At 54.8% G+C, this 121,896-nt stretch overlaps 4 protein-coding genes and 1 long non-coding RNA gene across 22 annotated transcripts in view; 1 reads left to right on the top strand and 4 right to left on the bottom strand.

Annotated features, from left to right (window-relative positions):
• Positions 474-12,458, bottom strand: LOC102160805. The gene is made up of 4 exons (XR_001309011.2): positions 10,998-12,458; positions 5,374-5,399; positions 4,309-4,434; positions 474-1,977 (listed from the first exon to the last, which is right to left on the bottom strand). It is a non-coding gene; the product is annotated as an uncharacterized LOC102160805 (long non-coding RNA).
• Positions 9,091-45,208, top strand: KIFC3 (kinesin family member C3). 10 transcript variants are annotated; one of them, XM_021093926.1, is made up of 22 exons: positions 9,121-9,203; positions 13,133-13,340; positions 15,783-15,928; positions 19,649-19,787; positions 22,895-23,097; positions 31,840-31,905; positions 32,366-32,509; positions 32,639-32,878; positions 33,372-33,545; positions 34,270-34,417; positions 34,500-34,630; positions 36,358-36,469; positions 37,732-37,913; positions 38,938-39,042; positions 41,101-41,231; positions 42,047-42,170; positions 42,296-42,425; positions 42,512-42,741; positions 43,065-43,199; positions 43,666-43,774; positions 44,323-44,351; positions 44,553-45,208. In XM_021093926.1, exons 2-21 carry the CDS (start codon positions 13,175-13,177, stop codon positions 44,325-44,327), a joined length of 2,820 nt encoding a protein of 939 aa, XP_020949585.1. In that variant the 5' UTR covers positions 9,121-9,203; positions 13,133-13,174; the 3' UTR covers positions 44,328-44,351; positions 44,553-45,208. The 10 variants fall into 10 exon arrangements, with proteins under 10 accessions (XP_020949586.1, XP_020949590.1, XP_020949587.1 ...); XM_021093927.1 differs by lacking the exon at positions 44,323-44,351 and having other exon boundaries at positions 9,091-9,203; XM_021093925.1 differs by lacking the exons at positions 9,121-9,203; positions 44,323-44,351 and adding an exon at positions 12,530-12,548.
• On the bottom strand, positions 46,156-74,840 carry KATNB1 (katanin regulatory subunit B1). 7 transcript variants are annotated; one of them, XM_021093935.1, is made up of 20 exons: positions 74,728-74,840; positions 73,336-73,628; positions 68,609-68,739; positions 65,509-65,626; positions 53,859-53,959; positions 53,482-53,523; positions 51,115-51,198; positions 50,793-50,908; positions 50,347-50,418; positions 50,035-50,185; positions 49,711-49,901; positions 49,477-49,607; positions 49,082-49,132; positions 48,173-48,240; positions 47,910-48,032; positions 47,670-47,819; positions 47,400-47,476; positions 47,238-47,312; positions 46,924-47,040; positions 46,161-46,588 (listed from the first exon to the last, which is right to left on the bottom strand). In XM_021093935.1, exons 2-20 carry the CDS (start codon positions 73,373-73,375, stop codon positions 46,456-46,458), a joined length of 1,971 nt encoding a protein of 656 aa, XP_020949594.1. In that variant the 5' UTR covers positions 73,376-73,628; positions 74,728-74,840; the 3' UTR covers positions 46,161-46,455. The 7 variants fall into 7 exon arrangements, with proteins under 7 accessions (XP_020949592.1, XP_020949594.1, XP_020949593.1 ...); XM_021093934.1 differs by having other exon boundaries at positions 74,664-74,747; XM_021093936.1 differs by having other exon boundaries at positions 74,673-74,731.
• Positions 76,020-101,782, bottom strand: DRC7 (dynein regulatory complex subunit 7). The gene is made up of 18 exons (XM_021093921.1): positions 101,724-101,782; positions 97,547-97,778; positions 96,956-97,130; positions 95,228-95,353; positions 93,864-94,058; positions 91,466-91,624; positions 90,288-90,506; positions 86,973-87,110; positions 84,840-84,912; positions 83,836-83,964; positions 83,514-83,642; positions 82,098-82,318; positions 80,867-81,082; positions 79,908-80,018; positions 79,718-79,828; positions 77,768-77,962; positions 76,422-76,561; positions 76,020-76,334 (listed from the first exon to the last, which is right to left on the bottom strand). The coding sequence occupies exons 2-18, from the start codon at positions 97,741-97,743 to the stop codon at positions 76,241-76,243; spliced, it is 2,628 nt and encodes an 875-aa protein (XP_020949580.1). The 5' UTR covers positions 97,744-97,778; positions 101,724-101,782; the 3' UTR covers positions 76,020-76,240.
• Positions 106,113-121,896, bottom strand: part of ADGRG3 (adhesion G protein-coupled receptor G3) — a 26,003-nt gene continuing 10,219 nt past the window's right edge. For all 3 annotated transcript variants that reach the window (XM_021093918.1, XM_021093919.1, XM_021093920.1), the window contains 10 exons: positions 116,964-117,102; positions 115,584-115,730; positions 114,666-114,800; positions 114,135-114,174; positions 113,885-113,985; positions 113,609-113,721; positions 111,136-111,416; positions 110,881-110,974; positions 108,932-109,206; positions 106,113-107,167 (listed from right to left, as the gene is read on the bottom strand). In XM_021093918.1, the coding sequence (XP_020949577.1) occupies positions 107,055-107,167; positions 108,932-109,206; positions 110,881-110,974; positions 111,136-111,416; positions 113,609-113,721; positions 113,885-113,985; positions 114,135-114,174; positions 114,666-114,800; positions 115,584-115,730; positions 116,964-117,102 (1,438 nt within the window). In that variant the 3' untranslated portion in view covers positions 106,113-107,054. The remainder of the gene's footprint in view (positions 107,168-108,931; positions 109,207-110,880; positions 110,975-111,135; positions 111,417-113,608; positions 113,722-113,884; positions 113,986-114,134; positions 114,175-114,665; positions 114,801-115,583; positions 115,731-116,963; positions 117,103-121,896) is intronic.

Here is a 121,896-nt window from a genome sequence, read left to right as displayed (position 1 = left end):
CCCCTCGCCTTGACTCTCAGGGTCTCCTCCTTGACCGCCCCCGCTTTGACCTCCATCCTTCTTTCTTGCCATCCCCCCGCCCCCCAGTACCTCCAAGCCTGCACCTGCTCTTTGTTTCATGGCTCCTTCGGCCTCTGAGGAGGTCAGAAGCTCCTGTCACTTTTCATTGGAACCCGAGCCATCACCTGCCTTTTGGGTGTCCTGACACATACCTTTCCCAGGCTCTGGGTGCTTGGAGGAAGGGTGACAGGGGAGTGGCTGGGTGTCAGGGCCCCACTCCCAGGAGGCAAATCTCAAAGGCACCTCTGGCCCAGCCTCTGTGCCGTCCCCCTCCCTCCCCGTTTCTTTCCTTCCTTCCTACCCTCTTTTCTCCCTTCCCTCCTTCCTGTCTCTCTTAAACAGCTGTACTGTAATATAATTACCATACCATAAAATTTGCCCATTTAAAGTGTACAATTCCATGGTTATTGGTATTTTTTTTTTTTTTTTTGCAGAATCATGCCACCATCCCATCATGTAATTTTAGAATGTTTCGGCGCCCTCAAAAGAAACTCCATAAACTCCATTAGCAGTCACTTCCCACCCCTGCCCTGCCCCCAGCCCCATCCCAGCCCCTGGCAACCACTCCTCTCCTTTCTTCTGCTGGCATTCATTCGTTCATTCGTGAAGCGGCTGTACATAATGAAACCACAGCCCCAGATCCGGAGCTGTAATCACCCCTCCCTTGGACCAGAAGCTCAGGGTGCAGAACCTCAGAATCACACCCCCATCCCTTCCAACTGGCCCACACCCTCCCTCGTGGCGTTAGTGCTGCAAAGGTCACCAGCCCACCCTCCTCGCTTACCCAGGGAAGGAACAGGAGGCCCAGAGAGGGGAAGACAAATGCCCAGGTCACGCCGTGGTTAGGAACACAGCTCCTGGCCTGAGGTCCCCACCTTCCTGCAGCTGCCCCCTACGCATTCCCTGCCTGGCCACGCAAAACAGCACCCTAGCTTCCCCATCTGTAAAATGAGAATTGTCACGCCCGCCACCCTTGTTGTAAGGATTAGGTAAAACCCAAGGCAATCCTGCAGGGAAAGAGTTTAGCCCGGTGCTTGGCACAGAGCAATCCCTCCGCAGAAGCGGGCTAACTCGAATTTAGATCAAATTCCACCCTGCATTCCAGGCCCCGTGTGTTCTGCTTGATTGGGCTGGGTGGCAGTCCTCCCCGTCCCCTGTGATGATGACAGCGGAAGTAACTGAAATGACTAAGCTCCTAGTCCCTTCTTCCCCATCACCTGGGAGCTGGTGATGTCGCAGGGCGTGTGGAAGGTTGAGACTTGTCATGATGACTAACAACCCAGAACTGTGGGAGTCTGGTTAATTAGCAGCGTCAAAACTTCCCATGGCTGTTTGCAAACAAGGGCCACCCCCAGAGGAGGAGGCCTGGAGTCCAGGGGAGCGATCACAGGGCTGCCGCACAACCTGGGTGAGCCATGCTGGCAGTGCCAGGAGGCGGGCAGGGTGATCGGGTCCCGTGGCTGTGCCTCTGGGAACACACAGCTTCCCTTACTTGGGTGCTGCCTCTGTGCACCCCTTCCTGCCCCCCAGGAACGGAAAGCTGATTGCAGATGCCAGGGTCTCTTGACAGGATTTTTCTGTCCAGGCGTGGCTGACTTATTGCAAGAAGCCAGAATGAAGTTGCAGGCTGGTGTCAGAGCAGGGACTCGGCTTCATATTGCTGATGGCCACCTGAACAGAATCTTCTAGGGTTTGGGGATCTTCCAGAACCCCCCAGGAAAGGTGTCTGGGGGCTTGAGGAGCAGGCAGGGAGGGGGCATGCTGACTCAGTGCTCCTAGCCCGGCCCAGCCCAGCAGACAGAAACACAGCAAAGGAGCCAGACACTCCCCTCCCTTGACAGCCATCGCTCAGACGTCTTTTTATAAGCCTCGTGTCTTGCCTCACGGGGGAATCAGCCCGGGGCGAGAATTCCAGATCTAAGGGAAAAACTGTAAATTAGTGCAAAAAAGTAGTTCTCGTCAAAAATACTGCCAACGACAGTGTAAAGTGTAAATTTGGTGCAGCCCTTCTGATGGCAATCTGGTAACTTGTTTAGAAAGTGTTAAAAAAAAATGCTCAGACTCTTTATTCAGATTTTTATGAAATTAACAACCTCCCTCTCCCCCGTCTCCCACCCTTTCCCCAGGGAATGAACAGGCTGCGTGTGGGGAGATAAGGAAGCAATGCTATTCATAAACGTGAAAAGAATGGCAGGTACTCTCCTATCTGATCCCATGGAATGGTCAGCTCAGTCCGGGCAGAGCCATTTAGAGGAATATTAGGTAGTCATTTAAAATGTTTCCTTCTTTCAGTCTTTGTGTGTGTGTGTGCACGCGCGCGCGTGCATGTGCACGCACGCTTTTCAGGGATGCACCTGCAGCATATGGGGGTTCCCAGGCTAGGGGTCAAATCGGAGCTGCAGCTGCCGGTCTACACTATAGCCACAACAACTTGGGATATGAGCTGTGTCTGTGACCTACAGCATAGCTCAAGGCAATGACATCCTTAACCCAGTGATCTAGGCCAGGGTTTGAACCTGCATCCTCATGGATACTAGCCAGGTTCCTTACCACTGAGCCACGATGGGAACTCCCAGTTGTTCTAAAAAATTTTTTTGCTTTTTAGGGCCACACCTGCAGCATATGGATGTTCCCAGGCTAATGGCTGAATCAGAGCTACAGCTGCCTGCCTACACCACAGCCACAGCAACCCTTGATCTGAGCTATCTGGGACCTATGCCACAGCTTGTGGCAGTGCTGGATCCTTAACCCACTGAGCAAGGCCAGGGATCAAAGCCACATCCTCATGGATACTAGTTGGGTTCTTAACCTGCTGAGCCATGGTGGGAACTCCCTTTTCAGTCAATTTTACAGAGTGCTCAATGTGGCTCAGACACTGTGACCCCAGTACTGAATGGCACTTGGGTCTCATCCTAAGTCTGGGGACTGCAGTTCAAAAAAAGAGCAGGCCTGCAGTTCCCGTCGTGGCTCAGTGGTTAACGAATCTGACTAGGAACCATGAGCTTGTGGGTTCCATCCCTGCCCTTGCTCAGTGGGTTAAGGATCTGGCGTTGCCGTGAGCTGTGGTGTAGGTTGCAGACGTGGCTCGGATCCCGCGTTGCTGTGGCTCTGGTGTAGGCCAGCAGCTGCAGCTCCGATTGGACCCCTAGGCTGGGAACCTCCATATGCTGCAGGAGCGGCCCAAGAAATGGCAAAAAGACAAAAACAAACAAACCAAAACACAAAAAAGAGCAGGCCTGAAGTAGGAAAAAGTGTCTTGGAAAATGCTTACTATGTGATTTAAAGTGAGAAAAAGGCAGAGTAGAAACCATATCCACGGCCTGCCTTCCACGATAACCACAGCTGTTGTGCCAGATGCTGGGTTTGGGGTGTAACATGTTGGTTCTTATTTACTTCTTACCACAACCCAATGAGTTAGGTTGTAGAGCTGTTTCCATTGCCATAGGAGGAAACCGAGGCACAGAGGAAGGGACTGGGCCCAGATTCAAACCCATGACCACCTGACCCCCAAACCCAGTTTTAACCATTGCTCTATCCAATCACCCCTTAATACAGAAATAATGTCTATTTGAAGTCAAGTACTAGAAAGAAAATCTGGGCCACTGACCATAAGCTAAGGGTGGTGGGATCTGTGTGTGTGAGTGTGTGGGGGGGGGAGGTGGGGATCGGGGGACATTTCCTCTCTTGATTTCTACTACATTTGTGCAGTAGGAAAAAATTGAAGTCAAACCCCACCCCCGCCCCCACCGCCAGCTACCTAGAATTTGCAGCATATGGGGGAGAATGAATGGGGAAGTTGAAAAAAAAGTGGGAATGATGTTAATAATGCATGTGTTGGCTTAGAACAACGAGAAAGAATGATTTAGGAGCAAGATGAGAAGCCAGGGAGGGAGCTTCTGGGAGAGGGAGCCCAGGCATCTAGATCGCATGAGGGAAGAGCTGACTCAGAGGGAGGGGGGGGCAGGGCTCTCCCACAGCCACCTTCCTCAGTCCCTTTATTACCTGATGCCTAAGTACCTATCTCCCCAGTGCTGGCATTCCTCTCATTTTTTAGACTACTGGGAATGATAACACCGCCCCCCCCCGCCGCCACACACACACACACACACACACACACACACACACACACACACACACACACACACACACACACACACGCTCTGTTTGGTTTCCACCCTGGAATGCTCAGAGGGGGTATTTCTACCACATTCTTCCTCAGGTTGTTCAGAAGTTTCAGGTTCCCCTCACCTGAGAGCCAGGAAGCTCTGCTGAGTCCAGCCTCCCTGGCACGTGCAGAAAGGCAGTCACCCTCTATAGATGGTGGGCCCAGGCGGTTTGATGGAGGGGAGGGTTGCCTCGGTTCCTTGCATCAACCTTTGGAAATGGGAAAACGGTGTCTCCTGTTAATGCAGCTTTTCGGAGGAAGGTACCCCTGGACGGTGACAGGGAGGGCACAGAGGGAGCAGGAAGGAGAGAGGAGATAGAAAGCTACCACCATTTGCTCAAATATCTAGCACGCACTGGAGGAGCTGGGTCTCTAGCACAGGAAGAGAGGGGTTTACAGTCCAGCAGTCCAAGACCCTACCCCTTCCTGCCACTGAGCAGGAGCGTGGCTTCCTCAGAGCTGGCAGGTGTGAGCCGAGCGCCGCCGTGCCCCCAATTTGCTCAGAGGACAAGGGGCCACGTCCTGTTGCTGGTGAGGAGTCAAATGCAGGCTTTCAGAGCTGGGTGCAGGGCCCTGCCCATCCCCTCCCAGGATCCGCCCAGCTCCTTCTGCACCGTCCCTGGCGGCTGTTCCAGGGCTGGAAACATGTGAATTCAAAACAGCAGCTAATTGAGTCAGGATTCCTTCCTCTATGACTCAATCCAGGAGATAGTCTCTGACTTCAGAAAGCTATTTGTTACCTGGGATGGTGCGCGGTTGCACACTTTTCACAGCTGTAGGGTGTTCCTTGCTGACCACATTGAAATAACTCCTTGAGGATTCTTGTCTTCCTTTTGATAAGATTTATCATTAGCGGAGTTCCTGTTGTGTCTCAGCAGGTAAAGAACTTGACTGGGATCCATGAGGATTCAGGTTCGATCCCTGACCTCACTCAGTGGGTTAAGGATCCAGTGTTGCCACAAACTGTGGTGTGGGTCATGGATGCGGCTCTGATCTGGTGTTGCCATAGCTGTGGTGTAGGCTGGCAGATACAGCTCTGATCCAACCCCGAGCCTGGGAACCTCCATATGCCACAGGTGCAACCTAAAAAGACCAAAAAAAAAAAAAAAAAAGGAGATGCAAACTCAGTCACTGTTTGCTTTACTAACCTCCATCAGTGTCTCAATTTTCTCTCCTGTTTAAAAAAAAAAAAGAATTATTAGTTTACATGGGAAGAAAGTTTGTTTGGATATGCCTGATGCATCCTGTTCTTCCCTTCCGAATGGTGCATGAGCTAGTTATTTATTCAGGGACAGCTGACATGAGGCCAGGAATCTAGTGCCCGTAGGATCTGAGTCTTTGTCAGAGCTTCCTTGTGATCGAGTCAGGAAAGGGTGGTGATGGTGTAGACGGAGAGGTGATGCCCTCAAGGAGGTGATGATGGTATAGACAGGAGAGGCCTTTACAATCCGGTGGTGGGGAGGTGAGCAGTCAGGGGACCGTGTCCCTGGGAGGGTCAAAGAAGGTGGTCTTTGGAGTTCCCATTGTGGCTCAGTGGGTTAAGAACCTGACTAGTATCCCTGAAGTGACCTCTACGTTTGAAAGACTTGAAAGACGGGCAGGAGGCGGCCAGGTAAAGGTGGGTGGAGGGAGTGGGGTGAGGAGAGAGGCCTTCTGAGCAGGGCGAGGAGCACTGCAAGGGCCTGGAGTCTCAACTGGGGTCATTAAAACTCAAAAATCATGTAAGTCGTATGCATGCCTTCCCCTGGGTTGCTACAAGAATGAGATTAAACACGATCTGGCTTGTCATCGCCCCCTCTTTGCTGCCCTCTGGGCAGAACTCTCTGGCCCTTAGCTTTCTCTCCGATGGATGCCCGAGAGTTAAGGGGTTTCAAGCTCTTTAAACAAAAATGACGCTCTTCCCCACTGTCTAGGAGATGGAACAGATGTGGACAGAGATCCGCAGTGTTCCGCCCGTTGCATTTTTGTGGGTCTCCCTGAGACACCTATGCCTCTGCCAGAAGGTAGGCAGGAGGTCAAGGTCAAAGGCTGAACCCAAGAGTCCTCATAGGTTCAGCACCTCAGCGTTGGGTGGCCAGGTTTCTGGCAAAGGCTTCACCTTCTGTGTGGCCAGGGAGAGTTGGCAGCCTCCCTATCAAACCATCAGTGAAGTTTCTGGGTTAGAGATGACCTTGAAGTCATCGGTATGTAATTCCTGGCATGGTGCAATCTCTAAATTCCAACAATCATGAAGCAATTTGCCTTTGCATTTCAAGTCAGAGTTTTGCTAGAATTCAGAAAATTCTTCCTTAAATGTCTCAATTTTCTCTTTCCTTCACTGGTGCTTTGAACTTTATAAGCTACTGCATGTATGTATGTGTGTGTGTGTATAATACTATACGGTGTGTGTGTGTCTATATGTGTGTGTGTATACATACAAGTATATGTGTATATATATATATATATACACACACACATAGACACACACACACAAACTATTGGGTTCATATCTCGGCTCTAACACCCACGAGGTTTGTGAATGAACTTTAGGAGGCTCAGTTTTCCCTCCTGAAAATGGGGGCTGTGACAGTACTCTCCTCATAGGGTGTTTGGGGTTAAACAGGATCTTATTTTTAAAGCGCTCAGCGCAGCGCCTGGCACAGTGTTAGCTGTGGATAAATGGTAGCTATTATGTGCATGGAGAGAAAAAAAAAAAAAGACTGTACTAAAATGTTGGCAGCATTTATCTTTAGTGGGTGGGATTATGGTTACAATGAACATCTATTACTTCAGTAATCAGAGAAAAAGAACAATAAATGTTATTATTAATTTAGAAATCTGGCTTCGGCTTTGTCAGAAGGAACCTGCAGTTCATGTCAATGTACCAGCTACAATTAAGACAAGGCTTCCGGTTCTATATCAGGACTTTAAAGACAGACACCCCCACCGCACCCCTCCCCAGTCGGATAACAAAGAAAGATACTTGGTCAGGAATCTAGAAAAAATCTGCGGTCCTCCGGCCCTCCTATCCTCCTGATCCCTGCTGTCTGGAGGCTGGCAAGGGAATTCAGAGAAGAGAGCTCTCCAGTGATGGCTTGCTCACCCATTGGGAGGCTTCTCCAGGGTTCTTGGCTAGAAATCTAACTCTCCAGGGAGCCATTCCTGGAGAGTGACCTGCCCCCTCTATTGCGCCTTTGCTGAGGCATCTCAGTGAGAAAATAGAACGCTGGAGCCCAGTTTTTGTTCTTTTTAGGGCCGCACCTGCGGCATTTGGAGGTCCTGCTAGAGGTCCAATCGGAGCTGCAGCTGCTGACCTACACCACAGCCACCGCAAGGCTGGATCCTTAACCCACTGAGGGAGGCCGGGGATGGAGCCCGCATCCTCATGGATGCAAGTCAGGTTCGTTACCACTGAGCCACAACCGGAATTCCCTGGAGCTCACTTTTATTAGAGGGATTGTGAGTGTCCTGGTCTGGCCTGGTCTGGCATCCAGAACAATCTGAGGCCCAGAACCTTGGCTCTGTCTCTGGTTGAGATTCTTGACCACTAGCCCAGCGCCTGCCCAGCGGTAGGAGACAGAACCCATCTGGAGCTGCATGGGCCCCTCCAGTCCTCTCCTGGCCCCTCCCCAGTTAAGCAGGAAGGGGCAGCACGCGCATCCCCCTCGGATTATCTTCGGAACCATCAGCCTGCACTAGGCTGGCTTCTGAGTTTCTTTCCTCTCTCCTCCTTCCGCACCCTGGAGGGGGAATATTGCTGCTGACTCTGGAGTAAATGCTGCCTCTGTTTGGGAGACAAAGAACAGAGTGGCTCCTCCGGGTCAGCTGTCTCTCCTTGGCTGGTCGGCTCCCTAGCCTCCCCCAGGCTTCTTCTGGGGCATTCTATGGGGGGGGAGGGGGCTTCCGGGGCTGCAGTGGGAGCTGCTGCTTGCTCCAGAGCAGCTACATTCTGTACATGTTTTCACGGGAGCTTAAAGGAATATTTTACCTTAAAGAATCTCAAACATCTCTGCTCTGGAAAGGGGGCTGTGGAAGGGGTAAGGAGGGTGGGGGACAGCAGGTGGTGCCCTGGCTGGGAGGCAACCTGGCCTGTGTACTCCTTTTAGAGCTAGCAAGATGATGTACGTGAAAAATGCCTGTGCTAACGTGTGACACTATGCATGTGCTAACTAGAGCATATGTGAAAGTGTGTCCCGGGGTTTAAAAGCACGCGTAGGCTGGAGTGTGAGAAAGAGTTGGCCATCATGTGAGAACATGCATGTGTGCAAGTGGGTGTGTATCCTAAGGAGTGTGTACAGCATTTGTGAGAAAGCATGGGGTAACGTGAGTGTGTGAGAATGTGCAAGTGTGCATAGGTACTAGCTAGAGTATGTAAGTGTGTGTGCTATGAAGTCAAGTAAACGTGTACTGGAGTTTGTGAGAGCATGCGAAGGGCAGCAAGGGAGCACTTGTGAGAAGTGTGTGTGTGAGCAGTAACTAGTGCAGTGCGTGTGAAAGTGAGGAGGTGCGTCTGAGTGTAAGTGCAAAAGCATGCGTGTTGAAATGAGCGTGGGAATGTGTGTGAGAATGTGAGTGCCTTCATGTAGACTCCCTAGAGCATGTGTGCAAATATATGTGAGTGCCGTGCATATGTGAGCACGTAGGACGGTGCGTGTGCGCCCGGATGAGCACGCATGTGTGCACAGGCATGTGCGGGGGGGGGGCGGGGGGCTTGGGGAGACCCAGCGGGAGGGTCTGTCGAAGTGGGCGGTCCCGCGTGTGAGTGTGTGAGTGTGTGCAGGAGCGAGCGCGCCGCCCCCCCACCCCCAGGGTCGGAGCCGGTTGCCATGGGAACGCGCCGCGGCCTCGAGTTAATCATTTCCTGTGGAAAGTGTGCGGGAGGGGCTGGAGCGGGGCGGGCCGAGGAGGCAGCGGCGTGGAGCAGCCTCCCGCCAGCGGGCCGGGCCGGGCCGAGCCCCGGGCACTGCGGCGACACCGGGATCCTGCCTCCGCTAGGCCGGTGAGTCCGGGGCTCCGGCGGGCAGGGGGCGAGCTGGGCTCTTGGGGTCCGCCTGACCAGTCGTTTCGGGTGCCGCGTCTGGGATCCCCCTGCCCCGCCCCGCTGGGGGGCGCGGGGAGGCCGGGCCCCGGCGATCCACCCCTTTTCTACCCTCTCCCCTCGCCGCCCCCTGCACCGTCCAGCCTGAGCCGAGCAGGGGAAGCGGGCGGCATGTCCCCTGGGATCAGAACAGCCTCGGGGCCACCTATCTGATTTCAATGGCCAGGGAAGCCGGACACTACTGGGGAACTACGTGCCGGTCAGCGCCGCCCCCTCCCCTGGCAGAGGTCCCTGGCATCCGCAGGGCTCCCCTGAAGGCTGCCGTTTCCGGCCCTCCCATCTCGTAAGCCCCTGGGCAGTTTGCTTCCCCCACCCCCGGGGCCCGGGCCGGGTGGGGTGGGCCCGAGGTTAGGAAGGAGCGCCTGGGCCAATGGTCTCCTGGGCAGAGGGGGAAATTGAGCCTTTGACAGCAGCTGCCTGGCGAGGAGGGGTCCCAGCAGGGAGGGCCAGGCAGAAGCCACCTCCTTCTACCCCCTGTTGTGAGTTAGAGCAGAACTCTGGCGCAGCAAAGGGCCTGGTCCTGGCAGATTTTAAAGAGGAAGCTGCATTTAAATTCTCAAGTACCGCCCCCCCCCCATATGTCTCAAGGTTAGGGGTCGTGATTACCCCTGGTCTGTCACCTTCCCTGGCTTTCTGTCTGCCTGAGACTGAGTGAGCACCTCTGCAGGCCCAGGCTATCCCCCTTGCCCTTGGTAAAAGTAGCCTTCTCCTTGGCCAGAGAGTCATTGGCAAGGAATGCAGTCTCAGAACGGAGTCCTGTATTTGCCGTGACTGGACTTTAGGGTGTGGGGCAATGAGTTCTGCTGTCCTCTTGGGTACCAGGGAGCAGAGGTTTCGAAATCTGGGTTGATCTGTAAAACCTAGGACGCGTGACTGTGCGCAGAGGAGGTCTAGCCCCTGTCCAACCTCCCTGACCTTCTGCCCGCTCTCCCAGGGAGACTAGGCCTTCCCGGCAGCAGTCTTTGGGCAGGTGTCACAAGTCTGTCCCCCAGTCATTGCACTATCCCTGGTCGGGGGGCAGGTGGGGGGCGGGGAGGACGCTGCAGCTCTACAACCCTGGCCTAAACCCATAGAGGCAGATGCCCCTCGCCCGCAGCCAGCCCCTCTGGCATTCACCCACCACTGGATAGAGGCCACTGAAAAATAAAATTGGGAGGTTCCCTGTAGACGCCGATATGCTTCTGAACATTGTACATAGGAATTGTCTAAACTTTACACCGATCCTATAAAGTAGCATTCTCCCCATTTCGCAGATGGAGATAATGAGGCACAGAGACAAAATAATTTTCCCAGGGTGGCACATCTAGTAAGTCGCACAGCCTGGTTCAAAACCAGCTTTTGGTCATAACCACACTCCTTGTTGGCCCCCATCCCCCTGCCCAGGACCTAGGCTTTTGAGTCTCCAGCCTTGGGCTGTTGTAAAGTCTTTGATACTTTTGACCTTCACCCCCCGCCCCCCCCCCCCCCCCCCCCCGCCACCCAGGCTGCTAAATTCAGCTGCTTTTTCCTCTTCAGGAACTTGCACACACCCTTCCTCGTTCTTGGTGATATCTTCCTGACTGCCTCCCAATTTCCCTTCCTGAAAGCCACGAAATACTGTCTCCTTGGGTCCCTGCCCCTCCGACTTCGCTGATCTCTTTGAAAGTCTTCTCCCTCAACCGTGGAATTGACCTTCAGGGCCCTTCACTAGCTCACCTTCCCCAAGGCTCCGCATGCAGGTGCAGCCTGTCTTGCTCCCCCCTCGCCCGTGGGGCAGCTGGTCCTCAGGGCTGCTCGTGGGTCCAGCTCTATGCCCAGCAGCCTGGAGAAGGGGACAGCTGGCTGCTCCTCCCAGTTCCTTCCCCTCCACGCTGGTCCTTCTCCATTTCCTCAGTGGAGCTGCCTCTGCCCTGACCTTTGGCCAGCAGTCCCGCCCACCTCCCAGGGAGACGGTGCCCAGGAGCTTCTTCCAAGGTGTCTTCCACGGTCAGGGAAGGCAGAGACTACAACGCCCTAACCAGGAGCCTGGCATTCTTCCCGGGGCTCAGCTCTGTGAACTTCACTCACCAGATCTTCGGGCCACCTATCCCTGCTCTCTGACTTCGTTGGCCTCTTGCTGCTGCTTTAGTCATTCCTGCCCCTCTATCCACCCAGCATGTGGAAATCTCTTATTCTAAATACCACATCCTCGCCTTCCCATCCAGCCAGCTTCCCTAAGAGGAGGAAGTGGCAGCTTCCGCTAGCTGCCGCCCATCCCTTGGGTCTGCTCCACTGACCTTCTCCCTTACAGAGCCCCCAGGGGCTTTCTTCCAGTTTGACCTCTCCTTTCCATTCACTCTTTGGTCACCTCTGAGGGCTCTGCACCTGCCTGATGCCTCTACCACCTCCTCCTCCATCTTTTCTTCCCGCCCAGAGTGAGCTCCACCCTCCCTGGTTGCCTCTCGTCTGGTACCACCTTTGATGATTGCATCCTTCCCTGTGGCACCGTGACCCCTGTCAGCCTCTGAGCTCTGTGTCTCCATCACCAGCCCTCTTCCAAGCTTCGGTTGGAACTTCTGGGTGCCTTCATATCAGAGCATTCATTCCCTTGGAGGTGGATGGAGCTGCTGCTCCAGGCTGGGTGCTGTGAGCCCCACCCTGGGGAGCCATAGAGGGTCCAGGGAGGTGGACAGCATTTAAATGGGGATCTTGACTGCCTGGTAGAGAGCAGTCTGTGCAGTGAGAGATGGGGAAAGTGGTCTACACCCTGGAGCCATTAGGAGGTCCTTGGGTGCCTCCAGCTCCATTTAAAAACAAAAGTAGCTGTTCCCAATGTCGCAGCTGCAACTTGGATCTGAGCGCTGTCCTGGGAACTCCATATCCTCTGGGGCGGCCAAAAAAAAAGGCTAGCTCCACATTGCCTTTTGGAGCTGACTTGGCTTCTTCTGGGTATGGCATCACTTATTGTCTGAATCTGGGACTATAGCTTGATGTCGCCTTAAATGCCCTCCAAGGTCCTTGGCACACAATAAGTGCTCAATAAAGACTTGTGCAGTAAATGACGTGTGTTCTGTTCACTTGCTCAGTTCATAAGGGCTCTATGGGGCTTTCTACCCAGACCAGTGTTCCCTACCCCACCCCGTTCTCCCATACCACCTGGTGCCTCCCTGCATCCTGTTCTGATTCTGAAGGTTCCTTGAAGTACTTACCTCCCTCCTGACAGGGAGCTTTGAGGCCATGTCTCTCCTGATCAAAGAGGACCCCTGGCAGGTGCCTGGCACACAGCAGGTACTGGATAAATAATTATTAAATGAAGAATGAATGAATCTTTTGATCGCAACTCCTGGCTTGGTTTCCATCAGTTGTAGGTACAGAGTGAGGGCCAGTTGAACACACAAATGAGCTGATTTTAAACGAAATTCTCACACACACACACACACACACACACACACATATAAATTCTCAGTGACACTGAATTTGCATCACTGGCCACAGGCAGATCCCCTTTTGAATGGATTTTTGGAGATGCTGTTGACGGGAGCTTCCTCTTTGTGGGGCTGTGACCTGTTTCATGCTGCCAGGCTCAGTGAAAGGGCTAAGATGCGGGGTCTCCGTGTTGTGATGCAGACACACCCGATGGGCTTCTTGCCCACTTCTGAGCCTCCCTTCCCTGTAAGGAGCACCCTGAGATGGTGATAGGTCCTGTTTCATCCCTGGAGCTCAGAGGATCCTTGGGGGATGTTGGAGTTGGGGTTCTGAGTAACAGGTGGCCCAGTTCCACAGAGCCTTTCGGATGGTGGGCTCCGATCTGCTAGGGGTGGGGGTGGTGCCAGCCAGTGGGATTCAGTCTCCCTTTCTTGCTCTCTCCACAGGCTGCCCGGCGCCCGGAGGAGGCTGCTGAGCCCCGCCGGGCCATGGTCCCGACTCGCAGGACGTGGAACCTGGGAGCCACGCCCTCGCTGCGCGGCCTGTGGCGAGTGGGCCGGGCCGGGGAGCCCGAGCCGGGGATGGCTCGCCCCGCCCCAGCCAGCCCGGCCGCCCGCCCTTTCCCACACACCGGCCCGGGGAGGTTGAGAACTGGTGAGTCCGCATTTTTAAAATGCCTCTTTACTTCCCTTCCTTCCTCCAGATACCAGCGATGAGACTGGGGTTTCTTGCAAGTTCCTAGGCTCAGTCAGAGCTGTCAGGTAATTACAGGGTACCCGCAGCCCGCGCGCCGGGAGTGGAGTCAGGGCGTCAATTTCGCGGGGCGCTCCTGCCCGGCACCCTGTCTGTAAAGACAGGCGGGGGACGCGGAGTTAAACGTTAACGCAGACTTCGGAGCAGTGGGGAGAACACCGCCCGAGAGCCACGAGCTGCCTGGCCTGGCCAGGTTGCCCGTCCCCCGGCAGAGCACTCGTGGTCTTGCTCTGGTTTCTGCCCGCGGCTGGTAAACAAGGTAGGTAAAGTGCCGCCCGGGCCCGTCGCGGCGCTGACACTTGATTCCACTAGGGCTCGCCTGCGGATGGCAGAGCCGTGGACCCAGGCTGCTCCAGAACAGTGGCCTGGCAGGGGGTGGGTGCCATGCATTCCTTTTAGGTGCCACCCAAGGCGGCCAGACAGCAGGTGGGCCGTGAGGGAGTCCCGAGTCTGGGCCCTGGCTGGCCCCTGGGGGAGCTGTCAACCCAGCTCTTCTTTCTGGGTCATGTCCCTTGGTGCCATCCAGAAGTGGGCAGCTCCTCTGATTCCGAGTAGAGGCTGGATCATCAAGTCTGGAGAGCTGCCCCTTGTCTGCCAACCTCCGCTTGGGCAGGTCTTTCTGGAAGTTTGGGTGCAGAGGGGTCTTCAGGCAAGATACCCTTAGGGGTTAGTGTCTGTCTGTTCCTGGGCTATGGGGAGAAGGGTTAGATTGGCCAGCTGTCTGAGCTAGCAGAGTCCCTCCAGGGCCATCAGGTCCCCTTGATGCAGACAGGGGAGAACAGAGGCCCCAAGAGGACACACAGCAAAACTCCGGTCCCTCTTTGCCACCACACTTGTGCCATTGGCGGCAGCCAGAATGTTGCCCTCCAGAGTCTCTCTGCAGGGGACAGTGAGGCTGGGATGACCCCGGAGGCCTCCAGGAAAAGCTTGGGCTTTGGGGTCAGGTAGCCCCAGTGGTCTGGAAGGGGCCGTGGATGGTCCCTACCCAACAAGGTTGTCCAAAGGATTAAAAATGTACTCTGAATGAGTAGTAGTGCTTTTCTGGTTTAAGCAAAGAAAAGGAAGAAAGAAGAAAAAGAAAGGAGGTGAAAAAAACAAAAGCAAGTGTTCTCGGAGAACTAAAAACAAAAAGCCAAAACACAGAAAAGTATAAAAAAGAAAACAAAAGTCGCCTATAAGCTTGTCCCTGAACATTTTCTATAGCTGCTTCCGGCCTTATGTGTGTGCAGAGTAGTCTGTTAACTGAGTATTATGAGGATTATAGGACCATACAGACTTCTAGCCACTTTTAGAATTGAAGACAAAGGTCCGCCCGGCAGAGTCTCAGCCTGTGTGGTCCCCCGGGCCCCTCTACCCCCACCCATCTCTTATTGCTGCCTTGAGAAGGGCAGGCACACAGAGGGCACTGGAACACTGGCTCCCTGTGCCCCTGCGCGTTGACCCTTCTGGGCCTCTGGTTCCTGCCTCTCAGAGTTGTTGGGAGGAGCTGTCAACCTGCATGGGTGGCCGCTTTCTGGGTGAGCACTTTACGTGTGTCACCCTCGCCCCAGGACTGTGAGGTTGGTTCCTTATGCCCATTGTCTTGACAGGGAAACTGAGGCTCAAGGAGGGCAATAAGGCCCGGAAAGCACTCGGCCCCGTGCTGGCATTCAGGATGTGATTACACCCCAGGGTGGTGGCTCTGCAGCTTGCCCCGTGAGGCCAGTCCCCTCTCCCACCCCATCTGGCCCCACAGGCTGTGGTGGAGGGTTGGGGGAGGTGGAGGGTGTGTCGCTGTCACCCCCATCCAGCTCTCCCCTCCATCCAGGTGGCTTAGAGGCTCTACGGGATGCACTTTAGCTGATCCTGAATGAGCTTCTGGAGGCCGCGGGGCCGAGGCCACGCAGCTTGGGGGTGGGTCTTTCTGAAGGCTGGGGAGAACTTGCCACCTAGAGGCAGCCTTGGGAATGAAGCCGGGGCCCCGGGGTGCACCTCCTGTGAAGATTAGCGCAGCCCGGGTGTGTCAGCTTCCTTCTGCTGCCATCTGCAGAGGGTGCTCATGGGCCGGTGCCAGCCCCAGAGGCCACTGTGGAGGGAGGGGTCTTGGGTGACCTCTCGCAGAGGATCCTGGGGTGATTTGGGCTTAAGAAGGAGCGCAGCCCCTGCCTGGTGCCAGGCCTCCCCTCTGAGTAGGGCAGGCACAGGAGGGCGTGTGAGTCCCTCCCGGCCTCGCCCGGGCTGGCCCCGTGTTGTGTCAAAGTGGAGCTCAGCTGTGGCCCCGGCCAGTGGTCGGTCTCCAGCCAGGCGGCTCCAGCCAGTGTCAAGCGTCTCTCTCACCTGTCTTCCTCCTCTGTCCTGGGACAGGACGTGGCAAAGACACCCCGGCCGGCAGCAGCGAAGAAGACTCCGGCATCCGAAGTGCAGCTCGCCCGGCCCTAGCTCAGTGCCGAGCCGTCAGCGTGGACTGGGCTGGCCCTGGGAGCCCCCACAGGCTCTACCTGACCCTGCAGGTAAGCCCTGGCAGAAGCCGGCAGAAACACCAGGGCTCACGCTTGGCCCTCTGAGCTCGGGCAGAGGGAAGCACCGAGGGAGAGCTGGGGACCTGCCTTGTGCTTCTCGGCCCAGCTGCTCACAGCGCATCTGCCCTGAGCCTGCGTCGATGGGGCAGGTTGCTTTATTAGCTTATCCGATGGGGCAGGTTGCTTTATTAGCTTATCTTGGAGGAAATCTCACAGGAGATGACAGCAGCTTTCCAGCCGCACCCTGGCTGAAGCATTAAAGTGGGAAATGTGGGGCCTTCATGGAGAAAGTGTTAGGAAGACAGGCAGGTTTTTAGGGGGGCTCTTTGTTGTCCCTGGGGCATAGGAGTCCATGGGGCAATACTTAGATTTGCTGGTTTCAAGTGAAAATAAAGCTAGATGGAGGACTCTGGCAAAACTTGGATTCTTTTCTCTTGCCATTTTCGCAGCAAGTCAATTATGTGACGTTCAAAAGACAAACTTTACATCTATACTTGTGGTATTTGGTGGTAGAGCTAGTCCATCATGACAGCAATAATAGTAGCTACTCTTTATTGAATACCGACTCCGTCACAGGCACTGTGCCGTGTATGTCTCACATCAGTCCAAGACGCAGTTCATGTTTTATGGGAGTTTTATGGATGAAGTAAAGGGGGCTCAGAGAGGTTAAGTAACTTGCTACTGGTAACACAGCAAGCTGGGCTCCAAACCCCTAAATGTGACTGGCTTTATAGGGTGTAAAGAGTCACACAGGGCTGGGATGTAATATTTAGAAACTGAATGCCTCCTGTAGTCCTGTATCTTTCAGAAATCCACTACTAAGAGTTTGGTTTTGGAGTTCCCATTGTGGCACAGCGGAAATGAACCCAACTAGTATCTTCGAGGACCAGGGTTCGATCCCCGGCCTCACTCAGTGGGTCCAGGACCCTGTGTTGCCATGAGTTGTGGTGTATGTAGGTCGCAGGTGCAGCTCGGCTCCCCTGTTTCTGTGGCTGTGGCATAGGCCGGCAGCTGTAGCTCTGACTCGACCCCTAGCCTGGGAACCTCCCTATGCTGTGACTGCGGCCCCCACCCGCGAAAAGAGCTTGGTGTTTGTTTATCTTTCCTACACAACAACTTGATTATAAGCCTTTTATTCTTTTTTTTCTTTTTTTTTAAACCTTCTATTCTGAGACTAGCTCTCTTCCTCAACAGTAAGTTTTGGTGATTTCTTTATGCCTGTCAATATATAGAGAACTACTTTTATCCTTTTCAACTGCTGTATAATATTCCGCTATAGGTTTTCTCTAACTGATCTTCTGTATTATTTCTGATTGTAACGAGCTCCTTAAACAAATAGCTATGCATTCATGCGGCTAGAGCTGTGAGCCATTTCAGGACAGCACAGGCACCTTTTTAAATGAATGTATTTGTTACGTTATGTATGAAGTGCCTACTCTGTGCTAGGTGCTGGTACACAGCAAAGAAGCGGGATAGACGTGGCAGTCTCGCAGAGGCCAGGAGTTATCAAGTGATCACAAATATATGTGCAAACCGGGCAAGGGCCGTTGATGTAGTGGCAGAGGGTGAAGGACCAGGGTTATCGGAGGGCGATGCGCCCCCCCCCAAAAAAAGACTGTGCATGAGAGGGTCCCCCTCTGTGTGCAAAAGGAGGGCAGGCTGGGGCATGGGAAATATGTGCCCTTCGAGCACATCCTCCCTCCTGTGGCCCCAAGCCCTGATCTGAAGATGGACCCTGTGTGTGGCTTCAGGGACAATCTTGGGCTTCGGGGTGTTTCTCAGCCCTTCTCGTGTGGTTTTATCTGGAAACTGACCCGAATGGTCCTTCTTTTATCTGTAAGTTCCGCGAGAAAAGCAGGTCTGGTGCTGGAGCAGTTAAAGAAACTGGAGAGCCCATTTTTTATCTGCCCTAAGCCATTGGTAGTTAAATCGGGAGGTGGTTAGAAACCGGCAGCCTTGAGTTGGGCGGTGGCTCTGTTCTTGAATTTTGATTATGGGTGTTAGGTTGTGGTTGCCGCTGAGTCTTAGGGTCAGCAGATCTGCTGAGGATCTAAGAAGCTCCCGCCAGCAACCAGCTTCCACATTCATGTCCTTCGGGGCCCGACGAAGCTCATTATGTGGCCAGGGGCTTCGAGGCCTGGGATGTGAGGCCGAAGTAGGGACCCAGGCGCAATGTGGCGACCCGGTGGGCTTGGTGACCTCCCCCGCCAGCCTCTCAAGCAGTTAAAACCTGAGATGTTTTCTTAGGAGGCTGCCGAAATTCCCAACCCCCTGGGGGCCTGTCTGCTCTTCCTGTGGCTTGGCCAACAGGCCAGAAATAGTGTAACCTTTGCTCTGGACAGCAAATGGAAACTTCCAGCTGCCGCCGTCGCCGCCACCAATGACAAGGCTGCTCGTGCTGCTGTGGCAGTTGGTCCAAGGGTGGGGATAAAATTAAGTCGGCGGGAATTTTCCTCAATTCAAGAGACGTGCTCACCACCCTCCCTTCTCAAATGGAAAGTGGGGTTTCTGTCTTAAGAATGGGGACATGAAGCTTCAGAGACGGGAAGTATCTTACCCAGGGTCACACAGCTCACCTGAGCCAGGCTTCACACCCAGGCCTTTCTGGACTGTGGGCTTTGATCCTTTTTTAAACATAGTATTTGTTCTTTTTGTTTTGAATACGCTGGGCACAAAGACACACACACACACACAGTGTCTGTAATCTCTCTTCCCCCAGAGCTTCTGTTATCAAAGCTAACAAAACAGAACACCCTGGATGCTTACAGAGTTAAAAATGCAGATGCCACAAAGGTTCCACCTGAAACATAAAGCCTTTCCCTTCTTCCCACTTTCTCTCAGTTAAGTTTCTTTTTATTCCCCCCCAAAGTTTACATGATGTGTGTTTCTCCTCGTAGCCCCTGTACCTCACCCGACCTCTCAGGAAACCCATGTATATTTCCACCAGATTTTGGGGGGCAAAGACTTCTTTTATTTCCATCATCCTTCAGTAGGATCACACTTTACATAGGGTTCTGCTGCTTGCCTGGGGCGTCTTCCCGTGTGAGTTGCAAGTGATTTTTCTCTGCATGAACGACTCTTTCTGCCCCTCCACCCCCCACCCCACCAGTTTACTAGTCTGTTCAATCTCAGTCGTCTTTGCCTTGGTTCTTCCTTGACCAGGAGACAAGGTCCGTGGTCTCAGCCATGCCAGGGGGTGGGCCACAGCCTTCCCTGCTCGTGTGGACCTGTGTGCCCTCTGCGTGGCAGTCCCAGGCTAGTGGCGTCTGAAGGTGGGGGCAGCTGACATCACTGGGGGTGTTGCCGTGTGCCTGGCACTGGGGGTGTTGCCCTGTGCCTGGTGGGGCTGCGGGGGCCTGTGGGTGGCGGGACTGTGCACCGAAAGTGAGCCGGCCACGGCCCTGGAGACTCGGGCCTCATAGGTTGGCCATGTGGGCTTCACCTGAAGATTTCTAGGTGCCCCAGAACCTTCTTTGCTGGTGGGGAGGGCTGGCTGCCGACCGCGGCCAGGAGAACACGCTGCCCGCCTCTCTCTGTGAGATCTGGGCATGTTTTCTTTCAGATGCCGGGCCTTGTCCCCATCCACCCACGGTGAGGGATGGAGTCTGGGGTCCTCACCAGCTCCAGGAGCACCCCATCCTTAGGCTCGAGGGGGGGTCCCCTCGCCACTGCAGTCCCCTTCACGTGAGGATTCTGATTATGTCTTGGCAGCAGGCCCTGCAGGACAAGGGGTGCGAGAGCAAGAGTCAGGGGACGAAAGAAGAGAAACTCCCGAAGAGGCAGGTGCCGGCCCCCAAGCGGGACCGGGAGGCCCAGGAAGCTGGTGGCGCCATGAATGTAGAGAAAACAGGTAAAGGAAGTCTGCCCGCGACCTGGATCAGCCCCGGCTCCTAGAGCTGGTGCCGGAGGGGAGGCTCTCGTCTGCACACAGTGTCCTCCTCGCCTGGGACTCAGAGACCCCAGCCTGCCCGTCCCTACTCCAGGGACACTCTCCTTCCCAGCGCCACTGGACGCCACCCGGTGATAAGCAGCTTTGGCCAGCATGGGCTGGAGTTGAATTTCCCTGCTTTTTGTCTTTGCCCCAGCGCCCGGCAAAAGCAGGGCGAGGGTGGTAGCCTCAGAGACGCCACCACCTGCTGAGCGAGGCCCGATTCCCCCCTCTTGTATCCGTGGGTCCATCCGGGACCCAGAAGCCCTAGGACAGAGCTTCACTCTGCTGCCTCGAGGCCAGGAAAGAGGAGCTGGTGGCTGTACTCTTCTCCCATAAGGTTCTAGAAGATTCTGTGGGCCCCCTTTGTGGGATCCCCAGCCAGAAGCCTGAGTCCAGCAGTTATGGGAAGGGTTATCCTCAGTGGGGGGCCCCAGGGAAGGGCTGAGAGTGGGGCAGTGGGGGTGGGGGGAGCTGGCCTTGCTCCTGTTTCCCTCCTTCTCTCTCCAGAAGTTGATTTGTGTGTCTGAACTTGCGCAGATGGAGTCACTCCCTTCTCTGCGGTTGTTCCAGAGCTGCTTTCACCTGTCAGGGCCTGGCCCTCATTCGGGGCGGGTGTTGGGGTCTGGCCGGGGTGTGGACAGACAGGCCTTGGAAGCGGGGGCATCATCCAGCCATTGCAGAGATCTGGTTCTTGTCAGTGGGGCCAGGACTGGACCCCCCTGTGTCTGCGTGTCCTTGGCAGTGCCCAGGCAGGGTCTCTGAAACACACTCTCTTCTGAAAACTCACCCTGGCAGCCAATCTCCTGTGACAGTGCTAAGGTCCCCCAGGTCCCTGCCCTTATGAACCCCTTTGATCTCACCTCTCCCTCGTCTGCTGACCTCCCTCAGCTTCTTCCAGTCCTTTCTCCGCCAGCCAGTGCTCTTTTGGCTTCCTGGCCCAGGGGCACTGTGCCGAGGTGGGGGTGGGCTCCCCTGGCTGTGGGCTCTGAGGGTGAGATGAGCAGTGTCCCAGGCAAGAAGGGCTCTTCCGTGTCCTGATGGGTGACACTCACACCTGCCCATCCCTCTTGGGTTCCAGGCTCTTGCCCAAGGTTGCCTCTTTGGACAAAGACCGCTGTCCCCATTTCACAAAGGAAAACTCTGGAGGGGCCCTCCCACGGGTCTCGGAAGTGGCAGAACCAGCTCTTGGACCTGGAGTCCAGAGTGTTTCCTGCCACACCACGGCTGTCTGCAAAGGGCAGAGGGCTGTGCTGGTCACATGCTGCCCATGGCAGCCCCGTGTGCGGGCCTGGAAGCATCCGTCTGCCCTCGCTCTCTCTAGAACAGACAGCAGAAGCTTGGCCACCTCTGTGTGACATGCATGCTGGGTCACATGCAGGCCGCACGGCCAGGGCCCCTAGCCAACCAGGGATGGCCCCTGTTCCTCTAGAGAGGGCCTTGAGGCAGCCGTCCCTCGGGGCTGGGAGGAAGAGAGAAGGCAGCGTGTGTGTGCTGGGCCTGCTCTCTTCAGAGTGGAGGCAGCTTCTCCCGGGCCGGTGCTGAGATGTCCTGACCAGCCTGGAGTCAGCTCCGTGTGCACTCCCACAACAGCCAAGTCTGAAAGCCAAGCTGCTGTTTTGGCTTCTCTGCTGTCTCCGGGAGCACACTTGCTGTCTCCCTGTGGGTGGAAGCTGGCATGTGTGACTTTATGTTTTTTTTAACTTATTTTTTATTTTTTTGTCTTTTTAGGGCCGCACCCGTGGCATACGGAGGTTCCCAGGCTAGAGGTCAAATCAGAGCTACAGCTGCCGGCCTACACCACAGCTCACGACAATGCCAGATCCTTAACCCACCGAGCGGGGCCAGGGATCGAACCTGTGTCCTCATGAATACTAGTCAGATTAGTTTCCACTGAGCCATGATGGGAAGCCCTGGGTTGTGTGACTTTAGGTGCGTGTGCCTTCATTCCCAGAGTCTGGGATTCCCCACCCCCACCTCAGTCCCAGCCACTCAGGGCTGTGGCTCTGGGACCTAGTTGTAGGGAACCCAGATGCCAGGGTGTTCTGAGGTCAGGTGGTGGCTCACAGCCAACAGATGCCACTTTTCATGCTTCACTCTTGGACACCAGGTCCTGTTTTGGGCATTGGCCAGGGCCCGGATTGGGCTTCCTGAGCAGAGGGGCAGCTCCCTGCCCTTCCAGCCTTTCCGCTGCCCTGCTACCCCGCCTCCTTGCGACCTGCCACCTGCAAGGCTGTGGCCATCCTCGGTGCCATCAAAGCAAGCTGTGACAAGCCTCCCAGGCCCCGTTAGCAGGTCACAGGCCTTGCTTCTGTATCTTTGTCCTTCTGTCCATCCGTCTGTGTCACTCCCGTTCCTGGTGACAGGACCGTGGAAGGCCGTGGGAGGAGGAGGACTCAGGCTGAGGCCCCGCCCAGCCTGCTATTTCTTTCTTCCTTGTGCCTGTGCCATCCCTGTGCTCTGTCCCAGCGAGCACAGGGGTCCACCCGGGAGCACCCCTGACTGTTCCTGCCCATGTGCATCTGTCCCCATGTCCTGATCTGTCTGCCCCTTGCACATGCTCACCTCCGTGTGCTCCCTGTCTGTGCGCAAGTGAGCACTCCCTGCAGAAAGCAGGGGCCAGGCCGGGGAGCTCCAGTCTGTCTTCTGTACTCTGCAGAGTGTTTGGGGTTTAAAGAACTCATATTCCCTGAAGGATAGTGTTTTCTGGGGAGAAAACAGCCGTTGCCAGAGACATGTCTTTCTCAGCTGCCAGCGCTTGTAGGCTGGCTAAGGAGAGGGTATCACCCATCAGACCCAGAGCACAGGCTTTGGGGGTGGAAGTTGCTTTCCTAAGTTCTGGTCCAGGCAATTCTAGCCCCCAGCAAACTCATGCTGCTGCCACCCCAAGCCCCTGCCCAACTCCCTTGGCCTCTCTGCTTGCATTCCCCTCCCCGTCCCCATGGGCCGCCCTGCCGTGACGTGCCCCGTCTCCTTGGCCAGGCCGGGACCCCTGCTGCCCTGCTGATCGGCCGCTACTTTGCTCATAGGTGGGCGGCTCTTTGGCAGCGGGAGGTGCTCAAGCCTGTCAGGGCCGCCGGGTGCGGCCCCCATGGTGCATAGGATGGTGGAGGCCATGTCCCAGCTGCAGGAGGAGAAAGCCCAGCTGCAGGAGGAGCTGGTGGCCCTACGGGAGAGGCTGGCTGTCCGAGACAGTGATCAGCAAGCCACATCCACCCAGCTGCAGAACCAGGTACCTGGGGAGGATGGGACGGGCAGAGGCCACTGCCCACCAAGGAGCAGATCAGAGGGCATTGCCCAGGGCACCACCAGGCCACTGGCATAATGGACAGATGGAGCCCCCTCTCCTGGCGTGGGAATGCACAAGAGGGCGAGGTGGTGACAATCAGAGGCCTGCGCCTCCCTTCCTGGCCATCCCTCTGCCTCATTCCTCGTGGTTCCCAGGGGCCAGGACTCAAGTGACAGGCAGCATTGTGTAGACGTGAGTGGAATAGGAAGGCACAGGGCTGTCCCTGCTCTGAGTCCCCCTCATCTTCTGAGGTGCCCGGGCTGGGCCAGCCAGGTGGACAAAGCTCATTGCAGGGGTCACCCCACAGGACACTGGCAAGAAGTGAGAGGCTGGCGGGTGTACAAGTGAGAGAAGGGAAAGTCCGAGGTTTATGCCGGCCAGGAGGACCCTGGGGACCCCACAGTCCCTGTGGGCTGAGCCATGGCCTTCCACTGCATGCCGGGCAAACTCATTCTCTCCTTCCTCCGCCACCTGGGCCCCAAGGCCCCCTGCCTCGGGCTCAGCTCCCCACTGTCATTGTCGGCGTCTGTCTCGTGCCTGTGTCTGGCCCTCCCCACTTCCCCGTGTGCCTGGAGCTCATCCCCAGGCTCTTGGCCCGGGGCTCCCCGTGGAAAGCTCTGCCATCTCTGTCTTCAGGCGAGGCCCTGCTCTTTCTCTGTGATTACCCAGCACATGGACCTGCTTCCCAAGGGAGCAACCCTGAATACCGTGACTTGTCCTCAGTTCCAAGGGCAGCAGATTATTTTCATAGGCAGCATTTTTCCAGATTATATGAGTGTGCTCAAGAACTCTGTCCTGGAGTTCCCGTCGTGGCTCAGTGGAAACAAATCCGACTACTATCCATGAGGACGCAGGTTCGATCCCTGGCCTCGCTCAGTGGGTTAAGGATCCAGCATTGCCGTGAGCTGTGGTGTAGGTCTCAGACGTGGCTCAGATCTGGAATTGCTGTGACCGTGACATAGGCCAGGGACTACAGCTCGGATTTCACCCCTAGCCTGGGAACCTCCATATGCTATGGACGTGGCCCTAAAAAGCAAAAAAAAAAAAAAAAAGGGCAAACTATTAGTTCTGACCGCTGTCCTTTGCTGAGTTGGGTGGGCCACCGCCTCGGGGCATCTGACACTGGCTTCGTTTCACTGCTGCCTCCTGCGCTGTCTGCCTGCCTTCTTGCTTCAGGTGTCTGCTGAGTGCCTGGTACGAACGGGCGCCAGCTGAGCAGGGGGTGCTCAGGTGGACAGGCGTGCCCTGGCCTGTGGAGACTGCAGTCTGGGGAAGGACAGACATTTGTTACCTGCACCTAGTTAAAGCTTGGAGTGCAATGAGGGCTGTGCCAGGGGCCTTTCTCAGGGAGATCAGGACCTCTCAGGCGACATCAGGGTTAGGCTCCCTGAGAAAGCAGCGCTGGAGTTGAGGTCTGGCACAGGGCAGAGGAAATGCGTGCTTCCTGAGCTGAGGGAACAGTCCGTGCAAAGGAACTGTGGCAGGAGGAGCAAGATGGGCATCGGGGGAACTAAGGCTGGTGCAGCCAGAACGTGGCATGAAGCGTTGCCCTGTGCGGCTGTGTCTGGACCTCCGTGGTCTGTCCTCCACAGGTCTGGCCTGTGGTGATCTCTTCCTTGCCTGACCCTCTGTGGTTTGGATTGTCCAGGCACTTCACTTTTGAATCACGTTTGTTTTTTTTAAGGAACTTGACTGAGGAGTTGCCGTCGTGGCTTAGTGGTTAACGAATCCAACTAGGAACCATGGGGTCGCGGGTTCGATCCCTGGCCTTGTTCAGTGGGTTAAGGATCTGGCGTTGCCGTGAGCTGTGGTGTAGGTCACAGAAGCAGCTTGGATCCTGCGTTGCTATGGCTGTGGTGTAGGCTGGCAGCTGTAGCTCCAATTCAACCCATAGCCTGGGAACCTCCACATGCTACAGGTATGGCCCTAGAAAAGGCAAAAAGACAAAAAAAAAAAAAAAGAACTTGACGGAGAGATAATGCACCTGCCATAAAATTCACGCCTTTAAGGTGTACAACTTAACAATCTTAAGTACATTAAGATGGTACGTGGCCATCACCACTGTGTAGTCATACTTTTATCAACCTACGAAGTCCTATCAGGTCTCTCCCCAGTTTCCCCTCCACCCCCAGCCCCTGGCAACCACTACTCTGCTTTCTGTTCATATGAATTTACCTTTTCTGAACATTTTATATAAATGAAATAACCATATGTGGCCTTCTGTGACTTCAAACAAATTTTTAAGAAATCTTTTTGTTGTTTCTTTAACTGCAAAATTGACTTGCTTTCTAGAGGGGAAGTTGGAGGTCAAGCATCTCAGCCCTTTCGGCGTCTCTGAGCCCCAGCTCTCCAGGCGTCCCTGGCCCCTCTCCTCCCCCCGCCCCAGCTCCTCCTCCTTGGGATGATTTGGAGAATTTAGAATGGTTCCTGGTCGTTGCTCATGTTTTATTCCTGAAATTTCTGACTGCCAGCCCTTTTCTGAGAAGGTCTTCGCAGGAGATACATGTGAAGCTCGAGGTCTCCGAGCCACTCTTTGGAGAGTCTAACCCTGGGGAATCTATGGCCAACCACCTGGGCCTGGAGTTGGGTTCGAATCCTGACTTTGGCACGACTCAGGTAGCTGTGTGACCTGGGGCTGGTTAACTACCACTCTGCGCCTCAGTTTCCTCATCTGTAAAATGGACCTAATAACCGTGCCTGGTGAGATGACCCAGTGTTGGTCGTGCCACCACCGCTACCACCACCATCCTTACTGGGAAGAGCTTTGGCTGTGGAATCATGTGAGCTGTGCAGCTGCTGTGAGTCGCTTCTTCTCTGAGCCTTCATTTACCATCTCTGTCGCTTCCTGGCTATTGGGCAGATCAATTCCGAGACTGGACAGAAAAACAGATGGGAAACTGTAAAGTGCTGTGCCTCGTGAGGTGTCGCTTCTGTGTGTTCTGGTCTCCTGTCAGCCTCACTGTAGTTCGAGACAGATTCACCTTCCTGGTCTTCCGTATGTTGCTGCTCGAAGAAAAGCCTGCTCTGGGGTACTCGCCACCTCCTTTTCCTGGTGCCTCCTTGTCCCCAGCCTTGTCCACACTCACCTTCTGAACGCAACTAGCTTTCCCATGTGGCTCTTCCTGGAAGGCTGTGTAACCTAGGGGTTAAGACTCAGGGCTCTAGTTCCTGCCGTGGCTCAGTGGTTAATGAACCCTACTAGGATCCATGAGGATGTGGGTTTGATCCCTGGCCTTGCTCCTTAAAGATCCAGCATTGCTGAGAGCTGTGGTGTAGGTCGCACACGCAGCTTGGATCTGGTGTTGCTCTGGCTGTGGTGTAGGCTGGCTGCTCTAGCTCCGATTAGACCCCTGGCTTGGGAACCTCTATATGCCACGACTGCGGCCCTAAAAAGCCAAAAAAAAAAAAAAAAAAAAAAAAGGATTGAGGGCTCTGCAAGTGTTCCAGTCCACCACTTAGTGGTCAGGTGACCTTGAACACTTTGCTTAACCAAGGCTTAATATCTTGGAACCTCAGTTTTTCTTCCTGTAAAATGGGGACACTAATAGAAGGTACCCCACAGGACTGTGGCCTTCAAAGCGATGATCTTATGAAGCCCCCCCGCCCCCCAGTCCACTGGTAAAGCTGAATTCGTAGACAGAGCTGCCGTTATCCTTGTTGGGACCTGGGCTTGCAAGGGCTTCGGGAGTCTTTTCAGGCATCCCCGCCATCTGTCACATGTAGGTGTTTCTATTTCCTGGGAGCCCACCGTGCTCCCGGTGGGAGCACTCAGGTCAGAGTCCTCAGTGCTGGGGCTCCCAGCTGACCCAGAGCATCAAGGCCACTGGTCTTGGTCTAGTGACCTAGGAAGGCTGTGACTAGTCTGGATGACCCTCCTTGACATTGGGAACAGCAGCCCCAGGCCACGTCCTGGTGGCCTCAGGCTCCCCTCTCCTCTTGCCCCTGGAGCAGTGACCTCCATGCCTTGGGCGTAAGTGAGCCTCCTTCAGAGCCCTCAGCGTCCACCACCTCTGCTGCCCACGCCCTACCTGACGACTCACCCACCCATAGTCGCTGTTTCTCCCCGCCCCTCATGCATTGAGCACTCTTTTTTTTTTTTTGACATTTCTACGGCTGCTTCCGTGGCATATGGAGGTTCCCAGGCTAGGGGTCTAATCGGAGCTGTAGCCACCAGCCTACGCCAGAGCCACAGCAATGCGGGATCCGAGCTGCGTCTGCAACCTGCACCACAGCTCACGGCAACGCCGGATCCTTAACCCACTGAGCCAGGTCCAGGGATCGAACCCGCAACCTCATGGTTCCTAGTCGGATTCATTAACCACTGAGCCACGATGGGAACTCCCCACATTGAGCACTCTTTCCACGTGTGTTTACTGAACACCTACTATGTGCCAGGTGCTGTTCTAGGCACCGGGAGTACAGCATCATCCAGCAGACAATTATCCCTGCCTTCTCCGACATTCATTCTAATCATAGAATTTGCTCGTGCTGGGCCCCGTCCTAAGCCCTTTACAGGGAGATTATTTCATTTAATCTCACTTCATCTGCAAGATGTCTTGGAGGAAGCTAGGGCCATGGAGAACCATGGTGGGGTCGAGACTTGTCCAAGGCTGTCCGGCAGACGGGGTGATGTGTGTGTGAGAAACCTGGACTTTCTGGCCTGAGAATCCACGTCCCCAGTGTCCCTTCAGATGTGGCGACTTAGCGGTGGAGGCAGGGCCGGATGGCCGTGGCCAGGAATCAGGTCTCCCAAGAGCGGGCGTGTGTTGGGGACAGGATGGGGTGCTTCCTGGGCTGCCCCTGGGATCTCTGGGCTGTTTGCTTGGGGCCTTCTGGATCCCAGCCCAGCAGCGCCTTGGTCTTGCAGCTGGGAGAGCCCTCACTCCCAGAGGACAGCTGATGATGGAGGCCCGGCCTGGCGGGACGTAGGGAGATAATCAGCAGGTTGTCTGCGTCGAGAGGAGGCAGCTGGGCAGACACAGGCTACGCCGGCGGCCCCCAGCCTGTGCTGCTGAGCTCCTTCTGTCGAGAGATGCAGCTCTGGGTTTGTGTTAGGTCAGCACAGAGGCCAAGCTCCCTCTCCCCTGGAGGGTCCCAGCACCACGCCCGAGGCTCAGTTTCCCTGGCTGACCAGGAGCCTGGGGAGGGCTGGTGCTGGGACCTCCGTTGACCTCGTGCTGTCCTGGGGGCCGTCACTGCAGCCTGTCAGGAGCCTGCTTCCCCCTGGGCCTGGCTCTTTGCACTTGGGAGTGTGTGTGGTCCCCTCGCTATTACTTCAAGTGCCCATCGAGGGTCTAGGTGTGCTGTCCCCTCCCGCGGAGCTGGTGAGAAGCAAGCACCTTGACTGCCTCGGGGCTGTGCTGGGGAAGGGGTGCCCACAGGGGCTCCCTCGCACGGAAAGCCCTGCTTTCTGGTCGGGTTGCCCCTCAGCTCCCCCTCTCTGCTCTGAGCCTGCCTCCCGTCTGTGGTCTGTCTCCTTTGCCCCCCTTTTTCCCTGCAAGCCTCCCAGTGCCGACCCCTCTGGGTGGGGAGCAAGGGTCCCATCCTGGGTGGCACATATCCTTGTTTCCTAGCCCTGGATGGAGCCGCTGGCCAGGGCACGGCCACCCCCTACCACAGTGTCAATGGGCTGTGTCCCCCACTGCCTGAGACAAGCCGGGAGATGACTGAGTATCCAGCATCTCTGACAAAAGGGGTCTTTTACGGCCTATTCCTCATTCCCCCAGCCCCGAGCCTGCCCCGTTTGCCACCTTTTGGGGTGCTGCTCTGAGATTCCAGAGACCAGGAGCACCCAGAGTTCCGATTGTGATGTAAGAAGAGAAGAGGCACTGGGCCACAGGCAGGCGGCAGGCAGGCATCCTGACCCCCAAGGAGACACTGGAAAACCCTACTCCAGCCGCATCGAGTCTGAGTGCGGTGGTGGTGGGGACAGAGCACCCCCAGCCCCGGGCTGAGGAAGCAGCCCATCCGGCGCACCCGCTCGGTGCAGGTGGATCTTCCCGGAGTGACTTCTGAGGCAGGGAAGGGAGGCAGGGGACCCCTATCTTTCAAAAGGAGCTAGACCCCACCTATTCGGGGGCGGGGGGGGTGCGGTGCAGGAGGAATACATATTCTTTAAGGCCCCAAAATTTCTGAAAGTGGAGAGAACTTGTCCCACAATTGTACAGTCCAGAGGCCTCTACTTTTTTGTATTGCGTAGGCAGTTTTTGGATTGTTTTGACTTAGTGTGTTGAGGAGCCTTTTCCCGTATCATTTAAAACTCCTGATAAACCTACGTGTGGTGACTACATAATAGTCTATGAGCGCACGTACCGTAATGCACTTAGCTGTTCCCCTCATGTTGGGCATTCAAGTTATTCCCAATTTCGTGACACAGGAATGAGTGGCTGCCCTCTTCAAACTGTCCCTCACTCCCCTCTGGGGTGAAGGACCTGAGCACCCCATGTACCAGGCTCTTAACAGAAGAGGGTGTTGGAGTGGGCAGAGACCTGGCATGAGGTTTGCTGCCTGGCTTGGTTCACGTCCAGCACATTGCTAGCAGGGAATGTGCTGGTGGAGGTGACAGAGGTGACATTCTCAGGTGCAGTCCTTGGGGTCACCTGCTTGTCTACAAGGAGGCCTTGGACCGCCAGGTGGGATCTTGGTTGCCCCTCTGGGTCTTGTGTCTTGAAACCCACCTCCCCAGCTCTGAGTGAGCTGGCATCACTGGCCTTTCCCTTGGAGGTAGGGTGGAGCCACTTCCACCCCCAGCTTTGCTCAGAGAAGCAGAGGCTGACTGTTGTTCATCTGCCTTCGCCAGCCCTGGGAGGCGGTAGGCTGCAAGCTCGTGATGCCCACAGACTCATGATGACATCACTGCCACAGACAGTGCACACATGCTGGGAACCCCAATGTCTGGCTTTTCTCTCTCCTTTAGTTTTTTTAGGCCCACAAACCATATGGCGGCATATGGAGGTTCCCAGGCTAGGGGTCAAATTGGAACCGGCCTACACCACAGCCACAGCAACGCCAGATCCTTAACCCACTGAGCAAGGCCAGGGATTGAACCTGCATTCTCATGGATGTTAGTCAGGTTTGTTAACCGCTGAGCCACAACGGGAACTCCCTCTCTTTCTCTCTCTTTTTTTTTTTTTTTAAACTTTTTATGGCTGCACCCATGGCATATGGAAGTTCCCAGGCTAGGGCTCGAATCAGAGCTGTAGCTGCTGGCCTATGCCACAGCCACAGCAACGCAGGATCCGAGCCACGTCTGCAACCTACATCACAGTTCACGGCAATGCCAATCCTTAACCCACTGAGCAAGGCCAGGGATCGAACCTGCGTCCTTGTGGACACTAGTCAGAAAACCCCGCCCCCCTCTTTTTAATCTTTTCTTTTTTTGGGCCGTACTTGTGGTATGTGGACGTTCCCAGGCGAGGGGTCGAATCAGAGCTGTAGCTGCCAGCCTACACCACAGCCACAGCAATGCCAGATCTTTAACCCACTTGAGCAGGGCCAGGGATCGAACCCACATCCTCACAGATACTAGTTGGGTTTGTTACCACTGAACCACAACGGGAACTCCTGACTTCTCTTGAAAGATCAGAAATTTGGCGGCGCCGAGCCTTTGTTTCCTGCCCACCCCACCCTCCTCGCCAGCTGCAGTCTGCTGCCTCCTTCGGGTGGATCTTGATGTCCAGTCCTGCACTGCTTGTCACCTGCCTTACCTGGCTGGTGGCCCCTGTAGGCTGTGGGTTTCTCTCCTGATGGTTAGTAATAAGAACCCAATGTTTTGAGGCTGCTTATGTAAGTCGTACCTCCTTACCCTCCATGGAGTGAGTCTGACTCTCACTGTCTCTTTCCCAACGTACATGTGATCATCACAGAATGTTCTACAACTAAAAAAAAACCTAAACATGCTCCCGTGAACACTGGTGCTAAAGTCTCGGTCCACATTTGGGGTTATTTCCGGGGAGAGGTCCCTGGAGGTGGGCCGATGTGGAACCAGGGTCTAGGGCCGCGGGGAGGGCAGCCAGCTGTCACGGGATCCTGCTCTCTCAGGCTGGTTTCCCTGCCCTGCGCTCCAGCCGAGCCAGGGCACCTTTGCCTCCTGGAGGGGTGCACACCCCTTCTCTGGCTGACAGACTCCATGAGCCACAGCTCTCCAGGAAGGCAGATGTGCCCTGGTCACTGGCAGGCCCATCTCCATAGACAGACTGGATGTGCCCTGGTCACTGGCAGGCCCATCTCCATAGACAGACTCACCAGGAACCACTCAACGTGGAAAATTCAAGGACTGGTCCAGGTTTTTTTGATGCCTAAAGTTTATATCATTTGGAGGTCCTTTTAAGAAAAAAAGAATATAAAGTTACAAATACAGAAGTAGGTACGGGTCTGGGCAAGGTGGGCGCCCTGAGGGTCAGCCTCCTGAGACTGCCAGTGAGTCACCCTGGTATGGGCCCAAGGGTCACCTCTGCTGCAGTTGCTCCCCAGACTCTCCGGAGAGCGCAGGCTGGCTGGTCCTGGGATGGGCGCGGGTGCTGAGAGCTGTCAGAACCCGGCCAGGTGCCTTGTACCTGTAGTTTGTGTGTGGCCTGATGCTTGAACACATCAGGGAGGGCTGGGGCCGTGGGGTTGGGCGCCAGGCCTGGGCGTGGGCTGGAGGAGAGGAGCCAGGCTCACCGTGCCCCCGCTTTGTGCTGGCAGGTGGAACACCTGAAGGAGAAGCTCATAAGCCAGGCCCAGGAAGTGAGCCGCCTTCGATCAGAGCTGGTGAGCTGGACGGCGCCATCCTAACGGGGGCCCGGCGGGATTGGGGGGGCTCCGCGTACGCTGAGCACCACTCGCTGAGCCCACGAGGTCGTGTGACCCACAAGGGGAGGGAGGTTAATTCTCATTTGCTGACGTAAAGCAGGAGTGTGAAGTCTGTGTATAAATGTGACTTTCCTTGTTACTTTCACACGCAGGAAAATAGAATGGCAGGGGTGGGGCGCCGCTGGGAGCAGTTCCTGCTTCACCACCGGCTCCATCTCTTTCTTTCTCCTGTCTTTATCTTTGTCTCCCATGGGGCCCCTTCTCCCTTCTCCCATCACTGGCCTTTCTTTCTCTTTTCTCCTCTCTCTGTCCCCACCTCTCCCCTTTCGCCTGCCCGCTCAGCCTCCCCACTCCACCCTCCCCCTGCCACCACATCTGCCCTTGACACATGCCCCCCCTCGGCTCGGTCTCTCTGCAGGGAGGCACCGATTTGGAGAAGCACCGGGACCTGCTGATGGTGGAGAATGAGCGACTGAGGCAGGAGATGCGGCGCTGCGAGGCAGAGCTGCAGGAGCTGCGGGCCAAGCCGGCAGCCCCCTGCGAGGGCTGCGAGCACAGCCAGGTGGGCCCAGGACCAGGGTGGCCCTAGGGGGCTCGATTCCCAGCAGTCACCCCAGTTCCTCACGCTGACTCCTGCCCGCTGGTCTCATACCCGTCCTGGCCCCCGTGCCTCCCGGCCGTCTGCCTGCAGGAGAGTGCCCAGCTCCGTGACAAGCTGTCCCAGCTCCAGCTGGAGGTGGCAGAGAACAAAGGCATGCTTTCGGAGTTGAACCTGGAGGTGCAGCAGAAGACCGACCGGCTGGCTGAGGTGGAGCTGCGGCTGAAGGACTGCCTGGCCGAGAAGGCGCAGGAGGAAGAGCGGCTCAGCCGGCGCCTACGCGACAGCCATGAGACCATCGCCAGTCTGCGGGCCCAGTCGCCACCCGTCAAGGTGAGCTGGGGGCCTGAATCCACCTCGGCTATGGTCCCTGGAGTCTTGGATGGGCCAGATGTTGGAGGGACTTGTCTTGGAGAAAAAGCAGGTGCGAGTGGTTGAAGGAATCCTTCCAGGTCTGCGGTCAGCCTTGTGCCTTCTCCTGCTTTGGTCCAGGGCCAGGCCCATGTAGGCATCCAGCAACTGATGCTTGAGATGCCTGCTGTGTGACAGCCACGGACACCATGCATCATTAGATTTGCCCTTGTCTTTGCCCTTCTTGACTGTTCTGTGCCCAGTCTTGGGCCATAGCCAGGCTTGTGGTGGGCTCATGAAGGTGAGCAGATTCCAGGAGGCCCTTGCAGCACTCTGGAGAGTTAAGACCTCGTGGCTGCTCTAGTTTATTTCTGCGGGCTGTTGATCAGATGTTCCTGAGCTTCCCCTCAGGGGCCCAGGGTGAGGTCAAGGCACCCACTCACCTCCATGCACCTGTCCCTCCCTCCCCTCACAGTATGTCATCAAGACAGTGGAGGTGGAGTCGTCCAAGACCAAGCAGGCCCTCAATGAGTCCCAGGCCCGGAACCAGCACCTGCAGGAGCAGGTGGCCATGCAGAGGCAGGTGCTGAAGGAGATGGAACAGCAGCTGCAGAGCTCGCATCAGCTGACTGCACAGCTCCGGGCACAGGTGTGTGGCACTTGCAAGGGGGCACCGGTCTATCTGGGCAGCATGTGTGTGCCCCACCCAGTGCCACAGGCTGGCCTTTGGCACAGTGCAGCAGCCCAGCACTTGGGGTCCGACACACCCAAGATTCAGTCCCTCCTTTCCCTGCTGGCTGTGTGACCAAGGGCAGGTTTTTGTTTCCATACCTATAAAATGATCTGATCACGGAACCCACCTCCCGGTGGGGCTTGACCTAATCACAAGATTCGCTTAGGGCCTGGCACACACTCTTAGAAGGGTGCTCTAGTCAGTTTTATAACAAATGGAGTTCCCGCTGTGGCTCAACAGGCTCGGTGGTGTATTGGGAGTGTTGGGACACAGGTTCAATCCCCAGCCGGCACAGTGGGTTAAGTAGCGGCATTGTGGCAGCTGCAGCTTAGGTCACAACTGTGGCTCAGATCTGATCCCTGGCCTTCCCATATGCTGCTGGGTGGCCAAAAATAATAATAATAATAATTAAAAAAATATATATAACAAATGCTCTGCCTTACTGTCCGGGGGCCTGATCTGTTACGGGCTGGGACCCAGGCTGATGCTGGCCTAGGTCGGGAAGTAGCTGCATGGAGCGCCCAGCCCCTTCTGGGTGAGACGCCACCCTGCCCCACCTGTGTGTGCGTGTCTGTGTGTGAGGGGCGGGGCTTCCTCCCTTCCCGGGCTGGCAGCGCTGAGCTTCCCGCCCTGGCCTCAGATTGCCATGTACGAGTCAGAGCTGGAGCGGGCGCACGGGCAGATGCTGGAGGAGATGCAGTCCCTGGAGGAGGACAAGAACCGGGCCATCGAGGAGGCCTTTGCCAGAGCCCAGGTGGAGATGAAGGCCGTGCACGAGAATCTGGCAGGTGAGCCGGTCGGTGGCACCTTAGCCATTCCCACGCCACGGCCCTTCGCCCTGTCTGCCGCACACCCCTTGTATCCCCATAGGTGTCCGGACCAACCTGCTGACATTGCAGCCAGCACTGCGGACCCTGACCAACGACTACAATGGACTGAAGCGCCAGGTGCGCGGCTTCCCACTGCTGCTGCAGGAGGCGCTCAAGAGCGTCAAGGCCGAGGTGAGTGGGGGCTGTGGTGGTGGAGCTGAGAGAGGCTCTGGAGCCCCTGGTGGGACGCAGCATCCACCCAGTGCTCCCTTCCAAAACTTAGAGAAGCCCCAGGCAGTAGCTCCCCTCTGCACATCCTCAGACCATTTGAAACAGTCTAGGCGTTCCTGCTGTGGCTCAGTGGGTTAAGGATCCAGCTGCAGGAGTTCCTGTGGTGGCTCAGGAGAAATGAATCCAACTAGGATCTATGAGGATGCTGGTTAGATTCCTGGCCTCACTCAGTGGGTTAAGGATCTGGCATTGCTGTGAGTTGTGGTGTAGGTTGCATACGTGGCTCAGACCAGCAACTGTAGCTCAGATTCGACCCCTAGCCTGGAAACCTCTATATGGCACCGGTGTGGCCCTAAAAAGCAGAAAAAAAAAAAAAAAAAAAAAAAAAGCAAGGATCAAACCATCCAATCCAATCCATCAGCTCTGGTCACTGTGGAGGTTCAGGTTCCATTCCCTGCCTGGCATACAGTGGGTTAAAGGTTGAAGGATCCTGTGGTGCCCAGAACAGTGGCAGTAGGTCACAGGTGCAGCTGGGATTCAATCCCAGGCCTAGGAACTTCCATATGTTGCAGACGTGGCCATTGAAAAAACAAAACACAAAAAAAACAGCAACCTGGTTGGGGCATAGGTCTTTGGGTATTTGTCTTGTCATGACTCTTTGAACCAAACCTGTCACATGTATCTCTATATCCCATACGTGCTATGCATATCTTTATATCTCAAGTATGCTACATATAGTCTTACATCTGTTAGACTTAATTTTCTCAAGCTGTTCTTGTGCAGTATGAGAATAGCCAATGTCTCTTAAGTGCCTCCTACGTGCTGAGCCTTTTATAGCCATCAGCTCCTTGAATGTGTATGACAGCTCTGTGGGGTAGAGAGACTGATATATTTTGGGAATTGAAAATAGTTCTCCTTTAAAAAATTATGTCAGTAATACATGGACTTGTTGAAAGTTCAGCCCCCGCAGAAGGGTATCAGACGGAAAGGGGAAAGGCCTTTCTCTGCCACCCAGCCTGCTCCCCAAAGGACACCTGTCTCCCAGCATTTTCCCTGAAAGGTGTTCTGAGCCTGATGAAAACTACTGACATAGGTATATGTATATATGCACTTTCTTTTCACTCAGCAAAGGGGAACAGGTGGACGTGTGTGTATGTGTATACATGTGTGTACAGGTGGACGTGTGGTCGGCATCTTGTTTCTTTTCCCTGTGAAGTGTAACTTGGAGATAGATCTTTACCTTCCAGCGCCTATAGACCCATGAGTTAGATGTTATCCCCATTTGACAGATGAGAAAATTGAGGCTCGAAGACATTGAGCCAGTTGCTTCCTGTCCTCCAGCTCCTGAGGGGACAGCTGGGATTTGGGTCCTGCCGAATCATGTAGTCGAGTGCTGGTGCTGTGGAGTGAGGTTGAGGGCTGAGTCCCAGCTCTTTGCCCATCATCAGCAGGGCAACCTTGAGATTGGCTTAGCCTTTCTGGGGCTCAGTTTCTTCCTCTGTAAAATGGGCTTGGAAGCACTACCTACCCGAGGGGTTATTGGGAAATTGGGGAAATGTGCTGTGTGACAGCACATGTCAAGTACTCAGCCCAGGGTGGGAGGCAGTGAGCAGCCTATCAGGCAGGTGAAGCTGGTGGAGCTAAACCCCTGAGCTGGCCCCCTGACGGTGCTGCGCATCCCCCACCAGATCGGCCAGGCCATCGAGGAGGTCAACAGCAACAACCAGGAGCTGCTGCGCAAGTACCGCCGGGAGCTGCAGCTGCGCAAGAAGTGCCACAATGAGCTGGTGCGGCTGAAAGGTGACTGCTGGGTGGGCAAGGGGGGACCTAGTGCAGGGGTCCCTGACCTGCCTCCAAGCTGATCAGTGGAGGTGACCCTTCCCCATGGCCCCTAGCACCACTCCTTGGAGCATCCCTTAGGAGCTTTTGTGATTCCCTCTTTGTATACAAGGAAATCAGCACAGGGACGTCACAGGGAATTTGCTCAAAACGGCATGGCCAGCGAATGGTCCACCTCGGACCTGTCCACCTCTGAAGCCTTTGCCCCAGGGCCCCTGGCAGGCTACCGGGTGGCTAAGGGCTGGAGTATTTATGTACTGGGTGTGGGGGGGTGCTGGAATACCCCTTGTTCTGACCTAGGGCCTGGTCAAGCTTGAGATGCCACCCATTCACTGCACAGAGGTCAAGGGTGCACCTGCTCTGGGCCAGGTGTTATTTCAGACCCTGAGGATGTGCTCTGGGCCCGCAGAACCCATCCCTGACCTCATGGTGCTCACTTCAGTTGCGGGAGCACACAGTGATCATTAATACCCAGGGAACCCCCTCACTGCCCCTTTACCCAGGCTGGGGAGGGCGGCTGAGAGCCCCTGAATATCTGACAGTTGGGAGTGTTGGGGGGAGGGGTGCTTCCAGGAGGAGGCCAAGCTAAGGCTGAGACCTGGACTGGGAGCTGGAGTGGAGAGGTGAAGGGAAGGTGGGCCATGCTGGCTGTTGTGTGGAATTTTCATTCCAGTAGCTCTGGGATCTCACCCTAGCAAGGGGGTGACACGGTCAGATCTGTGCCTCAAACACCCCGGTGCCTGCCCTGTTGCGTGTGCCCATTCAGTGTGGTGCCAGTTGTCCACCTTCCACCTTGTCTGCCCATCTGATGTACAGGCCCTGTCCTGGCATTCTCAGTGCCTTTCTAGAGTGATAGACCAAGCTCCTTGTTGTGTATACAAGGAAACTGAGGTCCAGGTGTGTAAAGAGTGTCCGTTTTGTATCCCACCCACACTGGGTGCAATGTCTGAGCCCCACAACCAACCTTCCTTCCATGGCCCCAAAATGAGGCTCCTACCCTCAACTGGTTTGCTCAGCCAGAAAATGTATTGATAAATGAATTCATACTGTAGTGTGAGTGACTGATAACAGCTTTGTGGGCCACTTTGCCCTAGTGGGGCCTTGCTTAGAAGGTGGGGAGCTCCTGAACCACTAGCCTGCTCTGGACAGCGGTGGACACCAGTGTAGAGGCAGTCTGGTCTCGACCTGACCTGTACCCCTCTCTCTTCCCCCACCCAATCCAGGGAACATCCGGGTGATTGCCCGTGTCCGGCCAGTCACCAAAGAGGATGGGGAAGGACCCGAGGCGACCAATGCCGTGACCTTTGATCCCGACGATGACTCCATCATTCATTTGCTGCACAAAGGAAAACCTGTCTCCTTCGAGCTGGACAAGGTCTTCTCCCCGCGGGCCTCACAGCAGGACGTGAGTGTGGCCGTGCGGCGGGGAGAGACAGAGCATTGGAGGGAGGGGGAGATAGTCACCCCACCTGCAGAGGGAGAGGTGGTGGGGGCTGGGCAAAAAGAAGCGTAAGAGAGGGGAGACAGAAAGGAGAAGCCGGGGACCCCACAGTGCCCTTCTCCTCTCCTCTGGAGGAGAGAAGAGAGTGGGAAGATAAAAGTGAAGGCTTCAGAAGCCTCTGCTTAAGGAGAGAGCCATACATAACCTATGACACTCATATGGCCCCGCCCACCTGCATAGCCACACCCACTCCTGGGCCCATTCCACCCAGTGAACCCTCTGCTTTCATAGCCACACCCACTCTTATGGCCCCTCCCACCCACGTGGTCCCCACCCATATTCAGCCACACCCACTTTGGGGGCCCCTCCCATGGTCCGTCCCACTCAACCTGGCTCCGCCCATCCACGAGACTCGGACTTGCCGAGAGGCAGGCCCGCTCCAGTCAGGAGCACCTCCTGTGTCAGTGCCAAGGGTCTCCCTAGGGAGTCCCACGCTGCCCCTCAGGCCTCAGTGAGGAGCGCTCAGCCTGTGTGAGCCATGTGTTCTCATCTCTGCCAGGGCCAGCCTGGGGAGGCCAGTCCTGCCCATGCCTTGCCATCCCCTTCCAGGGTTTATCTTTGCCCCTGTCTTTTGTTGTGGGCTGGCAGGCAGGCCCGTGGCGGTGCCGGGCATATGCTGGCTCTGCCATCATTTTCTGACCCATCTTGGGAGGAGAGAAGCTGGGGAGGGCTCCTGAGTTCCCGGGCGGGGCGGCCCCTGCGTCCGAATCTGGTGGGCAGTCCCTTCAGTCACTCAGCAGTGAGACCGCCCACTGATGCCGGCGTCAGTGACCGAGTAGTCATGGATTCCTCCAGAGTGAGCTGGTTGCCCACAATAGCATGTGCTGTGGGGTTGCTGAAGCACAGGGGGCGGGGTCATGAGGAAGTTGCTGGTAGGGGCCCTTGGTCCTGGCAGCCCCACGCCCTCCATCGCATGTCCCCCCCCCAGGTGTTCCAGGAGGTGCAGGCCCTGATCACCTCCTGCATCGACGGCTTCAACGTCTGCATCTTCGCCTATGGCCAGACAGGGGCTGGCAAGACGTACACGATGGAGGTGGGTGCCCACTGCATGGGGCAGGGGTTCAGAGTGAAGACCCCCCCCCCACTGCCACCGTGTTGTGCCTCGCTTGGTCTTCACGGCCACCTTGGAGCAGGGCCCCACGTTACCCTGTTAGCCGTGGGGCACAAGCCCAACATGGTCCCAGTGGGTATCGGGGCGGGGGAGGTGTGCTGGCAATAGCCTCTGGCCTCAGAGGGGTCTTGGCCTGGGCTCAGAGTCCAGGGCAGATCGCTGCGGGCGTCTCTCAGGACTGGCTTGATTTCACTCAAACACATTTATTGGGCTGCTGCTGTATGGCGCTCCATGTGGGGGCTCTGGCGTGTCAGCATGAGGGAGGGTGCATCTCTGTCCCCCAGGAGATCCTGGCAGTTGGGGGAGACCAGCCAGTGAAGCTGTCCTGGGCACCCAGGTCTTACCTGCTGCTCCCAGGGCCTCAGCTCCGCACCTGCGCCACGCCCCCCTCCGTGGGGTGTGGCTGGGAATGGGGGTGTTGAGAGGAGGAAGGCTCTGACTATAGATAGAAGTGGAAAGCAGGCCCCAGCGGTATCTTTGGTTTGTTAGCATTTCCCTGGCTCTTGGGGGGTAGTGCTGCTGTGGGATTCTCCCGGTAGGGGAGGTGGGCCGGTGTCCCAACAAAGACAGTAAGAGGGCCCTGCTGGCCCAGGCTTTAACATCCTCTGGGGGGGACTGACATGGTGGTCCCTTCTCCTCCAATCCAGACCTTCTTTTCCCTCAATTCTGGGATTGATGAGACTGGTTAGCGAGGGGCAGGCCAAGCCAGATTGGGGGTGGGGTGCAGCTCCTAGGTTCCCGCTCTGTCTTGGGTGCTTAGAGTTTTTGGGTTTTTGGGGGTTTTTTGTTTTTTGTTGTTTTTTTTCTTTTTATGGCCACACCTGTGGCATATGGAGGTTCCCAGGCTAGGGGTCGAATTGGAGCTGTTGCTGCTGGCCACAGCCACAGCCATGCCAGATCTGAGCCATGTCTGTGACCTACACCACAGCTCCCAGCAATGCTGGATCCTTGACCCACTGAGCAAGGCCAGGGATCAAACCTGCATCCTCGGGAATACCAGCTGGATTTGTTTGAGCTGAGCCGCAGTGGGAACTCCTTGGGTGCTTAGAGCTGAGGTAACCACCAGGAGCATCCATCCTCCCAGCCCTCCCTGCTGAGGCAGATGTGCATCAGGCACCGTGCCTGGAGCCGGGGCACAGTGGTGACCACAGAGTGCCTGCCCCCCACAGAGCCATCCTGCCAGTGGGAGCCAGCAGTGCACATAGCAAAGCAAGGGGTGTGCTGTCAGGTGCCAGGGAGAAAAATTGATCCAGGTATGAGGAACCAACAGTGAGGGAGGGATCAGACCTTCAGGGGGAGGAGAAGCCTCCTAAGCCAGTCCCAGGAGTGCGGAGAAGAGCACTCCAGGCCTAGGGAACAGCAGGCTGGAGGGTACTTGGAGATACTGAGGCCTGGCAAGGAGGCCCCAGTGGCAGAAGTGGAAGTGGGGGCTGGGGAGGGTGGGAGGTTCAGGGAAGGACTCCAGATTTCTTTTCTGAAAGGCCAGCCAGGCCATCCGGCCTCAGGTCACTTGCCCACTCTGCCTGTGCCTCCGCTGCACCACCCACAGAGTCTAGCTCATGGCCTCCCTGACCTTGAGCCCCTCCCCCACCCCCAAGGCAGTGGCAGGAACATCATACATTGCCAATGCCTCCTCCCGGGTGACACCAGGGCCAGGTACACATCAGCAGCCCCTGTGTGCAGGCCCAGGCCAGGAGCTTCCCCCAGGGCTCTGCTTTAAGTCTCAGGTCCAATCCTGGCAGGTGGGGCCATTTCAAAGGTGTGGAAACTGAGACCCAAGGAGATAAAGTTGCTTGTAGCTGGTGGAGGCCGTTTTGGGGGGCAGATCTGCATGCAGATGGGAGCCTCGGTCAGGGAGGCTGGCCTGTGAGGGGTAGCCAGAGCAGGTGGGGGCCCCGCCCACCACGTGAGCATCTGTATGGGGCAGCCCTCGTGGTGGGGAAGAGGCCTGGCTCACTGGGGCCTTGATTCCACCCCCAGGGGACCCCTGAGAACCCAGGCATCAACCAGCGGGCCCTGCAGCTGCTCTTCGCCGAGGTGCAGGAGAAGGCGTCCGACTGGGAGTACACCATCACCGTCAGCGCGGCCGAGATCTACAACGAGGTCCTCAGGTGAGGGGCCCTCGGGCGGGGCCCTTAGCAGGAGCGCAGGCCCTCCCGGGCAGCTTTTGGTCCTCAGGGCTGCGAGGAGGTATGTGGGCTGCGAGGTGGGGGCTCCCTGAAGAAGAGAGTCTGGAGCTGCCTGTCGTGACTCTGCCCCAGGGACCAGGTTCTGAGCACCTCGCAGGCAGGAGGGAGGAGGGCTCTGAGGCCCCCTGGCACTCTCAGACCCAGGCACTCCTTTTCCCCTCCGATTGTCCGCACCCTACCTGTGGGCTGTACCAGGTGGTGGGTGTCAAGTGCGAGTGGGGGAATTCCTCTCGTGGTGCAGCAGAAACAAATCTGACTAGGAACCATGAGGTTTCAGGTTCAGTCCCTGGCCTGGCTCAGTGGGTCAAGGATCCAGAGTTGCCATGAGCTGTGGTGTAGGTTGCAGACACGGCTGGGATCCTGCCTGGCTGTGGCTGTGGCGTAGCCCAGCAGATGCAGCTCCAATTCGATCAGACCCCTCGCCTGGGAACCTCCATATGCCCTAAAAAAAAAAAAAAAAGTGTGAGTGGAACCTTGGGGAGACCTGCCCCCCCCCAGGGGCTCAGTGCATTGTGGGGGCAGGAGTAGCACCACCAAAAGACTTTGGGGGAACATCCTGTCATCTCTCTGCCTTTCAGTGGACTGAGTGCCCGGGGGAGGGGGGGGCCTTAGCCCAAGGAACGTCTAGGAAAGCTTTGCATAGTGTGATGGTTGGAGAACATTCCAGGCTGGGGGTGGGGGCAGTGCCGGCAGAAGGCAGACTGGAAAGAGGGAGTGACCATCCTTCGTGCCCTCAGGGACCTGCTGGGGCAGGAGCCCCAGGAGAAATTGGAGATCCGGCTGTGCCCCAACGGCAGCGGGCAGCTGTACGTGCCAGGGCTGACGGAGTTCCAGGTGCAGAGCGTGGAGGACATCAACAAGGTGAGTTTCCGCGCCGCTGTCCCCAGGACAGGCTGGGGGCGGGATGCAGGCTGAGGGTGACGCCCCCTCGCCTGGGTACCTGACGACCACCCCTGGGCCTCTTGCCCGCTTCGCCCTCGGCCCAGGTGTTTGAGTTCGGCCACACTAACCGCACCACGGAGTTCACCAACCTGAACGAGCACAGCTCGCGCTCGCACGCCCTGCTCATCGTGACGGTGCGTGGCGTGGACTGCAGCACCGGCCTCCGGACCACCGGTGAGTGAGGGCCGCGGCCGCCCGGCCCGAGCACCCCCGCCTCTCGTCCTGGGGCGGCTGTAACCTGCCCGGTGCCCTCCCCGCAGGGAAGCTGAACCTGGTGGACCTGGCCGGCTCAGAGCGCGTGGGCAAGTCGGGGGCGGAGGGCAGCCGCCTGCGGGAGGCGCAGCACATCAACAAGTCGCTGTCGGCCCTGGGGGACGTCATTGCTGCTCTGCGCTCCCGCCAGGGCCACGTGCCCTTTCGCAACTCCAAGCTCACCTACCTGCTGCAGGACTCGCTCAGCGGGGACAGCAAGACCCTCATGGTGGTGCAGGTGAGGGCCTCAGGTGGCCACCTGCGTGTTAGGGGTTCCACTGGCTCCAAGAGCAGGGCCCCACCCCCTTCCCCTGTGGCCTGTAACTGCCACGGGCGGAGGGAAGGGCCCCTTGTCAGCAGCAGCTCCCTAGTCTGTGACATGTGCCCCTCCCCCCGTGCTTGTACACACCACCCTCGGTTGCCCTTCCGGCTCCCCTCCCTCTCAGTTTTCTCTGGGGAACCTTCTAGAGCCCCTTGCTTGTGAGCTCCCTTTGGTACCCCTTCCAGTTCTGTGAGGGCAGCCGGCTGGCAGGGTGGGGAGTGAGCTCTTGTGTCCCCTAGGTGTCCCCTGTGGAGAAGAACACCAGTGAGACGCTCTACTCCCTCAAGTTTGCTGAGAGGGTGCGCTCCGTGGAGCTGGGCCCCGGGTCCCGCAGGGCAGAGCTCGGGTCTTGGTCCAGCCAGGAGCATCTAGAGGTACGGGGACCATCGCAGGCCTGCTTCTGGCCGCCAGCGGGTCAGACTTCCTGCTCGCTCGTGGGCAGGAGGGAGGGCAGGGAGGGGAGGTCAGCCTGGAGTTAAGAGGAGGCCAGCCTGGAGTTAAGAGGAGGCGAAGATGCCCAAGGGAGTGGCCTGAACTTGAGCCCAAAGTCAGCAGCCTCTTTAGGCCAGGTGTTTCTTCCTGGCCTCAGAGGTACCTGTAGGGGCATCAGCTGGTTGGAGGTGGGCGGGGTGCAGGCGGGCATCCAGGTGCTCAATAGTAACTAGTCTACTTTATGTCTATTATCTCATAATTCTTACCCTCCTGTCCTCATGGTTACTGTATCATCATCAAGCCCATCCTGCAGATGAGGAAGCAGCTTCAGGTGGCTGGGGAGGGGAAACGTGGGGGAGGGGGTGACCCAGGGCAGCAGGCCCCACCCACCTGCCCTTCTCTCCCCAGTGGGAGCCGGCTTGCCAGACGCCACAGCCCTCAGCACGAGCCCATTCGGCCCCCGGCTCTGGGACCACTAGCCGCCCAGGCTCCATCAGGAGAAAGCTGCAGCCCTCGGGTGAGTCTGTAGGGGTAGGCGGGCTGCTCACGGCCATTGGGCTGCCCCGATCTGAATGGGCCTTTTCTCCCGCTCTTTTTTTGAGTTTATAAACTTTCTCCAGAACCTGTTTCACAACCTTCCCTGGCCCTGGGAAGTACTCAGGGCCGACAGTGCTCGGTCCACTTTACAGATGGGAAACTGAGGGCCCCTTGGAGAAGGAGTAGTGTGAAAGGAGCCCAGCCCCGGGCTGCTGACCTGAGGCCCAGGACCGTTCTCCACTTTTCTGCGGCTGGGCTCATGCAGGACATACCCTCCAAGGCAGGCCTCGACTCCAGGGGCAGGGGGGGGGGGGGTGGGGAAGGCCAGGGCTCTCCTGTCTCAGATGAGCGGGCCTGGCCCCAGCACCAGAATCCAGGGCCCTGCCCCCCCCCACCCCCGCCACCTAGCCCACTCACAGAAGGGCCTGGCCAGTGTTTGGGGCCAAAGAGAGGAGGGCAGCAGGGTCCTGGGGGGGGTCTTGGCCCTCAGCAAGCCTACCAGTGAGACGCCTGTTGCTTTGATTTCAGCCTGACGGCTGGGGCTGCAGAGTCTCCAGGTGAGTGTGGGGCCGCAGCCCAGGGCTGCCTGCCCACCCGCCTGCCTGGCCGCCTCGGGTGCAGGGCTGGGCCGGGAAGCTGGCTGCTCCGGGCGGGGTCTGTCGTCAGCTGCCTGCTGTCTGCGTGCTTCTGCCCGGCTTCCTCCCGCTCTGGGACAGAGGCTGCCGATCCGGGACTAACGCGCCCCTCTCCTCCTGCAGGGAAGTGCAGGCCGCTGCCTGTGTGATGGACACGTCCACCCTGCCGGACCAGGGACTGGGCTGACGCCCGGCTGGCCTGCTCCTGCTGCAGTGCTGAGAGCCCGGGAGGCAGAGGCCAGAGTGGAGGTTCCTCTTTTGCCCCAACTCCCTTCAGCAATGAGAAACATGTTTAGAAGGAAACGGTGTCTTTCCCCTGTGGCTCTGGGCGCAAAGGGCATGGGCTGGAAGGGGAAGCCCAGGCCCGCTGAGTGGGCCCTCGTGGGGCGGCTGGGCAGGTGTGGGAGGGTGGGCTGGCCCAGCCCCCTCCCCAGCCTGCAGGGCCCTCCCTGGTGGGTGGGCTGGGGAGCCCCCAGAAGGCAGGGAATGGTGGGAACTGGGCGGCTGGTGGGCGGCCCCGTCCCACTCGTCTCCGCTCCCAGGGAGTTGAGGTCTCCCTGGGCGTGTGCAGAGTGTTGGGGTGCACAGAGTGGCCCGGCCCTTGCCATGGGCCGGGCTGTATTTACGGTTGGCAGGAGGCCCGTGGGCAGGGATGTTGCTGCTTCCCCTCATCAGCCTGGCACCAGGCCGTCTCCTTGCTTACTGGCCTCCTGCCACTCTATTTAAAAACTTTTGGAAGCTTAGCCATTTTTACTTATTAAAATAACGTTTTTACACAAGTGTTGTTTGAGAGAGTTGGTTTCGTGAGCCCCTGGTGGGATCGCAGAGCAGGGCATTGGCCCGTGCAGGCTGCGCACCCACAGCCCTCCTGAGCTGCCCAGAAGCCCGGCTCCCGTGTCCTCCACCTGCACGAGTGGGAGAAGCCAGCGGCCTCCCTAGCCTGGTTGCCCTTATCGTGACCCAGGTCAGCAGTGCTGTCACCTCCCTTTTATGGAGCAGATGGGAAACTCAAGCGTTTGAAGAGCCTCCACAGCCCCAGCCAGGACGGACCCCATTCCACGGCCTGCCCTCTGCCCCAGTCTTGCCGCCTTAGGTGAACTGGCCACAGGTGAATGCCACCCCCCCCACTGCCTATGGCACCCCACCCATCAGTGCAGCACCACCCCCCTTCCCACCACGGGGGCTGTGCTGGCCTGCACCTGGTTCCAGCCTTGCGGGAACGCACCAGGGCTCAGTGGGTCCTCCCGCCGACTGGGCTGAACTTGCAGTCGCAGGAGCAGGGATGACCCCCTGGGCCAGGGGAGCTGTTCTGGGTAGCCAGCACCGGGGTTCCTGTGGGGAGTGAAGGCTGTTCACAGCCCTCCTACAAGGAGGCAGGAGAGTGGAGGGTTCCAGGCCCACCTAGTGGTGGCCACGCCTGCAAGGCCAGGGGCCCGGCGCCCTGCAGTGGACAGCTGCTGGCTGGCCTTGGAGGCTGCACAGGACAGCAGGGAGGGGTGGCTGAGACAGAGGAGCTGGGCTGGTGAGCCCATTCCTCACCTGTTTCTCTAAGCCTTGAAGAGGGAGTTGCTGTTCCCTGCTGCTTCACCCCAGAGGAAATCTCTGTCCCTTCCCACCGGCCCATCACGCTGCTGCCCCCTGCTGGCCACACTGCCTGGCACACGGCCTGAAGGGTTGGTCTCAGGACAGCCTGGCAACTGTAACCAGAGGATTCCCAATGAGGAAAGCAGGGCAAGTTACAAATTTAATAAGATTCACCTTCATAAATTACAGCAGCAGCCTCAGGGCTCAGTTTGCTGCCCCATGAAGCAGAAGTTGGGCAAAGCTGGACACCTGCTCCTGGAGAGAAGCTGTCTCAGAGGTCAGGGCTGTGGAGGTGGCCAGTGGGCCAGCGCCGCCTCCAGGATGGCCGCAGGGCAGCAGCGGGGGCCGAGCAGAGGCTCATGGGCCGGTGGGCACACAGGGAACAGGAGCAGGGGCCGAGGCCAGGCCTGAGGGCTGCCCGTGCCCCTACCCTCTGGGCTCCTCAGTCCAAGCTGGCCATGAGCAGGTGCAGCTCCCGGAAGGCACTGCCATGGCGGCCGCTCAAGCTCGACTTGCTTTTAACAAAGCCGCTGATGCTCTTGAGCTGCTTGTAGCAGAGCCGGCACTTGTGCAGCCTGTGGGCAGAAGGGCAGCACTTGACGTGCAGCACCGGCACTGGATCCCACCCAAGGCCAGGGCCTTTCCTGTACTAATCCCTCCCTCTCCTCCTCCCATAGCAAGGCCAAGGCTCAGCACGCAGGACCCACTGAGGCTGGGCCAGGGCTTAAAGCAGAGCCAGGCCTCAGAGGAAGCCAGGCTCTGGCTACCCTGCCCGAGCCACCGTCCCAGGCCCAATAACCTTCTCTATAAGCGGTTTCAGCAGGGCCGTCACCAAGCAGGCTGAGCCCCCAGGCCTAGGGGGCCTCGCGGCAGGGCACTGCAGCCTCACCCCCACTGCCTGGCCCCTCACCTCTCCTCCCGGCTGATGTCCACACCCACGGAGGGCGGGGCCGCCAGCATGTCAGTGATCAGGGGCAGAAACCGCTTCAGGATCAGCTTCAGGGAGGTGCAGCCCGTCTGGACGTAGCTTCAGAGAGATGGATGGAGTCACAAAAAGATAACAGCGGGCAAGGTACACACAGGAGCAGGGGCTTGATGTCATTCTGGCCTCTCCAACCAGGAGGGGAAAGCAAAGCTGCCCAGCCACATTGCTGGCCCTGGGGGTCTCTGCCGTGGTCCCCCCTCTTCCCTGCTGTGAGGCAGGTGCTGCTTCCCCACGTGTACCTCTCATACTTGCTCTTCAGAAGCTTCTCGATCTGCGGCAGGATGGTGGTGCACAGGTCCAGCTTCCACAGGGAGCTGGGGAGAGGGCCGGGGACATGGGCCCTCAGCGCCGGTCCTGCCCACGCCACCCACACCCCTCCGCACCCCACCACGGCCACTTACGCCTTCTGGTTGACAATGTTGAGGAGGTCGACTACCACCGACAGGTCGTTGATGGCCACGGCAGAGTCCACCGATGTCTGTGCAAACAGAGCACCCATCAGAGGGGACTGGGGACAGTGGCCTGGGGGTGGCATGGTGATGGGGTGTATGGGGGGGTGTTAGCAAGACTGCACAGCGTGGTGAGAGGGGCCATCTGGCCCTCACTGCCCCCCCACCCCACAGGCAGCCCTCTTCTCAGCGCAGCCAAAACCCAGCAGAGGTGGCACTTGCCTTGATGTCGCCTGTGGTCCACGCGGCCCACACAGTATCCAGGTTCTTGTGGCGGCTGGTGAGCACAACACACATGGTGTCGTGGCCTTTGCGGATCTGGGACATGGCATCCTCGTCAAGCAGCTCCACCTGCTGGGGGATCTTCACGGCCTGAGGGATGGGTGCACGGATGCTGGCAGCCAAGTTCTGCCCTCGCCCCTCAGGCCTCCAGCTGCCCTCAGTGTCTGGGCCCCCACTCACGGGCAGGAAGTCGGAGGCCTTCAGCCCGATGGGCTCATTCCGGGTGGCAGGGATGATGGCAGGCTCGGCCTTGGGTGCGGGGGTGGAAGTGACGACAGTGGGGGGCCCGGGCAGGACCTCGAGCTGGAGAGGTCGGGAGCTCAGCAGGCGGCCAGCCTGAGGCCTCCCCCTCTGCCCCCGCCCCGGCACGGCCGCCTCAACCCTGGCTCAGGACTCCAGCCCCCCTCTGAAACCCACACCACGCCAGTGCCGCTGGGACATACATTTGGCACCGGGAACTGCACATCTGTGGCTGGGCTGGGCTTTGCTGCCTCCTTGGCTGTGGCCATGTCTAGAGGCAGAAGGAAAAGATCACTGGGTCAGGTCGGGCCAGGAGAAGACACCGGCGGGAAGAGGCCAGCGCTCGGGGTGGGACTCTGGGTGGCACCTGTGACTGCGGGAGGCCCGGGGGAGGGGCTGGGCCTGTCCTCTCCCTTCCACCCACTCAACCTCCAGTTTGGCAAAAAACAGGCACCAGGCCCTGTGTGTGGACGGGGCCCAGGGAGCTCCAGGGGGCGGCGATCCATCACCTCCTCCGGAGAGGAGTGTGTGGAGAGCGGGGAGGGAGCGGCCCCTCGGGCCCCCAGCCTGCGGGAACGAGGATGGCCCCTTGAGGAGAAAGCCGGGGAGGGGCCGAGGGGCTGAGGATCAGGGCGCCCACCCCACCTTCTCCAAGTTCAAAGCAGATCAGGTTTGCTCCCTGCTCAAATGCTCCAGCAGCCAAACCCAGACCCCCACCCAGGGCCTGGCCGCCTGCTGCCGGCCCCCAGGCCCAGGCCCTCCTTGGGGCTCCCTCCCACTGGAGGCCCTTCCCTTCTGTCCCCTCATCTGGCCCTCAGGCCTGCCTGGTGTGCTGCCTCCCTGGAGCCTCACAGGCCTTGCAGCTCCTCCCCACACCCACTCTTCCCCCCACGTGGCCGTCTACCGCCTGCTCCTCACTGGGCTCCTAACGGAGCACCTGCCTGCCTGCTCAAGCACCGGAGCCTAGTGCAAGCCCGGCACACAGTGGGTGCTTCTGGGCGAAGGGAGGAGAAAGATCCAGGGGGAGAGAGGCTGGAAAGGCTGCGCTGAGACGGAGGCCTGAGGGCTCTCAGCTGGGGACCCTGGGAGGCCAGGCTCTGCCCTCCACTCACCGTCCTCTGGGGGTGCTGGGAAGGGCTCACTTCTTCGGGGTGGTGTCCGACCTGCAGAGGCAAAGGTGGCTGGGGACTCACAGTGGCCAGCCCGGGGCTGCTGTCTGAGACCCTATGGGATAGCCCGGGACCCGAACCCTCAAGTTCGCCCCTCCCCACCTACTTGGCCCAGTGGGCCTGCCTTTGCTCAGGGAGAGCAGGGTACTGAGTGGCTGCTGGGCTGCTGCTGGGGCCTAGAGGACCTGGGAACAGAGCCCAGACCCAGGTGTGGGTTAGGAATTAACGCTAAGGGAGCAGAGGACAGGGACGCCACCCCTGGAAAGGGCCGTCTGCTTCCAGGGACAGATGGGGATGCTGGGGCTCGGAGGGCAGGGGCGGAAGGGCCCGGGCCTCACTGATGCTGTTCTTGGGCTGGAAGATCTCGTTGTAATCCTCGGTGTTCTGGATCTCGGCCCGAGACTCGCGCTCATCCCGGTCGTCCTCGCTGCTGGGGCTGCGGCGCTCGCTCTCCGAGTTCTGCTTCACCCTGGGGAGCAGGGAAGCCCAGAGGAGGTGGCGGCCTGGGTGAGGCCAGGGCTGGGGGCCCACTCCTGTGCCCCCAGCGCCCTCCAAGGCCCCGAGCACCCCACCTCTGAGGCTTGCTGCAGGCTGTGCTGGGCCGCTCATAGATGCGCCGAAGCGGGGCACTGGGGTGGGGCGGCTGCTGCGCCAGGGGCCGGCTGTCCTGCACGGGGTCCTGGGCCACCGTGCCTGTCCTGGTGACCCGCGTCAGGTCCACCACGTAAGAGGAGACGTTGCTCTGGGAGAAGGCCACACCTATCTGCAGGAAGCGGCAGAGCTGGGGCGGGACCCTTGGCGGCAGCGGCTGGGGGACGGTGGCGGGATCCCCACAGGGCTGAGTGGGAGTTGGGGGCCAGAGGTGGAGGCAGGCAGGTGGGTGGCAGTTCTCTCACCAGCTGGTCGTTGCAGATGGCCAGGTCGGCCACCTTGCCCCAGTTGACGAGGACCACGTCAAAGCAGCGCTCGGGCTCCCAGCCGTAGACACGCAGGGAGTCCTGGCAGCCGCTGTACAGGCAGCAGCCATCGGGGTTGAAGAGGACACTCCTAGCCCAGGTGAGAGGGGGCCGTGGGTCAAAAGAAACCTGGGGGAGCAGCAGGGAGCCCAGGCCCCGAGGGAGCAGAAGCAGAGATGGGAAGGGCCCACCCACCGCCACATCCCACTGCCCAGGAGTGGGGCCTGGGCCCACCCCCAGCTGCCCGCGTACCTGACAGGCCCCGGCTCCCCTTCGATGCAGCTCACCACCTGGAATTTCTCCAGATCCCAGAAGCGGATGGTCCTGCAAAGGAGGCCAGGCTGTGCAGGGAAGCCCGCTTCTCTCAGGACTGACCGCCCAGGTCAGGGCCACTAGGAACAATGCCAGGGGCCAGGGGCTGGCCCTGTGCAGGCCGTGGGAGGGATTTGGCACATGGGAAGTGAACACCGGCCTTGGATCCAAACGGGCCGTGAAGGCCCAGGACACTGGGTCCGGGAAATCAGAGTGGGGGAGGGAGGCGACCCAAGTCCTATTCTGACTGGCGGTCAATTCAGTCTACATAGGATCATCAGGCACATGACACCCTGGGCCGGAGACATCCTGAGGACAGGTATACGTGCAGGACAGAGAGGTGAAGGACGACAGTCTCGGGCGACGGGCCCCGCTCCTCCCCTCACCTGTCTGAGCTGCCAGAAGCCAGGAGGTACTCATTGGGGTGGAACTCCACCACGTTGACAGGCCCCGTGTGGCCAGGGAACTCAGACATCATCTTGCCAGCAGTCAGGTCCCAGAGCTGGGGCAGGGCGGCATGGACGTAAGGACCAGCCCCGGCCCTCGGCTGCCCGCTCCCAAGCACTCAATCCCCAAACTAACCCCAGGTCTGGACAGGCTTGGGATGTGTGAGCTGATGGGCGGGGGAAGAGGACCGAACCCTGGGGTGATTGGCAGGCCCCCAGCCCCCAGCCCCCAGCCCTGGGCCCAGGTCAGGCCGGGAGCTACCTTCACTGTGTGGTCATCTGCGGCTGATGCCAACCACTTCCCATCGGGGCTGAACCGGAGACACCGCACAGCCTGGCTGTGCCCCTGTGGAGAGGACAGAGCAGGTGCACCCTAGGGGCTTCCCTCCCCATCCCCACCCCCTCGCCCCCCAAAACAGTGCTTCCGGGGAGCAGGCAAGGAGGGGACGGACAGCCACCGCGGCGGATGTCACAGGACACTACTCCGCATGTGGTCACAGACTCCCAGTCCTGCAGACACTCCAGGATATCAAGACAGCGGGGTGCTGGTACAACCACAGACATCCAGACCAACGGAACAGAACAGAGGGCCCAGAAATAAACCCAGACAACCACAGCCAATTAACGTCGACAAAAGAAGCAAGAATATGAAATGGAGTTGTCACTGTGTCTCAGTGGTAACAAACCTGACTATCATCTATGAGGAGGTGGGTTCGATCCCTGGCCCTGCTCAGAGGGTTAAGGATCCAGCCAGTGGTGCTGGGAAAAGGGGACAGCTGCATGTACAGCAGTGAAACCAGAACACACCCTCATACCATGCACAAAAATACACTCAAAACAGCTTAGACTTAAACATAAGACAAGATACCAGAAAACTCCTAGGACAGAAACACAGGCACAACATTCTCTGACGTCAGCCATGCAAATGTTTTCTTAGGTCAGTCTCCCCAGGCAACAGAAATAAAATAAAAAATAAACCAATGGGACCTAATCAAACTTACAAGCTTTTGCACAGCAAAAGAAACCTAAAAAAACCAACCAAACAAACAAAAAAAAACCAGACAACCTACGGAATGGGAAAAAATAGTTTCAACAATGCAATGGACAAGGGCTTCATCTCCAAAATACACAACTCAACAGCAAAAAAAGAAACAACCCAATTGAAAAATGGGCAGAAGAGCCGAATAAACATTTCTCCAAAAAAAGACATACAGATGGCCCTCAGGCACATGAAAACATGTTCAACATCACTAGTTACTAGAGGAATGTCAATCAAAACGATGAGGTACCACTTCACACTGGTCAGAATGGCCATCATTAGTAAATCCATACAGAACAAATGCTGGAGAGGGTGTGGAGAAGAGGGAGCCCTCCTATACTGTTGGGGGAATGTAAGTTGGTACAACCACTGTGCAAAATAGCATGGAGGTTCCTCAGGAAACTCAATATAGAACTACCACATGATCCAGCAATCCCACTCCTGGGCATCTATCCAGACAAAACTTTCATTCAAAAAGATACATGCTGGAGTTCTCGTTGTGCCTCAGTGGCAACGAATCCGACTAGCATCCACGAGGATGTGGGTTTGCTCCCTGGCCTCACTCAGTGGATTAAGGATCCAGCATTGGTGTAGGTCACAGATGCAGCTTGGATCCTGCGTTGCTGTGGCTGTGCTGTAGCCTGGATGCTGCGGCTCTGATTCAACCCCTAGCCTGGGAACTTCCCTATGCCGCATATGGGGCCCTAAAAAGCAAAAACAAACAAAAAAGATACATGCACCCTATGTTCACTGCAGCACTACTCACAACAGCCCAAGACATGGAAACAACCTAAATGTCCACTGACAAATAAATTAAGAAGATGCGGTATGTATATATAATGGACTATTACTCAGCCATAAAACAGAACAAAATAAATGCTATTGCAGCAACACGGATGGGATTAGAGACTCTCATACTGAGTGAAATAAGTCAGAAAGAGAAAGACAAATACCCTATGATATCACTTCTATCTGGAATCGAATACATGGTACAAATGAACCTCTCCACAGAAAAGAAACTCGTGGACATGGACAACAGACTTGTGGTTGCCAAGGGGAGGGAGTGGGATGGACTGGCAGTTTAGGGTTAGTAGATGCCAACTATAGCTTGGGAGTGGATAAGCAATGAGATTCTGCTGTACAGCACAGGGAAATATATCTCATCACTTGTGATGGAACACCATGGAGGATAATGTGAGAAAAAGAGCGTATAACTGGGTCACTTGGCTGTACAGCAGATACTGACAGAACACTGTAAACCAGCTATAAAAAAAAGACTGTGTGGTCTTAAGAGTTTGGGAAGCAATGGGTCTTTTTGGGAGAGTTGAATGCCTCCTCTAAATGTGAAAGAGTCTAAAAACCTCCAAAAATCATTAAACTCAATGCCTCCAAACTCACAAACCGGAACCCCCTTCACTTAAGGACACCTGCTCCCAGCCTGCAAACGGTGGAGCAGAGATGGGGAAACTCAGCTCTGCCCTCCTGCTCTGCTCCAGATGCACGTCCTCACCCACGCTGGACCGCAGGCCCCTCCAGCCCAGGCTCCACGCCTGCAAGGTGCTTGGGGAGTGCCTGACAGAGGGTGCTTACCCGGTAGCGGAAGACACAGCCTTTCCTTCTGATGTCCCAGAGCTGCGGGGGGAGGGGCAGAGGGGGCGGGGTCAGAACGGGTCCCGCCAAGGCTGAGCTGGCGATGCCTAGCCAAGCTCCGTGCTGGGGCCTGGGTCCGAAGGCAGCTCAGGGCACCTCCAGGTCATTATTCCCCCAAGTGACAGGGCTCTGAAAACCGCTCACTGAAGCAGGGCATCCCGAGCAGAGACGTCTGGCACACGCTTCCACATCCCTCACCCCAGGAGGGCACGGATGCCGCCGCTGCAGAGCCAAAGCCCACCCCCTCGGGCAGGACACACGGTCCCCATCCCGCTGCCGGCCCGGCAGGGCAGCCAGGGCATGGAGTCGTGTCTTACCTTGATGTTCGTGTCCTGGGAACCCGAGGCCACGAACTCGCCGTAGGGGTGGAAATCCAGGCTGCAGATGTTGGCTTTGTGTCCCATGAGGGTGCGCAGGACTAGCAGGGAGGAGAGCGGAGACAATGGCGTGAGAGGCGAACAGGACGCTGGCGGAGGAGGGCGGCTGTGCCTGCTCTCGTGCTCGTTGCACCGAAAAACACAAGTGACCCGGATTTTATCAATAGGGAGCGAAATCAACCAGAGTCCTTCCACCCTAACAACTCATTTCCCTATTTTTCTCCTGAGAGATGACAGCCATTTCTGCTGCTACTTAAGCTCCCAGAAAACTCCCCACAAACTCCTCGCGGTTTGGGCCTTTGGACTTGACCCTTTGGACTTGACCCAGGATGCTCTCATGAGCGCGGAGCTCCAAAGTCAGCAGGGCCGTGTAACCACTACACTCGGTTTGGGCCCTTTGAACATGGACATGCAGCTTGTGGTCTGCCAGGCATCCCACACCCGAGGTGGTGCAAAGGAGAGGGAGGCAGGAGAGGTCCAAGCCAGGGGAGATGCGGCTTGAAAAGAGAAATCCAGGAGGCCTTTTAGGAAGAGGTGGTATTTGAGTAAGATGTCAGTGAGTGGAGGATGAGGGAGGCTGCAGGCAAACTTCACAGTTTCTGTCTTAGAGTATTCTCTGGTGCCACTCAAATTTGCTTCTCTTCTCTGGCCTCATGTGTCTTGCTTTTAAAAAAGATTTATAATTTCACTCTTCAGAAGAAACTGATCATTCCAGGAGTGCTGGGGCCAAGGGGTGAGGCGGTCTAGCCATCCTTAGGTTTGAGCCAGGGTAAAACAGGCTGCCTTGTGAAGTAGTGAGCTCTCTGTTGGAAAAGGTATTCAAGCAGACTCCAGACATAATGCTTTAAGGACAAGATTCAACTGCACCAGAATCTAGGCGGCTGCCCTCACTACTCTCTGGAGTTGTCACATGCCATCAGGGGCTCAGCACTGCCTTGCTGGCAAAGGGGGCTCTGGCTGCATGCTGCCTAGCCCAGGCCCTGGAAGGTACTCCGGCTCCAGTTCACACTGCCCCTGCCAGCCCACCTGCTTTGCATCCCACAGCCAGATTTCCAAAGTCTCACCCCACCCTGAGAGGATGTGGCTGGTCCCACCCCTGCGTGGGCCAGCTTTGGAAAGCACAGGCCACCCTCCTGTGGGATCCTGGGCTGACCCACCCTCGCCCTCTGGCTGCGCGGTGGAAAGCAGGCAGGACCACATTCTTCTGGCGTGATTTCTGCCCTGGCTCTTCTGTCCAGGAGGGTTCTCGGCAGGCCTCCCAAGGCCAAACCTGGTCACAGGACCTGGGAGCTACAGAGTGGAGGGACCTCCGGGGGCTCGCTATCCTACACAGGAACCCCTAAGCCCTCCTAGCACTGCAGCTGAACCTTCCAACCTTCCAGCAATGGGCAGCTGGTGTGACTATGAGGCGGCCCTTCTGCGCGTGGGGTGCCAACTTGCTTCCGTGTCATTTCCACTCATGCTGTGGGAGGAGGGGGTGGAGGCGGACCCGAGATCTTAGCTCTTCCTGCCAAGGATGCAGAGGGCAAGCTTCTCATCCATTGTTGAACCTCCCAAAAGACAGAGTGGATGGCACTGGGATGGGAGTCTTTTTTTTTTTTTTTTTGCTTTTTAGAGCCACACCCATGGCATATGGAGGTTTCCAGACTAGGGGTCGAATCGGAGCTACAGCTTCTGGCCTATGCCATAGGCACAGAAACACAGGATCCAAGCCACGTCTGCGACCTGCACCACAGCTCACGGCAACACTGGACTCTTAACCCACTGAGCGAGGCCAGGGATTGAACCCGCATCCTCATGGATCATAGTCAGGTTCATTACCACTGAGCCACAATGGGAACTCCTGGATGGGAGGCTTGACACCAGGACTGAGTCCCAGGTTCTGCCACCCCCAGCCACGGAGTCTTTACCAGGCTCAGAGCTCTCCTTGGGTCTCAGTTTGCCCGCCTGTCAGATAAGGAGACACGCCAACCTGGCTTTTCATCAGAACTGCCTGGAAGCTTATGAAAGCCAGATTCTGCGCCCAGTCCACAACTGAGTCAGGTGCTCTGGGGGTGGGGTCTGGGCTGTGTGACACGCTCCTTGGAGAGCAGCTAGCCCAGGGAGTCCACGGCTCAGGAATTCCAAGGGGCTTCCATTTCCATTCTTTGCCCGCCTCAAGGAATTCGTCATGTTTCCCTCAAGCATGAAAGTCATGGCTGCGAAATCACAGCCTTTGGCTTCTTCCTTGCTCCTCAGTGAATGGCGAGTGGCCAGTGCCCTCCCCGGGGATCGGGTCCAGGGAGAGGCTTCCCAGAAGCGAACCACCTTCTCCCGGAGCCCTTCTGCTTCCTCAGCTGGAGCCCAGCCAGCCTGGGCTTGCTCCTCCCTGGCCCCTCGGGTCCATCCTGCGATCCCCCTGCAGAGCACGCCGCAGATCCCATGTCTGGCCAGGCAGTGGGACCGAGGGCTGAGACGCTAAGCATGCAACCTCTGTTTATAGTCTCAGAGGTTCTGGGGCTCTGTGTTTCTTGAACAGAATGTCACTGGGTGGACAAGCATCACCCAAGAGGCTCAGGTGAGGTCTTTTCTTGAGGCCCACCTGCACAAGAGCAGGATAAACCTGGCCTCTGGGCATGTGTGGCCAATGGCCGCCATTCTGCAGCAGAGGGAATGCAAGCATCGGAGGAGAGGCCCAGAAGGACCTTTAAGTCCTGGCCAAGGGAAGAGGAGCATTTCTTCTGGAAAAGGTAGCCTCGCCAAAACCCTTGCCACCGTTCCTCTCCTGTCTTTCAGGTAGCGGACAGCCTCCTGCCTGGCATGCTGGATGGTCCAGACTAGAGGCTGGCAAGGAGCAGTGAGCAAACAGGTTTCACTTGGTCCTCTGAGTGTCAGCCTACACAGTGTTCTGAAAAATATGTTGAATTAGCTGTCCACTTTCCGAAATGGGTGGATTCTATATAAATGTCCAGATTTCCAGCTTCTCTTGAAAAATCTGTAGAGTTGGTAAGACTGCATCCACAGTGCCATGTGGCAAAAGCCAGTGAGGCTGAGAGAGAGCCCCACTCTGGGGAAGGAGGGACACCCCACACAGCCCAGACCTGACGGCTTGATTGACCTCACAGACAAAGATCCCAGCGAGGATCCAGCATAGGGAAGAAAAGAGACCCTCCAAGGCCCATTGCTGTGAAACCTGAGGACTCGGGGCCAAGATCCCACAAACCTGCACAGAGCGAGAGGGGGAAGAAGGAGGAAAGAAGCAGGTCCCACGAGAGGGATCCAGGATGAGACAGCCCTCACCCTCACCTTCCAGCGGCAACCCTAGAACCTAAAACACAATGGAGCTGTACCTTCAAGATTCAGAGGTAAAAGCAGTCCCAACCTAGAACTCTACACTCAAACGCTCAATGAAAAAAGGGAAGGGGCGGGGGGCGGCGGTAAGAATAAAGTCATCCTCAGCCACGGAAGGTCTCTAAAACTGTGCCTGCTGCACGCCCTTTCACAGTAAGCAATGAAAGAGTGTGTCCCATCAAAAGGCGGAAACCAAAAGATGGAAACTCCAACCAAGATTACTCTACATAGCAAGGAGAAGAAGAGAAGGGGCAGATTGAAGGAGAACTCAAAAGCTTTACAGACAAGCAAAAATGGAGAAAATTCACCACCACTAAACCAGCTTAATGACAAATACTAAAGGAACATCTCTAGGTGGAAAAAAAAAAAAAAAAAAAAAAGGCCACAACTAGAAACAAAAATATTACAAATAACAAGGCTCACCAGATCATGCACACACAAATATGCTCCCCAAACCAGAAATCGTGAGGAAAGCACAAAGGCAGGATACTGGAGATGCACTTGCCATTAAGAGACCAACAACTTAAAGCACTTGTACACTTACACACACACACACACACACACACACACACACACACACACTTCTAAATCAAAACTTCATGGTAACTGCAAACCAAAAATCTACAACAGTTACACACGCAAATAAGAAAAAGCAATTCAAACACAACACTAAAGAGGGTCCTCAAACCGTAAGAGAAGAGAACAAGAAAAGAAGGCAAGAAAAAAGACCAACAAAAACAAATCAAAAACAATGAGCAAAACGGCAATAAAAACACCCATATCAATAATCACCTTAAATATAAATGGACTCAATGCCCCAACCAAAAGACACAGACTGGCTGAATGGATACAAAACCCAGAACCCATATACATGCCGTCTTCAAGAGAACCACTTTTGTTTGTTGGGACACATACAAACTGAGAATGAGAGGAGGGAAGAAAATATTCCATACAAACAGAAATCAAAAGAAAGCTGGAGTACCAATACTCTTATCAGACAAAACAGACCTTAAAGAATGTGTTAAGAGACAAAGAAGGACATTACATGATGATCAAAGGTTCAATCCAACAAGATGTAACAATTGTAAATATATATGCACCCAACATAGGATCACCTCAATATGAAAGGCAACTGCTAATAGCCTTAAAAGGAGACATCGACAGTGGCCGGGGACTTTTAACACCCCACTTACAGCAACGGACAGATCATCCAGACAGAAAATCAACAAGGAAGCATGGCCTTAAATGATACATTAGACCAGATGGACTTAATAGATATTTATAGAATATTCCATCCAAAAGCAGCTGAATACACATTCTTCTCAAGGGTTCACAGAACATTCTCTAGGATGGATCACATTCTGGGCCACAAATCAAGCCTCGGTAAATTTAAGAAAACTGAAATCATATCAAGTATCTTTTCTGACCACAATGCTATAAGACTAGAAATTGATAAGAAAAAAAACACAAACACTTGGAGATTAAACAACACGCCATTAAACAACCAATGGATCACTGAAAAAATCAAAGAGGAAATTAAAATATACCTAGAAGCATACTGACAACAAAGATACAACAATCCAAAACCCATGGGATGCAGCAAAAGCAGTTCTAAGAGGGAAGTTTATAGCAATACAAGCCTACTAAGGAAACAAGAAAAATCTCAACCTAATTTTATACCTAAAGCAACTAGGGAAAAAATAGACAAAACCCAAAGTTAGCAGAAGGACTGAAATCTCAAAGATCAGAGCAGAAATAAATAAAATAGAAATGAAGAAAAGCATAAAAAGATCAATGAACTAAATGCTGGTTCTTTGAAAAGATCAACAAAATTGATAAACTCTTAGGCAGACTCATCAAGAAAATGAGAGAGAACTCAAATCAATAAAATTAGAAATGAGAAAGTTACAACAGACATCACAGAAATACAAAGGATCATAAGAGATTACTACAAGCAACTATATGCCAATAAAATGGACAACCTAGAAGAAATAGACAAATTCTTAGAAAAATACAATCTTCCAAGACAAATCCAAGAAGAAATAGAAAAGATTAATGGACCAATCACAAGTACTGAAATTGAAACTATGACTAAACAACTTCCAACAAACAAAAGCCTGGACCAGATGGCTTCACAGGCGAAGTCTATCAAATATTTATAGAACAGTTAACACCTATCCTTCTGAAACTATTCCAAAAAATTGCAGATGAAGGAACTCCCAAACTCATTCTGTGAGGCCACCATCAGCCTGATACCAAAACCAAAGAAAGATACCACACAAAAAAAGAAAATTACAGGCCAGTATCACTGATGAACATGGATGCAAAAATCCTAGCAAACTGAATCCAGCAATACATTAAAAGGATCTTACACCCTGATCAAATGGGTTTATCCCAGGAATGCAAGGATTTTTCAATATCTGCAAATTGATCAGTGTGATACACCTCATTAACAACCTGGAAAATAAAAACCATATGATCCTCCCAATAGATGCAGAAAAAGCTTTTGACAAAATCCAACACCCATTTCTTTTTCCTTTTCTTTCTTTCTTGTCTTTTTAGGGCTGCACCCGAGGCATCTGGAGGTTCCAAGGCTAGAGGTCAAATAGGAACTATAGCTGCCTATGACACAGCCACAGCAATGCAGGATCCGAGCTGTGTCTGTGACCTATACCACAGCTTGGGGCAACGCCAGATCCTTAACCCACTGAGGGAGGCCAGGGATCAAACCTGCATCCTCATGGATGCTGGTCAGATTTGATCCTGCTGAGTCACAACACCCAACACCCATTTCTGATAAAAACACTTCAGAAAGTGGGCATTAAGGGAAACTATCTCAACATAATAAAGGCCATATATGACAAACCCACAGCTAACATCATTCTCAGCTAAAAAAAAAAGCTGAAAGAATTCCCACTAAGATCAGGAACACTCTTCCCACTACTATTTAACATAGCTTTGGAAGTTCTAGCCCCAGCAAAAAGAGAAGAAAAGGAATGCAAATTGGAAAGGAAGAAGTAAAACTATCACTGTTTGTAGATGACATGATACTATATACCTAGAAAATTCTAAAGACGCTACTAGAAAACTGTTAGAGCTCATTGATGAATTTGTTAAAGCTGCAGGATACAAAATTAATACACAGAAATCAACTGCATTTGCATATACTAACAATGAAAGATCAGAAAGTAATTAGGGAAACAATCCCATTTACCATCACATCCAAAAATAAATAAATAAACGAACTAGGAATAAACCTACCTAAAGGACAAAATACCTGTACTCTGAAAACTATGATGCTGATGAAAGAAATCAAAGATGACATAAACAGATGGAAATATACACCATCCTCTTGGACTGGAAGAATCAACATCATCAAAATGACTATACTACCCAAGGCAATCTATGGATTCAATGAAATCCCTATGAAATTACTAAAGGCATTTTTCACAGAACTAGAACAAAATATTTTAAAGTTTAGAAGCACAAAAAACCCAGAATAGTCAAAGCCATCCTGAGAAAGAAAAATGGAGCTGGAGTAATCAGGTTCCCTGACTTCAGACTATTCTGCAAAGTTTCAGTCATCAGAACAGTATGGTACTGACACAAAACAGAAATACAGATCAGGGGAACACAATGGAAAGCCTAGAATTAAACCCACATACCTATGGTCAACTAATCTACGTCAAAGGAGTAAGGAATACACAATGGAGAAAAGACAGTTCCTTCACTAAGTGGGGCTGGGAAAACTAGACAGCTACATGTAAAAGAATGAAATTACAACACTTCCTAACACCATACACAAAAATAAACTCAAAATGGACCTAAATATAAGACTGAGTACTATCAAAACTCTTAGAGGAAAACAGGCTGACACTCTATGATATAAACCACAGTAATATCTTCTCGGACCCACCTCCTATAGTAATGACAATAAAAACAAACCAAAATAAAATAAACAAATGGGACCTAATTAAACTTAAAAAGTTTTTGCACAGCAAAGCAAAGCCTAAACAAAACGAAAAGACAACCCACAGAGCAGGAGAAGATATTTACAAATGAAATGACTGACAAGGGATTAATCTCCAAAGTATACAAACCCCTCAATACCAAAAAAACAAACAACCCCATCAAAAAAACGGGCAGAAGATCTCAACAGAATTCTCCAAAGAAGATACAGAGATGGTCAAAAAGCAAATGAAAAGATGTTCAATATCACTAATTATTAGAGAAATGCAAATCAAAACTACTATGAGGTACTGCCTTACACCATCCAGAATGGCCGCTGTCAACAAGTCTACGAACAATAAATGCTAAAGAGGGTGTGGAGAAAAGGGAAGCCTCTTACACTATTGGGGTAAATGTAAATTGGTGCAACCACCATGGAAAAGAGTATGGAGATTCCTCAAAAAACTAAACACAAAATTACCATTTGATTCAGCAATCCCACTCCTTGACATCTACCCGGGGAAAACCAGGGCTCAAAAAGATACAGGTACCCCAATGTTCACTGCAACACTATATACCATAGCCAAGACAGGGAAGCAGCAAATGTACATCAACAGAGGAATGCATAAAGACAATGTGTTACATATAGACAAGAGAATATTACTCAGCCATAAAAAGGAATGAAATAATGGCATTTGCAGCAACATGGATGGACCTAGAAAATATGCTAAGTGAAGTTAGTCAGACAGTGAGACACAATCGTCATATGCTATCACTTACATATGGAATCTAAAAAAAGTTTACAATGAACTTATTTGCAGAACAGAAACTGACTCAAACTTTGAAAAACGTATGGTTTCCAAAGGGGACATGCTGCAGTGGGAGAGGGATGGGCTGGGGGTTGGGATGGAAATATTGTAAAGTTAGGTTGCGATGATGGTTGTACAACTATAATAAAATCCAGCGAATTTTTAAAAAGGGGGGGACAAGGAAAGTGACACATGGGGGTCTGACGTAGCAGAGTTCCCTGGGGAGGAGACAAGGGGCCCAGGATGACAGCTAGGCTGCAGGCCTGGGAGCTCCGAGGTCACTAGGACCTGGGTGACAGAGGCTCTGAGAAGAGACGCCTCAATGATGGCATGGGTTTGGGGGAACCAAAGGAGGAGGCTTACTCTTCTGGCAGAGAATTTGGGGATGGATTAGGAAAAGAGACACAGAAAACATGCAGATGTGAAAAAGACAGAACTACTATTAACTCCAGGAAAACAAAGTTATAAAAAGAAAAGAAATACATACAATCCACTCTGAAAAATATCAGTGTGGTCCTGATAATAAAAATCCTGAATATTTAAAAGGTGATTTGGACAAAAATAAACCAATGGGACCTAATCAAACTTACAAGCTTTTGCACAGCAAAGGAAACCATTAAAAAAAAACCGGAAAAGATGGAGTTCCCATCGTGGCTCAGCAGAAATGAATCTAACTAGCATCCATGAGGATGCAGGTTCGATCCCTGGCCTTGCTCAGTGGGTTAAGGATCCAGCATTGCCATGAGCTGTGGTGTAGGTTGCAGACGCAGCTCGGATCTGGTGTGGCTGTGGCTGTGGCGTAGGCTGGCAGCAACAGCTCTGATTGGACCCCTAGCCTGGGAACCTCCATATGCCAAGCGTGCAGCCCTAAAAAGACCCCCCAAAAAAAAAAAAAAAAAAAAACCTGCAGAATGGGAGAAAATAGTTGCAAGAGATCCAACAGACAACGGCTTGGGAGTTCCTGTTGTGGCACAGTGGTAATGAATCTGACCAGTATCCGTTAGGATGAGGGTTCAATCCCCGGCCTTGCTCAGTGGTTGCTGTGGCTGTGGCATAGGCTGGAAGCCGTAGCTCTGATTCAACCCCTAACTGGGAACTTCCATATGCCTCAGGTGCGGCCCTAAAAAGCAAATACAAACAAACAAAAAAAGACAAGGGCTTAATCTCCAAAATATACAAGCAAAGAAAAACAAACAACTCAATCAAAAAATGGAGTTCCCGTGGTGGCGCAGTGGTTAACGAATCCGACTAGGAACCATGAGGTTGCGGGTTCGATCCCTGCCCTATGCTCAGTGGGTTAACGATCCGGCGTTGCCGTGAGCTGTGGTGTAGGTTGCAGACGAGGCTCGGATCCCGCGTTGCTGTGGCTCTGGCGTAGGCCGGTGGCTACAGCTCCGATTGGACCCCTAGCCTGGGAACCTCCATATGCCGCGGGAGCGGCCCAAGAAATAGCAACAATAACAACAACAACAACAACAACAACAAAAAAAAGACAAAAGACAAAAAAAAAAAAAAAAATGGACAGAAGACCTGAACAGGCATTTCTCCAAAGACGAAATTCAGATGGTCAAGAGGCACACTGAAAAAATGCTCACTACTACTAATTATTAGGGAAATGCAAATCAAAACCACAATGAGGTACTACCTCACACCAGTCAGAATGGCTATCATTAGTATGTCTACAAATAAATGCTGGAGACAGTGTGGAGAAAAGGGAACCCTCCTACACTGGTGGTAGGAGTGTACATTGGTACAACCATTATGGAAAATAGTATAGAAGCTCCTCAGAAAACTAAATATAAAACTACCACATTGGAGTTCCTGTCGTGGTGCAGTGGTTAATGAATCTGACTAGGAACCATGAGGTTGCGGGTTCGATCCCTGACCTTGCTCAGTGGGTTAAGGATCCGGCATTGCCGTGAGCTGTGGTGTAGGTCGCAGACACGGCTCGGATCTGGCATTGCTGTGGCTCTGGTGTAGGCCAGGGGCTATGGCTCTGATCAATCCCTAGCCTGGGAACCACCAAGAAATGGCAAAAAGACCGAAAAAAAAAAAAAAAAAAACAACTACCACATGATCCAGCAATCCCACTTCTGGACATATATCTGGACATAACTGTTATTCGAAAAGACACATGCAGCCTTACGTTCACGACAGCACTATTCACAATCACCAAGACATGGAAACAACCTAAATGTCCACTGACAGATAAATGGATTAAGATGTGGTACATGTACGCCATGGAATACTACTCAGCCATAAAAAAGAATGAATTAACGCCACTTGCAGCAACATGAATGCAGCTAGAGATTCACATTCTAAGCAACGTACGTCAGAAAGAGAAAGACAAATACCATATGATATCACTGATATGCAGAATCTAAAATATGGCACAGATGAACCTATCTATAGAACAGAAACAGACTCACAGACATGGAAAGCAGACTTGTGGTTCCCCAAGGGGAGAGGCAGGAAGTGGGATGGATAGGGAGTTGGGATTAGCAGATGCAAACTATTCCACTGAGAATGGAGAGGGAACTACATCCAATCACTTGTGACAGAACATAATGGAAGATAATATGGGGAAAAGAATGTGTATATATATATGACTGGGTCACTTTGCTATACAGCAGAAATTGACAGGACATTGTAAATCGACTATAAAGAAAAAAATTTAAAATAAATCCAGGGAGGATGGAGAGGAAATGTCGTGAGCGACAGAGTTAGGGGAAGCTCAGAGACAGCTCAATTCTTCTGCAGGAGGAAGGCACAGCTATTGCATAAAGCGTTTTTATTTCTTATTTATTTTTTCTTTTTTTTAAATGGCCACACCCATGGAACATGGAAGTTCCTGGACCAGGGGTCCTTTAAACCACCGTGCCTTCATGGAGACCTGAGCCACTGCAGTCAGATTCCTAACTCACTGCACCACAGCAGGAACCCCTATAAAGTGTTTTTAAAAAGAAAAGAAAGTGGAGTTCCCTGGTGGTCTCGCAGTTAAGGATCCAGTGTTGTCACTGCTGTGCAGCATAACTGATCCCTGGCTTGAGAACTTCCCCATGTTGCAGGTACCAAAAAAAAAAAAAAAAAAAAAAAAGAAAAAAGAAAAGGAAGAAACTGCAGCATAACCATGTTGTTCTGAGAGGGGACCCCCGGGGTCAGGGCACACGGCCCCAGCTCACTGCACAGCCACCTCAAACGTTTCTATGTCCTGCACGGTCCTCAGCGGCACTCGCTGTCCTTCCCAGTTCTGAATCCAGAGAGGCTCACCACCCAGAGTGTCCATCACTCAGACACCTACTGGACGCCCCCTCGGTGCCAGCATCCAGACAGCAATGCACGTCACTGCTGCGAGGTTAATGGGGACGGGGTGGGGCGGGGTCAGTGCCCCAGGAGAGAAGCACCCGATCTGGTCAGGACAGGAAGGAAGCGGATGGACAGGAGAGCTGGGGACAAGCGCTGCCACAGGCCTGCGTGTGGGGAAGGCGAGCGCGGACACCTACTTTTGGCAGCTTCCAGGTCCCAGACACGGATGGAGCCCGACTGAGAACCGGCCACAATGAGCTCCTCGGGGGTGTTGAGACGGACGCTCTCCACTGGGGACGTGTGACCCGTCAGGCTCTGTGGAGAGAGGGTGGCAGCTTCAGCACTCTGCATGGACAGGCCCCCAACTGCTGCCCTGAACCCTGGGTCCCTGGGAGCCTGTCAAGCAGGGGGGGGGGCTGTGCTCCCCGGAGCCTCCCCCAGCTGATGGGCTGAGCAGCTGTCTCCCTCAGCCTCTTGGCCGCTGGGACTAAAAGTGGGCCAGACCCCAGTCATGCTCCACCCACTGCCCACCCACTGTGCTCCAGCCAGGACCGGCACCTGCAGAAGTGGCCCTGGGCCCTTGGAGAGGAGCAGCTGATCCTTTGGTCCCAAGTCCAACCATCGCCCACTGGGCTGGGCTGGGCTCCCACCTCCACTCCCTGCTCAGCCCCGCCCTCCGGAGGGGAGACCCCGGCCCACCCGAGGCCTGGGCAGCAGCACACATTCCGCCCCTCTGGAACGCCTGGATCCCTGGGGCGGCCCCCACTGGAGGACACAGCCACGTTCTCAGGCAGGGACTCGGGAAGCCAGAGGCCCTGGGAGTGACCCTGCTGGAAAACATGCACACTCCCACCCAATTCACACCAGACAGAGCAGGGCAGGACTGAGCCCAGGGAGGAGGGCTGGGAGGTGCTGGCATTTCCAGCTTTCTGGAAAGGAGGCTAGAATCTGAAATCTAGTGTCTGTCAGTCCCCCTCCAGCACTGGCCACCCAATGCACAGGGGTGAGCCCATCAGCACCTGCTAAGGCCATGTGCCCATGGGACTGCGGACCCTAGAGGAAAACTGCTCCTCAGCAGAACTGCCCAGCAGGCAGACAGTTACGAGCCTCTTGTCTGACTTCCCAGCATGACCAGCAGGAGGATAAGTGGGTACAGACCCCACACAAGGCAACTGGACAAAAATCTATCCTCATTTTGGAAAGGCACATTTCCGCACACCAGCCCCTGGAGGTTTACGCTGTGCACACTCAACACACACGAAACAACACGGACCCAAGGTCATTCCCCGTGGTGAACCTTTCTGACAAGAGACTGGACACAATATAAATGCCCACGACAGGCAACTGGTGAGCTAAGCCTGCGGCCATCCACGGCCACCCGGGCAACGGATACCATTCGGCCACTGAAATGAATGAGGTGCCCTCCGGATGTGACAAAGACAAATCTCCGTGACACTCTAAGGTGAGGAAAGACACAGGACAGTAATATACTGTATGACGGCATTTGCATAAAGTAAGGAGGAGGGGACAGGGCATACGCATGCGCCTGCAAATGCATAAAACAATTCTGGAAGGACCCAGAGACGTTGAGAGTCATGGCTGTCCCCAGGTAGGGACAGGGGGTCACGGAGTTTATCCTGGATCATTTGGATGCTGAGCCAAATGAGTTCACTCATACGTGAAAAACACACAAAAATACACGTGCATATGCACATACAGGTGCATAAACCTGAGGCGAGAAAGAACTTGGTGAGGCTGAGGCACCAAAAGGCCTGCTCTGAGGTGAGTGAGGGGACAGGCAGGGGACGAGGCCCACTGGGGGCCTGCAGGTGCCACCTGGTGTAAGTGGCTGAGTCTAGAGGCCAGACCCCATGCTGCTCACTGGGCTCCTTTGGGGACGAGAGCATGGGGGGGTGACTTCAGGGGCATTTTGTGTCAACCTCTGTTAGTTCTTTTTCAACCAGTGTACGTTACTTTGACATCTGGGAGGGAGGGGGGAAATGCCACATTTGAGCCCTAAAAACCAAGTGAAACAAACAATTTCAATTCTATTCTTAACCTGATTGCTGTTCTGCCCTTCACTTTGGCCATGGTTCGGGTCGGATCTCAGCTGCCCGCTGGATCTCCCAAGGACACAGAGCTGATTAAGTTTCTACTAATAAATATCACCTCCCGCCCCTCTTATCTTTATCTGTACTTGGCCAAGAGTGGAAAGAATGATAATACCCTGTGCTGCAAGGTTGTGGGGCAAGAGGGCAGGCTTCTAGGCCTCGGGTGGGAATGTCGATTGATTTCTGGAGGGCAATTCGGCAATATGTTTTGAAAGCTTTTTAAAAAGCGCACACTTGCAGATTGAGTGTGACAATCTCACACCCGATCAAAGATTTAGGGAGATGAGGCTGTTCCCTTCTGAGCAGGGCAGAAAATCGGGCAGTGGCCTCCCTGCTGGGAGCCAGCATCCCCACAATGGGACACCGCGAAGCCATTAAAAATCATGTAGTAAGAGGCTATTTGTTGATACAGGAAAATGCCCATGAGGATGTTATTTTAAAAAAACAGGTTACAGAAGAGTAAGACAGGATTCTGGAAATACAGAAACATACAAATATGTTTGTGTGTACACATAGGAGTGTTTGCACATGTACACACAGGGCACGAGTCCACACACACATTAACACGCACCTATCCGTATCAGCACCTAGAAGGGCACAGACAAAGTACCACCTGTAAGAGTCTTTGGATAATCAACCCATATGTAATTCATTTTTGTATTTCATTTTTGTATTTCTTCCTCCTTATGCTCTCCTATTTTGGAAAACAGTTCTGGGCGTTGAGTGCAGTTGTGTAACAGCGGAGAGTGCTATGAAAGAACCAGCTCTCTCACCAGCTCCAACCAGGGGCCTTCAAATCCTTTTCCGTGGGAGGAGGTGGGGAATGAATCCAAATGGCCCAACTGAATCTGACAGCAGGGGGATGGGCCAGTGGGCAGGGGAGGCTCAAACTCGGGCCTGTGGGCTTCTTTTCGCTTTCTCACACAGGCTCCCTAGAGTTCTGTCCCGCGGCCAGGCGACCCCCTGATTTCTGAGGACCAGCCACTGTCCCAGCCAGCCGCGCTGTCCTGGGCTTTCCTAAGCAGACGGCTGGGGGAGGGACTGAGGTGCTGGGTGCCCGAAAAGCAGCCCACTCCCAGCCCTAACCCTGCCCACAGCTGCCCCCAAGCCCCGCCCCGCCCCGCCCCGCCCACAGCTCCCCGCCCCGCCCACAGCTCCCCGCCCCGCCCCGCCGGCCCAGCCTCACCATGATGCAGTTGGGCTTGTTGACAGACCACAGGTTGACCCGGCAGTCATCCCCGCCGGTGGCCAGCAGCCGGCCTGAGGCTTTGCCCAGCACCAGCGAGGACACATTGCTGGCGTGGGCCACGATCTCCTCTACACAGGAAAGAGCAGAGGGAAAACGCAGTCAGAGGCCTGACGGACCACACGGAGGAGGGCTGCCCTCCCGCTGGGCACCACCAGCCCTGGCATCTGAAGTCCCTGCAGCTCTCCTTTTGGTGCCAGACACCCCTCTTGAGCTGTGGGACAAGATGGGGCTGGGGTCTGAGATAGAAATGACTATTTCTCAGTTTCCATCATTTTCATCCCACCCTTAGACCTCAGGGTTTTTTTTCCTTGTTGCCACATATCAACAGGTACTACTGCTGACTAGTCACCACATTCAATTTTTTAAAATGACTTGCTCTTTCTACTTAGCTCTGCCTTTTAGGCAATAATAGCCACATAATTACAAGTTCAATATGTTCGTTACATTTTTTTCTGAGACGAAAAGAAAGATGAAAACAATTATTAAAATAAAAAACACTGACCTATGTGCCCCCAAAGTGCCTCTCAGCTGTTGCTCGCTGTTTCCGCTTGGGGGGACACACTTTCAGAACCATGCAACTGCAGACAAACTGTCCAAGGTGAGCTCAGCCAGAACAGCTTCAGAGTTATGGACCGGGTTCTAGTCTGAGCTCTGCTATTGCAGGCTGTGTGGCCTTAAACAAGTCACTCACCCTCTCTAGGCACTGAGCTCCTCGATGGGTAAATGGGGATAATAATAGTGCCTGGATCAACAGGCTGCTGAGGGTGTAGTGAGGACGGGCCTGGGAGCTGCTGTGAGGGGGCTGAGTGCCCGTGGCTGCTAGGCAGGCTGAGGCCATAGAGCGGGCACTGGGCTCAGGGGGGTGGGCTGTGAGAGGGGAGCAGGAGGGAGCCGACTGGGGGGCCTGGATGTGAGGGCCAACGAGACAGAATGGGAGGCAAGGTCACCACGGGCAGCCACGAGGGCCCGTGGCCTGGACTAGGGGGCTGCAGACCTAAGTCTCAGAGGGCATCACCAGGGCCCCAAGGGAACAAACCGCGGGCAAGGAACCAAGAGGCAGCCCAGGCCTCCAGCCACAGCCTGAGCAGCTCCTCCTGAGAACATGGAGGGAAGAAACAGGTCTCCTCACAGAGACGAGGGAAAACCCCAACACGCTGATGCCCCGAGGCAGGCAGCCGAGAGGCCCGACTGGGTGACTCCGAGGGATGACTCCAAGAGAGAGGGTGGCCCTGCAGAGGCCCCTCCTGCCTCCACCCAGCCTGGGGTCTCTGTGGCGCCGGCCTCAGACTGCAGGGAGGTTAGCAGACAGGGACCAGGAAGGCTGCTTGTCAGGCGGGATGGCTCACAGGGGCTGTCAGTACTGCCCAGGGGACCAGGCCTCAGGCTCAACCCCACCGACAACAGCCCAGGCACCCAGCCCCCGCAGGATGAGAGCTGGCAGCAGGCCCAAATGTAACCTGGGGCCTCAGGGACCCTGCCCCTGGAGGCGAGAAAGCTGGGTCTCTCTCCGGTCCGCTCCTCAGCCACAGAGCCCCCTGTCCTCTGGACACAGTGGCACAGATGCCTAGGTGCTCTGGGGCTCGGGCTGCAGACACTTGTCTGTTCAAGGGCTTCTGCTGGGCTAAACTGGCTGCCCAGCCCAGAGAAAGCATAAACCACCCCCCCCCCGAGCACTGTGTGCCCGGCCCGGGGGCCCCCTCCTCTTCTCTGGATGCTCCCTGCACACGCCGCCCTCTGTGTATGACCCACCTGGAGGCGTGACTGCCTGCCCACCCCAGCTCACACCCTTCCCAAGGAAAATTCTGGCTAGGCCGCACCACCCTGGGCCTCCTGAGAGCACTGCCACCCCGCTCTGTACCTCAGGACTTCTAACCCCTGGGGACAGCCATTCGTCCATATGTACATTTTCCCAGGTGCCGCTCTAGGCCTGGCGCCGAGGGACGGTGGGGAGGGAGAGTGATTAGGTTCCTGTCTTCACTCTACGGCCTGATCAGATGGTTCCCAGGACAGCACCCAGCTGGAAGAACCACAAACTTGAGGGCGAGCAGAATTTGGAGGCTGGGCCCTTTCCTAGAAGGGCTCAGACCACTTCCCTGCAAGCAGCCTGACCAGGGGACTGAAAGGAGCTCCTTGAAGGACTAGGGAGGGCGGAGGTGGGCACACCTCAGGCACCAGGCAGAGGAGGCCTTGGCACAGGGCACTGGCCCAAGAGCACCCCTTCTGGCCTGAAGGACCATACTCACCAATGGCCAGGACCGGGTACCGAATTTAAATGCCAACAAATAAAAAATCCTCACCACATCTACTGGCAAGCCAGGCTGATGGCTGCTGCTCTACCTTGTGTCACAGGCCCACGCCAGCTGCCCGGGCTCAGGTGGCACAAGCTGGGCCCTACATCCCAGCCACTGCTGGGGGAACACAGCATTCTGGCCAGAGACACTGAGCACTGGCAGAAGCTCAAACGGAAAGTGCGAAAGACTAGGCTTCACCCGGGCCTCATGCTGGCCAGACACCTTCTGATCCTCCCCAGATTCTAGAGCCACAAGGAGCCAGGGGTCATTCCGCCTTGGATTCTTCAGACAATTTATACCTGCGGAAACTGCCGTGCACATGAAACTGTCAGCAGATGCTCAATATGCCTGATCACATCACCTCCCACTTGAATGCTTTGATGGCTTGCTCTTGCCTTTCAGATAAAGCCAAAGCCTCAGAAGGGCCAGGGTCCTGTGGACATGTGTCCCTGAAGACCTTGCCAGCCTATGGGGCACCACATTCTCCACACTGCTACGTCACTGCCCATGGCCTCCTTTGAGACCTTCCATCGCACCAAGCTTCCTGCCTCAGGGCCTTTGCACAGGAGGCTCAGGCACAGCACTTCCCCATGCCCCACCCCCACATCTAGTTCACTGATTCAAAGCATTTGTTTCTGCTTAGAATCAGAAAAGGAGAAATGGCTGGGTGTGATTATCTCATTCCTGCCTATTGCTTTCCCCAGGCTCTGAGCCCCACAGCAGAGAGACCTTAGCTATTTTGCCCTCCCTCTGCCAGGTTCTCTCCTGGTTTCTCAGAAAAAACCAGCTGTTGAAGGTATAGACACATAACCCCAATAAATACAAAGCTGCTATGTCCAAAGTGCACCCTCCTTGGCAGCCCGTAAGAGGATTCTCCCAGAACCCTAGGGGCTGAGGAACAGTTTGCAAATGGCCCAATCCTCTTGTCATTTAAAATGAGGATGCCAAGGCCCAGGTTCTCAGAGTTAATAAGTGGAGAAGTCTTGTCCTGGCTTCTGAAAACAGCCCAAGGGCAGCTTACAGTAAAGGGTGACCTGTCTGAACACCAGATCTATGCCATCCAGTTATTACAGGTGGGGTACGGCCCGCAGAGGCAACCACATGCAGAGCTACAGTTCTCAAAATACGATCTGGGGAATTCTGGGATCCTCAAGAGCCTTTCAGGGGATCTGAGAGAACAAAACAACTTTGATCATAAAACTAAGGTGGAATTTGATTTTTACATTCTCATTTGCTCACAAGAATACAGCAGAGTTTCCCTGAAGATACATGACATGATGGCATCATCACTAGGGGCATGTTTGTGCGTCCTTGTGCTTTAAAATGTCTCCGTATTGAATTTCTCACTGTGGTGCAGCAGGTTAAGGATCTGGCATTGCTGCCGCTGTGGCATAGGCTGCAGCTGCGGCTCAGATTTGATCCATGGCCCAGGAACTTCCATCAGCTGCAGGTGTGGCCAAAAAAAGTCTCAGTTTTATTTCCACCATGGTAAACATTGATAGATGTAACTCCTATACACAAAAACTCTTTGGGGTCCTCAATAATTTTTAAGAGTATAAAGAGGTGCAGGGAGTTCCCGTGGTGGCGCAGTGGTTACCGAATCCGACTAGGAACCATGAGGTTGCGGGTTCGATCCCTGCCTTTGCTCAGTGGGTTAACGATCCGGCGTTGCCATGAGCTGTGGTGGAGGCTGCAGACGCGGCTCGGATCCCACGTTGCTGTGGCTCTGGTGTAGGCCGGTGGCTACAGCTCCGATTGGACCCCTAGCCTGGGAATCTCCATATGCCACGGGAGCGGCCCAAGAAATAGCAAAAAGACAAAAAAAAAAGAGTATAAAGAGGTCCTAAGATGAAAGACTTCAGAGCTGTCAGTATAGAGGAGTGGGGGTGGGTGGTTCCCGGGCTCAGGTACATTCGAGAGCCTATCATCAGCATCCCTCTGCCTACCTTCTCATCTCCACCCCCATCCCAAGAGGATCAGGGAGCCTGACTTGTGGGATGTCAGAAGATACTGAGAACACCTTTCAGGATTTCTTGCCCCATCCTGCCTGCCAGCCTAGCTGGAAATTCTGCTAAGTGCTTCCTTATGTTCATTTTCTCACTTGAATCTCACTCTAGAGTGGAGGTATGATTATCTCATTGTACAGACAGGAAACTGAGCCTCAGAGAGGTGAGGTCACCCGGCCAACAGCACCCAGCTGAGAAGTGCCAAAATCATGATTTGCATCTTGGTCTATTTTACTTCAAAGCCTGGGAGTCTCCCCTGCGTCAAGAACAGGAGACAAGGCTGGGGGTTCAGGCCACCCAGAAACAAATGGCTAATAGGGTAATACTAGGGTGATGGGGGGAGAAAGAAAACAAGAACATCACTCACGCAGCTTCCAGGCCGTCTTGGTGACCACAGGGGTGGCCATCCTTCAGCTTGCAGGCACCCAAAGCTGCACCCACAAAACAGACTGCTTTCCTTGTGGGTGGGGGTGGATCCCCCCCAGATCCGCCAATCAAGTTGACAGGGAGTTTCCACACATCCAGGCAGAGGGAATGTCTGGTCTTCCAGGCCTGTACCACCTTGTGGTTTTAAAGCATCCACAGCAGCAGCCCGTGCGTGCCTGTTGGTATCCTGGGTCATGGAACATCAGGCTTGAGCCATTTCAGCTCAACACTAGGCTGGAACACAAACAGAGGTGATGGCTTGTTAGCAAACACTCAATGGGAATTCAGGGGGTCCCTAGGTTTGGAAAACTGGAGCTGCAGCTCCCTGGATCACCAAGGGCACTTGATAAAGACAGACACCCACCAAAGCCAAGGCCCGACTGCAAATTGTGTTTGAGGATCTGGATGGAGGGCACCTCAGGCAAGGTGACTTGGAACACAAGGAAAAAGGTCTATCCCAGAGGCCAGATGATGGTGGAGGCTCTGTTCCAGGAGGCCGGCTGCCTAATGTGCAGGAGCCGCAGTGGGGCGGGGAAGACCACATGTCTGCAGTTCCCATAGATTTCTGGGAGTCACTGTTTCATCTGACGTATGGGAAGGGGGTGGAGTCACAGGCTAAGTTTAGGGGCTCACGAGGCACCCTAGAGATAGGTACTGAAGTCTTCTGTAGGGAGACCCTCAAAGAGGGCCTGTGGGATCTAATCTGTGTCAAGGTAACTACTGCAGGTGCCTGCACTTCTCAAGGGCAGTGCTGCGAACGAGGCTTCCAGGTGGGCATGAGTCGGAGTGACTCCTCAACTCTAAAAGGCGACCTCATGGAGCCTCCTACCTCCTTCCTCCAAACCTCTTCATGAACCATCTCCTCCCTGTCCCTTTTCTCCTGGGGTCCCCAGCGTTCACTCCTCCTCACTGCCGCCTGTGTCTCCCTCGCTAGCACATCCTGTTTTGGCCTCTGCCCCGCCAGACCCTTTCCCCTCGCTATCAGTATCCCCATTCATTGACTCTCCCCTTCATAACCCCTCCTCCTGCAGACCTCCGGCTCTGCTTCCGGCCTCCCCGGTTGTCGTCTCTGGCCTCCACGCTGGTCCCGCCCCTCCCGAAACTGGGGCTGGTCCCTCCGCCTCGCCTAATCCTCCCACTCCTCTCGCTTGCGGGGAGCAGGCTCCAGCCTCCCTCCGCCCGGAGCCCTCTCCGCCGCAGCCTGGTCTGGCCCTGCCTGACTCGGCCTAGTCCAGGGCTCATCTTCCCCTCGCTTTCTCGTCCGCTCACCCACTCCACCTGCAGCTGCGGGTCCGGAGGCCGAGGTTCTGCTCCAAGCGCGACCCCTACTTACCTCCATCCCCTAGCCTGATTGGCTGCTGCTTGACAACCGACCCTCACAACAAAACCTCCGGCTCAGAGCCCCTCCTTCCTCACCTCCCGCACCAATCAGCAGCCGCGAGCGATCCGCCTCTCTCCAGACTTGACCAATAGAAAAAGGCGCTTCTGCCGCTTTCCCTAAGTACCCGCCCTCTTTTCCTGACTTGGACTAATCATGAGGAAGGAGCGTTCAGGAGCCGCCCCTCTGCCTCAGTGAACCAATGCGAGCTGCAGTTTCCTTGGTTCCGCCTCTGCCTCAGGCTTACCCCTTCCTCCACTGTCCATCTCTTCCTCGAATTTCGAGACGCCTTCCAATGGCGGCTGCACCAATCGCTTTAGCAACCGCCCCAGATTGACCAATCAACTTCCGCATTATTGGAAAACCAATTCCCGGATAGCCAATGGGAAGGAGACATCGAGAGCGGCGTGAAGCCGGGATCCTTTCATTTCGGGTTGGGGCGAAGCGGGGAGCTGGTCTCAGTCATCACTTTGCTGTAGTTCCTACTGCTCCACTTTGCTCGGGAGGCGGTGTTGCTGTTGTCTGAGGGTTTTCCCTCTCTTCTCTGGCTCTGATGCCGGCTTGGACCCCCCACCGGAAGCCTAGAGGGAAACGGAGTCTGATTCCGGCTCCGAGTCAGTCGTGGAGCCGGGAAGGGCTGTGCCTACGGCCGCGGCTTCGACGAATGGAAGAGTGGACTGCACCCCTAGCGGGACCACCAACCAGGAATCGGAGAAAAGTCGACCTCCTTTGGGGCTTGTAGGTGGGGTGGGCCTAGGGAAGGGCCGCTATCCGCAGAAGCCAGAGGAACGGAGGCGGGGGTCACAAAATGTCTTGGGAGGGGAGCCACTGTGGTCGTGTTTGAAAGATATCCTGTCCCATGAGGTTTGAGCAGAGGTCAAGACTGAGACAGCCAAGCAGCTCTGGACAGATTACATTTTCAGAATTTCCAATATGCTGTCTGCAAAATTAGGGTCCCTGTACACACACACACATTACCTCCCCGCCCCCACCCCATGCCCCATGGCGAGGGTGGCCCAACTCACACAGTGGAAATGGCAAGCCCACGACTTGAGGTCTTAACACTAGACTGCAAGGGACTGAAGCCTAGCTCCTCTTCTTATCAGCCACTAATAAGCCCTGTGTGAAATGGGGATGGCATTGTTGTATTAAATAAGGCAGGACGTGCAAAGGCCATCCCAGGTCATAGATAAAGAAGGGAAGGAGAATAGGGCTGGTGCTGAAGCCTGTGAAATGATGTACAAATGGCAAATTACAAGTGTGTTTATTTACAGGAAAATCATGAGAAGCAGGAACAGACAGGGCTGCAGAGGGGGTGTGGCAGTGAGGCCAGGTACCTGAGTGGATGGTCCTCAGTTGGGTATAGGGAGCACAGGGCCAGGCTTGAGGGTAGGATTTTTCCTCTGGCAGCTTTACCAAGGCCTGGGGACAGGCATCAGAGGACTGGAGGGGTGTGTAGGGGGGAGCATCAAACAAAGACTTTCAGTATCTCCACCAGGCGTGGGTCCTTGTAGAGCTTTTCCTCCAGAGCCAAATACTTCAGTGGGGCCAGTTCCTTGTGGCTGAAATTAGAGGATGGAATGAGAGGGGGTTTAAAGCTGTTGCTCCAGCCGGCAAGTGGGTGCTCTCAGCTCTCCCCACCTCCTCACCGATTGAGCCGCTGCTCCAGGATGCGGATTCGGAACATGGCCTGAGAGCAGTAACTCAGGTACAAGTCTTCATCCTCTGGCGTCAGGGTCACCTGGTTCTCCTGATACCACTGCTGCTTCTTCTGCAGCTCCTGGGTCTCCTGTGGGCACAGGGAAGAGAGAACAGGAGGGCCGACTGTTACCCAGACTGCAGGCTGAAATGCCAGTGGTCATCAGGCAGCCCTGCAAGGGTGGGCCCCGCTACCCCGACCAGAAGAAGCCAGAGGAGCAGAAGCAAGGGTCCTAACATGTCTTGGGAGAGAAGTACTGGGGTCATGTTTAGAGGGATATACTGTCCAAGAGGTCTGAGCAGGGGTCAGACAGCCATATGAAAAAAGAAGAAAAAGAAAAAAGGGAGTTCCCGTTGTGGCTCTGCAGAAACGAATCCAACTAGCATCCATGGGGATTCGGGTTCGATCCCTGGCCTCGCTCAGTGGGTTAAGGGTCTGGTGTTGCCGTGAGCTGTGGTGTAGGTCACAGACATGGCTCAGATCTGGTGTGGCTGTGGCTATGGCGCAGGTCAGTGGCTACAGCTCCAATTTAACCCGTAGCCTGGGAACTTCGATATGCCAAGAATGCAGCCCTAAAAAGCAATAATAATAATAATAATAATAAAGGGCAGCCATGTGTCTCTGGACAAGGAACATTTTCAGAGCTTTCAATTTCTTGTTGACAAAATGTCATTTTCTTTTTTTCTTTTCTTTTTTTTTTTTTTTGTCTTTTTGCCATTTCCAGGGCCGCTCCCGCGGCGTATGGAGGTTTCCAGGCTAGGGGTCTAATCAGAGCTGTAGCCGCCGGGCTACACCAGAGCCACAGCAACGCAGGATCCGAGCCACATCTGTGACCTACACCACAGCTCACGGCAACACCAGATCCTTAACCCACTGAGCAAGGGCAGGGATCGAACCTGCAACCTCACGGTTCCTAGTCGGATTCGTTAACTATTGAGCCATGACGGGAACTCCCAAAATGTCATTTTCATGTCCCCTCCCGCCCCCACCGTGGAGCTCTTTGTGAAGATTAAATGAGACCATGCATGGGAATTACACGGTGTGTACCTGATCAATAGAAATGGGTTTATTGCTCCGTCCACCTATCCACCCATCCCTCCCGTCCCTCGCCCATCCCTCCACTCACCCTTCCACCCCGTGAACAAGCACAAGGAAGGACAACTCGGTCTTTGGCCACCTCAGGCCCTGACCGCGGCCCCTCCGTTAGTCCCTCACGATTCTGTGAGGTGGTGAGCAAGCAGCCCCAGACCCCTTTTCTGGTTAAGGTCCCCTCCCCTGCCCAGGCCCTGGCTGCACCTTCTCGAACCGGGCTTGGATGAGGTTGGCCTTGTCAATGAGCCGCTGCTTAAAGTCACTGAGGCACTCGTCCTTGAGGCGCACAGCCTGCCAGCGTGTCAGCTTCTCTCCCGGCGGGAGCTGTGCCAGGAACGGGGCCAGGTAGTCCAGCTGGGCCTCCATCTGCCGCAAGTGCTCCTCGTGCATCACTCGCTCCTGCCGGGGTGGGGGGCGGGGCGGTCAGCTGGACCAGCAGGGGCTGCAGACACCTCTTGACCAGCTCTTCAACATGTGCCCACATGGACCCCGGCCTCAGCTCCAGAAGTGCTTGATGCTTCTGGGACTGAGGCTTCAGAGGGACCTGTGCTGTCTCTTGTAGCTGCGATTATTTTTGTCTGTTTTTTGTTTTGCAATGATCATAACAATCCACTTTCCCAGGATTTCCATCCCATAGAGCTTCGATTATGGGTAACAGCCACTCTCGTATCTCGTGTGAATTCACATGCCTCTACTTGAGCCCCAGCGTGTACCCAACACTCAGTAGCTGCTTGCTCAATAAAGGTAGTCAATGGTGGTTTTAATGATGTTAAATCAAGAAATGCTGGTGATGGGAGTTCCCATCGTGGCTCCATGGAAATGAACCTCAGTGGAAATTAGCATCCATGAGGACCCAGTTTTGATCCCTGGCCTTGATCAGTGGGTTAAGGGTCCGGCATGCGGTGAGCTGTGCTATAGGTCACAGACATGGTTTGGATCTGGCATTGCTGTGGCTGTGGTGTAGGTCAGTGGCTACAGCTCCGATTCGACCCCTAGCCTGGGACCCTCCATGTGCCATGGGTGCAGTCCTTAAAAAAAAAGAAAAAAAAAAAAAACTGCTGGTAATAGGGTTCCCATTGTGGCTCAGTGGTAACAAGCCTGACTTGTATCCATGCGGATAAGGGTTCGAACCCTGGCCTCGCTCAGTGGGTTAAGGATCCAGTGTTTCTGTGAGCTGTCGTGTAAGTGGCAGCAACAGCTCAGATCTGGCGTGGCTGTGGCTGTGGCGTAGGCTATCACCTGTAGCTTCGATTCACCCTCTAGCCTGGGAACCTCCATATGCTGCAGGTGAGGCCCTTAAAAGCAAAAAAAGATGAAGAAGTGCTAGTGAGTCCTTTTTCCTGGTCCACTCTGGAGCCTTTTTTTTTTTTTTTTTTTTTTTTTTTGTCTTTTTGCTATTTCTTTGGGCCGCTCCCACGGCATATGGAGGTTCCCAGGCTAGGGGTCCAATCGGAGCTGTAGCCACTGGCCTACGCCAGAGCTACAGCAACGGGGGATCCGAGCCGTGTCTGCAACCTACACCACAGCTCACGGCAATGCCGGATCGTTAACCCACTGAGCAGGGGCAGGGACCGAACCCGCAACCTCATGGTTCCTAGTCGGATTCGTTAACCACTGCGCCACGACGGGAACTCCCTGGAGCCTTATTTTTGTCCTGCATTGGCAGCCAGGGGCCAGTGAAATTAGAGATGTGGGGGCCAACACCCACCCCTGGGAATCTGAAAAGCTTTTGACATATCATGCTCTGCTCTGTCTTGCCCACCTCAAACTATCTTTAGAAATCTCCACTAGGTGGGTGAAGAGGATTTAGAAGCTGGCCTCCAAAACCAAGCTGGGTCCTGCAACCTGAGGGGGACACGTGAATGCCCTGTGCGCAGCTGGACCTCCAGGGGAGCCCCAGGTGGAGGTGGGCACACAAATTTCATTCTCTCCTCGTGCAGTAGAGGTCATGGCTCAGCTGCAACCTGGAGGTGGGGGCCAGCTGGCCTGGATCCTGAGTTCTCTTTGGGGAGATCCATGGAAATGGGCAGCTCAGCCGTCACCATGGTGTCCCTAACCTCATCCCCTATAAAGGGCTTCCCAGCAGAATCTGTGAATTCTCAGCACCCTGGCGGCCAGGGAAAGCCAGGGCCTGGGCCAGGGAGCGAGGCTCACCATGGCCTCCCGATACTCCTTGCTCTTCTCGTTGCGCTTGGTGTCGTAGATGGAGATGGTCAGCGCATGTGCCGCCTCCTCCTCCTCCCGGAGCTTCAGGATCTCCAGCACCTGCAGTGGGAAGTGGGGGAGGACCTGGTTGAGACACCGTCCATCCCAGCCGCCTCCCTTCCGTCCACTGGGCCCCGACCTCCAGCTCCGACTCCCAGGCCTGATGTCTGGACAACTTCTCCTCGTCCTTGAGCTTCATCATGGCCTCATACTGGTAGAGAAGCTTCTTGGTGTGCTCCGTGGGCTCCACCTGCAACAGCCACCACGTGACATGGCGAAGCAGCCAGGGCTGCGGTTGTGGACAAATTCTGCGGTTGGGTTCAAGTCTTCCCTGCCATTTTTCAGCTGGGTTACTTCAAGCCAGTGGCTTAGGCTCTCTGGGCCTGTTTCCTTTTTTTTTTTTTTTTTTGTCTTTTTGGCATTTCCAGGGCCGCTCCTGTGGCATGTGCAGTTTCCCAGGCTAGGGGTCTAATGGGAGCTGTAGCTGTCGGCGTACACCACAGCCACAGCATCGTGGGATCCAAGCCGCATCTGTGACCTACACCACAGCTCACAGCAACTCCAGATCCTTAATCCACTGAGCAAGGCCGGGGATCGAACCTACAACCTCACGGTTCCTAGTCAGATTCTTTAACCACTGAGCCATGACAGGAACTCCTGGGCCTGCTTCTTTAGCTATAAAACACAGCTAATAAGAGATGAGGACCTGGAGAGTCAGAGGGGCTAAGGAATGTGCCTGAGTTGGGAGGATTTGAACCAGGAAAGCCAGCCCGGTGGTGGTGGTGGTGGTGAGACCTACTCTAGCCTCGGTCCTGGAATCTGCTCCGCCCAGGGCTGGGGGTGGGGACAATGAGCAGTCTTGGCCTGCTGGGCTGTCTGTCTTAGGGGAAAGGGGGACAATTTTCCAAGGAGCGCAAAGAGAAGTAACCGCAGACGGGAGCTCTTGATTTTCCCAAGGGGCACAGGTGAATTGCCAGGCTGGGAACCAGGACTTGCCATCCCAGTTCTCCCGAGCCGCTGGGACAGGACAGAGGTCCCTAGGGCGCTCTCCTCGCTCCACCCGCGGCTGCCCCTGCCCGCTGTGGCCTCCGGGCCCACCTCGAAGCTGATGCACATGTCGGGCGTCATGATGATCTTGTTGCCCTTGCTGTCCACCTCCGTGCGCCGCAGGAACTCGCGCTTGGAGGCCGTGATGTGGTCCTCGCGGCAGTGGTAGCGCAGCTGGATGCGCTCGTCCAAGATCATGAACACGCGCTCTGCCACATCCTCGTCCGCAGGTTTCTCGGGGTTGCGGAGGAAGCGCTCTGTGATTTTCTGGGAGGCCAGACGTGCATAGGATGGGAGGTGGGAAGGGGGATCTCTGTGCATGCCGGGCGGGGGCAGGACCAAAGGCCACTCAGGTCCTTTTGGGGGTTCATATGGAACACCCCCAAGCTAGACAATGACTCTCAAAGGCCCCAGGCTCTCAGTGCCTGGCTACTCCAGCCCTATATGGGGCTGGATTTCTTCTCTTGTTCCCTCCACAAGACTCCACTTGCCTACCTCCAGAGATGGTGCGCTCACCACCTCTCCAAGCTGCCTGCACTATCATGAGACATGCTTTACTTCTAGAAAGAGTTTCTTCGGTATTCAGACATTAAATACATGTGCCAAATAATTCGTAATGATACGGAGAAAAAACAGTTGCACAATTTAATGTTAAGAAGGTGATGCAGGAGTTCTACCTACCTACTTACCTACATACACACACATTTTGATTAAGTTACAAAAGAACTCTCAAAACCAAATCTTTTCTTTTTCTTTTCTTTTCTTTCTTTCTTTTTTTTTTTTTTTTTGTCTTTTGTCTCTTTAGGGCTGCACCATTGTCATATGGAAGTTCCCAGGCCAGGGATCGAATCAGAGCTGCAGCTGCTGGCCTACACCACGCACCTCACAGTAACGCCAGATCCTTAACCCGCTGAGTGAGGCCAGGGATCAAACCTGCGTCCTCATGGATACTAGTCGGCTTCTTAACCCGCTGAGCCACAATGGAACCCCAAAACCAAACCTATTATTAATATGTGGTACTATCTGAGAGATACCATTCTGAGATATTTCTACCTTTTTTCTACATGTTTAGTAATAAGTGTGTATTTTTTATAACAGTAAGGAAATGAGACCTCCCTGGCCCTGTGGCTGAGGGCACATCTGGCATGGGAACAGCCCCGGGATGGTATTTGGTAAAACAGGAAATGTTGCTTGGTAAGGAAGTCGCCCCAGAGTGAAGGCTCTGCCCCTCCAGGGGTAACGCTGGGCCGCCAGAGGCCCCCTGTCCCCAGTGCTTACTCACCACCACAGGCCGGGGGTTTGACTCCGCGCTGTTCAGAGCCGTCTTCTTGACTCTGGGCCCGAAATCGACGTGGCGGTAGGAGAGGAAGTCAGGCCGGCCTTGGTAATACTCTGTCATCGTCTTCGCCGTCTCCTCCCGCTTGATCAGGCCGTCCACGCGGGCCGTTTCATAAAACTCCATGACTCGGTCCCTCTCCGGCTGCATGGACGTGTACGAGTGCACTGCCGGGGACGGCTGGGTGAGCCAGAGGATGCTCTGGGCGGGATGACCCCAGCCCAGCCCCGAGGATGAAGCATTAGGTGTGTAATCGGTGCCCTGGCGCTGGGTATTGAGGCTGCGTCTCACTTTTTTATTATAAACGGCACCAGGATGAACATCCCGCATTATGCATTTTGTTGGTTCTTGCCTATTACTTGCTCGGGACACATTCTCAGCAGTAGGACTGCTGGCCAAAAAAAAAGCCTTCATACGTTAAAGCTATTATTATTTTGCCCATCAGAACCTCCAGAAAAGCTGTGCTGATTTGCTGTTACACCAGCAATGACAGGGAGTCACTAGCTCACAGCCGATAGGACAGTTTTTTCATCTTTGCCAACATAAGGGTTGTAAGATGGTCCCTCACTGATGTTCTTTCCTTCCTTCCTTTTTATTTTTATTATTATTATTATTATTATTATTTTGTCTTTTGTCTTTTTAGGGCTGCACTCACAGCATATGGAGGTTCCCAGGCTAGGGGTCGAATCGGAGCTGCAGATGCCGGCCTATGTTACAGCCACAGCAATGCCAGATCCGAGCCGTGTCTGCGAACTACGCCACAGCTCATGGCAATGCCAGGTCCTTAACCCACTGGGCGAGGCCGGGGATCGAATCCACAACCTCATGGCTCCTAGTCGGATTTGTTTCCGCTGCGCCACGACAGGAACTCCTCCCTCCCTTCCTTTTTAAATCTCAGCTGCCAAGTGAGGTCGGTCACGTGTTTAGATGCATATGGACCCTATGCTGTTCTTCTGCAAATTCCTGGATAGGGTTGTTAATCCGCATGTCCCCACCTGCCTTCCCAGCCTCCTGGACTTGGGGGTGGGGGAGGCAGGCGTGTCCGCACCTCCATGCTTCTGCCCTCCTCTGCCTCACCCCTGCGGGGTGCGTGCCCCACCACAGCACAGGCTGCAGGCCTGCTTTGCCTTCCCTGGAGGAGCGTTTCTCCCATTTCCCTGCGGGTCCTGTGCTTCGCCTGACCTCCCACACATCCATCTGCTTTGCTAAGGGAGGCAGGGGCCACTTCTGCTGCTCGCCACCCTTTCAACACACAGATACTGGTCCCGCCCAGCCCATGCCAGCTGCCGCGGAGACTGCTCTAAGGAGCATGCGAGGCCCCACCCCGGGATCCTAGCTGGCCTGGCAGTGGGGTCCACGTACCCCGCAGAGCCTGGGAGTGACCTGGCTTGAAGGAGTCGATAATCAGGCCCGTGATCTTGTTGACGTGCCTCAGCTCCAGCATGTCCTCCCGGTTCTGGAACCACTCCTTTACCTCCAAAATCTTGGTACCTGGGGGCAGGGGGAGGCGATCAGTGCTGGACGCAGCCGGGCCAGCCCCCCGCTCCATCCCACCACTCTCAGCACACGGAGGCCAGCGGGCCCTTGGTCACAGCGAGAGAGGGGCGGTGACATGGCCAAGGTCACAGAGCAGGTGGGGAGGGGGCGGTGCTCCTGCTCCCCGCAGCCAGGGCTGCCCCCTTACACTCTAAATCCTCGTAGGAGGTCAGGCGGCTCACGAGGCCATTGGTGTTGACGTACGGGGCCCACTTCTCCAGCTTTGCCCTCTTGTACTGTATCACCTTCTTCCCGTTGGGGCAGCGGGTCTCGAATGCTGCGGACACAGAGTGACTGGGGGCCTTGCTCCCCAGATCGGGGCGGGGGGCAGGGAGAGAGAGGTAGCCCCACCAGCCATGCGTCAGCCCCTGACCACTGCGCTGTCTGCTCAGCTCTGCCAGCCCCCAAGCCCACTCCAGGGAGGCAGAGAAGAGTCACCAGGGGTGGCCCTGCCCTGGAAGGGATCTCAGTTTGAGCCTGACCAGAGGATCCGTGCCTTACCACACAGCACACTCATTGCCAGGCCTTGGCCGGAAACACCCCCACCCCACCCCACCTTTACTAGGCTGACTTCTTCTGATCCCAAAGACTTAGCTCAGAAGCTCTTTCTGCCCACCCCCCACCCTCCAGCCTCCAACCCCTTGGTGTTCCACGACACCCTCTCTAGCCCTTCCCACCCTGTTGGGATGGCCTAGGCCTTCCCCGTGGGCCCAGGCACCCTCAGATGGGAGCCTCAGCATCAGCAGAGGTGGGCAAGGGACACAAGCATGGCTGTCCTCCTGCTCTCCTTGCCTGCCCCCTTTTTGGTCCCGATTACCCTGTGCCCTCTGGGTTCTGGGCATGGCCTCCTCCTGGCAGGGTAGGGTGAGGGAGGGGGACAGCCGTGGCCTGGACCTAGGTCCTCCATCACCTGCCACAGGGCCTCCTCCTGGCTCTGTTAACTGAGCCCCCTGCTGACTGGGGACTGGGGCCAGGCCCTCGGTGGCGGCAGGCCGAGTGTGCGTATTGGGAAGGAAGAAAGGAAGAGGGTGCCGCAGAAGGCAGTGGGTGGAAAGGAGGGACCCAGGCAGCCTCTGCTGGTGTCCCCCTGCCAGGCTGTAGCGGCAGATGTCCCCGGAGGCCCGGGAACCAGTGAACACGAAGGTGCAGTACCTTCGGGGGAGATTTCAATCCGCTCCACCCACGCGGGCGGCATGTCGAAGCTCTCATCCTCATCCTCTTTGCCCTGTCGGGAGAGGTGGGGGGCGGGGAGGGGGAGGCTCCCATCAGGGCTGGGTCTTGGAGCAGAAGTTACAGTCAGAGCCTCTGTCTCACCCCCAGGGCCAAGCCAGGGTGGAGCCAGCGTTCTGAGGGCTGTGACCCAAGACGGAGGAAGGGGAGGAGCTCCTGGTACTCACCTGGTGCCCGGCGAGGACAGCCACGCCCCTGCCCTGCACGCCCCACCTTCCCGCCATCGGCAGAGGCAGGACGCAAAGCCACAGGCCCTTTGCCGGAGTCAGGTGGACCCAAGCCCCACCCTCCATCCAATGCCAAGCTTAGGGCTCCCGGGCAAGGCCCTCAACTGGAGCCTCAGTTTTCTAACTGTAAACCGAATCTCTTGGGAAGATGAATTGATGCCCATCTGTCAGGGTTTGAGACTGTCTTGCTGCCCTTATGGGGATTTTTTTTCTGTTTGAGCCTAGTTTCCCCATATGGAAAATAAGGCCTGGGCTAGAAAAATGGTCTTGAAGTTCGGTAACCACAGAAACACGGACAAGATTTTTCCCAGTTGAAAAGTTCCCCCCCACCCCCACCCCTCAGACGCCTCTCAAATCTGACACCCAAGCTCTAACCCGCTCACATTCTGAGGCCAGCAGAGGGCGCTAGTGCCCAGAATTTAGGCACAAGGGAGGAGGCTTTCTGGTCTCCGGAGGCGGAGGCGCTGAGAACACTCAATAGCATTTTCAGGTGGGTCTGCCGTGCTGGGCCAAGCACGTCTCCCCAGTGAGCTCATTTTGCCCTTAAGCAGTCCCAGGACGTAGAACAGAGTGGCCTTTGAGAACCCCGACTTGGGAGCCAGGCTCTCAAATCCCAGCTTCCCATACCAGCTCCGTCACTTACTGGCTGTGTAACTTGGTGAGTTCCTTCACCCCCTGTGTGTTAGTCTTCCTATCACTAAAATGGGACAGTACTAATCATGGCCCATAATACTAGTACCCATCTCAGCAGGCAGTTGTGAAGATTTATCTAAGTTAAATAAGTTAGGCACCTAGTGGCACTTAGAAAGCGCCCTGTGAGTGTTACCTATCTATGGACTGAATTCTGTTCTCCCAAAGCTGACGTGTCCTAATACCTAGTACCCCGAAATGGGACTGTATGTGGAGACATGATCTTCAAAGAGGTAGTTGAGTTAAAATGAGGTCATTAGAGGAGTTCCCGTCGTGGAGCAGTGGAAATGAATATGACGAGTATCCATGAGGATGCAGGTTCAATCCCTGGCCTCTCTCAATGGGTTAAGGATCCGGCGTTGCTGTGAGCTGTGGCATAGGCTGGCAGCTACAGCTCCGACTGGACCCCTAGCCTGGGAAACTCCATGTGCTGCGGGTGCGGCCCTAAAAAGCAAAAAAAAAAAGAAAAAAAGAGGTCATTAGGGTGGGTGCTAATCCAGTATGACTGGTGTCCTTACAAGAAGAGGAGATCAGGACACACACGCACAGAGGGAAGAGCGAGAGGACACAGGGAGAGGGCGCCACCTACGAGCCAATGTAGCTGACCCCCCTCCCCCATTTTACACACACACACACACACACACACACACACACACACACACACGATGAAACTGAAGCTTCCGACAATGAGGAAGTTGGCCCAAGATGTCACAGTCCATAGCGAAGGCCTCTGGGCCCCTGACCTCCGTGCGCCGGGCCTTACGCAGACCTGCCTGGACGGCCCCTGATTAGGAAGGCAGAGAAGGGCTGTGGATGACATGGGGAGGCCCCGGCCCGTGAGCTTTGGAAGGTCTGACAGGACAGACAGGAGAGGCCTGTGAGTGTGTGTGGAGGGTCATGCGGAAGGGCCTAGAAGGGAGGGAGGGCTGGCCCTGGGACCGCCCGGGCTTGTGGACAGGGTCCCAGCCCTCCCCTCCCCTCCCGCTCCGGGCCCTTCCTGCTTTGAAGAATCTAGAAGTGGTCTATCTGGGCCACACACACACACGTGCTGGGGGCACGTGTCAGGCTGGCCCGAAGCGAGACCGGGGGTCGGGTCCCCTCCCCCTCCCTCCCCAGCCCCCCCACGGCGGAGACTCACCAGATTTTCCACGTCGTCCTCATCGTTCATCTCGCTCATCTCGCTGTCGTCCCCCTCGGTCAGGGACAGGAGAGGCTTGCTGGTGTCTAACAGCATGTACTCCCACTTCACGGGGTCTCCCAGGTCAAAGACTAGGTCCTGAGGAGGAGGGGGTGGCTGAGCGCGCCCCCAGGCCACCACCAGCCCCCCGCAGCCATGCCCAGGGCGAGACGGGCCTGGTGGGGGCGGGTGTGCAGCATGTGGCCCCAGCCACCCCTCCTCCTCATCCCCAGGGATGGAGCTGGAACTCCCTCCCCTGTCCGTCCCTGCGAGGCTGGGACACTCTCTGGCCTGGGCTCTGCCGGGCGGTGGAGGGAGGCAGCGGTGTCCTGGGCAGTGCTTAGAGCGAACATAAGCTAGAGAGATTTTGCAGGAGGGGAAGTAGCAGGTTTGAGAAGGAAAAAAAGGCCTCCTCACAGGTTTTTGGTGTTTTGTTTCGGCCGCGGCAGGCAGTGGCTTGATGTGGGATCTCAGTTCCTAGACACGGGGTTGAACCCCGGCCGCAGCAGTGAAAGTGCTGAGCCTGACCACGAGGCCCCCCGGGAACGCCCCTTCTCACAGCATTCACCCCCTTGCCAGTGAGAAGGGAAGTGGGCAGGCTCGCAAGAGAGGGACGTGGGACTCTCCTCCGTGATCTGGATCCTCAGTTCTTTCCATCCCGGCCCGCCTGGGCCTCGGCTCACCTTCCAGATAACTCCCAGCAGGTGGAGCATCAGTCCCCATCTGCCTCCTGGGTGGTGTGGCCCCCCTCCAGCCTCCCAGAGTCAGAGACCCAGAGGGAAATCAAAGGCTTAAGAACAGCTGCCCCCAGGGCATGTCAGCGTGACCCCCCGGCCCTGGTTTTGGCCTCCCGGTCCTGAATCCTGGAGGTGAGGGGAGAGAGGAGGAGACAGGATAGAGGAGAGGGAGGGAGGGAAAGAATTGCTTGTAGATTTAATAGCTGATGGTCTAGGCTTCAACAAAATGCACAGATGTCTAAATTTCTTTAAATCAGGTCCTCCGTTCTGCCACTTCTCTAGGTCGTAAGCAGCCATTTAGATATTTGGCTGTTTTGTTGGTTTGTTAGTTTATGGCCGCACCCGAGGCATATGGAGGTTCCCAGGCTAGGGGTCGCATCGGAGCTTAGCCACCAGGCTACACCACAGCCACAGCAACACCAGATCTGAGCCATGTCTGCAACCTGCATCACAGCTCACAGCAACACTGGATCCTTAACCCACTGAACGAGGCCAGAGATGGAACCCGTATCCTCATGGATACTAGTTGAGTTTGTTACCCCTGAGCCACAGTGCTGTTTTAACTTAACATTCTATTTCTATAGAAAAAGCATAAATGAATGGACAGCGACCCTGTCCCAGGAGCCTGGGGTGTCTTGCTCTCTCTCTGTGCAACGCTCCACATCCCCAAGGCCATTTCAAGGTTCTTTGAAGGACAAAGCAGCCGCTCCCACAACATTGGGCAGTAAAAGTGACAGCCAGTGTCCTGATCTCTTTCTCATGCCCTCACTTGGTGACCCAGTACCCCTCTGGCCTCACTTTCTCACCAGGCCCTGCTTCCATCTTTATAAATTCTATTATCCCTGATATGAATTTCCTCCACCTGGTGCTGGGGGAGACTGAAGGACCTTCCGCCCTTCCGCCTAGAGGAGGGCAAAGGAGGGCTGCAGCAGCCTCTGAAGGGCTGTTATCCTTCAGAGAGCTCTGACAGCCACGACAGCTACCAGCTGGGCTCCAGGGAAGGGCAGTCTGCCCATCTTGTGTGGCAGAGGGAGGCTGAGGGTGGGCATGTCTTCGTCACTGAAGATGGAGGCACCTGAGGTGGTGCATCCATTCTGCTTGCTTCCCACATGTGGGCAACAGCAGTTCCTTGGATGGGGTCATTTTGGCGCTGGGAGCCAAGGGCCCCACACCTGTCTTTGGAAAACTGGCCTCTTGGAAACAGAGGAACTTGGAAATAAGCGCACAGACCTTGGAGCCTGGAGCCTGTCTCCCTTTCGATTTGTGTACAGCTCAATGAATTTCCATGAATTGGTGCACTCTGATTCCCTGAATTCAAGAATTCCCTGATTCAAGAAACAGAATCTTGTCCCCACCCCCAGAAAGTCCCCTGGGATCCAGTTATGACCTCCCCCCAAATGTGTGCATGTATTTTGAATTATAAGTGGCAATGCATTTTTTTTTTTTGTGGCACTGTGGGATTTTTTCTTTTTGGTCTGTCTTTTAGGAGCCACACCCATGGCATATGGAAGTTCCCAGGTAAAGGGTTGAATTGGAGCTGTAGTTTCCGGCCTACAACACAGCCACAGCCACATGGGTCTGAGCCAAGTCTGCAACCTACACTGTAGCTCACGGCAACAATGGATCCTAAAACCCACTGGACAAGGCCAAGGATTAAACCCAAAACCTTATGGGTACTAGTGGGATTCTTTACTCTCTGAGCCACAAATGGGAACTCCTGTGTTTCTTTTAAACAGCCACACCCACAGCATATGGAGGCTCCCTAGCTAGGGGTCAGATCAGAGCTGCAGCTGCAGGGCTATGCCACAGCCACAGCAATGCCAGATCAGAGCTGCTTCTATGGCATATGCCACAGCTTTCAGCAACACCAGATCCTTAACCCACTGAATGAGGCCAGGAATAGACCCCATGTCCTCAGAGAGACTATGTCAGGTCCTTAACCCACTGAGCCATAATGGGAACTCTGGCACTGAGTTTTTAAATGGAAATTCATGGAGCCAGACATGTAGGATGAGTGCATTTTTCTGCATATATGTAGCACTTAAACACAACATTTTAAAAAGCGTAAATGCGCTAAAAATCTACATTCTCTAAGTACATATAATTCAGACTTTTGGTTTTTTGCTTTTGGGGCCACACCTGCGGCATATGGAGGTTCCCAGGCTAGGGGTCGAATTGGAGCTACATCTGGCAGTCTACACCACAGCCACAGCAACACCGGGTCCGAGCTGCGTCTGCAAACTACACTCAACCTACAGCTCATGGCAACACCAGATCCTTCACCCACTGAGTGAGGCTAGGGATCAAACCTGCAACCTCATGGTTCCTAGTTGGATTCATTTCCACCACGCCACGACGGGAACTCCTAAGTACATACAATTCAAAGGAGCGACGATAACCCCATTGGAGTGGTTACACATGGGGGAAGGAGTGGGCCCTGGGCACTCAGCTACAGGGAAAGTCTGAAGCCCTCCTGGCCTAGTAGCCAGCTCTCCCCACAGACTGTGCCCGCCACACCCGCCCAGGCCCCCTCCAGCACCTTGCAGCAGTTCCAACAGTCCTGCATGTTGACCCAGTAGTTCTTGTGGTTCCAGAGGCTCTCGATCCCCAGGAAGTGGTCATCATCCTTGCCGTAGCTGCGTGCAGTGAACGGGTCAATGAAGAAGCTCTCAGGCACCTCGCGTTTCCCCGCCAGCACCAGCACCCAGGAGTGCACCCGCAGGCCGTGCAGGGGGTCGGTCTTTGCACTCTCCTCCTCCTGTGAAAGGTGGGTGACCATGAGCCAGATAGATGGGTTCCCAGGCTAGGGATCTAATCAGAGCTGTAGCCCCCGGCCTACGCCAGAGCCACAGCAACGCAGGATCCGAGCCGCGTCTGCAACCTGCACCACAGCTCACAGCAACACCGGATCCTTAACCCCCTGAGCAAGGGCAGGGATCGAACCCCAACCTCATGGTTCCTAGTCGGATTCATTAACCACTGCGCCACGACAGGAACTCCTGAGCCTGTTTTCTTGCCGACAGAATGCAAGGATCTGGCTCCAGCTGCGGTTTACAAACTTGCCTTTTGGAACTCGAGGGTATCTGGGATGTACTGGCTTTCTGTGCTGTGATTCTGGGTGAGATTTCACCCAAAGAAAGAGAGGAGGTACCCTGTGGTTTCTTTATCCCCATCCCTCTGGGAAAGGGTCACTCTGCCATGTTCTCTGTTGCATTCCGCAACATGGACCCTGGTAGACCCTCGATAAATAGTATATGGAAGGAAAGAGGGAGGAAGGAAAAGAAGGTAAGAGGGAGGATGCATGTGCGGGTGGACAGAAGGAAAGATGGGAACATGGATGGATGGAAAGAGAGATGGGAGGACTGACGGATGGAAGCGAGATGGGAGGATGGCTGGGAGGATGGATGCAGAGCGTACCTAAGTTTCTTCACTGAGCGGCTGGAATGAGGAGGACCCCAGAACTGCGCAGCATAGAACGAACTGCCCAGACAGCTGAGCTCTCTGCCTTTAAAAATCTGTCACGAGCAGCTTGCTGACCACGGCTGGGGATTCCCACATGGCCCAGCAGAGGTGGGGGGTGGTTGAGGATGGAGGAGGGGATTTGAACCTGGGGGCCCACCAGCACGTCCCTCGGTGACCTGTGTCTGTTTCCCATTCCTAGCAGCCCCTCCTCCAGAGCTGAGCTCCAGGGCTGAGGGCTGAGGACGGGGGACCCACCATGAGGCGCTCCTCCTCCTGCCTCAGCCGCTGCTCCTCCTCAGCCTGGATCGCCTTCTGCCTCTTCATCTCCTGCTCCTGCTCAAACCTGCTGCTCAGGTCCCTGGGCGGTCTGATGGCGTACTTCTTAGGTGGTGCCTTTTCCTCCTCCTGGACCGCCTATCACCAGACAGAGAAAAAGCATCAGCAGCCCTGAATCGCCAGCGGCCCCTGGAGCCTGCTTCCCGCCCTGAGTGCAGGGAGAGCCTCGGCCCCAGACCTGAAACCTGGGCAAGCCCTTCCACTTCCCTAACCTCGGGCTCTTCTGTAAAATGTGAGGAGAATAAGATCCTTGCCCCATTTGAGCTGAGACGTGAAGACAGGAAAATGCCTGCGTGAGCCACCCATCCAGGCAGGTGCTCAGGAGACGTGCCTTTCCCGTCTCCGTTCCCCAGGGCCCAGACTAGCTGTCATCCAGATCTGACCTAGAGAGTGGGGCAAATTCTCACGAGTTGGATTTTCCAGATTTTGTCACCGCAGGGTTTCACATGTGACTTGAAGTGAGAGTTTGCTGAGCAAGGAAGGAGAGCAGCGTCTGCGTGTGTGCGTGTGTGTGTGTGCACGTGTGTGTGTGTGCATGCATGCATGCGAGCGCGTACAAATGTGTGCTGGAAAAATGTCCAGGAGAGAACCCTGCAGAGGCTGCAGAAGGGAGCCTGTGAGTTAGGAGGGAGAAATAGCACGTCTCCCCGGAGAGTCAGAGAGATGGTCTCAGTCCCTGGTCCCTAGTTTTTGGACGTTGGCCACAAAATCTATTTCATCCTAACATAGTTGTCTGTAAAAGAGAACTGATTACCCCGCCACACAGCACTATTGAGAGGAGGAACCAGGAAAGTGGAGGACATGAAAGTGGTTTATAAACCAGAAGGTTCTCAGCATCCGTTAGCTATCGATGCCATTTTCATAATTAAAATTTTGGCTGCAGTAAGAGGCCCCAGTGTGAGCTCACAGGCCTTTGGAGCCCAAAGCAGTGAGGAAGCTTTTATTTCATCTTTCTGGCGAGGCGGGCCTGAGAAAACAGGGCTCTCCCCTGGTGCCTCCCCTCCTTCTCCACCAGAGTGCTCCCCCGCCTCCCCGGGGCCCCAGGTGCTCAGGCAGGTGTAACACAGGTATGTGCCTTGTGCTGGATGCCCCAGGTCCCCACGGGGTCTTCTGCCCTGAGCTGCAGACACCCACGGGGGCTGGAGCCTGATCACAGAGTCCTAGAATTAATTCAGTTCGGGAAAAACATTTTCTGCCTATAATATGGTTATTTTCCAAATGCAAGAAATGCTTTTATGATTCCTACAATTAAATTCAGTTAAGAGTGTTTGTGGGAGTTCCCGTCGTGGCTCAGTGGTTAACGAATCCAACTAAGAACCATGAGGTTGCGGGTTCGATTCCTGCCCTTGCTCAGTGGGTTAAGGATCCGGCGTTGCCGTGAGCTTTGGTGCAGGTTGCAGACCCACGTTGCTGTGGCTCTGGCATAGGCCAGCAGCTACAGCTCCGATTCGACCCCTTGCCTGGGAACCTCCATATGCTGCAGGAGTGGCCCAAGAAATTGCAAAAAGACCAAAAAAAAAAAAAGGAGTGTTTGTGTCCACAGTAGCCTCGGATCTTTATGGCACTCTCAGCCAACTACATAAAACACAACCACCACCCGCTAGAGGGTTGGCGACCTGTTGTGCTGTTTAAAGGGACCTTTTTTATCTGGGAGAGAAAAAAAAAGCAGAACTAAATGTTGGCCCATTTGCCTGCTTTTTCCTTATATGAAAATGACTGGATGGATTTTTATCAAACGCATCGGGTATATTTGGTAGCGTTTGACTTAAGATACCAGCCATGTGGCATTCACAAAATGTACCTGGTGGGGAACACAGAAGTGTTTGGGGAAGTGATTGACGACAAGGGGAGAGGGGCAGCCGATTTGGAGGACTGGGTCTGTGTATGTTAAGATGCCAAGGACAGGAGCTCCTATTATGGCTCAGCAAGTTAAGGACCTGACATTTCCTCTGTGAGGATGCAGATTTGATCCCTGGCCTCCCCCAGGGGGTTAAGGATCCGGCATTTTTACAAGCTGCTGCAGAGGTCACAGATGTGGCTCAGACCCTGCGTTCCTGTGGTGTAGGCGTAGGTGGCAGCTATAGCTCTGATTCAGCCCCTGCCTAGCCTGGGAACCTCCATATGCTGCAGGTGTGGCCTTAAAAGGAAAAAAAAAAAAATGCCAAGGGCAGAGGAATCACCAGTGGTTTGAAATATGAACTCTACAGAGGCTGAAGGGCTGCCTGGTGATGGACCCGGGGCCGAAGCCGCAGGGACAGGCTGCTTTAAGGATGGTGTTTCTTGCGAGATGTTGAGGGCAGCACGAGCCCAGCCTTACCTCCTTGGGCTTCATGGTGAGCGGGCACACCTCCCGAGTCAGGTCCATGAGGCACAGTTCCTGGGAGCCATAGCCGTTGACGCAGTAGGCATCGTAGCCCGCGCCGATGAGCATGGAACAGAGCAGTGTGCTGAAGTCGAAGCAGTTTCCCTTCTGGAGCTTGAGCACCGTGGCCGAGGAGTAGAGGTACGGGGGCTGGCCAGAGCGGGCTGGTCAGCACGGCCACCCCGCCACCCCCACTGTCCTCCCCCTCCGCAGGGGCTGGGTGCTAGGGCCAGTGCGGGGCTGGGCCCCAGCAGGGCTCCCCACCTTTGTCAGGTTAGGGAGCCTGCTAAGAATGGCGTGAAAACCACAGACCTGTATCCAGAAAGTGCCATCCACGTTTGCCTAATTCCAAGGGGCCAAGTCTGATGATGGCGATTGGTAACGTCGGGGTTTTAGTCCAAAATGTCCCCTCACCTTCTACCTCCATCCTTCTCTTCTTCCTCAGTTCTCCACTGTCCCCATCTCCCTTCCTCCCTCCCACCCTCCATTCTTTTGTTGTCATTGTTCTTCTTTGGCACATGGAGTTCCTAGGCCAGGGGTCAGATCTGGGCCACACTTGTGACCTAAGCCAGATCCTTAACCCACTGTGCCAGGCCGGAGATCGAACCTGCGTCCCAGCACTCCCGAGATGCAGTCACTGAGCCCACTGTGCCACAGTGGGAAGTCCCCAGTCTCCATTGCTTTTTGTTTGTTTGTTTTGTTTTGCTTTTGCCATTTCTTGGGCCACTCCCACGGCATATGGAGGTTCCCAGGCTAGGGGTCGAATCGGAGCTGTAGCTGCTGGCCTACACCAGAGCCATAGCAACGTGGGATCCGAGCCGCGTCTGCAACCTGCACCACAGCTCATGGCAACACCGGATCCTTAACCCACTGAGCAAGGGCAGGGGTCGAACCCGCAACCTCATGGTTCCTAGTCAGATTCGTTAACCACTGAGCCACGACAGGAACTCCCCCAGCCTCCATTCGTAATGAGACTGAGCTGGTCAGAAGCCCAAAGACGTGACCGGGGACCATGAGCAGCAGGGCCCGCTCTTCTCTCTCCTCCCCCACCTCCTGAAGTGCGAGGAATACTCTGACAGCACAAAGAGGCAAAGGAAGCAAAGGGGCCCAGAGACCAGGCTTGCTGTGTGACCTCAGGCATGTGGCTGTCTCTCTCTGGAACCGTTCCCACCCTCCCTCCCCAGCCAGGGGTCTGCGAGGGACTCTGCCCAGACAGACTCGTGGGCTGTGACCTGAGACTGGCCCATCCTCTTCCCAACCTGCCTGGCTTCCCATCTCAGGTGTCATGGCCTAAGGGCACAGCCCCAGGGGGCACTTGCCGGCTTGAGGGGGTCGGGCAGGGGCACCATGGACAGGAAGTCTGAGACGAACTGGGCGCAGGTGTCCCAGTTGTAGAGCTCTGGGTAGGGCATCAGCGTGGGCCGGATGGTTGTGCTCACGAACTTCTGCAAAGGAAGAGACCGCAGGCCCTGAGGGCAGAATTCCAACTGGGAGGAGACCCTCAGGGAGCCGGGGGCGGGGGGGGGGGGTTTAGCGGGGGTGGAGGTGGGGTGGGGGATGAGGGTGGTGGGCTCTCTGGGCCTGTCTGGGCCTCAGCCAAGGCCCTTCTAGCCCAGACCTAGAGTAAGCCCGTCCGTGCTGGGCTGAGTGTCGGTGATGTGATCGGGGCCCGCTGAGCACCCCCCGATCAGGGCATCACCTCCCTGGTGCCCCAGCAACCCTGGGAGGCAGGTCCCACTGACAGATGAGGACACTGAGGCTCTGCCAGGTAAGCTGACCTGCTCAGGTTCCCACTCAGTGGCAGAGCTGGGTCTGACCGGCTCTAGACCACCACCCAGTGTGGGGGGCCTAGGGCTTCTAGGGCCCTTGCTTTGCCACCCTGGGGCTAGTAGGCAAGGCCTCTGGGGTCTTCCTATGGACTCGAGGATGGCCCCACCTAAGGGGCAGCCCCGGGGCAGCCCCAGCTGATTGCTGCAGGGGAAACGCAGGCCTGAGGTTACCAGATCCGGAGGAGAGGGGATTAGGGATCTGCAGGGGAGAGGCTGAGTTTCAAACACTGGTGGCTAATAAAAGGGTTACAGATCATCAGGCGGGGAGTTCCCACTGTGGCACAGTGGGTTAAGTATCCGGCATTGCTGCAGCTGTGGCTTAAAATTGGTCCCTGGCCCAGGAACTTCCATATGCCTCAGGTGCAGGAAAAAAAAATATCACTCAATGGTCCAAATAAAAAACAGCCTGTGAGTCCCTATCAGCCTCCGGCTACTGTTTAGCAACCTCTGGACTCATCCCCTGCCATTCCAGCTACAGGTGGGGAAACTGAGGCCCAGAGAGACTCAGGGCCCTGGGGCAGGAAGGAAGGAGGCCCGTGCTCAGGTCCGGGTCCATTTTGCCTTGTTTATCTGCCTTTCCCTGGACAGAGTTGGTCTCAGGGGCTGGAGACTGCACTGGGCATCTGGGTGGGCACAGAGGCTCCGAGCCACCTCAGGCCCCATGGGTGACTCACACTGAGCCTGCTGTGGCGTCTGGACATTTGAGGGTTTTGTTGGGGGATTTTTTTTTTTTTTTTTTTTTTTTTGCTTTTTAAGGCCACGTCCTTGGCATATGGAGATTCCCAGGCTAGGGGTCTAATTGGAGCTGCAGCCAGAAGACTGCACCACAGCCACAGCAACTCGGGATCTGAGCCACGTCTGCAAACTACACCACAGCTCACAGCAACGCTGGATCCTTAACCCACTGAGCAAGGCCGTGGATCGAACATTCATCCTCATGGATCCTAGCCGAGATCATTAACCACTGAGCCATGAAAGGATCTTCCACAGCTCACAGCAACGCCGGATCCTTAACCCACTAATTGAGGTCAGGGATTGAACCCGCATCCTCATGGATACTAGTCAGGTTCATTACCGCTGAGCCATGGTGGGAACTCCTGGGCATTTGAGTTTATAGGCTGCCCTGGAACGATGAGCTCCAACCCAGAAGTAGTCTGTGCTTGGCCCACCTCTCTCCACCCTCTGCTGTCTGCCCCCAGCCTCCCCATCCCATCTTACAGGCACTTTGCACTCGTTCAGGGGGTGCAGGAAGAGGGGCACGCGGTCCGGGCACAGGTGGCTGTACTGGCGGGAGAAGTTGTCTGCCACCTGCAGCAGGTGCTCCTCCTTGAGTGTGTTGCTTTGGTAGGAAAGGGGCAGCTTGGAGACGTCGATAGGGTCGTTGGTAAAGGTCCTGTGTCAGCAAGAGGGGCAGCATCAGCCCGAGAGAGCTAGGCCTGGCTCACAGGGAGCCCCCCACCCACCTTAGCTGCCCTTGGCTCTATCCCTTCCTCACTGAATCCTCACAGCTACCGAGGAAGGCAGGGTCATTCTTTGCAGCTGCTCATTTAAACAGATGAGGGAAATGAGGCCCAGAGAGGTCGAGTGACTTGCCCAGGGTCACACAGCTAGGGTGGGGCAGAGCAGGGCCTGGGACCAGACAGTCTGAAAACACAGCCCTCACTCTGAACCACCTCCCTCAACGTCCCGGTCCTGCCTCCCAACCCAGGCACCACCATTCTGCCTGGTTCTCTCTCTGCCCAGCCCTGGTCTGATCCTCACCAGGGCTGCTGGGCCAAAGCCCCCCGCCCCCACCCCCCCAGCACTCACGAGGGCTTCTCTGGGATGGAGACCTCGATCTCTGAGAGCTTCCTCTCCAGGTCTCTGAGCATCTCCTGCGTCACGGTGCTCTCCTCCTTCTGCACCTCCATCGGCCACATCGCCTTCTCCCTCCTCTCGGCCCGCTCGGCCGCCTCCTCCCGCTCGGCTGCCTCCTCCTCCTCCACTTTCTCCTTCAGGACCTCCATTCTGGGGTGTCTCTGACTGGCCGGAGGCGGGGTCTCTGCAGGAGGAATAAATGCACTCAGAATGGCCAACTTCAGACTAGGAGGGAGCCGCCAGTGCCACCGTGTCCCTGGGCTGTAGCTTTAGGTGGCCCAGATCATGAAGGGAAGAAACAAGTCCTCTGAACTTCCTTTCCATCAAGGAGAACGTCTCCACTTGGTGCCGGCGCATCTGTCAGAGCTTTCCTTTTTTTTTTTTTTTGCCTTTTCTAGGGTTGCTCCCTCGGCATATGGAGGTTCCCAGGCTAGGGGTCCAATGGGAGCTGTAGTTGCCGGCCTTCGCCACAGCCACAGCAATGTGGGATCCGAGCCACGTCTGCAACCTGCACCACAGCTCACAGCAATGCAGGATCCGAGCTGCATCTGTGACCTACACCACAGCTCACGGCAACGCTGGATCCTTAACCCACTGAGCAAGGCCAGGGATTGAACCCGCAACCTCATGGTTCCTAGTCGGATTCGTTAACCACTGAGCCATGATGGGAACTCCTGTAAGAGCTTTCTGACATTTACAACTTTCCCTTGAAGACAAAGACAACGTAGGTCACAGACAGAACAGTTGTCAGGGTGGGAGCAGGTCACCCAAACTGACTAACATCGCTCTGCTTTCGTATGTTTATTGAAAGTTACCTTCTCTTTCCGGCAGGTGATGCTAACGCTGTAGGGGTTTCTGTAAGTCCAGTAAGTGCATTGACTTAAAGAAAATCATTGTAATAGAAAAGAAGAAAAATAAGAGGTAATTTCACCAAACTTGGAGCACAGAGAGGGGAAGAACAGGGCTGCCCCTAAGGCACCTGCAGAAGGGGAAGGTGGGGGAGGGAGTGACACAGCCTGGCCAAGTCTTGTGTCGGCTCTCAGGAGGGAGGTCCTTTGTTGCGGGGGGTGGGGGTGGGAGCACCCTGAGATGCCATGTGTGCCTATGTGAGGTTTTGTCTGCAGTCACAGAGCTCAGCCTCACTCAGGTGGATCAAAGGTCCAGTCGCCCCCATGCCATGCAGCAGAACCCCGATTTTACTGGGAGCAGCAATGTGTCTGGTTTGAAATGGTCAATGTCCCAACCTCCCTTGCAGCCAGAGGTGGCCCTGGGACGTGAACCCATTTCTGGCCGTAGATGCATGCTAAAGGGCAGGGCCCCGCTGCCCGGGGGACTGGGACATAGAGCAGGAGGTAGGGCTTTATGCGACCCTGGGATGAGCACACATGAGACCCAAGGCTGCCTGCCAAGGGCAGCAGAGTGGAGAAGATAGGGGAGCCGAGTCCCACGAGGCTCAGTGGAGGCCTTGAGTGCCACCTGCAGATGCCCCGCCCCCCTGCCCCCATCCTGTGAGATAACTCGGCCTCTGCGTATCTAAGTGGCCAATGTCAGGTTCCTTTTACTCCAGCCCGGCTGACCTATCGGCCTTCTGCCTCCCAGCTCAGGTTGTCCCGTGACCCTGCCTCAAATATCTCGTTCCTCCTCAGCACACAGGGCGGGGAGGAGGAAAACCCAGCCAACCTAGAGGATGAAGTGCAGAGGGAATAAGAACTGGGGGGCGGGGAGCAGGGTCTCCCCAGATTTGTCATCACCACCTGGGGTGGAATCAAGACTGAGAGGGCACAGAGGACCAGGAGGAAAAGGCTGGGCCCTACCACCCGGCTCCAACCCCGACGTGGGCCACCTGGGCCTCTTGGGGAAGCCAGTCACTGACTGATGCCGTGGCTAATGGGGAACCTGGTTCTTCCAGCAGCTCCTGCTGGGCCCCTGGGCCACTCCTTGCCCCTTTCGGGTTTTTTTGTGTTTTTAGGGCCACGCCTGCAGCATGTGGAAGTTCCAAGGCTAGGGGACAAATCAGAGCTGCAGCTGCCAGCCTATGGCCCAGTCACAGCAACGCAGGATCCAGGCCACATCTGCCAACTTCAGTGCAGCTTGCGGCAATGCTGCATCCTTAACCCACTGAGTGAGACCAGGTATCAAACCTTCACCCGCATGGATACCAGTAGGGTTCTTAACCTGCTGAGCCACACGGGAATGCCTCACTTTCCCCTTCTGCAGTGGAGGTACAGATGTTTCCTGTCCAATCCTGACTACGACTCAGGAGGGGCTAAACTCCCCTGTTGCTGGAGGTCAGCTCACCCAAGTTCCAAGCGGGCAACATCACAGCTGAGGCCTTGTATCTAACAGGCCTGTTCAGGACCCTGATTCTCTCCGGGCAAACCCCTTCCCACGCCCCCCATCCCCGTGGCACAGCCCAATGATCACATCAATTTGTCAGCCTCTTGGGCCCAGAGGAGATGCCTTCACCAGAAGGGCGGTGTTAACCATTACAAGACTTACAGTTTACTGAACACCTACTGTGTGCCAGGCACCAGGCTAAGGGTTTTACAGAGAAAATCTCGTTTATCCTCCAATGACCCTGTGAGACAATAGCTATATATTGGTTTCTGCCCCTAGTTCCTGGCACAGAGGAAATCCTTGCAGTTTCCGAAGTGGTAAGAACACCAGGCATATATTGTTTTCTATGGAGGCAACGCAGGGCACCCCCCTGGACGGCTCCTGGTTGGGGACTGAGCACCAGAAAGACCACGCCACGATGAGCAGCTTGGACTTTTCAGCCCTTCCCCCATCTTCCAGAGAGGAGAGAGGAGTGGAAATGGAGTTAAGAATTGATCAAACCTGTCTCGGTTCTTGGGTTTGAACCTGTATATTTCTGGCTCTGAAACCCATGCACTTAAGGGCCTAACCCAATAGTACGGGGTTCAGAGGGCATCCAGCTTGGTGAACACACCCATGTACCGGGAGGGTGATGCACCCCAACTCTACGGGGACAGAAGCTCCTGAGCTCAGGACCCTCCGAGACCCCGCCCCGTCTATCTCTTCATCTGGCTGTCCGTCTGTGTCCTCTACCGTGTTCTTTAATAAACTGGTAAACGTAACACCGGCTTTCTCTGAGTTCTGTGTGCCTGTCTAGTAAATTAATAGAAGCTGAGGAGGGGGTCATGGGAGCCTCCTATTTGTGGCCAAGAGGGACAGAAGGTGTGGGGAACCCGGGGGCTGGCTGCTTGCAACTGGCCTCTGAGCTGGGGTGGGACGTGCCTTTGTGGGACTGAGCCCTTAACCTGTGGGAGCTGCCGCTTTCTCCATAAGTAGGGGCAGAACTGAGTTGGGTCGTAAGGCACCCAGCTGGTGTGGTGGAGGATGACTTGGTGGGGGAAACTCCACACACTTGGTGAGCAGAAGCGTCCGCAGGGAAGGGTTCTGGGTGAGTTGTGAAGGAGATGCAACAGCGGGTGGGAGACCGACCTGAGTTTTTCCATGACAGACGTAGTCACAAGGGCAGACACTAAGATACCCACTTTGCAGATGAGAAAAGCGAGGCCTAGAGAGGGCACGCGCTCTACCCAAGGTCACAGAGCTAGGAAGGAGCAGACCTGGATTTGAACCTGTATATTTCTGGCTCTGAAACCCAAGCACTTAAGGGCCTAATGAGATGAGGGAAATCCTAGAAGGGCTGGTTTGCTAGAGGTGGGCTAAGGAAAGAAGTAGGATGGGGAGACGTTCAAGGTGTCAGTGGGCAGCAGGGGGTTGCAACCGGGGTGCCTACTAAGATGGGCCCTGCGCCCAAGTTCACAGTAATCAGAGGTGGACCTGGGCCAGAACCCACAATACTCACTCCTCCCACCCGGCTGCCTCATCAGTCAGCTACGGTGCAGTTTGGGGAGGGTCGTCCTGCCTTGAAGTTCCCAGAGGTCCTCCTCACCCCACAGGCCCTTCCCTGCATCCCCCTCCTCAGCAGCAATCTCCCCCTCCTTACCGCGCGCACACACACGCGCACGTGCTGAAAACTTTCCCAGAAATTTTGGGGCTGAAAGCCCCCAGGTGGAAGAAGCCCCCTTACCACCAGCACCCTTGCCCTCCCCCTGTCAGGCAGGGTCCAGCCACCCCCGTCCCTGGCCCCCAGTCTCACCCCTCAGAGGAAAGCCTGTACAGTCTGTTAGCCGTGTCCGTGGTAACAGATTTCAAGGCTCAAGGCAGGTCCTGGGAGAGGAGGCTTCTGGGAAATGTAGTCTTTTATCACCACCCAGGTCTGGGCAGAGGAGACCCAGTGTGGCACATCCCTGATCAGTGGTGGGCTGGAGCCAGCTTGTGCTAGCTTGAGAGAGCTGATTGTTGAAACTTCAGGATTGTTTGTGAGCCCATTGACAAACACAACCATTATTAACATTAAAATTATGAAAATGTATAATAGATTATATTAAAAACAAAGGCAATAAATACTCAAAACTCATCACTTCCTAATTATTTTTACCGCATTTTACTACTATCTAAACTCTTGTGGTTATTTATGCCTATCATATCTGTAACAACAAAAATGTTATATAATAGTGAGCTACTCTGCATCTTGTTCCATCTTTGAAAACCTCAGTCCATTTTTCTTTATTGAGGAAGTGTCTTGCTTCAATTTGCAGGACTTCCAGAGGTTAATCCTGGTTTCAGAGGCTGCAAATACAGCCCCCAGTTCTGTCACAGGTCGGCTAATGTTGCCCGTGGTGACCGTCCTTAAACAGAAAACCTTAATTTTGATATAATTAAAGTAGTCAAGTTTTGGTCTGATAGTTTGTGCTTCCTTGCACCTAAGCCATGAAAATATTTTCCTATGTTAACTTCATAATTTTACCGTTCCATTTAGACCTCTACTCTGCCTGGAGCCCACCTTTGTATGAGGGGTTAAGTAGGGATTTGTTTTATTTTTCCCCATACAAGGAGCTAATTTTCCAAAACTGTCATCAGACCATTTGTTCCTGGCCATGTCACTCTTATTGTGCCCCAAGACCCGCAGGTGTACAGGAGTCTGCCACTGAGCCCTCTGTTCTATTCCACTGGTCTCCGTGCCTATCCCTGCACAGACTCTATGTTGAATTGACCATGATGGCCTCGTAATATGTTTATATCTGCAGGTCAGTTCTTCCTTCTATGCCCTCTTTCATGAAGGATGACTTAGCTATTTGAGGCCTATACGCCTTCATATAAATTGTAGAGTAAGTTTTAGAAAGTCTTTAAAAAATCATGTAGCATCTTTATTAGAATCACATTGTATTCATAGATCACTTGGCGAAGGATTTTTATCTTTTGCTATGAAGTTACTTCTGTGCAAGCACACAAGTTGGTCTTCCTATTTCCTATTTGTTGCAATGAAAAAATTACTGGGACTGAAGCCATGGAGGCAGGACAGAGAGAACCAGGCAGGGAACCATATCGGGTGGGGTGGGGGCACCCTTCCTGCAGCACGCAGCTGACCATTGCGGCCCAGGAGCTGAGAAGATGTCAGGCAAGGCCAAGCTCTGACTTCATCGCATTCACGCTGGCCTGGGTGGGCCAGCCACTGGGCAGCCCTCTTAGCCAGTATCTCATTGAATCATCAGCCCGATCAGACCGCTACCACCTTTCCCTGCTTTACAGGTTCAGTAGGTGAGAAATTGGTCCAAAGCAAAGCATGTGGCCCAGGCAGGCTGACCTCAGGGGTCTTGGCAATGGTGTTGTCCACCTCCCAGGTTGCTGCTGTGATGCTTCAGTGACAGGGGAACCCCATCTATCCATACTGGACCTTGGGGTGTATTTTTGTCGTGGTTTCCACCCGGCCTCAGTATGTGCTCAACTTGGCAATTGGAGCCACTTAGGAAGTGACTCCAGGCAGTGAGAGACCCCATCCCTTTGCCCCTGCGTGGCCCTGGGGTGGAGAACCAGGTGGAAAAGACATCCTGGCCATCAGTGACAACCCCCGTGTGTTCTCCCCTTCTGCACCTGGAAACCCAGCCCATCTGGGTCTTGTGGTTCTTTTAATATTGTTATTAAAATATAATTTATTTACAATGTTCCTTCAATTTCTGTTATACGGCAAAGTGATCCAGTTATACATATATGTATATTCTTTTTTTAATTTTCTTTTCTTTCCTCTTTTTTTGTCTTTTTTTGTCTTTTTGTTGTTGTTGTTGTTGTTGCTATTTCTTGGGCCGCTCCCACGGCATATGGAGGTTCCCAGGCTAGGGGTTGAATCGGAGCTGTAGCCACCGGCCTAGGCCAGAGCCACAGCAACGCGGGATCCGAGCTGCATCTGCAACCTACACCACAGCTCACGGCAACGCCGGATCGTTAACCCACTGAGCAAGGGCAGGGACCGAACCCCCCGCAACCTCATGGTTCCTAGTCGGATTTGTTAACCACTGCGCCACGACGGGAACTCCTCCCCTTTTCTTAATTTTCTTATTAGGGCCGCACCCTTGGCATATGGAAGTTCCCAGGCGAGGCATCAAATAAGAGCTGCCGCTGCCGACCTACGCCACAGCCACAGCAATGTGGGATCCGAGCCGCATCTATGGCCCGTGCTGCAGGTTGCAAAAATGCCGTGTCCTTAACCTATATGATTGAGGCCAGTGGTCAAACCCACACCCTCGTGGATACTAGTCGGATTCTTTATTTTCTTATTTTAATTTTATTTTTTGCTTTTTAGGGCTGCATCCACGGCATGTGGAAGTTCCCAGGCTAGGGGTCGAATCAGAGCTATAGCTGCTGGCCTACACCACAGCCCCAGCAACGCCAGATCTGAGCCACGTCTGCAACCTACACCACAGCTTACGGCAACACCAGATCCTTAACCCACTGAGCGAGGTCAGGGATCAAACCCACAAGCTCACGGTTCCTAGTCAGATTCGTTTCTAATGCACCACGACAGGAACTCCATTAGTCGGATTCTTAACCCGCTGTGCCACAAAGGGAACTTTGTACATTCTTCTTTTTTTTTTTTTCCCCATACTATCATGTTCTAATTTAAGAGACTGGACAGAGTTCCCTGTGCTATAAGGAGCTTGCGGTTTGGTGGGTCTCATATCCCACTGAGCATGTGTTAGTGAGAAAGCAGGGGGAAAACAAGAAAAAGCCACCACCCAACGTTTCCCGTGAGACTTGGGGGTGGGGGGTGAGGTGATGATTCTTGACCCCAGGGAGGCCCCAGCTCTGCTGTTGGCCCAGCTTACAGGGTGATCTCGGGTGTGTTTCTGGCCCCTCTGGGCCTCCATTTCCTCCTCCCTTGCAAGGGCTGGTCCACTTAGCTGAGCTGTGCAAAACGTCTGAAAGGGAGATTTCGATTTCACACGCTCCTAATTTACAAACAGGCTGAAGAGGCTCACAATTTGCCTGACACCCGGGTTTCCTTTCAGGGAAGGCACTTGCTCAGGAAGCAAATAACGCCTCACGTGGCGCTCTCAGGATGAGGCAAGGACTCAATCAGCCCCATTTGAGACAGAGACAGAGGCTCAGAGAGGTGCAGGGAGAGGCCCGGGGTCACACAGCCCCTAAACAGCAGAGTGAGGGTTTGAACCCAGGCCCTTCAGACACTTGAGCCCCCGTTCTCTCTGAAGACAGGTTCCTAACCCTGAGTCTTTCAGTGTGAGAAACAGACGTCTATGAAGATAAGCCCCCAAACCTCCAAGGTTGTCCACAAAAAGGGATCACACGGCTCAACTGCTGTATCACGCACACTTGAAGATTTCTCTTCCAGTAACACCGCGACTTGCAAGCGACTTACAGGTCATGCAAGGGCCCAAGCTTCCTTCCTTTCATGGGTGGGAGGAGGGAGAAGGGGAAATTCAGTGCGAGGCAACCTGGGGGAGGAGGCTGGCTGGTGCCAGGGGCTGTGGGAGGGTCTAACGACAGGAACTCTGCACCTGCAGAAGGTGCTTGACTGGCTGCAAAGCACCCGGGCAAGGGGCCGGGGGTGGAGGCTGGTAGGAAGTTCGGGCTGGAGCGCAGGGCGGGTGTCCCAGGAGGGGACGAGGGCATGGATACCAGTGTCTGCCCTCCTTGTTGGGCCAGGCCAGGGGGCCGGTGACTCCCTGCATCTGTTCCTCTCTGTCCTTTTGTTTTCTTTGTGTCGATTTACCTGTTAATTCTCTCCCCCACCCCCACCCCCACATCTCTACCTCTCTCTCTACTATCTCTTTTATTTTTATTTTTAAGGGCCACACCCACGGCATATGGAAGTTCCCAGGCCAGGGGTCAAATCGGAGCTGCAGCTGTTGGCCTACGCCACAGCCACAGCAACGTGGGATCCGAGCTGAGTCTGCAACCGACACCCCAGCTCAAGGCAATGCTGGATCCTTAACCCACTGAGCGAAGCCAGGGATCGAACCCACAACCTCATGGATACTAGTCCAGTTCGTTACATCTGAGCCACAGCGGGAACTCCTTCTGTCTCTTTACCAGGCCAGCCACCAGAAGTGACAAACCCAGCTGGGTCTGGCCTGAGGCATCCCCCTGGCTCAGGGCCTCATCAGGCTGGTGCCAAACTCACACATCCATCTGGTCATCAACACATATTTATTCAGGGCCTGAAACATGCCAGGCTTGGGCTGGGCTGAACCGGTGAGCGAGTGAAGCTGTCAAAGGGCCCACCTGCTCTATAGTAGCTGATGCCAGAAGAAAGGCCCATGCTCTGTCTACCCTGCCCAGCCCCCCTGTGCTGGCTCAAGCCCTCAGCTAGGCAGAGTCCTGGACCGCTTGCCCTCCACCCCAGGGAGTCAGGAGATCAGAGGTCAGGACACCTTCAGCACAGTCAGAGTAGGGCCTGGGGGCATCTGCTGGAGGTATCCTACCTGCTGAGTAAGTGGTACCCTTTGAAATGCAGTGTCCCCAAAGCTCAGAGGGCTGGCAGCCCCCTTAGGGGTAGGGGGCCCTGGTGAGAGGGGCTGAGACCAGGGGCAGGCTGGATGGGAGGACCAGACCCCCTCCCCCACCACGAAGAAACCTCCATTCCCAGGCTGAGGGAATGACGGCCTGCTGAGTGTCCACCCCCCCAACCAGGTACAGGCAGCCAAGGGGTGGAATTGGGGGAGGGCAGTGACAAGGGGAAGGAAGGAAGGGGAGTGGCGGTGGGGGGGTGCTCCTTCAAGAGGCCAGTGACGGATTTCCTTATTTGGGCTCAGGCCCTTCCTGAGACCAGAAGGTGACAGGGCGCTTTGCTCTGAAGGCCGGGGGTGGTTGTTGGTCTGTGCTGGCAGGAGTCTCAGGATTATAGGAACTTTAGCCTCCTGCCATCATGGATGTGTGAACGCTCTGACCCATAGGCGTATCTGGACAGGACCTCTGAGGCTGCATCCAACCTGGATCCCATCGCCTTGCTCCCCAGTCACGATGTGCAGGGCCCCAAAGGAGGCAGGGAGGCTGCCAGCCCCTGAGGTCACACAGGGAATCAGAACCGAGTCCAGCACATGGGGCCTGCCCGGCCCGGCCACACAGCAGCCCCCTATTCCTGAGACACGATGGGGGCCTGGTCGTTGCGGGCAGTCCCAGAGGATGAGGTCATGGTGCTCCAGCTTGGGAGGTAGAGGACCACAAACCAGCAGAAGATGAAGACACCTGCCAGGGAGAAGAGGGCCTCAGTGAGCCGGGGCTGCCAGCCACACAGAGGAGAAACAGCTCCACCGCAGCTCAGGAAGGAATAGAAAAAAACAGGCCAAAAAGATGAAACCTACTCCTGAAAAAGAAGCAAACAGATATTTTGGGAATGCAAACGCGAGTCCTTGAAGTAAAGTCTATACACACATCTGTCACTTAAAAGAAAGAGAATTTTCAGACCTACAAAAAAAACACCACTGCGCCTCTTACAAAGGATTATGCCAGGATGCGCTTCAGCAAGAAGAAGAGGGAAGGTGTGCAAAGTATAATAAGGACAGACACGGAAAGAAAAGCAAAATAGCTTGTGTGTCTTTAAAAGGAGTTCACAACCCAAACCCTACACGGCAATAAAAATACTGAGAAGAGTTCAAGGGCAGGTGAAGTGGACCAGGCTCTGTTTGAGAGGAAGAGAGGAATTCCAAATAACTCTGTTGAAAAAACTCAGTGCAGTAAAATGTTCAGACTTAATTCTCAGGGTAACCTCAGAAAGCATAATGACACAATCCCCAACTTCAAAGGGCATCTTTCCCCAGGCCTTAACCCCTGGGACTTTTCAGATGTGGACGCATGATTCTTCATCAGGGGACAGTGTCTGATGGCCTAATAATCATGACTTCTGTTGTTGTTTACCCAGATCCCATCTCTGGAGGGCCTGCTGTGTCACACACACACATTATCTCAGTCACTTATCATGACATTGGGTGAGAATTATCCGAGCTGCACGATGACTGGCTCAGAGGAGCGGAGAGATGCTCTGGGGTGGTGAATGGAGGTGGGATTTGAACCCAGGTCTGCTCGTCCCCCGTGCTGCCAACCATGAAGTCATGTCTCCTGAGCCACTGGGAGCCAGCTGTGTTCTTGTGGGCTTGCACCTGCTGGATCTAGGACCCCTGGACTCCTAGTGCCTCCTCCGAACAGGACAGGACTGGGAGTCAAGGTGCACCCTCTTCATTGCTCTCTCCGCTTTTTCCCTCACACTCAGGCTGTGATGCCTCTTTAAGTTGTATCTATGAAATGGGACTGTGAGGAGCAAAGAGGACAGGAACAGGCAGGGAAACCGTGTCCCACTTGCACCCTGGGCAGCTGTCCCTTTGCTGGGTGTCAGAGGAAGGACCATGTGGGGGCAGGGAGCAGACCTATCAATTATTTCCTTCCCCAACCACTTCCTCCCCACCTCCACAGCTCCTTAGACTCTGTTCCTGTCACGGGGTCACCACATCACATGACCCTGCCCTCCTGGTCACAGCTGATTGGACACCTGACCCAAGATGGCCCAGTCAGATCCTTGACTCTCCTAGGAAGGTGGAAGAGACTGAATCAGGCTGTGGTCCCTGGGCTTGGAAGGGCACATAGGCATAAGGTGGCCACTACTGGGCAGCCAGTCAGGGGTCATGGGTAGGAATGGGCCAGGAGAAAGAAGAATGAAGACACTTCCACCAAGAGAAGGTGAGAGACTACCTGAAACGCCAAAAGAAAAGATGGAGAATGTACCTGCTTCATTCTTAGTGGCTTTCCCTGACCCTGGTACCCACTCCCAGGAGCTTAGCTGGGCTTCCTGCTCTGGACTCCTGGGGGGGAGCCCTGGATATTTAAAATCAGCATCCTTGATTTGAGCTAGCCCGAGGAGACTTCTGTTTCTTGCCACCCACCACCTTCCTGAAAGCACCCCAACACCCCCTGGTGCAGCCGAGGCAGCCCATCACCTCCCCGGCCCAGGAGCCTCACCTTGCAGAGAGGTGAACAGTGCAAAGATATAGATGGTGGACACGCCGAGGGGCGTGAAGATGGCCAGCCCCCACGTCACGCCCACCAGGCTAGAGAGGCCCAGGATGGTGAGCACCCTCTTCCAGTTCGTCCTGCGCTCCTTGCCCGCCACGCCACTGGGCAGAGTGAAGATCTTCCAGGCCACCAGGGCCAGGACCACGGCGCTGACGAGGAAGATGAAGAGGAAATAGCCATGGACGGTGACGTAGAGGGCGGTCTCCTTACGGAACCAGCACCTGGAGGACATGGATGGCCATGGAGACTGGAAGAAGTACCATGAGGGCAAGCCCGGGGCAGGCTCCTGCCATCTCCCCTCCCATCCCACCCACCCACCCACCGCTCTCTTGGGGGAAGTGCTGCCACGAGGCTCCAGGCAGCTGTCTCTTTAGACCAATGAGGGCAAAAGCGCCATTTTCATCCCAAAGACAGATTTCATTTGTCCCACGTTATGTTGTAAAAAAACTGAATTAATGGAGTTCCCATCATGGCACAGTGGTTAACAAATCCAACTAGGACCCATGAGGTTGCGGGTTCGATCCCTGGCCTCTCTCAGTGGGTTAAGGATCTGGCGTTGCCGTGAGCTGCAGTGTGGGTCACAGACACAGCTCATATCCTGCGTTGCTGTGGCTCTGGCATAGGCCTGTGCCTACAGCTCTGATTAGACCCCTAGCCTAGGAACCTCCATATGTCGTGGGAGCGGCTCAAGAAAAGGCAAAAAGACCAAAAAAAAAAAAAAAAAACAAAACTGAATTAATGACCACACTTTTAAAAGTGGAACGTTTGGGCGTTCCTGTTATGGCTCCATGGATCAGAACCTGACTAGGACCCGTGAGGATGCAGGTTTGATCCCTGACTTCACTCAATGAGTTAAAGGATCTGGCCCTACCGTGAGCTGTGGTGTAGGTTGCCGACACGGCTTGGATCCAGCGTTGCTGTGGCTGTGGTGTAGGCTGGCAGTTGCAGCTCTGATTCAACCCCTAGCCTGGGAACTGCCATATGCCATGGATGGGGCCACTTTTTAAAAAAAAAAAAGGCAAAAAGATAAAATAAAATAAATAAAAGTGGAAGGTTTGGCATAAATACATAAATACTCAGAGTTTTGCTTCTCATAAAGTCATACACACCTGGCAGTTCCGTGTACACCCTCCTGAGAGACAGAGATCAGCTGCCCTTAGGCTGGCATGGGATTGCTGCTCTGCTGCTGTCCCCATCCAGACCTCTGCACACGCTCATGTTACCTGCCCAGCCCCTGGGGCCCCTACATTTGGGGTCCTGGGGACAGGACCAAGGGCCCACTAGATCTTCTTAGCACACAGCCATGGGCTTCAGGTGGGTGCCCTGGGACAAGCTCAGCTCAGCCCCCGCTGTCCCCTGCACTGCAGGAGTGAAAGACCCCAAAGAGCTTGTGGATTGGCCCCCCCATTGCATAGATGAGGAGACTGAGGCTCAGAGAGAGGATGAGCTTGCCCAAGGTCAGACAGCAACTCAGAGGCAGAGTCTGCGTAGAGCCAGAATTGCTGCAAAATATAGGGCAGGTTGTGCCCTGCGCAAGGGCCCCTGGCTGGGGGGCAGGCGGGGCCTGAAATTCAGCTCGCTCTCTGTGCATCAGGCTGCGTATCTGGCATGATAGGTCAGAGGAATGGGGGGATGCCTTTTAAAATTTGCCCAAGGATGCCATATGGGCTGGGGGTGACGCAGGCTGGAGCAAGGCCTCCTGCCTCCTGGTCCAGTTCTCTCTCCTTCTCAGCTCCTCTCTCTGGGCCTCAGTTTCCCCCTCCAGGCCACGAGCTAGCTGGATCTGAGGATCCTGAGCCTTGACCTACTCATCTGTCTTCCCAGGATTCCCTTCCAGCCCCAGTTTGTGCCCCCAGGGCCCTGGTATCCCCCAGGCTCCCACAGCCACCACTCACAGCTCCAGCACAATGATGTTCTCCTTGTTGCGGATGGCATAGGGGCCATAGCTGTTGGCACTGCCAGTGCCGATGACGATTAGGGCAGGCAGACCTGGGGGCGAGAGAGGGAGGAGGTTTGGCATGGCGTCCTTGGCACATCTTCCTCCAAATCCCCCTCCAGCTGCTGAGCCCCCAGCCCCTGAGCCTATCAGAGAGGGGGGCTGCCCCTCCGCTACAGGCTGGTGCCCTTCCTGCCCCTTCAGAGCCACATACCCCAGCCCACGAGGCTCAGCTTCAGGAAGTAGTGCCCGAAGTAGGTGTTGAAGACCTTGATGATGAGCAGGTAGAGGTGGAAGGCTTCCAGGGCCATCCAGGTGAAGGCACAGAGCAAGAAGTAGTGGAAGATGGCCCCCCGGACCCAACAGGTGGCATCGGACCCCATCAAGCCATGCCCCACGTTGATGAAGAAGGCCAGATTCAGGAGAAACAAGCTGATGCTCAGGGCCACGTGGATCTTGGGGGCATCTTCAGACTTGAACCTCTGCCAAGAGAACCTGAGGCAAGAAGGGCCAGTAAGAGGCTGCAAGGGGCACCCAGGCCTTTCCATCCAACCTCCTCTGTTCCACCCCTGCTGGAAGCCAGAGTGTGAGCACCCTCGGGTTCAAGTCAGGAGCCCTTTCACGACCCGCTGAGCCCTGGGGGTTCTGGACCCTGCTGGCTTCATCCCTAGATTCAGGGCTATAGCCAAACAGCAGAACTTGCAATTGACTGAATGCATTCTGCCTCTCCACACCTCCCAGACTTTGTCTATGCTCTTCCCTCTGCTCGCAATGCTTGTCCCTGCTCCACCTTCAAAATCCCCCTGGGTGTTCCCTCTGGGAAGGCTGTCTCTGAATGCACTCATCCCCGAGCTTATTTGGAAGTTTCCCAGCAGTGGGGCGGGACTTCCATCCTCTGGTTATTGCCATCTCTCCCCAGGCTGTGCCCTCGGGCTGAGCCCAAGGAGCAGGAGGAGGCCCTGGAGGCATTGGTCCAGTGGACAGGGCACCAAAGCACGAGGCCTAGAACATGAGGGGTGAGGGGAGGGGGAGACTCAGAGAGGGACAGGGACTCAGAGTCACAGAGCAGGGCAGGGGCTCCAGGCTCCCAGCCCAGGGCTTTTTCCCAGGACTCACTTCCCTCTGCGGAGTTTCCACTGTGGATTCCTAGCAAATCAGTTTCCGGAGGACCCTTCCTGGAGAGGTGGGAGCTCAGGGCTGCCTCGGGGTGGGGTGGGAGAGAGGAGGGATGATGTCCCCCTCACCTGAGAGGCCAGGCCTCACTCTTGGGAGCAGGTGACAATTCCTCCTGGCACCCCCACTCTCGGCTTGTTAGGGATGGAGGCGGGGCTTGGGGGATGGGGGCAGGGGGGGCACCACGCACACTCACGGTTGGGTCTGAGACGGGGTGGTGGGGCTGGTGGGGGCTGCAGCCCAGGGCCAAATGGCACCAGCATGTGGAGGAGGGGGGATGGGCCCGGACTGGGAGCGAGCCATGACCAGGGCCCCGGAGGGCCTCGGCCCAGGCTGCAGCAGCCTCTGCTGTTTCTGGAGCAGCCACCTTCCTTCTGCAGGAGCAGCCCCAGGTGTCCCTGAGGGGACCACTTCCTCACTCTCAGCTGTGAAGTCTGGGGTCAGGGGTTGGCCCATGGCTTAGCTCAGACCCACAAACAGGCACGTGACCTGACCTGGCCAATCAGTGTCATCCATCCGTTAACCACAGCGGCCAGTTCAGTCATGGGCACGTGGTCTAAGGCCGGTAAAACTTGACTTTGGTATACATGTGATAAAAGTGCGCACACACACACACACACAAAGGCTCAGCCTCCCGAGTGTGTGACCTCTGCAGGGCCCTGCACTCAGAAGGCCCTATGCTTGTTTTAATGCTCTGTTGTCATCATCTTGAAATTCTTAATAATTTGTGAACACAGGGCCATATATCTTCATTGTGGACTAGGCCCTACAAATGACTTAGCCAGTCCTGTGTGTATGGACGCACGTAGACACACACACACACACACACACACACACACAAAATGAATGCATGTGAAAAATGGTGAAAGTTGTATTCTTGTTAGTAGCACTGTAGCAATGTCAATTTCCTAATTTTAGATTGTGCTACAGTTGTAGAAAGATGTCACTGAGAAAGCTGGATGAAGGAACCATGGGACACTAGGTACTATTTTTGCAACTTCCTATTAGTCTATAATTGTTTCAAAATAGTTTTTTTTTAAGAGATTTCATTTCTGGGGTTTATCTTAGCATGTTAGCTGTCCAGGCAGCTAAGAAGCTATGAAGCAAGCCTGGGGCTCCCCAAGGCCCCTGAGTGTGGAGAAATTAACTGATGTGATGGACAAAGGAGAAAGCGAAGTTGGGAGAAGCAGAGGATACCAAGCCCTGGGGACAGCTTTTGAGCCCCTGGATCCAACCACACCTGACGTGAGATCATCTTGGGTTTTTCCATTACAAGAACCGCCCATTCCTGACTATGTTTAAGCCCGTTTGAGCTGAGTTTCTATCACTTGCAGCTGAAATAGCCCAGACACCGTTCAACCTCCAATCCCATTCCGTGGATGACCAAACTCAGGTTTGGAGACAGTATCCGTATAATGCTGTACAACTCACACTATCCTGCTGGTTTCTTCCCTGCTCCGATGCCACCCTTGAGGGCAAGAGAGAGATGTGGGGTGGGGATGAGAGTGACTGACCTCAGGAGAGCATAGAGGACAATGGAAAAGGCCAAGAAGATCATGGAGGTACCACAGCCAGCCTGGGAGATGCGCGTGAGGGCCCTTACGGTGACCTTGTCCAAGATCGGCTTCTGTGGGTGATGCCCGCAGTGAGGACCCCATCCGTTGGAGGCCAGGTCTGCATTCCCCAAAGGCACCGACCCCTGCCAAGCAGCAGAACCGCCCCTCCCGGGCCCCAAGCCAGTGGCCTTGACCCCAGGGGCATTGCCGGGATCGGGGCAGGGGGGCTGTTACCAGCAGCAGGGCGAAGAAGGTCAGGTGGTCACAGCGGCAGACGGTCCTGTTGGCGCCGAGGTTTGTGGAGCAGCCCTTGGATGACCAGTCTCCTGAGGACCCTGGGAGGAGGGGAGCGGAGTGGAGGGCAGGGAAAGGGAGGTGGGGGGAAAGAAAGCGGGAGGGTCCTGCAGGTGGAGTCCTGTCCCTGAGGAGCCCCACTCCCCCGCCCCCGCCCCCATCTTACCCAGGAAGGTCCTCTCGGTCCTACCTTTGTTCACATCCCAGAACACACAGCTGAGGGTCATGTTCTAAAAGCAGAGATGGGGCGTCAGGGGCGAGGCAGGGGGCATTGGGAGAGGGGAGGGAGAGCCGAGCGGGGACCGGGAGGGGACAGCATGTCTCCGCACACACATGCCCCGGGGAGACGCGGGGCTCAGCCTGTGGTCACACAGCAACGGGACGCATGTGATGCGTCCTGGGTCAGCGTGTGGGGGTGTCGGGGAAGGGTCACATGGCTGAGGGCACGTGACTTGAGGGGAGCGTCCTGTGGGAGGATGTGCAAAGCATGTGCGTGCATGTGAGTTTGCCAGGTCCCCTGCGCACCTCTGTGAGCGCAGGGAAGGTGGTCCCTGGGGGGCACGTGTCCCTGGGCACAATTGGGTGTCTGGTCCTAAAGGCCTCCCCCGGAGTGGAGGTGGGAAGGAGGGGGTGCAGAGCCCCTGCGTGTCTGTCCACATGCCCGGGGTGCCCACCCCGCTGTCTGCCCCCAGGAAGTGCCAGGCCTGGGCGAGGAACTCACGGGAGGCTGGTGCTGGTGGGAGAAGGTGATCTCTAAAGGCTCGGCCAGCTGGGTGACAGGGATGCGACCCAAACTCAGGCCCACCAGGCGGTTGTTCAACACGCTGCTGCCGTCAGCCGTGCTGAGCTGGGGGCCCTGGGGAGGGACAGGGGAAGGGTGTCAGAGGCCAGGCTGCACAACCCTGGGAGGCTTCCTGGGAGCCTCTAGGGTTTGTGGCCCTTGCCTTGGGGCCAAGTCTGGGGCCAGAGGGTAAGAGGTTGTGGGCGACTTTCCTCCTGCTACTCCCCATAGTCCCCTGCTTGGGCTGGACCAGGGAGGGTCTGACAGTGGCCACAAAGCCACGTGCCTGGTGGCGCTCCACTGTTGGCCCCTTAACTGGAGGAGCGCAGGGTTGGAAAGAAGATCAGCCGGGAGAGAGGGGGCAATGGGTGCCTACAGGTAGGTGAGCACCTGCACACACCAGCACTCAGGGAAGCACATGTCCCCATGTGAGTGGACACACACCTCTGGGGACACACCTGGTACACATTTGCAAGGGGAAATATCACAGGGTCACACCAGCACACACATGAGCACATGTGTACCAGGCATAAGAAAGGAGAGGCACGTTTGCGCACGCGCAAGGACACACGGGGGACATAACTCACTTGGGATACGCATACAAGTCCAAAGGCATTGATGGTGGGGGGGGTCCAAACAGAGGAACGTGTATAACCAGCATGAGCCTGCGGTTCGCAGACCCTAGACCCCGGGGTGTGGGATGACTGCGGGCTGCCGCAGGGACATTGTCCAGAGGCTTATCATCTCCTCCCTCCCCATCAGGTCCACAGTGACGATCCCGGAGAGGGCAAGCATGGTCTGGTGAACTGAGCTTCAAACCTCTGAGCCACCCTGAGTCCCCATCAGGCCTCTCCTCACCTTGAAGAGAGTCCCTGGACCAATGTCCAAGATGGTTATGGCCAAGCGGACAGTCGGCTTGCTGCCCTGCAGGGATTCAAAAAGGCTCCTGGGCAGCCGGACCCGGTCGGGGTGCTGGTGCTCGTCCTCCGTCACCTGCCTTGGAATCTGCAACCACAGACCCAGCCGCTCTCGTCTTTCCCCAAGGATCCCAGCCCCCGACACAGGTCCTGCCACTCCCCAGTTGGGAGGGGAAACCAAGGCAGGCCAGGTGGAGGGGCAGCACCCGAGGACACGAGCTCTGAGAGGCAGGACACCGCGGGGCAGGCGCAGTCTAAGCTCTGCTCTGTCCAGGCTGTTAGCCCCTGGCTAAGTCACAGCCCTGGTGGAGACCCGGTTTGCCATATGTCGAATGGAGCCAGCGAGGTGCCGCGTGACCACCTGCCAGGTCGAAAGTGGGCTGTGAAGGACAACACCCAGACAAGCTCGGTTTGCAAGGATGGAGGTCAGTTGTGACGTGCTTAGTGCCAGGGTCCTGACCCCCACTGCTCATGTAGGGCTGTGGTGAAGTGCCTGGCTTCTCACTCAGGAATAGATAGAAAGCATAAGGCCAACAGGAAGGGGACAGTGAAGGCAGAGAGAGAACAGAGGCAAAAGTTCACACTAATGTGACATCCACCCCACCCGACAACAACAGATTTTGTAAAAGCTGAGAATGGTCAAAATATTAAATTTTACTGGCATTTACCAACCATATTTTGGTCATTCTCTGACCTCACTGCGCCCCTGGGGCTTCAGCCTGGTCCCATCTAGTCTGCCTCAAAAGCATCCTGATAACTCAGAATGTGGGTGATACTACCCCCATTTTACAGATGGGGAAACCGAGGCTTGGAGGAGTAGGTAATTTTGCCCAAGATCACTGAGCTGGTAAGGGACAGAGCCGGGATTGGAATCCAGACCAGTGTTAACCCAAAGTCTACCTGTGAGCCCTTTGCAGCCCCTCTGAGCATGGCTTTACCTGGTTTCTAACGTGTCCCCTGAGTGCACGTGCTCGTGGGAACTCCAGACTTTGGAGGAGCCTTTGAGCTCATTGTACAGATGAGGACTCGGGGCACAGAGAGGGGAGGGGAGTTTCCCGGAAGATACCTAGTCAGGTGGCGCGAGGCACAGGACTAGAATCCAAGCTACGGAGTCTCAATTATTCAGTGATCTTCCGAATGTCTCACCCTGCTACCAGGATGCTTTCATCTGGTGAACCCACTAGCACCCATGAGCCAGGGGGCAGTGAACTACCAAATGGACAGGGGCAATGGGCACCAAGCACAGACCCTGACTCTCTCTGCAAAGGGTGCCTGAGGAAAGAAGGGTCAGAGGCGGCCCGCAGGGATGGGGACCCTTCACCTGAGAGGCGGCCAGGGAGAAGTGCAGGTCTTTCGAGATGTTGGTGCTGATGTTCAGAACAAGAGCTTTCAAAAAAGACATGTTCACCGTATCCTTTGGACTTGTCTCCACCAGATGGACCTCATAGCTCAGCCAGTATCTATAAAAGGGGCCGGGATGAGGGGAAGACAAGGTCTTGCAGGCTGAGTCACCCTCACCTGGTCCCCAGCCTGATTGACAGGAAGCAGGCCATGGGCAGTGATCATCAGGCTCTCAGTGCATGAGGGGTGACCCAGAATATCAAAGGAAAGACCCTGGGTTCAGTGCAGGAGAAGAGGGCTGGCAGGGGGCGACCGATGCTGGTTCTGAGGGATTCCAGCCAGCAGCCTTCAGAGTATTTCATGGGTTTATCTTTTTTTGTAACAAAATACATACACTGTAAAATTCGCCGCTTTAAAGTGTGCAATTCAGTGGCATTAAATATATCCCCAATGGGGGTAACCATCCTTGCCATCAAGTTCCAGAACATCTGCATCACCCCAAAAGGAAATCCTGAACCCATTAAGCAGTTACCCTTCCCCCAGCCCCTGGCAACCACTAATGTATGGTTTTGTCCATTCTGGATATTTCATATAAATGGCAATACATAACATCTGGTCTTCTGTGTCTGGCTTCTTTCACTAAGCATATTTTCCAGCTTTATCTGCATTGTAGCATGAATAAGTATTTCATCCCTTTTTATTTTTAATTTAAATTTTTTTATTTTTTTGCTTTTTAGGGCCACACCCTTAGCATATGGAAATTTCCAGGCTAGGGGCTGAGCCGGAGCTGTAGCTGCCAGCCTACGCCACAGCCATAGCAACGCCAGATCTGAGCCACGTCTGCGACCTACACCACAGCTCACGGCAGCGCTCCTTAACCCACTGAGCGAGGCCAGGGATTGCACCCACATCCTCATGGTTACCAGTCAGATTCATTTCTCTGCACCACAACAGGAACTTCTCATCCCTTTCTATAGATGACTAATATTCCTTTGTATGCATGTAGCACCGTTTGTTTACACATTTATCCATTGATGAGCATTTGGGTTGTTTCCACTTTTTGGATATTCTGAATAGAGGCAATTTTTCACATAGAAGCTTTTGTTTGGAAACTTTTTTTCAGTTCTTTTGGGTGGATACCCGGGAGTAGAATTGCTGGCTCATACAGTAATTCTGTGTTCAACTTCTTGAAGAAAAACTGTTCAGCCGTTTCCACAGCAGCTGTCCCATTTTATATTCCCACCAGTGCAGGAGGGCTTTCATTTCTCTAGATCCTTGCCAACTCTTGAGAGTTTTCACTTCGTTCTGTTTTGTTTGCAATTATAACCATCCTAGTGGGTGTGAAGTGGTATCTCATTGTGGTTTTAATTTGCACTTCTCCAGAGACTAATGATGTTAAGCATCTTTTCATGTGCTTGTTGGTCTGTGCAAATCTTCTTTGGAGAAATTCTTCTGCGTATGCTACACTCTGGGACGATCATTGTGTGGTGTGAAGACTGAATCACATTTATTGCATGTGAACTGAATACTGGGAATTCAGCCTCAGACGAAGCTGAAGGGGAACTGACTTATGGAAACGGAGCTGGTGTTAGAAACACACAGAATACAAATTTTATCGACATTTATTTTACTGTACTTCCTTTACCATCCGCTGAAGAGTTTGAGGGAGGCAAGTCCCTTAGCCCACCCCATCCCTGCCTTGGTGCTCTCCGTGGTACTGAAACCTCTCCATAGCCAGCCCCTTTTCCTAAGCCTGGGGTCCTGAGATGTGCTGCTCACCCTTCAAAAGCAATTTCAAGCAGGTGAGGGCTAAGGCAGCAATGGCAGAGAAGGGGACCAGGAGCAGATAAAGCCAGATGCAGGCTGTTAGAAAGGCATAGATGTGCAGGATGAGAAAAAAAGGGAAACTATTTTTGAACAGTCACATTTACCAAGGAAAAAACTCCAAGGAAACCATAGAAAACATAGTGTACAATATAAAGAGTAAACCATGCAAATATGTGCAAATGAGTTTGGATGGATCAGGCCATTAGAACATCCAGTCAGAAACAGTGGGATGAGGTTATCCAGATCCACTGATTGAGTTACACCAATTGATACTAGCTTTTCTATATCTTTAAAAAATCTAAACAAAGAAAGAGGAGAAGATTTGAATGGTCATTTCTCCAAAGAAAATATATAAATGGTTACTAAACACATGAAAATGCTCAAATCGTTAGCCTTCTGTGAAATGCAACATTAAAACTGAATAGGTAGAAAGGGGGCAGGGCACAACCCTTCAAAGAATGACATGGTCCATGAGGATATGAGAAAACTGGTTAGAACAAACTAGGTCCAAGAAGGTGGGCTGTTTGACCTCCAGTGGACCTTGAGCTTCCTTAACACATTAGGATGCGGAATGACACGCCCACAGGCCTGGGCCAATGACAAAATGCCAAAGTGGGGGTGGCCCAATTCCTGGCAACTCTCACCCTTTCTTGGAAATAACTGGAATAATCCTCCCTCTCATTTGCCTATGAAATTGCCCAGCCCATAAAAACTCACCACCACCCCATATGTGGGAGACTCTTGCGTCTTGCCTTCTGAGATGGTCCATACTCTGCCTGTGGAGTGTGTTTCTTCCATGGCTGCTCTCTTGCCTTTTGAGACAGCCAACACTTTGCCCATCTCTCAATAAATCTACTTCTGACCTATCACCTTGCCTCTTGCTGAATTTCTTCTGCCCCCAAAACATAAAGAACCTGAACTTCAGTGAGTCCTGGGACCAGGGGTGTGATTTTAAATAAAAAAACAGTAGCCCAATCTGGGCTTTGGCCGGGCTTGAGCCTTGGCCCATAGGTTTGAGTCCCAATCTGAGATGTACAGTTTCAAAACCACAATAAAATACTCCCACACTCCATGGAATGGCTATAATCAAAATTACTGACAATATTCAAAAGTGTATTGAAACCACAGCCCTTTTACACTGCTGATGGGAAAGGAAATAATATAGCCACTTTGAGAGAGTTAGGCATTTTTTTTTTTAATTGAGCTAAACAATATACGCTGTATACCTCAGCAATTCCATTCCCAGGTATATACTCCAAAAGAATGAAAATATTTGTCTACAAAGACTCGAAGTCAAATGTTCATGGCAGTATTCATGATAACCTCAAACTGGAAACAGCCCAAATGTTTATCAACTAGTGAATGAATAAACATGAAGTATTTCCATACAATGGAATATTACTCAATGAGTAAAAAGGAGCTATTGATACATGCTAAAATATAGGTGTAACCCTAAAATATGACAAGTGAAGAAAATCTGAGTCCCAAGACATCATATTGTACGGTTCTCAATGTAAAATGCTCATAAAAGGCAATTCTTTAGAGTAGGAAGCAGATCAGTGGTTGATTCAATTGCAGGGTAAGGGAGCAGAGATGGGCTGCAAACAGGTACAAGGGTATTTTGGGGGTGACGGAAGTGTTCTAAAATGATTGTAGGAGTTCCCATTGTGGCTCAGCAGTAACGAACCCAGCTAATAACCATGAGGATGTAGGTTCAATCCCATGAGGATCCGGCATTGCTGTGAGCTGTGGTGTAGGGTGTGGATGAGGCTCAAATCCTGTGTTGTTATGGTTGTAGCCAGCAGCTAGAGCTCTGATTCGATCCTGAGCCTGGGAACCTCCATATGCTGCAGGTGTGGCCCCTAAAAAAAAAAAAAAAAAAAGGTTGCGACACCGGTTCCACACACTACATAAAACACCAAATTATATCTATACACCAATGTATAGGCATATAAATTGTACCTTAATAAAACGATCAAAATTAATAAAAGCAATTAAGATACCACTATGTATTTTCCAGAATGGCTAACATTTAAAAGATTGATGACCTTAAGTATCATGAGGATGTGGGATGGCTCGAAATCTTACACATTGCTGGTGGGCATGTAAGGCAATACACCCACACAGAAAACTATATATCAGTGCTTGTTTACAATTCCTCTTGTGCAAAAATGTCCACAGTAGCTTTATTCATAGTAGCACCTTCTATGGACTGTATGTTTGTGTTCCCCTCCCTCCATTCTCAACCTGAATTCTTATGTTGAAATCCTACCCCCACGGGATGGGATTAGGAAGTAGGGACTCTGGGAGGTAATTCGTTTATGAGGGTAGAACCTTCGCAAATAGGATTAGTAGCCATGTGAAGAGACCCCAGTGTTCTGTCTTTTCTCTCTTTCTGCCATGGGAGGATACAGGAAGCTTGAGTCAGAGACAGAAGAGAGGGTTCTCACCAGAACCCAACCCTGATCTTGGACTTCCGGACTAAAGAACTATGTGGTTTTTTTAATTTAATTTTTTTAAGCCACACCCACGGCATATGGAAGTTCCCAGGCCACACCTACACCACAGCTGTAGCAATGCCGGATCTTTAGGCCACCGAGCGAGGCCGGGGATCGAAGCCCCACCTCAGCAGTAACCCAGGCCGCTGCAGCTACAACTCCAAATCCTTAACCTGCTGCACCACGGCAGGAACTCCAAATTTCTGGGCTTCAGGCCCCACAGTCTATGGTACTCTGTTATAGCAGCGAAAAGGATGAAGACAGCCTCAAACAAGAAAGAGAAATACTCAACAACAGTAGAGAATATAGGAGTTCCCTTCGTGGCTCAGTAGTTAATGAACCCAACTAGGATCCATGAGGATGCAGGTTCGATCCCTGGCCTCACTCAGTGGGTTAAGGATCCAGCGTTGCCATGAGCTGTGGTATAGGTTGCAGACACGCTCGGATCCCACATTGCTGTGGCTGTGGTGTAGGCCAGCACCTGTAGCTCTGATTTGACCTCTAGTACCTGGAATGTTCATATGCCATGAGTGGCACCCTAAAAAGCAGAAAAAAAAAAGTAGAGAAGGTAACCAATAGTGGTACTCT

This window comes from Sus scrofa, chromosome 6, assembly GCF_000003025.6.
Source record: "Sus scrofa isolate TJ Tabasco breed Duroc chromosome 6, Sscrofa11.1, whole genome shotgun sequence".
NCBI lineage: Eukaryota > Metazoa > Chordata > Mammalia > Artiodactyla > Suidae > Sus > Sus scrofa.
Note: the sequence above shows the minus strand (reverse complement) of the source record. Positions and strands in the feature narration are given on the sequence as shown.

Coding starts and splice junctions, on each gene's coding strand:
- DRC7 (XM_021093921.1), bottom strand. CDS start 97,743: ATGGAGGTCCTGAAGGAGAAAGTGGAGGAGGAGGAGGCAGCCGAGCGG. Junction 84,913..86,972: donor AGGACGACGTGGAAAATCTG/GTGAGTCTCCGC, acceptor CTCTCCCGACAG/GGCAAAGAGGATGAGGATGA. Junction 80,019..80,866: donor ACATGTGCATCAGCTTCGAG/GTGGGCCCGGAG, acceptor TGGCTGTTGCAG/GTGGAGCCCACGGAGCACAC.
- KIFC3 (XM_021093927.1), top strand. CDS start 13,175: ATGGTCCCGACTCGCAGGACGTGGAACCTGGGAGCCACGCCCTCGCTG. Junction 23,098..31,839: donor CCACCCAGCTGCAGAACCAG/GTACCTGGGGAG, acceptor TTGTGCTGGCAG/GTGGAACACCTGAAGGAGAA. Junction 42,171..42,295: donor GCGTGGAGGACATCAACAAG/GTGAGTTTCCGC, acceptor CCCTCGGCCCAG/GTGTTTGAGTTCGGCCACAC.
- KATNB1 (XM_021093933.1), bottom strand. CDS start 73,375: ATGGCCACCCCTGTGGTCACCAAGACGGCCTGGAAGCTGC. Junction 65,627..68,608: donor ACAAGCCCAACTGCATCATG/GTGAGGCTGGGC, acceptor CTCTCTCCACAG/AGCCTGACGGGTCACACGTC. Junction 53,524..53,858: donor CCCAGGACACGAACATCAAG/GTAAGACACGAC, acceptor CTCCCCCCGCAG/CTCTGGGACATCAGAAGGAA.